Raw genomic sequence first — 144179 nt, forward strand, 5'->3', positions numbered from 1 at the left:
TGACCTGTATTGCACACAGGCTTCTTGGTGGTGGCAGCAGCAGCCTTAGCATCTCATGCCCATCTCTGAGGTCTGCGCTGATATCCACGGCTTGTGCCCGTCTCTGGAGCTCCTTTCAGCAGCGTTCTTAATCCCCTCTCCTCGCGCACCAGGAAACAAAGAGGCAAGAAAAAGTCTCTTGTCTCTTCGGCAGCTCCAGACTTTCCCTGGACTCCCTCCCGACTAGCCGTGGAGCACTAACCCCTTCAGGCTGTGTTTACGTTGCCAACCCCAGTCCTCTCCCTGCGCTCCGACCGAAGCCGGAGCCTCAGTTCCCAGCCCCTGCCCGCCCCGGCAGGTGAGCAGACAAGCCTCTCAGGCTGGTGAGTGCTGGTCGGCACCGATCCTCTGTGTGGAAATCTCTCCGCTTTGCCCTCCGCACCCCTGTGGCTGCGCTCTCCTCCGCGGCACCGAAGCTTCCCCCCTCTGCCCCCCGCAGTCTCCACCTGCGAAAGGGCTTCCTATTGTGTGGGAACCTTTCCTCCTTCACAGCTCCCTCGCACTGGTGCAGGTCCCGTCCCTATTCTTTTGTCTCTGTTTATTCTTTTTTCTTTTGCCCTACCCAGGTACGTGGGGAGTTTCTTGCCTTTTGGGAGGTCTGAGGTCTTCTGCCAGTGTTCAGTAGATGTTCTGTACGAGTTGTTCCACGTGTAGATGTATTTCTGATGTATTTGTGGGGAGGAAGGTGATCTCTGCATCTTACTCTTCTGCCATCTTGAAGCTCCTCCTCCCTGTTACTTTTAATAATTTTTCTTTGCCTTTTTTTTTTTTTTTTGTCATTTTGAATACTATGTGTCTCGGTGTGTTTTTCCTAGGGTTTATCCTGTATGGGACTCTCTGTGCTTCCTGGACTTGAGTGGCTATTTCCTTTCCCATGTTAGGGAAGTTTTCAACTATAATCTCTTCAGATATTTCCTCAGGTCCTTTCTCTCTCTCTTCTCCTTCTGGGACCCCTATAATACGAATGTTAGTGCATTTAATGTTGTCCCAGAAGTCTCTTAGGCTGTCTTCATTTCTTTTCATTCATTTTTCCTAAATCTGTTCTGCAGCAGTGAATTCCACCATTCTGTCCTCCAGGTCACTTATCCGTTCTTCTGCCTCAGTTATTGTGCTATTGATTCCTTCTAGTGTATTTCTCATTTCAGTTATTGTATTGTTCATCTCTGTTTGTTTTTTCTTTAATTATTCCAGGTGTTTGTTGTTTAATTTTTCTAGGTTTTTGTTAAACATTTCTTTCATATTCTTGATCTTTGCCTGTATTCTTTTTCTGAGGTCCTGGATCATCTTCACTATCATTACTCTGAATTCTTTTTCTGGAAGGTTGCCTATCTCCACTTCATTTAGTTGTTTTTCTGGGGTTTTATCTTGTTCCTTCATCTGGTACATAGCCGTCTGCCTTTTCATCTTTTCTATCTTAATGTGAATGTGGTTTTTGTTCCACAGACTGCAGGATTGTAGTTTTTCTTGCTTCTGTTGTCTGCTCTCTGGTGGATGAGTATACTTAAGAGGCTTGCATAAGCCTCCTGATGTGAGGAACTGGTGGCGGGTAGATCTGGGTGTTACTGTGCTGGGCAGAGCTCAGTAAAACTTTAATCTGCTTGTCTGCTGATGGGTGGGGCTGGGTTCCCTTCCTGTTTGTTGTTTGGCCTGAAGCAACCCAGCACTGGAACCTACAGGCCCTTTGGTTGGGTTAATGGCAGACTCTGGGAGGGCTCACACCAAGGAGTACTTCCCAGAACTTCTGCTGCTGGTGTCCTTGTCCTCACGGTGAGCCACAGCCACCCCCTGCCTCTGCAGGAGACCCTCCAACACTACAGGTAGGTAGGTCTGGTTAAGTCCCCTGTGGCGTCACTGCTCCTTTCCCCTGGGTCCCGATGCGCACACTACTTTGTGTATGCCCTCCAAGAGTGGAGTCTCTGTCCCCCCAGTCCTGTTGAAGTTCTACAATCAAATCTCACTAGGCTTGAAAGTCTGATTCTCTGGGAATTCCTCCTCCCATTGCTGGACCCCCAGGTTGGGAAGCCTGATGTGGGGCTCAGAACCTTCACTCCAGTGGGTAGATTTTTGCGGAATAATTGTTCTCCAGTTTGTGAGTCACCCACCCAGCAGTTATGGGATTTGGTTTTATTGTGATTGCGCCCCTCCTACCGTCTCATTGTGGCTTCTCCTTTGTCTTTGGATGTGGGATATCTTTTTTGGTGAGTTCCAGTGTCTTCCTCTTGGTGATTGTTCAGCAGTTAATTGTGATTCCGGTGCTCTCTGAAGAGGGAGTGAGCACATGTCCTTCTACTCCGCCATCTTGAACCAATCTTATTTGGTTTAATATCACACATTGCTGACCATTTTCTGCACAATATGGAAAATCTTCATTTTTAGACCCTTAATTTAGAGTTTGATATGCTTCTGTTAATACTGAGCTTGAACCACATATATTGTGAAGGGTTCTAAGCTAATTGTCACTGAATGCAGGAAAAGTTACAGTGATTCCAGGAGGGCAGTTTTTCATGGGCATGAAAGGACTTGGGCTCCCTCCTTCACTGCCTCTCAAAGTCAATAGATACAAAAAGTAGAAGGAAGCCTGAGATATTTGTAATTAATTGAGCAGTTGGTGGTAGGTATGTTATCTTAAGCAAATTCCAGACAACACATTATTTTATCTGTAAGTATTTCAGTCTGTATCTCTAAAACCAGTAAGGATTCTTTTAATCCTAACCACAATCTCATAATTATACCTTAAAAGTGACAATAATTTGTTAAGTCTATCAATATTCCCAATTGACTCACTAAAATTTTTAATTTTTAGTTTAATTTTTTGAAATCCAAATAAGAATCTTACAATGCAATTAGTTAATGTCTTATAAATTAAATCTCTTTTACTCTCTCTCTCTCTTTCTCTCTCTCCTTGCAAATAATTTGTTGATAAAAAGCGAGTTATCCACATTCTGTGGAGCATCCTACACTCCAAATTTTGTTAATTGCATCCTATGGTGTCATTTAACATCCTCATCAACTCTTAATCTTTAACATTCATCACTCTTTGGTTAAAACTAGGAAAAATTTATACAGAAAAGGTGACTAACTGCTTGCTTTGTCCTTTTATTTATCTATTTATGATCATGCTTTAGGAACTGGGAATTGATTCCAAAATTCCTTATTCTCAGTTCAAGTTTCTTCCCAATACACATGCAGGCATCCATTAACTTCTACTTATTTTCTTATTCATTGTTTGGATTTCATACATAGAGTGACTCTGGAAAGTATCTTGAAGAATACAGTTTAATGGAGAGGATAGAACTGTAGGCTGAGCATCATAAAACAGGTCCTCACACTGGGACGTAATGAGTTAAGAGTGAAAAAATCTCAATGACCATGTCAATGATTTTTCATCATCTTACGATAAAGTGCTGAGGCTACACCCAATAGCAGTTTGAATAACATCCCTGAAAAGAGTGTGTTGCTCACAGTAATATTAGCTGTTTAATTTCGTGCACTTTTCCCCCAGACATTATTTCATAAAATATGAACTCCTCAATTTATGAGTTTGTATTTTGTTCTAACAATTTCTTTCTAAAATATGGCTGTAGAAAAATAGAGCTAAGTCTCTCAGGTTCCAGTACTTGGACATATCATGGTTTATATGTGAAAATCTCTGATTAAAATCTATAAATTCTAATAGATGTTGATTTAAAAACATCTTATTTATGTCCTAGTTGCACAAGTGGGAATAGGCAATACTTGTCTTTGCTGTTAACTGCTTGCTTTTTCCCTTGGTTTGTTTGCTTGTTTGTTTTCAATTTTGGCAGTATGTCAACCCTTCAGAAGTTTGAAAAAGGGCTTGGAATTTATATGGTTGATATTATATGTGGATAACCACAGTGTTACTAGAACTTTAAAAATATATTTTGGAAAGCCCGCACTTGTCTTTAGCTATGTTAATCAATGAAACGGAACTGACATCATACTAGTCCTTTTCTGTTGCTGTTTCCTTGAAGAAATTACTGGATTATGTGCCAAATGACCTGAGTTCTGGCCCTGATATTTACTAACTCTGGGAACATGAGAAGGTCACTTTTACTCGTGATACCATTGGGAGTCAGTTCTCCTGAGTTTCTGCATTTCTTCTGAGTGCCTTGGAAAGATGATCTTTCCAAGGATGTTTGTGTAGTGAATAGCCTTGGAAGTCAGAAGGAGAATCTCCCCCCAAAGCAGAGGACAAGTTTATTTATTCTCCAGCATAATAAAGGCAATGTTTTCTTCTGCGCAAAATTTAGGCAGGTTGCTCTGCAACCCATTCTAAAATAGTAGGGTTCCCTAAGCTTGGGGTTCCTCAGCTGTGACACAACTCATTGCCCCCACGTGCATAGCGCATGCCCCTCCTCGGCGCTGTGAAGGCTTGGTCTGATATATCTCAGTATTGTCTAGAGTAGCTGCATGATGTAAACCTGAAGCTCATGCTTCTTGCTATGTTGTGAGTGATGAATTGTTCTCTTTATGACCCAGGAGTCTTACGACTTCTGTCAGTTTCCATAATACAGTAGCAGGTTAACTTGCTAGCTTCCAAGCAGAGTAAAAGCTTCACAGTTCTTAACAGATCACATAATTTGCTTAGTTTTAGAATTAAGGGATTGGTCTATAAATTGGTTTAAATTTATTTTTTAGTTCTTATTCAATACAGAAAAGAAAGAGTCTTGTTTCATGTCCTCAAGGACTTAAAATCTTCCTGAGGCTGAAATGTGTAAAGAAGTGTTGCAGGCACTGTACCTTCAGCCCAGGTGGTCATGTCTATAACCCGTTTGGAGAGCGGAGTTGGTTGGAAGGTGAGAGGAAAGAGCAACTTCCTGAGGGCATGTGTTTATCTTATTGTCTGGCAGAAAGGAAGAGAATGGAGATTGTTATCTGCCATGACTAGGAAGTCTAGAAAAGAAAGACAGCCCCCCCCACCCCAGGGAATGGAATCTGATCTCAGAGATGAGAGGGACTACAGGAATTATTTTCATGAAAAACCATTGAGATACAGGAACACAAGCAGAGCTGTTCATGTCTCCAGAGACAAAGCATAAAACAGGATGGGAGAGGTGCGAATCCTTCCCACTTCTGCACAGAACAGCCTTCTCAGCACCAGGAAGGCTCAGTCTGGTACATCACGGTATTGTCTAGAGTAGCTGCATCCGAGAAGCCACAGATACCATGGTGCTCAACAGATAACCAACATCTGCAGTGGACACAGCAGTACCAGTGTCAGCCTGGAGGGAGACAGGGGATATCATTTGTAGAACCAGTTTCTAAGTACATGTGGAGCTACTCTGGGTATTACTAAAAATGTTTGACAGGTAATTCCCAGGGTACTGAGTTACTACTTGGGCAGGTTGGGACAAAACCTAATTCATTTTTACCCATTATCAGCCATTTGTACCCATGACTAGTGAGGCATGAGGAAACTCAGGTTACACAGTAAATACAATGGAACATGATGTGTTGTAACAAAGCTCAACATTATGGAAACACAGAACAGAAAATATTTGGGCTAGATCTTGAGGGATAAATAGGCTTTTGCTAAGTAAGCAATAAAGAGAATCCTTTATGGAGAAAACTATTGCAAAGGCATAAACACTGGATTACAGATTTCAAATTGAATTTTTAAATTTTGATTTGCAAGAATGAAATTATCAACATTTTCAAGATTGAATTATAAATACCCAACTAAGAACAAAGAGAAAATGTTCAAAAGGTACATTTTACATATACAAATCCAAATTTCTCACCTCAAAAATTATCTACAGTGGTAGTGCTCCATGCTTTGCAAACTCAATTTCTATTGATAAAATACTCTTCAATTACATTCTTGGGTAGTATCCTTCCCTATATGTATGTACACATTCATCTGTGCCAGTTTGCCCATAAATATTGTCTTCAATCTTTTCCCCAAAATACCATATATCACCTTAATATTTTATTTTTCAATTAGTGTTTAACCAATTATTGATTTAAATAAATTCCAATATATGCATAAATCTTTAAGGATATAATTTCTTACCCATAAGCTAGTTACCTCTATTTTCAACTTCTAATCATCAACCAAGGCCAGTTAGGAGAGTTTGAAAGAATGAATATTTGAAGATCCTCATGTTTAGGCATACGTTTGAAAACAATGGGAGAAATACCTCTACACAGTTTGTGCATTGTATTTGATAGGGAATGTGCTGTGGATGAATAATGCTTTGGCTGGTCTTTGTGGCTTGATGTCTTAAATTTTTTTGTCTCAGTGATTTAAAAAATCAAAGTAAGATACAGCCTAGAGAAGTGAGACATTACTAAGTTTGAAAAGTTCTAAAAGTTTTCTTATGATTTACCATATATTCTTTGATCTTTTATTTGGGAGTTTACAGCCTTATTTGTTTATAGGTGTCACAACATTATCTGGTAAGTAATATAATAAATTATATTATTACAAATAAATTTGATATATTAAATCACTCTGTTCAATTGAAAGGAAGAATTTTCTTTCCTAAAAAGTGATGTGACTTTAAACCTAGCTGATACAAAATATCCAGCAGCATAAATGTCTTTTTATTTAGACTAGTTATCCATTATACCCAGTATTCCATTTCTCACATTGACATTTTAGTTGTTTTATAACAAACGACTTCATTGGTCTCCATGACCCATAATTCATGGTAAAATATGTGTAGAATATATCAACAGTATCTCCCATTACACATGTTCTTCTTACCATGTGGCTTTGACACTCCTCCCATTAATAGGTAAGGTCTATGTTTATTTATCTTGAATCTGGGCAAGCTTGTGAATACAGTGGAAGCAAGGCTATGTGCTTTCTGAGGCTAGATTTTTAAAAGGCCATACAGTTTTTACCTCTTTTTTGGGGGATGCTCCCTCTTGGAATGTAATTACCGTACTGTGAGGAAGCCCAAGCAGCCACATTGAGAGGTCCAGCTGAGGTTTCCGCTGACAGCTAGCATCCACACACCAATCATGTGGATAAATGAGCCTTCAGATGATTTTATTCTACCGCTCTCACGTCATTTCCAGCCTTGGAGACTTCCTAGCTAAGAACTCAGACATGAAACAAAAGTCATTCCAACTAAACTCTTTTTTTTTTTTTTTTTTTTTTTTTAACATCTTTATTGGGGTATAATTGCTTTACAATGGTGTGTTAGTTTCTGCTTTACAACAAAGTGAATCAGCTATACATATACATATGTTCCCATATGTCTTCCCTCTTGCGTCTCCCTCCCTCCCACTCTCCCCATCCCACCCTTCCAGGCTGTCACAAAGCACCGAGCTAATATCCCTGTGCCTTGCGGCTGCTTCCCCCCAGCTATCTACCTTACTACGTTTGTTAGTGTGTATATGTCCATGACTCTCTCTCGCCCTGTCAAAACTCACCCTTCCCCCTCCCCATATCCTTAAGTCCGTTCTCCAGTAGGTCTGCGTCTTTATTCCTATCTTACCCCTAGGTTCTTCATGACATTTTTTTCCCTTAAATTCCATATATATGTGTTAGCATACGGTATTTGTCTTTGTCTTTCTGACTTACTTCACTCTGTATGACAGATTCTAGGTCTATCCATCTCATTACAAATAGCTCAATTTCATTTCTTTTTAAGGCTGAGTAATATTCCATTGTGTATATGTGCCACATCTTCTTTATCCATTCATCCGATGATGGGCGCTTAGGTTGTTTCCATGTCCTGGCTATTGTAAATAGAGCTGCAATGAACATTTTGGTACATGACTCTCTTTGAATTTTGGTTTTCTCAGGGTATATGCCAAGTAGTGGGATTGCTGGGTCATATGGTAATTCTATTTGTAGTTTTTTAAGGAACCTCCATACTGTTCTCCACAGTGGCTGAACCAATTCACATTCCCACCAGCAGTGCAAGAGTGTCCCCTTTTCTCCACACCCTCTCCAGCATTTATTGTTTCTTGATTTTTTGATGATGGCCATTCTGACTGGTGTGAGATGATATCTCATTGTAGTTTTGATTTGCATTTCTCTAATGATTAATGATGTTGAGCATTCTTTCATGTGTTTGTTGGCATTCTGTATATCTTCTTTGGAGAAATGTCTATTTAGGTCTTCTGCCCATTTTTGGATGGGGTTGTTTGTTTTTTTGTTATTGAGCTGCATGAGCTGCTTGTAAATTTTGGAGATTAATCCTTTGTCAGTTGCTTCATTTGCAAATGTTTTCTCCCATTCTGAGGGTTGTCTTTTGGTCTTGGTTATGGTTTCCTTTGCTGTGCAAAAGCTTTGAAGTTTCATTAGGTCCCATTTGTTTATTTTTGTTTTTATTTCCATTACTCTAGGAGGTGGGTCAGAAAGGATCTTGCTGTGATTTATGTCATAGAGTGTTCTTCCTATGTTTTCTTCTAAGAGTTTGATAGTTTCTGGCCTTACATTTAGGTCTTTAATCCATTTTGAGCTTATTTTTGTGTATGGTGTTAGGGAGTGATCTAATCTCATACTTTTACATGTACCTGTCCAGTTTTCCCAGCACCATTTATTGAAGAGGCTGTCCTTTCTCCACTGTACATTCCTGCCTCCTTTATCAAAGATAAGGTGTCCATATGTGCGTGGGTTTATCTCTGGGCTTTCTATCCTGTTCCACTGATCTGTCTTTCTGTTTTTGTGCCAGTACCATACTGTCTTGATTACTGTTGCTTTGTAATATAGTCTGAAGTCAGGGAGCCTTATTCCTCCAGCTCCTTTTTTCGTTCTAAAGATTGCTTTGGCTATTCGGGGTCTTTTGTGTTTCCATACAAATTGCGAAATTTTTTGTTCTAGTTCTGTGAAAAATGCCAGTGGTAGTTTGATAGGGATTGCATTGAATCTGTAGATTGCTTTGGGTAGTAGAGTCATTTTCACAATGTTGATTCTTCCCATCCAAGAACATGGTATATCTCTCCATCTATTTGTATCATCTTTAATTTCTTTCATCAGTGTCTTATAATTTTCTGCATACAGGTCTTTCGTATCCTTAGGTAGGTTTATTCCTAGATATTTTATTCTTTTTGTTGCAATGGTAAATGGGAGTGTTTTCTTGATTTCACTTTCAGATTTTTCATCATTAGTATATAGGAATGCCAGAGATTTCTGTGCATTAATTTTGTATCCTGCTACTTTACCAAATTCATTGATTAGCTCTAGTAGTTTTCTGGTAGCATCTTTAGGATTCTCTATGTATAGTATCATGTCATCTGCAAACAGTGACAGCTTTACTTCTTCTTGTCCAATTTGGATTCCTTTTATTTCCTTTTCTTCTCTGATTGCTGTGGCTAAAACTTCCAAAACTATGTTGAATAAGAGTGGTGAGAGTGGGCAACCTTGTCTTGTTCCTGATCTTAGCGGAAATGCTTTCAGTTTTTCACCATTGAGGATGATGTTTGCTGTGGGCTTGTCATATATGGCTTTTATTATGTTTAGGAAAGTTCCCTCTATGCCTACTTTCTGGAGGGTTTTTATCATAAATGGGTGTTGAATTTTGTCGAAAGCTTTCTCTGCATCTATTGAGATGATCATATGGTTTTTCTCCTTCAATTTGTTAATATGGTTTATCACATTGATAGATTTGCGTATATTGAAGAATCCCTGCATTCCTGGAATAAACCCCACTTGATCATGGTGTATGATCCTTTTAATGTGCTGTTGGATTCTGTTTGCTAGTATTTTGTTGAGGATTTTTGCATCTATGTTCATCAGTGATATTGGCCTGTAGTTTTCTTTCTTTGTGACATCCTTGTCTGGTTTTGGTATCAAGGTGATGGTGGCTTCGTAGAAGGAATTTGGGAGTGTTCCTCCCTCTGCTATATTTTGGAAGAGTTTGAGAAGGATAGGTGTTAGCTCTTCTCTAAACGTTTGATAGAATTCACCTGTGAAGCCATCTGGTCCTGGGCTTTTGTTTGTTGGAAGGTTTTTAATCACAGTTTCAATTTCAGTGCTTGTGATTGGTCTGTTCATATTTTCTATTTCTTCCTGATTCAGTCTTGGCAGGTTGTGCATTTCTAAGAATTTGTCCATTTCTTCCAGATTGTCCATTTTATTGGCATAGAGTTGCTTGTAGTAATCTCTCATGATTTTTTTTATTTCTGCAGTGTCAGTTGTTACTTCTCCTTTTTCATTTCTAATTCTATTGATTTGAGTCTTCTCCCTTTTTTTCTTGATGAGTCTGGCTAGTGGTTTATCTATTTTGTTTATCTTCTCAAAGAACCAGCTTTTAGTTTTATTGATCTTTGCTATTGTTTCCTTCATTTCTTTTTCATTTATTTCTGATCTGATTTTTATGATTTCTTTCCTTCTGCTAGCTTTGGGGTTTTTTTGTTCTTCTTTCTCTAATTGCTTGATGTGCAAGGTTAGGTTGTTTATTCGAGATGTTTCCTGCTTCTTAAGGTGGGCTTGTATTGCTATAAACTTCCCCCTTAGAACTGCTTTTGCTGCATCCCATAGGTTTTGGATCGTTGTGTCTCCATTGTCATTTGTTTCTAGGTATTTTTTTATTTCCTCTTTGATTTCTTCAGTGATCTCTTCGTTATTAAGTAGTGTATTGTTTAGCCTCCATGTGTTTGTATTTTTTACAGATCTTTTCCTGTAATTGATATCTAGTCTCATGGCGTTGTGGTCGGAAAAGATACTTGATACAATTTCAGTTTTCTTAAATTTACCAAGGCTTGATTTGTGACCCAAGATATGATCTATCCTGGAGAATGTTCCATGAGCACTTGAGAAAAATGTGTATTCTGTTGTTTTTGGATGGAGTGTCCTATAAATATCAATTAAGTCCATCTTGTTTAATGTATCATTTAAAGCTTGTGTTTCCTTATTTATTTTCATTTTGGATGATCTGTCCATGGGTGAAAGTGGGGTGTTAAAGTCCCCTACTATGAATGTGTTACTGTTGATCTCCCCTTTTATGGTTGTTAGTATTTGCCTTATGTATTGAGGTGCTCCTATGTTGGGTGCATAAATATTTACAATTGTTATATCTTCTTCTTGGATCGATCCCTTGATCATTATGTAGTGTCCTTCTTTGTCCCTTTTAATAGTCCTTATTTTAAAGTCTATTTTGTCTGATATGAGAATTGCTACTCCAGCTTTCTTTTGGTTTCCATTTGCATGGAATATCTTTTTCCATCCCCTTACTTTCAGTCTGTATGTGTCTCTAGTTCTGAAGTGGGTCTCTTGTAGACAGCATATATAAGGGTCTTGTTTTTGTATCCATTCAGCCAATCTGTGTCTTTTGGTGGGAGCATTTAGTCCATTTACATTTAAGGTAATTATCGATATGTATGTTCCTATTTCCATTTTATATATTGTTTTGGGTTCGCTACTATAGGTCATTTCCTTCTCTTGTGTTTCGTGTCTAGAGAAGTTCCTTTAGCATTTGTTGTAAAGCTGGTTTGGTGGTGCTGAACTCTCTCAGCTTTTGCTTGTCTGTAAAGGTTTTAATTTCTCCATCAAATGTGAATGAGATCCTTGCTGGGTAGAGTAGTCTTGGTTTCAGGCTATTCTCCTTCATCACTTTCAGTATGTCCTGCCACTCCCTTCTGGCTTGTAGGGTTTCTGCTGAGAGATCAGCTGTTAACCTTATGGGGATTCCCTTGTGTGTTATTTGTTGTTTTTCCCTTGCTGCTTTTAATATGCTTTCTTTGTATTTAATTTTTGACAGTTTGATTAATATGTGTCTTGGCGTGTTTCTCCTTGTATTTATCCTGTATGGGACCCTCTGTGCTTCCTGGACTTGATTAACTATTTCCTTTCCCATATTAGGGAAGTTTTCAACTATGATCTCTTCAAATATTTTCTCAGTCCCTTTCTTTCTTTCTTCTTCTTCTGGAACCCCTATAATTCGAATGTTGGTGCGTTTCATGTTGTCCCAGAGGTCTCTGAGACTGTCCTCAGTTCTTTTCATTCTTTTTTCTTTATTCTGCTCTGCAGTAGTTATTTCCACTACTTTATCTTCCAGGTCACTTATCCGTTCTTCTGCCTCAGTTATTCTGCTATTGATCCTATCTAGAGTGATTTTAATTTCATTTATTGCATTGTTCATCGTTGCTTGTTTCATCTTTAGTTCTTGTAGGTCCTTGTTAACTGTTTCTTGCATTTTGTCCATTCTACTTCCAAGATTTCGGATCATCCTTACTATCATTATTCTGAATTCTTTTTCAGGTAGATTGCCTATTTCCTCTTCATTTGTTAGGTCTGGTGGGTTTTTATCTTGCTCCTTCATCTGCTGTGTGTTTTTCTGTCTTCTCATTTTGCTTATCTTACTGTGTTTGGGGTCTCCTTTTTGCAGGCTGCACTTTCGTAGTTCCCGTTGTTTTTGATGTCTGTCTCCAGTGGCTAAGGTTGTTTCAGTGGGTTGTGTAGGCTTCCTGGTGGAGGGGACTAGTGCCTGTGTTGTGCTGGATGAGGCTGGATCTTGTCTCTCTAGTGGGCAGGTTCACGTCTGGTGGTGTGTTTTGGGGTGTCTGTGGCCTTATTATGATTTTAGGCAGCCTCTCTGCTAATGGGTGGGGTTGTGTTCCTGTTTTGCTAGTTGTTTGGCATAGGTTGTCCAGCACTGTGGCTTGCTGGTCGTTGAGTGAAGCTGGGTGCTGGTGTTAAGATGGAGGTCTCTGGGATATTTCCACCGTTTAATATTATGTGGAGCTGGGAGGTCTCTTGTTGACCAGTGTCCTGAAGTTGGCTCTCCTACCTCAGAGGCAGAGCCCTGACTCCTGGCTGGAGCACCAAGAGCCTTTCATCCACACAGCTCAGAATAAAAGGGAGAAAAAGTAGGGAGAATTAGTAGAAGTATGAGTAAAGAAAGAAGGAAAGGAGGAAAGGAAGGAAGGAAGAAAGAAGCAAAGAAGGAAAGAAAGGAGGGAGGGAGGGAGGGAGGGAGGAAGGAAGGAAGGAGGGAAAGAAGGAAAAAAGACAGAAAGAAAGATGATACAGTAAAAATAAAATAAAGTATAATATAGTTATTGAATTAAAAAATATTTAGAAAAAAAAAAAAAAAAAGGGACGGATAGAACCTTAGGACAAATGTGGGAAGCAAAGCTATACAGAGAAAATCTTACACAGAAGCATACACATACACCTTCACAAAAAGAGGTAAAGGGGGAAAAATCATAAATCCTGCTCCCTGAGACCACCTCCTCAATTTGGGGTGATTCGTTGTCTAAAGGAGGGAGGGAAGGAAGGAAAGAAAGAAAGAACGAAGGTAAAGTATAATAAAGTTATTACAATTAAACTTAATTATTAAGAAAAAGAATTTTTAAAAAAAAAGTCATGGACGGATAGAGCCCTAGGACAAATGGTGGAAGCTAGAGTATACAGACTAGATGTCACACAGGAGCATACACGTACACCTTCACAAAAAGAGGAAAAGGGAAAAAAATCATAGATTTCGCTCCTAAATTCCACCTCTTCAATTTGGGATCATTCCTTGTCTATTCAGGTATTCCACAGATGCAGGGTATATCAAGTTGATTGTGGAGCTTTAATCCGCTGCTTCTGTGGCTGCTGGGAGAGATTTCCCTTTCTCTTCTTTGTTTTCACAGCTCACAGGAGCTCAGCTTTGGATTTGGCCCTGCCTCTGCGTGTAGGTCGCTGGAGGGCGTCTGTTTTTTCGCTCAGACAGGACGGGGTTAAAGGAGCCGCTGATTCGGGGCCTCCGGCTCACTCAGGCCGGGGGTTGGGGGATGGGGGAAGGAGGGGCACTGCGTGCGGGGCCGGCCTGCGGCGGCAGAGGCAGCGTGACGTTGCGGCAGAGGCCGGCGTGACGTTGCACCAGCCTGAGGCCCGCCGTGCGCTGTCCCGGGGAAGTTGTCCCTGGATCCCGGGAACCTGGCAGTGGCGGGCTGCACAGGCTCCGCGGAAGAGGGGTGTGGAGAGTGACCTGTGCTCGCACACAGGCCCCTTGGTGGCGGCAGCAGCAGCCTTAGCGTCTCCCGCCCGTCTCTGGGGTCCGCGGTTTTAGCCGCGGCTCGCGCCCGTCTCTGGGGTTTGCGCTTTCAGCCGCGGCTCGCGCCCGTCTCGGGGGCTTGCGCCCTCAGCCGCGGCTCGCGCCCGTCTCGGGTTTGTGCTTTCAGCCGCGGCTCGCGCCCGTCTCGGGGGCTCGCGCCCTCAGCCGCGGCTCGCGCCCGTCTCTGGGGTTCGCGCTTTTAGCCGCGGCTCGCGCCCGTCTCTGGAGTTCCTTTAAGCAGCGCTCTTAGACCCCTCTCCTCGCGCACCAGGAGACAAAGAGGGAAGAAAAAGTCTCTTGCCTCTTCGGCCGGTGCAGGCTTTTCCCCGAACTCCCTCCCGGCTAGTCGTGGTGCACTAACCCCTTCAGGCTATGTTCAAGCCGCCAACCCCAGTCCTCTCCCTGAGCTCCGTCCAAAACCAAAACCCTAGCCTCAGCTCGCAGCCCCGCCCGCCCCGGTGGGTGAGCAGCAAGCCTCTCGGGTTGGTGAGTGCTGGTCGGCACCGATCTTCTGTGCAGGAATCTCCCCGCTTTGCCCTCCGCACCCGTCGCTGTGCACTACTCCGCGGTCCCGAAACTCCCCCCTCTGCCTCCCGCAGTCTCCGCCCGCGGAGGGGCTTCCTAGTGTGTGGAAACTTTTCCTCCTTCACAGCTCCCTCCCACTGGTGCAGGTGCCGTCCTTATTCTTTTGTCTCTGTTTTTTTCTTTTGCCCTACCCAGTTACGTGGGGAGTTTCTTGCCTTTTGGGAGGTCTGAGGTCTTCTGCCAGCCTTCAGTAGGAGTTCTGTAGGAGTTGTTCCACGTGTGGATGTATTTCTGGTGTATCCGTGGGGAGGAAGGCGATCTCCGCGTCTTACTCTTCCGCCATCTTTCCAACTAAACTCTTTAAAAAACCTCCTGATCCACAGAAATCATGAGCATAATAAAATTTTCGTTTTATACCACTAAATTTGAAATTGTTTGTTGTGCAGCCACAGTAACTAGAACAATATATTGTTCCTAAAATCCTAATTCCTTTAATAACTCATCTATATTATTGTGCATTAACACTTTTCCAGTGTTTGAATTTTGGGCTTGTATGACTTATACTAAAAGATATTTTCTTTAATTTGACCGAAATTCTTTTTCATGGCCATGGCCAAATTTTGCAATAATCCCAAGTAAGAATATTCAGAGCAGAGAGAACTGCAAGTACAAAACCCTGAAAGTGGGGCTTCCCTGGTGGTGCAGTGGTTAAGAATCCACCTGCCAACACAGGGGACACGGGTTCGAGCCCTGGTCCGGGCAGATCCCACATGCTGCGGAGCAACTAAGCCCAGGTGCCACAGCTACTGAGCCTACACTCTAGAGCCCACGAGCCACAACTGCTGAAGCCCACGTGCCTAGAGCCCGTGCTCCACAATAAGAGGAGCCACCGCAATGAGAAGCTTGCACACCACAATGAAGAGTAGCCCCCGCTCTCCACAATCAGAGAAAAGCCCATGTGCAGAAACGAAAACCCAATGCAGCCAAAAACAATAAATAAATTTATTTAAAAAAACAAAAACAAAAAAGCCCTGAAAGTTTGGAGAGTTTGAAGGACTGAAAACAGATATGGCTCGATGTAGGGAGAGAAGAAAAGAGTGGTAAAGTTGTGTCACAGACAACTTTTACCTTAGGAAGCAAGATGAGGAGTTTGCATTTTCTTCTAAAAACTCTAGAAGGTTTTACACAGGATAGTCATGTGCTTTGATTCACATTTTGTAAGATCACTGAAGCACAGGGAATGGTTTGTAGCCTTCAGAGGAAGCAGCGCTACAAATCAGGGAACTAAGGCAGGAGTGCAGACAAGAGACGAGGGGCCTGAGTAAGGGTAGTAGCAGCAAAGCTGGAGCAAAGGACATAAATTTGGGGTAGGTTTTGGAGAGAGAAATGACAAGATATGACATTTCATGACTGGGTTTGAGACAAGGAAATGAATTAAGGATTACACCCAGTTATGTGGCTGGGATAACTGAATGGATTGGGAGGAAAGAAACAAAATTGGGGAAAACAAAATATCACAGAGGAAGGGGTTGGAGGTAGGTATAATCAAGAGCTAAATGTGAGATATTTTTGTCAGTTCTGCTTTTAAGTCCCAATGAAAACAACCAGGCAAACAGACATGCATTATGGTACAAGCAAGTATGCTGATCTGGTCAAAGTCCAGTCCATGCAAAAAGAAGAAAATATATTTTTTATCTAATAATCATTTTAGAACCAACTGCATTTTTCCAGATAGGCTATATTTCTTGTTCTCATTTCTCTCTCTAACATAGATAGACTTGATGAGTAGACCAAATTTTAATTCAAAGTGGTTTTGTTCCAGTATTTTTATCTGTTTTATGCCTCAGTTTTCATCAACTGGACTTCCTTTCTCTACTACACAGTGATAGAATGAAGAATAAAATGTACATAATGCACAACATTCTTAGAAAAAACATAAATATGAATTTGTCGAGGCTGATTACCTATCCAAAGCCTTTGGCAGATTTGGAACACTCTTGAGAGGGAGTGTTTAAAGTTGCTAAGGTCAGAAACCCTGGCCAGGTAATAAAACTGTAAACAGCGAGGAGCTATTTTTCAATATCAGTGAATAGAATATGGGTAACTCATAAGCAGGAGCCTCCCCTCTAAAGAATTTTATTCTTGGCATCCATTTGTTGGAAAAACTAGATACTTAGGGGTGTGTCCTTAAAGTACTAAAATCTTCCATTTGTGGAAAGTTTAGTAGTACTAGTTGCAAATAATTACCCTTAAGTTGAGGAAAAAAAATGTGTATATGTAGTTCTCACTGATGTTTAAAAAATAAGCAAAACGAAACCAACAAAAACTACTAATATTGGTGTGATCTGAGTGTTGCTTTCTCTTTCTACAAGCAATATTGCCACACTTTGTCTAAGAGGAAGATGTTGAAGGTTACTCTTTCCTTATATGGTTCAATGGTCATGTGAGAAAAAGAATTCAGTCTTCACAATAGATAAGGGAACACTGCCCCCAGATTTGTTGTTGCTGTTATATAGTGGATTAGAAGTAGTCAGGGTAGCTGCCTTCTGCATCCATACAAGTGGTTATAGTGTTGATTGCTTTTAAACAAACTACTTTAGTTGTTTTCAACTTCGACTCTGTGTTGTGTGTGTTTTGTGTGTGTGTGTGTGTGTGTGTGCGCACAGGCATACGAAATTGATGTGTTTTTTAGACATCAAAGACAACATGACCACGTAACTGTTGGGAAGTTAAAAGCGTTTTTCTCTAGCTCTCTCTTAACACTTTGGGTTATGAGTTTCCACCACTAGACTATAAATTGTTGCAGGCAGAAACTGTATCTACCTTCGCATTTAGCTTAGGTTAGTACTTAACACGTGCTAGGAAGTAAACATTTGTCAAATTGGATGTAATTTGCTCGTCCAAGTACTGCCTCTCTGTTTTCCCTGTTCCTTCACACATCTTGCAGCAGCAGTCTTCTCTCATTCATTATTTATTCATGTTTTTAGGCAACATCCTTCGCATTCTATTGAAGGTGTTTGCATCTAACAACAGTGAACAGTAATCATTTGTTTGCTTAATTCAATAGCTTCTTATCAGGCCTCATCCTGTTTGACCTCTTTGCAATATTTAGCGGAGTTATCCACACCTCATACTTGAAATTCTTTGGCTTTTGTCTGCCTCCTTCACCTTTTCCTCTTCCTATCTACAAAATCTCTCCCTCTTTGTGTTTACCATTATATTGGGTAGTTAGGAAGGTTTTGCCCTCAGACCTTTTCTCTTTACACTCTACCAGCTCTTTCTAGACATTTTCATCTACTTTTAGGGCTTCAGCTCTCAAATCTATATTGATGATGTCTAAATCTATGTGCAATTCTCAACATTATTTTCTGAATATTTTTCTTTGCATATTGAACATCTGCATTCAGACATAGTATAATTTAACTTTGGCTTAAAACAACAACAACAACAGTAACAACAACAACAGAAGTGGACTCTGGCTAGCTTAGTCAAAAACAAAGCAAGAAAGGGAGGCTTACTCCAGTGATTACTAGAGAACTCCAGGAGCCTAAGGGATGGAATGTATGGCTGCCACAGGAGGCCAAAGTCCTGAGAGAAAATCAGGAATGTTCTTTCTCCTTCTCTCCGCTGCACCTCTCTCTGAGTATCTCTTTATGCCTTCTCTCACACTGGCAACTAACTTATTGTATCTTTCAGCCCACATGTTGGAATGTGACAACTACTGGTCACCAAATTCACATATTCCCAGTTTCAGACATGCAGAGAGGGACCAATTTTGCTTTCTGTGTTTCAGATTAATAATTGGAGGCAAGGACTCTTAGTGGCCCATTCTAGAAAGATATTACCTCCCAACTGGTTCATTCTAGCCACAGGAAATGTCCCTTTTACAAATGATGGCTGCTTCAAACCCATGTGAAGGGAGGAGAGACACGTCTCAAGAATAGGAGATGAGTGAAGAGGTAAGATATGCTTGGCTAGAATAAATAACAGGTTTCCATTTCAATGCCCCATAGGCACATTAAACTCTTGTGCCAAACTCATTATTATCTGCCAACCCGGCCTGACCTCCTGAAAGAGAGATCTCCAGATCCCTTCAGTAAGGGATATAATCCTGCCCAGGTGTTCAAAGTGGAAATTGCTGGATTGTCTTTGACTCCATCCTCACTGCCTATATTCACACATTTTCTGGTCTGTCAGTTCTGACACTGAACTGTCTCACGGCCTCATATTTCCCAGCCCCACTACCGCTGTCCTCTCACGGCCTCTCATCTCCTGACTCTATCATCTCCTTCTCCAGTCTTTGTCTATACTAGGCTAGCAGGCTATGCCACATCACTTCTTTGTTTAAAAACCATCACAACCTGTAGCATAAAACACAAATGGGCCAGCTTTATGTCTAGCCCTCTTCATTCAGAGAATCCCACCACTATCCATAGATATCCTTTATTCGATCTCATAAACTATGCTATTTACTCAGTCCCCTGGACTTTTGTATATGTCAATTTCTAACCCTGAAATTGCCTTACCTTCTTGTTTATTTGGCAAAATCTTTCTCATCCTTCTGGATTTACCTCAAGACCCAATTCCAATATCCTCCTCTCTGAGAAGCCTGTCTTGACATTTCACATCACCAAGGAAATAATCTTACCTACCTGAACATCACTCAGTACAATATTTTTAGCATCTCTTAGTTTTTGTACAGTTTATTTGTTTTATGTATTAGCATTTGGACAATTTAATGCATTTTATATTTTCCCCTCTCCTTTAGAACCTCACACAGTCTGGTGTGGGGAAAGAATACATGAATATTCATGAATAAAAATATTACCGTTATCAAATGTGGATTTTAAATGGGCTTCTTCTTGGTATGTAAATTTTTAAATTGTGAGGAATCTGTTTCCAGTAGGATGTCTTATACAAAATTACTCAACTTAAAAATTGTTACTGAGTTCTACCTGTGTGATCTATGGCACTGCTGAAATAGCGCCACCACCAAGCAGTTTACTCTGTAGGGCTGAGAATGACACATAAACAAAATATTACAAGTCAGATTATAAATGCTAGAGGTACAAGAATATGCCTACAGGAAAAAAGAGAAAGGAAATATTAATTTTGGTTGGAAACTAGCTTTACAAATGAAACCACATAAAGCAGAGGGGCACATAGTCTCAAACGGCACCCAAAATGGTCAACTAAATGAACGCTGCTTTTTCTTTTTAATTCTGCATAAATATGGTACATAGTGTACAAATTCTGTTCTCTAACTACTAAATTATTTTTGTTAATTTACAACAGCAGTCATGATTTATAATGCCTACAAAAACCAGCATAAAACAAACATTCTTAAACACACTTACACATACACAATTGCCAAAGGTGGTAATTTCATTGGCTGAGCTTTCTTTGAGTTAAAGGTGAAGATTAACATGTGTTAAAGTGAGGGTTTGCTAAGGCTTAACTATGGATGTTAGATTTCCTATATAAAGCAGTAAGTCAAATACTAAGCCAAGACAGAAGTATTTGTTCTTCACTTAAACTTCCAACCCCAGGCATCATGTATTTAAGACCAAGCTTAAAGGCAAGCCTTTGGAGAATACAGCATAAGGTTGGCAAGCAAGTCATTCCCCATTAAGCAAACTAAGTCTTGAGAACAAAACTATAATAAATGGTCAGAGAATTTAAGAGAACAAAGCTCAGTGTGTGATGAAATCTTGTTTTTCTCATTTCGTTGCTTTCTTCCCGGTCCCTCTCATTAAGAATTGGCATTAAATGCTCTGTGGGATCAGATCAGAAGTGCACAGAGGATTTAGGCCTGCTGTAAGAGCACTTGCCTCCTTGGCATTGGTAGCAGCTGTCTGAATGAGTAGTCCCTGTGATTTTAGGAAAGATTAAAGAAAGTCTTCAACTGGTGACTTCAACTACTGAAGGCCTTAATGCACGTATCAATTCATGTAAGTAAACATTACTTCGGGGAACAGAGAGAATGACATCTTCACATTTATCCAACTAAAAGGCAGGTTAGTTGGCTAGACTTGGAAACTTTTGATTTTACTTTAAAAGAATAAAAAATACATCTTTTCAGACTGTCACAATTGGCTACCAAAATAAATAATTCCATTAGATTGATTTTTCCATCAAACATTTGATAAATGACACCTCAATTTCTGATTCACATTCCCCATTGTTGGGCTCTATTACTTTCATTTGTATTATTTTGAAAACGCATTTTTAGTTCATACATAATGAATGAGTGACTAGTAATATACAGATATATTCCTAAGTGCTTTTATTCTTGATTATTCATGACATCTATTTCTTATTCATCTGGCAGGGTAAAGAGCTCTAGGGAACAAAATGACCTTGTCATCCATGACCAGTAAAAGATGGAAATGTACTTTATATGAGTAATCTCTCTATTGATCAGGATTCTACCAAGGATTATCTGAGATGAATGATTGCTATTTGGCCAGTACATACCAGTATGCCATAGTGGTCAGCATCGGTTTTGATTAGTCAGTGCCCTGCTGAGTAGCTCTAGATGGGTGTATACATATATGACAGTTATTTGTCTCACGTTATATTGTGCCTTTTCATTTTTTTAAGTAAACTCGTTTTCAAGGCTAACTGAAAGAACATTTGGAAGTAGTACTCATATTACTATGGGCGCTAATAGCTTTCGCTTTTGTGCCTGCTTCTCTACCCCTGCCCCCATGGCATCGCCCACCGTGTCATTCTGATATGTGCTGTTCCCCATCAATTCTCAGAAGCAGACTTCATATGTCATTTACTTTACTTAATCTGTTTAAAAACCTTAGTATATTTTGTCATATTTTGCATTAAAAAAAATTATGTATCTGCCACCTTCAAAGAAGATCCAAGTGCCAGGAAGCTGTAGGCAAGGTGGTGTGCTTGGTTAGTTATTCAATCCATGTATGTTGAGGTTCTACCCTGAGCCAGGAACAACTAGAAGTATGACGGCAGGTTGGAAGAAACAGGTTGGGGCCTATCGGCTGGGTTACGGTAGAATCTTGAGTTATTGAGTTAACTCTTTTACTCTAATAGGAGCTCTGATTGGCCTATTTTGGGAAACCAGGAAGTGTTGACTATAATGCTGCCACCATAATTTTCAAGTTTAAGAATTTTTTTTTCCCGTTCATCTTTATACCTCTTCACAGGATGGTTAAGTCTGAGAGCAGCCTATGATGTCGTTTCTCAATGCAGTGCTTTATCTGATATTAACTCTTAAGTACATACCATTCTGCGATTCATTAATAAAAAGCACCCAGAATATGAATTCTCACAGTAAATCATCAGTGTCATCTCTATTTAACAGACGAAGTCACTCACAACCCGAAGTCTTGATAACTTTACCAGGGTCTTACATCTATTAGCAGCAGATCTGACATTCTTATCCTAATTCTATCAGAGACTTGACTAGAATTAGTCAGAATTAATATTCAAGGATCATTTTTTGGTCTATTTATTCATATTAATTAAGCTATTATTAATTGATTGATTAAACTAATATTGATTAGTTTACCTTTTCATTGTTAACATAAATTTCATTAATTTGTATAAATTTATCCCATTCCTAGGATTGCATGGCCACCATGCTCTAATACTCAAAGGAATGATATTTACTCCCTATGTGTACTCCATGCTCATAATACTCCTTATCTAGATACAGGCAAGTACATGCAGTTCTATATGATGGGGCTCAGAGAAGACAAGACTGAATGAAAACTTGGTAAATAAAAATTCTGTATCCATTTCCCAAAATATTGATCTTAATAATCTGTATTTTAAACAATAAGAAGCAAAGTGACTGATGTCATACATTTAATTTTCCTCCAGAATTAGAATTTGAAAACTCGGAGGCTCTTTCAGAATGAATGCTGGTTCCTGTTGCTTACCAGACTACTTGAATGTATTCTTTACACTACCTACTTTTGTTTTATTAATGACCTACTATCCTTTTGCCAGAAAACGTGATGCTTTGTGTTAGACTAACAAACAGAAGACGAACTTGTTTCACAAACCATTTATCATTGCTCAAAACATTATAATTAACCATACTCCATTTGTTCTCATACATAAACATGATAAAAGGGACAGTTAATGACACCTCAAAGGAACAAATAATTCAAAACTGTGCCTAATAATTTATTGGTATAAGTAGCTTAACTATAAAGGAAACGGCATCTAGTGCTTGCTCGAAAATATTTAGCCTCCGGGTTATAGTGAAGGAGCACTAAATGAAGCAGGGAACACGAGCAAATGATATTGTAGGATTCTGGGTTTTTTTTAATAGGCTTTATTTTTTAAAGCAGTTTTTAGGTTCATAGCAAACTTGAGCAGAAGATACAGAGATTTCCCATATACCCCCTTCCCCATACATGCATAGCCTTCCTCGTTATGAACATCTCCCACCAGAGTGGTACAATTTGTTACAATTAATGGACCTACACTGACATATCGTTATCACTCAAAGTTCATAGTTTACATTCGGGTTCACCCCTTGTGTTGTACGTTCTATGGGTTCAGACAAATGTATAATGACATGTATCTACCATTATAGTATCATACTGAGTATTTTCACTGCCCTAAAAACCTGTGCTCCATCTATCTATCCCTCCCCACCCCCTAACCCCTGGCAACCACCGGTCGTTTTATTGTCTCCATAGTTTTGCCTTTTCCAAAATGTTGTATAATTGGAATCACATAGTATGTACCTTTTCATATTGGCTTCTTTCGCTTAATAATGTGCATTTAAGTTTACTTCATGTCTTTTCATGTCTTGATAGCACATCTCTGTTTAGCACTGAATGTACTCCATTGTCTGGATGCACCATGGGTTTGTTTATCCATTTACCTACTAAAGGACATCTTTGTTGCTTCCAAGAGCAATTACCAATAAAGCTGCTGTAAACATCCCTGTGCAGGTTTTTATGTAGACATAAGTTTTCAGCTCCTTTGGATAAATAGTAAGGTGCATGCGTGCTGGATAGGACTCTGTTTTTTAACCAACAGGATTTAGATGGCAGGTGGGAAAAAGACTCATAGTGGCCTCATTCTTCATTTTTTCTCTAAAATTTTTGGAAAAAAAGTGTTGTCTCTCAATTCCCAAGTCATCTGCCTGAAAGTCATAAGTACTGTTTGTAGCTGAGCCTACCTGCCAGGGGTTTGCCGTCTGCCATTTTTCCGTAGAGCCCTGCACATATCCCACAAGTCAGTGCTTCTGATACGGCGTTTCCTGACGACTGTACCTATTGAGGACTACATTCTGTGCTTCTTCCCTTTCCCATATCATCTATACATGTAACAATAAGACCAAATTGTGTGCTTTTATAATTACTAGAGGAGTAAACACAGTTTTTCTCCAACAAGATTATCACTATTTTCAGCCACTAAAGGAATTATTTAATTTGCCTTTTAAAGATAGAACAACAAAATTGTTCTGTCACCAAAAATTAATTTCTATAACCTTTTAATTTATAATGAAATCAAACAATTACTTAATAATCATTAATTAAATAATTTTAATTGATATAAATTATGAATTAAATAATTGATTAATTAAATAATTATTTGATTTATAATAATTAAAATAGTCAAATGTTTGCAAATATATAATTTGTGTATTTACAAAATGCAGCTTTTAGTATGAATGAGATTCTGCATATCTGATCAAATGATTAAGGGGAAATAAAACAGGAAGTTTTAAGAATCACTTCTCTAGGATATTAGAGATGATTATACTTATTTTTTTCCTTTTAATTAATTAATGGTAATAAATTTCTATGGTAATCCGTAGAATTCTACAGGTTGATATACTGAGTTATGCTCCTAATATATGTTAAAGATATACAGTTGTGAGACTTTGGTATTCATAGTGAATTCATGAAGATGGCCCAATAGAATTTCAGGCCAGAAAAACTTATCCCTTTATTAATTCATTAATCTATTATTTCAGTGTATTTTATTGTGTTAGGTGCAGAGATTGTAAAGCCTTGCCCACATTAAGATATGTCTTAATGTTCAGACTCTTACCTAAACTATTGTAACAGACCCCTAACTGGACTCTTTGTTTCTACTCCTTCTCACTATAACCTGTTTTTCACATTGAAGCCAAGCTGATTTTTCTAAAATCTGGTTCTTTTCTTTTTTTTTTTTTTTTTTTTTTTTTTTTTTTTTTTTTGCGGTACGCGGACCTCTCACTGTTGTGGCCTCTCCCGTTGCGGAGCACAGGCTCCGGACGCGCAGGCTCAGCAGCCATGGCTCACGGGCCCAGCCGCTCCATAGCATGTGGGATCTTCCCAGGCCGGGGCACGAGCCCGTGTCCCCTGCATCGGCAGGTGGACTCTCAACCACTGTGCCACCAGCGAAGCCCTAAAATCTGGTTCTTATAATTCTACGCAAATCTTTAACCAGTAAATGGCAACCTGTTGAATTTAGGATACAGTGTAAAATCCTTAACATGGCCTTCCAGGTACCTTATGGTCTGACCCCTGCTTCCTCCAGCCTCACCACCACATGGTCTCCCTCTCTGCTCACTAGACCACAGTTTCTGGCTGTGGACGCTGGCTCTTTGGCTCTTGAGCCTTCGCTTTTGCCTGATATGCTCACCATCTCATTCTCAGCCTGACCAAACCCTGCTCATCCTCAACTCTCTGCTGAAAGACACTTCATCAAAGCAACATTCCCTGAATTAGATCCTCCTCATAGACTCTTTCATCAGTCTTCATTTGTAATTGTTATATGTATCTCTACAGTGATTTAATAGAAGTCTCTCTCAAGAGACCATAACTCTATGAGTGCACAAATCGTGTCTACTATATCTCCATAATGCCGACAGTATTTAGCAGAATTCCTGGCATATATAAAATATATACTCAGAAATTAATTATTAATGTTTAATCAAATGAGTGTGTGAATGCTCTAATGGTACCTAGATACATGCAAGCTTCTCCCTTAAACAAATTAAAATTAATTCACCAATCTTTAATCTGCATGTCCAATTTCTAAATTGAGATGTGTGAAGATAACTAAAAGAGGGGACTTTGTAGAAAGACTGGCATAAAGATCTTACAGCTTAAAGTAGCGAAGGTGAGTAAAAGAGCAAAAGAGAAAAGAAATCAAAGAAATTATTAGAAAAATAAGTTAAAGGGAGGAAAAGTGGAGTACTAGTTTTAATTTAACAGCCATGCTATAAATCTTTGCATTTGTGGTGGTATTTTTTAATATTCTGGATTTTTCTGGGAAGTAGACTCTCTTTCCTTCCAAAACATCACACAGGAAATGCCTTTTATTGTCTACTCCAGGGCTTCCAGATCCAAGGGTTTGACTAGGCTCAGTAGTTAGATACCCAAATTCACCCTCTGGGTGTTGAGATCAGTATAGAATCAGACTCTCCTGCCCATGTGAATTCATTTATTACTTAATCCTTAATCCATTTTACTTCTTCATTAAAAGCAGAGTTTTCTTTCCTACAGAACTTTTGAGAATCAAGGCACTTTCTTCTCATGTTACATGTCATGGAAAGTCGCAATAAAAAGATTAAATTAAAAAAATAAATTATGTGGGTGTACTAAGTGTGATAGGTTTTCTAAGCCTGATCTGAATTGAAAGGACTCTAGCTTTGAAGTAAATACAAAAATATGAGTTCTAATTGTACAAGTTCAATTTTAACAGAAGACCAAAATCAGTTTGAATCATTATAGTTAAAATATGTAATTTTGTTTTCCAGGTTAATGAATAAACACCATTTTGATATCTCATGTATAATTACCTTAAAATTCAGCTGGTTTTGGTAGTATGATGCCAAGTCAAAGTCAAAAACATATTTTTCTGAGTGATGCATTTAAAGATTACCCAAAAGATATTTTAATAGGAACACAATTAACACCTCATAAAGAATTCATAAAAATGTGTCTATTCTGATATTATAATTCAGTAAGGTCATAATACTACTTTAAATTATTATTTAATTTAATTATTATTTAAATTACCTAATTATCTTTTTCCTTAAGGATCTATTTAAATGTGTATACTTTTCTCTGCAGCAGTTGAAACCACATAATTCTTATTCCCAAAAATGTTATTTCACTACACAATAGAGGTGAAGGACCAAAAGGATTACCCCCCAAAAAGTAGATGAGTATTGTACAGCTTTTTTTTAAGGTAGATATACATCTAATAGGAAAGTGATAGGGAATGGTATGCAAGATGAGATATGAAGAAAAAGTAAAGTACTCTGAAATAATTAATGAGCTTTATTATTTAACTCTGAAAGAATGTTGACTTTTTAATAGCAAAGAGGAATCTAGTAGAGAAAAATCCTGTTTTCTTTCTTTTTTAAAAAATCTATTTAATTAAATTCATTTATTTATTTTGGCTGTGACGGGTCTTTGTTTTGGCTCTCACTGAGGCATGTGGGATCTTTAGTTGTAGCATGCGAGCTTCTTAGTTGCAGCATGCATGCAGGATCTAGTTCCCTGGCCAGGGATCAAACCTGGGCCCCCTGTATTGGGAGCACAGAGTCTTACCCACTGGACCACCAGGAAAGTCCCCTGTTTTCTTTTTAGCATTGGCTTTGACTGTGAAAACAGTCAGTTAATGCCTTTGATGTCTTCGGGAACCACTGTTCAAAACATTAAATTATCAAATATGTCATAAAATAAGAGACTTTTAGAGAAAAAACGTCTATCCATCTACATTATACATATTCAATTTCAATTTGCATAGTGAAATACATTGAAATTTTACCCTCAGTGTGATGGTATTAGGAAGTGGCCTTTTGGAAAGTAATTAGGTCATGAGGGTGGAACTTTCATGAATAGGATAGTATCCCATATGAATGGGACCTCAAAAAGCTCTTACCCTTTTTTCACCATGTGAGGATACAATGAGAAGTCAGCCCTCTGCAACTTTCTCTGAGAGCCCTCACCAGAAGCTGACCATGCTGGCACCCTGATCTCAGATTTCCAGCCCCCAGAACTTTAAGAAGTAAATTTTGTTGCTTAAAAGCCACCCAGTCTATGGTAGTTTGTTACGGTAGCCCAAATTGACTAAGACGTCATTATATGTTATTTCCTTTTCATATAAAGAAAACCTATTGCTCTTGAAATCACCTATCTTACTAAATTCTCTTATTCTGTCTTATATTGGGTTGGCCAAAAAGTTTGTTTGGGTTTTTCCATAACATCTTATGGAAAAACCAGAACGAACTTTTTGGCTAACCCAGTAGTTTTCCAGGTATTTCTCTTAGAGGTTCTGGCTATGTAATCATACTTCCTGCAAATGATTTTAATTATATTTTCTCCTTTCCACTTTTTATACCACTCTTCTCTTTTCTAATTAAATTGAACATTCTACTAGGACAACATTAAATTTCTTGGTAATATTGATAAAAGTACCTCTAGTATTTTACAGTTAGGCATGATTCCATATTTTTTTTTTTATTTCTTTTCTACTGAAAACTCTTTTTTTAAAGTTTATTTTATTTTTATTAAAAATTTTTTTATTAGTCATCCATTTTATACACATCAGTGTATACATGTCAATCCCAATCTCCCAATTCATCACACCCACCCCCCCACCCCCCCACGGTTTTCCCCCCTTGGTGTTCATACGTTTGTTCTCTACATCTGTGTCTCAACTACTGATCTGCATACCGGTTCATCTGTACCATTTTCTGGGTTCCACATATATGTGTTAATATACAATATTTGTTTTTCTCCTACTGACTTATTTCACTCTGCATGACAGTCTCTAGATCCATCCACGTCTTTACAAATGACTCCATTTCGTTCCTTTTTATGGCTGAGTAATATTCCACTGTATATATCTACCACATCTTTATCCATTCGTCTGTCGATGGGCAGTTAGGTAGCTTCCATGTCCTGGCTGTTGTAACTAGTGCTGCAATGAACATTGGGGTGCATGTGTCTTTTTGAATTATGGTTTTCTCTGGGTATATGCCCAAAAGTGGGATTGCTGGGTTATATGGTAATTCTATTTTTAGTTCTTTAAGGAACCTCCATACTGTTCTCCATAGAGGCTATATCAATTTACACTCCCACCAACAGTGCAAGAGGGTTCCCTTTTCTCTGCACCCTCACCAGCATTTGTTGTTTGTAGATTTTCTGATGATGCCCATTCTAACTGGTGTGAGGTGATACCTCATTGTAGTTTTGATTTGCATTTCTCTAATAATTAGTGATGTTGATCAGCTTTTCATGTGCTTCTTGGCCATCTGTATGTCCTCTTTGGAGAAAGGTCTATTTAGGTCTTCTGCCCATTTTTGGATTGGGTTGTTTGTTTATTTAATATTGAGCTGCATGAGCTGTTTATATACTTTGGAGATTAATCCTTTCTCTGTTGATTCATTTGCAAATATTTTTTCACATTCTGACAGTTGTCGAATCATCTTCTTTGTAGTTTCCTTTGCTTGGAAAGCTTTTAAGTTTCATGAGGTCTCATTTGTTTATTTTTGTTATTATTTCCATTACTCTAGGAGGTGGATCAAAAAAGATCTTGCTGTGATTTATGTGAAACAGTGTTCTTCCTATGTTTTCCTCTAAGACTTTTATGGTGTCTGGTCTAACATTTAGGTCTCTAATCCATTTTGAGTTTATTTTTGTGTATGGTGTTAGGGAGTGTTCTAATTTCATTCTTTTACAATGTAGCTGTCCAGTTTTCCCAGCACCACTTATTGAAGAGGCTGTCTTTTCTCCATTGTATATCTTTGCCTCCTTTGTCATAGATTAGTTGGCCATAGGTGCGTGGGTTTATCTCTGGGATTTCTCTCCTGTTCCATTGATCTGTATTTCCGTTTTTGTGCCAGTACCATATTGTCTTGATTACTGTAGCTTTGTAGTATAGTCTGACGTCAGGGAGCCTGATTCCTCCAGCTCTGTATTTTTCCCTCAAGACTGCTTTGGCTATTCAGGGTCTTTTGTGTCTCCATACAAATGTTAAGATTTTTTTGTTCTAGTTCTGTAAAAAATGCCATTGGTAATTTGATAGGGATTGCATTGAATCTGCAGATTGCTTTGGGTAGTATAGTCATTTTCACAATATTGATTCTTCCAATCCGAGAACATGGTATATCTCTCCATCTGTTGGTATCATTAATTTCTTTCAACGGTGCCTTATAGTTTTCTGCATACAGGTCTTTTGTCTCCCTAGGTAGGTTTATTCCTAGGTATTTTATTCTTTTTGTTGCAATGGTAAATGGGAGTGTTTCCTTAATTTCTCTTTCAGATTTTTCATCATTAGTGTATAGGAATGCAAGAGATTTCTGTGCATTAATTTTGTATCCTGCAACTTTACCAAATTCATTGATTAGCTCTCGTAGTTTTCTGGTGACATTTTTAGGATTCTCTATGTATAGTACCATGTCATCTGCAAACAGTGACAGTTTTACTTCTTCTTTTCCAATTTGTATTACTTTTATTTCTTTTTCTTCTGTGATTGCAATGGCTAGGACTTCCAAAACTATGTTGAATAGTAGTGGCGAGAGTGGACATGCTTGTCTTGTTCCTGATCTTAGAAGAAATGCTTTCAGTTTTTCACCATTGAGAATGATGTTTGCTGGGGTTGTATATGGCCTTTATTATATTGAGGTAGGCTCCCTCTAGGCCCCCTTTCTGGAGAGTTTTATCATAAATGGGTGTTGAATTTTGTCAAAGCTTTTTCTGCATCTATTGAGATGATCATATGGCCTTTATTCTTCAATTTATTAATATGGCGTATCACACTGATTGATTTGCACATATTGAGGAATCCTTGCATTCCTGGGATAAATCCCACTTGGTCATGGTGTATGATCCTTTTAATGAGCTGCTGGATTCTGTTTGCTAGTATTTTGTTGAGGATTTTTGCATCTATATTCATCAGTGATATTGGTCTGTAATTTTCTTTTTTTGTAGTATCTCTGTCTGATTTTGGTATCAGGGTGTTGGTGGCATCCTAGAATGAGTTCAGGAGTGTTCCTTCCTCTGCAATTTTTTGGAAGAGTTTGAGAAGGATGGGTGTTAGCTCTTCTCTAAATGTTTGATAGAATTCACCTGTGAAGCCATCTGGTCCTGGACTTTTGTTTGTTGGAAAAATTTTAATCAAAGTTTCAATTTCATTACTTGTGATTGGTCTGTTCATATTTTCTATTTCTTTCTGGTTCAGTCTTGGAAGGTTTTACCTTTCTAAGAATTTGTCCATTTCTTCCAGGTTGTCCATTTTATTGGCATAGAGTTGCTTGTAGCAGTCTCTTAGGATGCTCTGTATTTCTGCCGTGTCTGTTGTCACTTCTCCTTTTTCATTTCTAATTTTATTGATTTGAGTCCTCTCCCTCTTTTTCTTGATGAGTCTGGCTAATGGTCTATCAATTTTGTTTATCTTCTCAAAGAACCAGCTTTTAGTTTTATTGATCTTTGCTATTGTTTTCTTTGATTCTATTTCATTTATTTCTGATCTGATCTTTATGATTTCTTTCCTTCTGATAACTTTGGGTTTTGTTTGTTCTTCTTTTTCTAGTTCCTTTAGGTGTAACGTTAGATTGTTTATTTGAGATTTTTCTTATTTCTTGAGGTAGGCTTGTATAGCTATAAACTTCCTTCTTAGCACTGCTTTTGCTGCATCCCATAGGTTTTGAATGTCATGTTTTCATTGTCATTTGTCTCTAGGTGTTTTTTGATATCCTCTTTGATTTCTTCAGTGATCTCTTGGTTATTTAGTAATGTATTATTTAGCCTCCACGTGTTTGTATTTTTTATGTTTTTTTCCCTGTAATTAATTTCTAATCTCATAGCATTGTGGTCAGAAAAGATGCTTCATATGATTTCAGTTTTCTTAAATTTACTGAGGCTTGATTTGTGACCCAAGATGTGATCTTTCCTGGAGAATGTTCTGTGTGCACTTGAGATGAAAGTGTAATCTGCTGTTTTTGGATGGAATGTCCTATAAATATCAATTAAATCTGTCTGGTCTATCGTGTCATTTAAAGCTTGTGTTTCCATTTTAATTTTCTGTCTGGATGATCTGTCCATTGGTGTAAGTGAGGTGTGAATTCCCCAATTATTATTGTGTTACTGTCTAATTTCCTCTCTTATAGCTGTTAGCAGTTGCCCTATGTTTTGTTGTGCTCCTATGTTGGGTGCATATGTAGTTATAATTGTTATATCTTCTTCTTGGATTGATCCCTCGATCATTATGTAGTGTCCTTCCTTGTCTCTTCTAACATTCTTTATTTTAAAGTCTATTTTATCTGATATGAGTATTGCTACTCCATCTTTCTTTTTATTTCTATTTTCATGGAATATCTTTTTCCATCCCCTCACTTTCAGTCTGTATGTGTCCCTAGGTCTGAAGTGAGTCTCTTGTAGACAGCATATATATGGGTCTTGTTTTTGTATCCATTCAGCAAGCCTGTGTCTTTTGGTTGGAGCATTTAATCCATTCACGTTTAAGGTAATTATCAATATGTATGTTCCTATTACCATTTTCTTAATTGTTTTGGGTTTGTTTTTGTAGGTTCTTTTCTTCTCTTGTGTTTCCCACTTAGAGAAGTTCCTTTAACATTTGTTGTAGAGCTGGTTTGGTGGTGCTGAATTCTCTTAGCTTTTGCTTGTCTGTAAAGCTTTTGATTTCTCCATTGAATCTGAATGAGGTCCTTGCTGGATCTTCGTTGTAGGTTCTTCCCTTTCATCACTTTAAGTATATCATGCCACTCCCTTCTGGCTTGTAGAGTTTCTGCTGAGAAATCAGCTGTTAACCTTATTGGAGTTCCCTTGTATGTTATTTGTCATTTTTCCCTTGCTACTTTCAATAGTTTTTCTTTATCTTTAATTTTTGCCAATTTGAATACTATGTGTCTCGGCGTGTTTCTCCTTGGGTTTATCCTGTATAGGACTCGGTGCGCTTCCTGGACTTGGGTGGCTATTTTCTTTCCCATGTTAGGGAAGTTTTCGACTATATAAGCTCTTCAAATGTTTTCTTGGGTCCTTTCTCTCTCACTGCTTCTTCTGGGACCCCTATAATGCAAATGTTTTTGCGTTTCATGTTGTCCCAGAAGTCTCTTAGACTGTCTTCTTTTCTTTTCATTCTTTTTTCTTTATTATGTTCTGCAGCAGTGAATTCCACCATTCTGTCTTCCAGGTCACTTATCTATTCTTCTGCCTCAGTTATTCTGCTATTGATTCCTTCTAGTGTAATTTTCATTTCAGTTATTGTATTTTTCATCTCTGTTTGTTTGTTCTTTAATTCTTCTAGATCTTTGTTAAACATTTCTTGCATCTTCTTGATCTTTGCCTCCATTCTTTTTCCGAGGTCCCGGATCATCTTCACTTTCATTATTCTGAATTCTTTTTCTGGAAGATTACCTATCTCCATTTCATTTAGTTGTTTTTCTGGGGTTTTATCTTGTTCCTTCATCTGGTACATAGCCCTCTGCCTTTTCATTTGTCTATCTTTCTGTGAATGTCCATATTTCTTAAGGATACATTTTTGCTATGTTAAGAAAATACTCATTTGTGTTAATTAAAAGTTTGCACCAGAAAGAAAGTTGAATTCTATCAAATACCTTTTTAGTTGCAATCTTTGGTGGGAGATAATGAGGAAAATTAATCAATTTCCAAATATTAGCCATCCTTGCATTCTTGAGATCAAATACAATTGGCTGGATTAATTAACTCAATTAATATGCTGCTGCATTCTATCTGGGATTAATTTGTTTAATATTTCCATTACTATATGTAAGAAGAATTACTTTGAATTTTTTCAGTATCTAACAGAATATTAAAATTGAAAAATTTGACAGAATATTAAATTTGACATTTTTGACAAAGCAGCAAGATAAAATTTAATGTGCTAGACATTCCTCCATTCCAAAGTGGGTGTTATACCTCATGTAAGATTTACAATGAAAATATCCCTAAACTGGTAACACAACCCTTAAAGCCCTACATCTCCTTGAAGAATATAAATGGTTGAGAGTTGGTATTAGAGAGAAGGTTCTGTTAAAAGTAATTTCGAGAGCATCACCAACATGCTAGGTATCTCAGTCCCATAACAGGGAAGGTTTGGGCAGTGTCTGGTTCTTACTTCAGTGTGCTGAAAAAAATTTTGAAGGGACTACTTAAAAAGCTTTATTTGTGTTGCCCCCAAATTTGTGACTTGTGCCTGAAAAAGCTCAAGTGATCTTTGAATGAAGGCTGGAACTGAGAAGATACTTCTTTCTCTCCAAAAGGGAGTCAGATTTGGGTTAATCATGGTGACCACATACGATTTCCAAGTAGAAATGTCATCCTGGGACAATTTTAAGTCTGATCTACCTCAGGAGCATTGCCTTTTAGGTGAGATATATCATCTGGAAAAGTATGCAGGGTACCCATCCAGAAGAACATCCTCTATGAGTGGAGATAGATCTGACAAAGCAAAAACCCTGCCCACATCACAGGAGTTTTAGAAAAAGGCACTCCACAGAGAATTCTTCAGAAAACCCACAGAAGTGCCAAGGAAGTGAAAAAAGTTGGCTTTAAATATCTGTAATATCCAGAAATCATGAAGATATCTGAGATGTGTAGAAAAAGTCAAATACAAGCTTCCTACTTGCCTTACCTCTTCTCTCACGTTTAATTCTTCTCACAATGCCACCCCCACAACTTTGATGGTGTTGGATTAAGAGATATTGAGTGGAACAAGAGGTTAATGAAAAAGAGAGAAAAGTAATTAAGCACCATATCTTCTCCTGCAAGTAGTCAGCCCAAAGAAAACTCCAGCTGGAAGGAAAAGAAAAAGACAATTTAAATCAACTTCAAAGATTTGATCATTACACAAGACTGGATGTTTAAAAGGTTTGCAACTTAAAGGACTGATAAGAAAGCAATGGCACTTCATCCAGAAACAGAAATGACAATGCTCTCTAAACAGGTTTAAAAGAATGGTGAGAATTAAAAATACATTTGCTTTTTAAATTATATACTAAGATTTCTTCTTGTTCAGTGTACAGTTAGATATTATTTTTGTGAGATTTTTGTATACCTAAAATGCCAGCTTCAAAAAAGCATTTAGAAAATTTTCTTCTTTCTTAGAGCTTTAGAACAGTTTTATTTATTTATTTATTTATTTTGCGGTACGCGGGCCTCTCACTGTTGCGACCCCTCCCATTGCGGGACACAGGCTCCGGACGCGCAGGCTCAGCGGCCATGGCTCTCGGGCCCAGCCGCTCCGCGGCATGTGGGATCTTCCCGGACCGGGACACGAACCTGCGTCCCCTGAATCGGCAGGCGGACTCTCAACCACTGCGCCACCAGGGAAGCCCTAGAACAGTTTTGATAGACACCTCAACCAACTTTGTGCGAGGTGATAAGAAATGATTGGTTATTTAATTTTCTTCTCTCCTTAGAAACCAGTTTTAGTATAAATCACTTTTTAAGAAGGTCCAGCAACTTATGAGATTGATTTATCTTTTGGGGTCCTCAGTCTTCTTGACCTTCGTTGTAATACCTTGAGTTTGCTAATACTCATTTTCCAAAGACCACCAGAAAAGCATGGTGGTCAAGAAAATTAAGTTCATTATACCATTTGTAGCAAGGGAGAACTTTACCTTGACAGAGTCTTAGAAGTGTCTGAGAGGGGAACATCAAGGGACGTATATGGTTTTAACGCCTGAGCAGGATCATTGTAATTTACATCTTTTTAAAAAATTAATTAATTTATTTTTGGCTACATTGGGTCTTTGTTGCTGCGCATGGGCTTTCTCTAGTTGCGGCGAGTGGGGGCTATTTTTCGTTGCAGTGAGTGGGCTTCTCATTGCAGTGGCTTCTGTTATTGCAGAGCACATGCTCTAGGCGTGTGAGCTTCAGTAGTTGTGGCATGCGGGCTCAGTAATTGTGGCTCGCGGGCTCTAGAGCACGGGCTCAGTGGTTGTGGCGCACGGGCTTAGTTGCTCCGCAGCATGTGGGATCTTCCCGGACCAGGGCTCAAACCTGTGTCCCCTGCATTGGCAGGCAGATTTTTAACCTCTGCGCCACCAGGGAACTTCCATGATTTACATCTTAAAAGGTAAGAAAGCAGCTATAGTCAGGCAAAGTTTATGATATAATGACCTTGGTTTGGTGGGCACAGCAAAGTGAGGGTGAGATAAGATTTTTTAAGCATCTTGATGAGCAAGCTCTGAGTAATCAGTAAACTATTTTAGTTGTTTCACACTCTTATCTATCAAGAATAAGTTTTTCTTGAAGCAGTAGCTAAGTATTTTTTGCTTCTTCTTAGTATTCTTTTAATATGACTAGGCAAGTATGCTCAGTCACAGAATTTTTTAAGTTGGATCCAGAAAAATGTATTTAGTCCCAGTATTGTTTTTTTTTTTTTTTTTTTTTTGCAGTATGTGGGCCTCTCACTGTTGTGGCCTCTCCCATTGTGGAGCACAGGCTCCAGACACGCAGGCTCAGCGGCCATGGCTCACGGGCCTAGCTGCTCCGCGGCATGTGGGATCTTCCCGGACCAGGGCACGAACCCGTGTCCCCTGCATCAGCAGGCGGACTCTCAACCACTGCGCCACCAGGGAAGCCCCCCAGTATTGTTTTACACAGAGAAAAGGACTTCTGTTGGTTCCAGCTCTCAAATCCAGTCCCATAGATTTAAGACATAGAAAGGCAAATCTCTTAAAGTTACAAGAAGGAGCTATGCACCATTAAAGATTATGCCTCATTGAAGGAACACACAGAAGGACACACAGAAGTGTGGGATTTTTCTGACTGGCTGCAGGTTGACAAAAGTCTCGGGATTCCCGGGTTTCTTAAATGACTTTAGAAATAGTTTATCATGGCCAAAGAAAATACCCTCAGCCTAGGAAACATAACCTTTCCTTGCCTGAGAATTTATCCTTCTTACAAAAAGAGAATTTGATTGAGCTAGTTGCCTTCATTGCCTCCGTGAAGGGCATTTATTTTTATTTTATATTGGAGCATAGTTGATTAACAATGTTGTGTTAGTTTCAGGTGTACAGAAAAGTGATTCAGTTATACATATACATGTATCTATTCTTTTTCAAATTCTTTTCCCATTTAGGTTATTACAGAATATTGAGCAGAGTTCCCTGTGCTATACAATAGGTCTTTGTTGTTTATCTATTTTAAATATAGTAGTGTGTACATGTCAGTCCCAAACTCCCAATATATCCCTCCTCCCCACCTTCCCCCTTGGTAACAGTAAGTTCCCTCATTAAGTCTGTGAGTCTGTTTCTACTTTGCAAGTAAGTTCATTTGTATCATTTTTTTTAGATTCCACATTTAAGCCATATCATATGATACTTGTCTTTCTCTGTCTGATTTACTTCACTTAGTATGATAATCTCCAGGTCCATCCATGTTGCTGCAAATGGCATTATCTCATTCTTTTTAATGGCTGAGTAATATTCCGTTGTAGATATGTACCACATCTTCTTTATCCATTCCTCTCTTGATGTACATTTAGGTTTCTTCCATATCTTGGCTATTGTAAACAGAGCTGTAATGAACATTGGGGTACATGTATCCTTTCAAACCATGTTTTTCTCTGGATATATGCCCGGGAATGGGATTACTGGATCATATGGTAGCTCTATTTTTAGTTGTTAAGGAACCTCCATACTGTTCTCCATAGTGGCTGCACCAATTTATATTCCCACCAACAGTGCAGGAGGGTTCCCTTCTCTCCACACCCTCTCTAGCATTGTTTGTAGATTTTTTGATGATGGCCATTCTGACTGGTGTGAGGGGATATCTCATTGTAGTTCTGGTGTGCATTTCTCTAATAACTAGTGATGTTGAGCATCTTTTCATGTGCTTCTTGGTCATCTGTGTGTCTTCTTTGGAGAAAAGCCTATTAAGGTCTTCTGCCCATTTTTTGATTGGGTTGTGTTTTCTTTTTATATTGAGCCGCATGAGCTGTAGCTACATATGAAAAAAAATGAAATTAGGACATTCTTTAACACCATACACAAAAATAAACTCAAAATGGATTAAAGACCTAAATGTAAGACTGGATACTATAAAACTTAGTGAAAAACGTAGGCAGAACACTCCTTGACATAAATTGCAGCAATACTTTTTTGAGCCATCTCCCAGAGTAATGGAAATAAAAACAAAAATTAAATAATGGGAACTCATTAAATTCAAAAACTTTTGCACAGCAAAGGAAACAATAGACAAAACAAAAAGACAACCCACAGAATGGGAGAAAATATTTGCAAATGATGTGACTGACAAGGGATTAGTCTCCAAAATTTACAAGCAGCCCGTGAAGCACATTTATTTATTTATCAAGCTTTTCAGAAATACTTGTCCCCCTCTCATTCCTGCTAAGCCCACACATAAGCTTGAGAATAAAGTGATGAAAGCAAAAAAAAAAAAAAAAAAAAAGAGAGAGAAAAATAAAGTTTCTCAAAAGTGTAATGAAATCAGGTCATTAAATTATGATCTCTAAATCACAATTCAGTGTTTCCTGAAGAAAAAAAATCACAAACTTTTCATTGAGATAGAAGCAGAAAGCTACCACCACTGAGTCTATCATGTAAACTGTCACCTTTGATATTTGGGTCACACTATGCGTATGGTACATGCCTCCATTTCTGATCCAAGTAGTTGTGATCAGGGGAGCCATGTTCCTTTCACCTACAGAGTCAAAGCTGGAGCCATAACATCTAATAAAGAGTCAGTTGGGACCACATTCTACAGAAAGTTTCTGGGAAACTAAGAATTCAGGACCCAATCTGTTTAGTATATTAAGTTTTCAAAGGAATATATGCATTTATCCTGGATTGCAAAAACTGCCATTCTGGAAATTTGCCACGAGGTGTCCAGTAGGACATTGTCCACAGGTCTGAATGAAGAGAGACATAATATGTGAGACCCAGATGCTAAATTCTGCTCAAAACGCTGCAAATTACTAATCCTGAATTACCCTACATTCATAAAAACATATTTAATTATTTATTTAAACAGCTTTAATCAACATGAATCTACTATTCATTGCAAATGTCATTTAAAGCAATTTAAAGGCATAATTTTAAGTGCAATTTAATATTTACCTCAAGTCATATTTATCTTAATCATCTCACCCTGAATCATAAGTCATATCACAAAGATGTACCTGATAATTTGTCCATTCATCCAGCACAGGGTTTCATACTAGTAGTGCTGACATTTTGGGCTGGATAATTGTATGTTGTAGGGGACTGTCCTGTGCATTGTAGGATGTTTAGCAACCCAGTAGATATCAGTGGCAACTGACTCCCCCCACACACACCAGTTGTGACAACCAAGCATTTCTCCAGAGACTGCCAGCTATACTGAGGTGGAAAGTGCGGGGGGAAGGAACCACTCCCAGTTGAGAACCACTAACGTAGCAGGATATTAAGGCTTCCCAGTTTGCATATCTTGCAGCAGTTGCTATCTCAATCCTAGGGAGCCCATTGCTTATAAATGATTAGGTCTAAACTAACTGATCCTTAGTCTGCCTTTGCAACCTATTTCATACTCAAACACACATGGCAGGAAAGAAAAAATTAGGGCTTGAGATACCTCTATGAGCATCCTTATATTTGTTCTCCTTAGAAGGTGTTATTTTCCTTCCAGAGGACTTAGCTCAATACTTTCTTCCTCCACTTTAGAATCAGTTATGGGATCTACATTATAGTTTCATGTCAGTTTCCAATAGCAAGATCCTACTAACCAAGTCCAATCTGCATAAATGCTGTTTTCAGTGACGAATTTCATCAGTTTAATAAACCGTGTCTTACACAAAACAAACCATTTTGAATACAATAAAAGCATTACTTTTGAATTGAAATTTATCTTTGTTTCGTGAGAGGATGTTATAGGAAAATCATGACTGCCGTTCACTCTAGACTGAACCGTTGTTAGTCAGGAAGAGTCATGAATTTCCCATTTTTCATTCTCTGAGTGCTTCCCTCACTCCCATGGGGGTGATTTATGCAATGGCAGAGTGAGTCTGATTTTCCTCCTGCTTCACTTTCAAATTGCTGCATGAATAATATTATCAGATCTTGATTGGTGGTTCATGAAAGCTGTACTTAGTTTCTTATTTCAGGAAAATCTTTCACTGAAATGTTTAGCTTTTCAAACAAATCTTTGCACGACTTCACATTTTCAGCTTGTAGTAGTACCTGTATACATTTGGAGAGAGAGGGGACTTGGAGAGAAAAGAGATAGGTAGCAACCAAATACATAGGCCTTCAATGGACTAGATGTCTCCCTGTCCACTATCAAAACTAAAGTCTATGGTGTAATTTCTTTGGATAATTTCACGTAAATAAGTGTAGAGGGACGGAAAGAAGAGTAACTGTGATAGACCGGCAAGAAACTTGGCTTCACCACCTTAAGACATTTAGTGTCTCCTTGTTTGCTCTATTCATAAGTAAAGGTAAATAAGTTTCATTAATGTATTCAATAAGAATTTATTAAATACCTAATATGTGCCAAACATTACATTTTGTGTTTAGAACACAAAGTAAATGTGAAATACTTCTAGGTTGCCTACATTGATATTAATATGTTAGTGTTCAAAAAGAACTCATTTGATAAGCAAAAATTATGCAAATAAAGCTTGGAACACAAAATATAAATCAAAATGAGAGTTTAGCAATTAATGATAATATTCTGTGAATATATATTGTACAGGATTATGCAAATTTATGTGCTCTATTTCTGTACATAAAACTTGCCAAAAGAACATAAAAGACAACCTGAATAAATGGTGAGAAATATCATGTCCTTCCATAGGAAGGCTTAATATTATATAACCCCACATCAATTTATACAGTTAAAGTAAATAAAACAAAAATTCCTAAGGAACAGAGAAGGGAGGTTTCTAATGCTTTGGTTATATTCAGTGCAGTACTAATTCAAGCATACTTTAGCAATGTTTATTACATCTAAAATGATCTAGGTCAATTATACTTCAAAAACAAACAAACTCAAAAAAAGAGATCAGATTTTTGTACCAGAGGTGAGGGATGGGGGAGGGGGAATTGGATGAAGGCCATCAAAAGGTACAAATCTCCAGTTATAAGTAAATAAGTACTAGGAATGCAATGTATAACATGATAAATAATTTAATTAACACTGCTATTTGTTATATATGAAAGTTAAGAGTAAATCCTAAGAATTCTCATCACAAGGAAAAATTTTTTTCTTTCTTTAATTTTGAATCTATGAGATGATGAATGTTCACCAAACTTATTGTGGTAATCATTTCATGATGTACGTCAAATCATTATGCTGAACACCTTAAACTTATACAGTGCCGTGTGTCAATTACATCTCAATAAAACTGGAAGAAAAAAAAAATCTAAAATGAGCATATCCTTGACATAGCATTTTTTGCTTCTAGATATTTATCCTCCAGAAATAAGTACCAAAGTATGATAACATATATGTATAAGAATATTCACTTCTGCTTTGTTTTGATAGCTAAGAACTCAAATATCCATCAATGGGGAAAAAACTATAATAGATCCATTTAATGGAGTAGCATGAAAAATATCTATTAAAAATAATGAGATATAGCTAAATTTAGCATCATGAAAAAAGGTTCAAAATATATTGCTAAATGAAAAAAGTCCAATTTTAGAGCAGTATATATTGTATGACATTTTTCTATAAAAATAGGATAGTAACAGTATTAGCAAATGTACTGAAAACAAGCTGAAGGACTATGTAGCCAGCAACTAAAGGGGTGAGATTATGGAGGACTTTTATTTGTTTTATTCATTTCCTTAATATTTGAATTTTAACTTTTTCTTACTTGTATAATTAGAAAAAATTAAGACAGTATGAAAATATATATTAATAACCTTTTCTTCACCAGGATTTGACATTAGAAAAATTATGGATCAGTTTTGCTTATTGTTTTTATACCAGTTAGAACTTCTAAGCTAAGTAACATTAACACTGCTAAACATTGCTATCCCAAGTCATTCCTTAAATAGTTTTTAATTAGTCTTTCCTTAGAGAAAACATGAGCTGCTACAGAGAGGATTTGTCTAAACAAAAATGGTTTAAGAACTCGCATCATAAGACTTACACTCACGAAGTATTTGACATCTTCCTCTGCAAATTTACCAGAAGTTTAACATTTTTCAGTTTTATTTTTTAATGACTGTACTTGTGTATAATTGCACTGTAAACAGCTCTGATGAATTACTGAAAGTTTTCTCTCAGCTTCTTCTGTTTTTTTTTTCCACGGATCTTGATCCCTTTGAATTAATGAGGTTGGAAAAAGAACCCATGAAACCCTAATCTAGTTGGGTAGTTGCTCTACCAATTACAGGATGAAAAATGTGAATTATAGTCACTTCACCTCGGAAAGTGCTAAAAAAGAGAGAGCCCTATATATCAGCCAAAACGACTGGTTCAGAAATCTTTTAAAAATCTTTATACATCTTCAAAATGTCAGCCAAGGTGTATTTCCAGATAGAATATATGGTGACATCAACATTTCTTTAGGCTTTATTGTAAGTGCTTTGTTTATTTCATGTTTACACAGGGCACAGACTTCAGAAAACTTGTGGTTAAAGTTGGCTAAGACCAATAAGCTTTCATTACAGAAAGTTACATGTAAGATTTCCTTATGAATATAATAATCCTGGCGCACTGTACTCTAGTCTAACAATATGCTGAGGGGAAAAAATGCGTGAAATGCACTTCTTGGCAAAATAGAGTAAATCTGAATTATTCAGGGTAAATTGAACAAGCTCAGTAGTGCTTTGTGATGCTCTTTACAAGCTCATGACATTATTGTCTTTAACACCATTAATGTTATCTTGCCATTCTTTAGCCAGTTGGGTATTGAGAAACTTAAATGTTACAGAATAAATAATAGAATGTCATATAGACCATTAGTCATTGAAATGAAATATTTATACATTTGTATATATAAAGAACATCACCCATTTTACCTTCATGGTGGTCCAGGTCCAAATCCAAATACATGTGCCAGTGTCATTATGTCTGTTGCTAGATTTTTAAATAAAATAGAGGCAAAGTTGAATTTTAGTAAAATTCTACTTCTTGGCTAAAGCAACCATATTTAAATTCTTAAACACATTATTCTTAAGTATATCAGCCCATTCAATGGCCACTTCTCAGTTCATACATTCCTATGATAGCCTAAGTTTCCCAGTGGAACTTATTGGTAACATAAACTTAGTTTTACTAAGCCTGTTATTTGACGATAGAGACAGACTACAAGCCTGTACTTGGAATTTAAAAATGGTTTTTCAGAGTAGGTGTCATCTAGGCAAGAGAAGCATAAAAAGACATTCCATTAGAGGGTATATTATGTACAAAGATTTAGAACAAAGAGACAGAAGTTTAGAATTGACTGAACATAGAATTCTACATTTTTAATTGATTAATCTGTTATATTTCCATGGGGTAAAAATAAGATTATACATTTATATTTTGTTCTTTATTTCCTAAAACCATAGGGCTTTTAATATTAAATATTTTTTTCTTATAGGTTGAGCTATTATTACAACTGTTTTTTAGGAAAACAGAAGCAAAATAACATGTTGATTATTAGGTTCCTTCAGGGAAGAGCCAGGGAAGATAGTGATGACATTTAACCTGAACTCCATCCAGAGAATAGGTAGACATTAACAGTTGGAGATAGGGTATGTATTAGTTACCTAGGGCTGCTGTAACAAAATACCACAAATTGGGTAGTTTAAAACAGCAATTTATTCTTTTAAATTTCTGTAGGCTAAAGGTACAAAATCAAGATGTCTACAGGGTTGGTTTCTTCTGAGACATGTGAGGGAGAATCTGTACCATGCCTCTCTCCTGGTTTCTGATGCCTTGCAGATACATGACCTCAATCCTCACATGGCATTCTCCCTGTGTGTTTGTATCTCCATTGAGCAGTCTTCTTATAACTAAGCACTGCAGTCATGTTGGATTAGTGGCCCACCCTACTCCAGTATGACCTCATCTTAATTAATTATAATCTGCATTGACTTTATTTCAAAATAAGGTCACATTCTAAGGTACTGGGGCTTACAACTTCAAAATATCTTTTTTGGGCAACACAATTAAACCCATAGCAGAGAAAGATTACTGTAGCTTGAGAGAGCTTATGAAAAATGGTGCAGATGCTTAAAATTATTCAAGTAAAATGTTGTGATTGGAACTTCAGGTGAGAGAGCAGAAGTGGAGGAGTTAAGCAAGGCGTGAGTCAGACCATTAGAGTTTGGAATGCAACAGTGATGACCATGGGCTTGGTGTAACAGGGAGCCATCAAAATCCTGCTTGCAAAGAAGAATGTGTGGTCTCTGTTTACTTCTGCAAGATCAGGTATTGGGGATAGGGATCATAGAAAATTCAATTAATATTTCTTTTCATTTTTCAAGTTTCTTTAAAATCAAGGCCTTTCTATAATCCTCTTTATAACTTTTTAAAAGTTCTATATTTGCAATGATGTTAATGTTTAAATGTAAATTTCCCCCGAGTACTCCTGCTTTAGAATCCTAGATTTCTTTTTATAAAAGAATAATACAAAAGATCAGTGGTACTTCCATGTTTCTATTTTTTAAACATCAAGTTCAGCAATGCAAAGAAAGAAAAATGATATGAAAATACTATACCTTTTTGATAAAACTTTCTGTATCTTTACTCAAATATCATTGAATACACAGAAAATCAATACACTGATTACTTAAAACCATAGTTACAACATGTAAACAAGTTTAAGCCACAATGCAAATGCAGTGTATTATTAATAGTGTTATATTACTTTAAATGAATATTATAGCATTATATTCACCTTTAGAACTAGATGGGTGGGATGGGGGGAGGTCCAAGAGGGAGGGGATATAGGTATACATATAGGTGATTCACTTCGTTGTACAGCAGAAACTCACACTACATTGTAAAGCAATTATACTCCAATTAAAAACAAAAAGTCCTACAGCTGTTAAAAAAAAAGTTTTTAAAATGTATCCTTTATAATCTTAGAGCAAAGGCCCTAAAAAAAAAAAACCTAAAGGACTTCCCTGGTGGTCCAGTGGTTGAGACTCCACGCTTCCACTGCAAGGGGCACGGGTTCAATCCCTGGTTGGGGAGCTAAGATCCTGCGTGCTGTTTAGTGCAGCCGAAAAAAAACCCTAAGAAATATCCATAGAACATATTGTTGCTCCAAATTAATTTCAGTGGGTAGACATGTGGTGATTGATTCCAAGTGCCCCTTGAGTGTCCATGGAGTGACAGTTTGTGCTCACAACTTGCTGGAAACTGGTCTGTGAGTTAAAAGACAGGAAAACATGATCAAACTTGGCTTAATTGATATCTTGGAGAGGACCTGACTCTCCTGAGCTTTGATGTCTTTCCTCTCTTAGGCTCTCCTCAGTCAACTCAGTTGGAAACTGGAGTGTCTGATGTCTAGTCAGGGTCTGCTTTATAAGTACTAACAATGAAAGCAAAGAAATGGACTTGGTGTTCAAAGGGCTAATCCGCATGTGAGCTTGGCCTGTATAATAAGAAAGGAGCCATTTCCATATCATCACAGGACCAGGAACAGCCAGCCTTTGACAGGGCATCAAAAATGTGGGGTGTCTTGCTGGTACCCATTCTACCCTTGTCACAGACATTGAAGCCGGTGGGCTTGGATAAATATAAAACTGGGCCTCACGTTGTGCTCCTCCATTACACACATGTCAATATGTGGAGCTTTCCACCTAAGAGGAAACCGTGAAAAATGGAAATTCAACATATGGTCAATGAGGGCTGCAAAAGCCATGGAAAGAAACCATTGCTCTCCTGAAGGCTTTCAGTGGCACTCTTAGATAATTGCTTAATTGAAATTTTATTCCTTTCATTGAACCTCACAGCAGGAGTGAATCTACAATTATAAAGCAAGTTTTGATATTTCATTCCTGCCCTTTATAGCAATGTTGGTGAAGAATGAACATTAATTAAGAAATAGCAACAAAACAAATTGCTCTGGAGGGGAAGAAAAGGAAGAGGTTTGAGAGTGTATGAACGTAATTAAAAGAGGGGTGATCAGAAGCACAAAGAAGAATTTTCTTTTTCCATGGTATTGGTAACAGCAACATAGGGAAATGATTTTACTATACAAGAGTTTGTCCTTTATGGGTAGATAAGAGGAGCGATAATTATAGTGAAAAATATATTTTTAAAATCAGTCATAGTCCAAATTTTTTTATTTACAGGCCAAGTGACTTGAATAATTCACTTTACCCCTAAGACCCTCAACTACCTATAAAACAGGAATAAAAATGGCAGATTGTTTACTTTATAGGATGGTTGTGAGAATACAGTGAGTTATTACCTGGGAAAGCATGTTGTAAATTGTAAAGCTCCTGTACTCAGGAAATTGATTAATTAATTCAGAAAAGGAGTTAACTATTAATTTATTTCCTAATAATGTGAGGGAGGGAAGTAGGAGCTGGGAAGCAATCAATATACTCCTTACTAATACTTTAACAGAGTTTAATTTTACGAAACTCGTATGTAAGGGAAACTCTGTCTGCTACCAGTAATTAGCCACAGGAAAGAATTATAATGGAATTGAAACTTTAAGGTGTTCTGGAGCTTATTTACATATGTCCTTAATATGAATAACTGAAATAGGGTTGAGTTGGCAGTGTCTTATGCCAACTCTCTGGCTCTTAGACTATTGAGAACATAAATGTATTACTTTTATTTGTGAATAATCCTATGAGATGATAGCCCAGCTCTCATTAGTCTCTTAAATGTCCAAAGGCAATATCTGCAAGTATTGATAGTTCTGCAGATGAATGAAATTTAAGGTTTAAATAATTTTCCCAGTTCCATACAAAAAAGTATGCTTTTAGAGAATGGAGCAAAGTAACTGTGGCTTTAGATGAACAATAACAGATAGGGCCAGCTAGGAGAAAACAGATTCTCTCAACCAACCTGAGTCTCTTTATTTTTTTCTCACCATTATAAATATATCCATGGTTTGAAGACCATAAGAAGCAAATAATTATAAAATAATAAACAAAGACACTGGGCTAATTATAATTCCACTGACATATGATACTGAGTAATATTTTATTAAAATAACCATATTCACATGTTTCTATCCATGACAGAGCAAATTGGATCCTTATGTCCTATCCATTCTCACCTTCTGCTTAAGGAACAAACAAACCAATGTTATTTGGAGCAGTGATATGCCTGATAAAAATGTATTATTTCCCAATGTTCCTTTTAGCTTCAGGTTTCATATGACTAAGTCCTGACCTATGAGTTATAAGTGGAAGTTTTGGAAAGAGAATCCTAGAAAGATTCCTTAAGGGTTAATAGTTCCCTTTTGCTTTTTTACCCTTCCCCTTTCTTGCTGTCTCGTAATGGATGTGAAGGCTGGTGCCCCAGCAGCTGTTCTGAGCAGTGCGTTGCTTTGAGATGGAAGCTATTTACTATGTGATTGTAGAGAAAAAATATAGATGGAGAATGAACACAGTGATTCTGGAATCACCATATCAGCACTAGGTTATATTCTGTTTTGTTTTATTTTTTATGTTAGAGGGGAAAGTGTGATTTTTTTTTCATCTTTTTAAACATTTTTTAATGCAGACAACCTAATCTTAACTGATATATAACAACTAGAATATAAGTTCCTTGAAAGCAGAGGTCTTTTCCATTTTGTTTAGAGCCTAAGACACAGGCAGACCCATAATAGAGGCTAAAAAATACTTGTTAAATCTGAACACCTAAATCTAATCCTTTTCTTTGTATATTGTTTAAATAACTCTCCTCTCTACCTCTTATTCTCTTTTCTACTTTTCCTACATAATTTCCTAAATTATTTCCTCTTTTGTCCTTTTATTTACTCTTCCACCAATCTTTGTTCCTAAAATTGACCACTGTAGTTATCTTCTCCCTTCTTATTTAGATAGTAGTTTGGCTACTACATTGGCCAATGAGAAATGAGCAAAATATAAATCCAAAGCCCATGACAATTCTTCTTGGTTATTTTCTTTCAAATTTGGTTTAAATAGAGACCAGGAGGATGGGCCACTGTATAAATCTTTAAGAATGTTCCCATCTTTAAAAATTATAGTTCTATCTTCCCAGATGTAAAATAATTACTCCCTACATTCTTATAAATATTTTATAATGGAACCATGACCTGAAAACAAAGATTCAAGTTTCATAGTCACTGTGAATTAAATTTGAAAACATCAAAGTTTATATATTGAATGGGTCAGTGGAGGATATATTTGCAAGAGAGTCTGAATAGCTCATGGGAAAATGACAAATCAAGTTGGAGAGTTGGTCCCAAATATTAAAATTTCCAGTGAATCAAGCAACAAAGAGTCACCTCCTAATCTCCAAGTAAAATTATAAATGGGAAAAGAATTCATGCTAGAAAAGGGGAAATGAAATAAGTAATCTGAGCTGATTTTTAAAGAAACTTGGTCCTCTGTCATTCAAATTGCCCAGCCCTGTGCATTTATTTTTGCATTTTTAGAGTTCCTAGGACAAAGGATCATAGAATGAATTAAATTAGAGAAATACATCACTATAAGGATATAAGAAAATGAAAAAATGAGAGTTACTGAAAGTCTGAAAACTCAATGTGTGTTTTTTTCTTTACTCTGGCTACTTTTAAGATTTTCTCTTCTTTTATTTTTTTCATTGTTTTTAATACAGTGTGCATAGATGTGATATTTTTGATATTCATAATTTTAGGGAGCAGTAGTGCTTTGCAAAACTGTATCTTCATATCTTTCTTCAGCTTTAGAAAATGTTTCACCAGTTTCTATTCAACTATTGCTTCGCTCCCGTTCTCCCTCTCCTCTTTTTCTCTTCTACAGATACATTACATCATTTCCAATATCCCTTAAGTCTGCTAATCTCTTTCTGTATTTTCCATCCTTCTTTTCTCCTTGTACTTTTTTTTTTTTTTGCGGTACGCGGGCCTCTCACTGTTGTGGCCTCTTCCGTTGCGGAACACAGGCTCCGGACGTGCAGGCTCAGCGACCATGGCTCACGGGTGCAGCTGCTATGCGGCATGTGGGATCCTCCCGGACCAGGACACGAACCCATATCCCCTGCATCGGCAGGTGGACTCTCAACCACTGCGCCACCAGGGAAGCCCCTCTCCTTGTATTTTAGTCTGATTATTTTATACCTCTCTTTTCTTGTAACTAATCTGCTAGTAATTTAATCACTAAGTGCTGAATTTCAATTATTGTATCCTCCAGTTCTAGAACTTCAGTTATTTTATATATATTCCCATACTTTCTAAAGCTCTCCATCTTGCCATCTATTTTATTGAACATATTAATTACAGTTATTTTTAAGTCTATGTTTTGTTACTTTAATAACTAGATAATCTGTAGGTCTGTTTCTAGCACCTTTTCCTTCTGTTGTTTGTTGATCATTTGTTACTGTTCTCTTTTAGGCCTGTTTTTGTTGTTGTTGCTATTGTTGTTTTAATTGAATGCTGAGCATTTTATGACTGCCAAGGTAAGAAGCTCTGGATGACATTATCTTCCTCAGAGAAGATTTAATTATTCTAGCCAGTGGTTAGAGGAGGGGCAGGTTCTCTTGGTCTAATCAGGGATAGATACAGTCTGAGAATAGGTTTCAAACTTTGTGAGAGTTAAAATCTGTAGTGCAGCTACCATTGCAGCTCTTCCTCAGCAGACTCTAATTTCCAATTTGTGTTCCTCCAGGGTTGTGAGACTTCTAAAAGTTTTCCTTAGCCTTTTTGCCTGCTTTCTTCCTAGTTTCTCAGTCTCTTACACTCTGGAAGTTTTATGTTGACAAATGCCTCAAGGACAAGAATGTTGGCCTCACTTCTCTAAAAACCCATTTTCTCGAGATCTTGGTCCTTTGGGTCTGGCCTACCTTAGTAGTCATTACATTTTTATCTCCTCATCCCAAGAGCTTGGCAAAAATTTGGGGCAGACACTTTCTGCTTAAACTCTTGCCCCATGCTGTGAAATGGCAAATAATATCAAATTCCTCAATAGAAAAAAGCAACTAAGCAAGTATAGCTTCTTTCAGTGTATTTCCCTTCTCTTTTGGATCTCTAGTCCTCACTGCCTTAATTGATCACTAATGCCTAAGTAAACTAAAAAAAAATTTAACTGAGTAGCTTTTAAATGGAGGATTTGTGTGATACAAGCTATTCCACCAGAGCTGGAAGATATTTGGAGCCAATTTTTTGACCTTTGGGTTTCCCTCTAGTCCTAACTTTTTGTTATGTGGATAATGTGCCAATTTGAAGTTTTTCTTAATATACTAAGTAAAGTTTTCTTCCCTAAAATTTTAAAAGTTCTGGAAAATTTATATGGAAAAGTGTGACTTACTTGTTTTGTCTCTAATCAAAAAATGAAGAAGCTGAGGAGGAGGACATGAATTTATCCCTGTGGGATAAGTTGCTTTTATCATTTATGTGCCCAGGGAGGCGTATATAAGAGAGTTCATTAAATTTGAGCATTTTTGTTTTGTTTTCCTTAAATAGAAATCCCAAAGGAATTAAATTACATTTTGGCTAGCTTCTTACATTTATTTGCCAATGGACAAGTCCAAATACGAAGGAATTTGCTTTTTATTTGGACTGATATAATTAGCCTGTCTACAAATAGATTATTTATACAGGCATGCCTCAGAGATATTGCGGGTTCAGTTCCAGACCACCGCAATAAAGCAAATATCACAATATGGTGAGTCACACAAAGTTTTGCTTTCCCAGTGCATATCAAAGTTATGTGTACGCTATACTGTATTCTAGTAAGTGTGCAATCGCATTATGTCTAAGAAAACAATGTATGTACCTTAATTAAAAAATACTTTGTTGTTAAAAAATGCTAACCATCATCTGAGCCCTCAACAGTTTTGCTGGTGGAGGGTCTTGCCTTGATGTTAGTGGCTGCTAAATGATCAGGGTGGTGGTTGCTGAAGGTTGGGACGCCTGTGGCAATTTCTTAAAATAAGACCACAGTGATGTTCGCCACATTGATTGGCTCTTCCTTTCATGAAAGATTTCTCTGTAGCACGCAATGCTGTTTGAAAGCATTTTACCCACAGTAGAACTTCTTTCAAAATTGTCGTCAGTCCTCTTAAACCCTGCTGCTGCTTTATCAGTTAAGTTTATGTAATATTCTAAATCATTTGTTGGCATTTCAACCATCTTCACAATGTCTTCATCAGGAATGGACTCCATCTTAAGAAACCACTTTCTTTGCTCATCCGTAAGAAGCTTCCTGATGCTCCTTATCCCTTAGAACTTGATTATGCAATTGGAGCAGTGCAGTCACATCTTCAGGCTCCACTTCTAATTCTAATTCTCTTGCTAGCTCCACCACATCTGCAGTTACTTCCTGCACTGAAGTCTTGAATCCCTCAAAGTCATTGATGTGGGTTGGAATCAACTTCTTCCAAACTCCTTTTAATGAACCTAACTCCAGTAACGACCTCTTCCCATGAATCACGAATGTTCTTCATGGCATCTAGAATGGTGAATCCTTTCCAGAAGGCTTTCAATTGACTTTACTCAGACCCGTCAGAGGAATCACTAATCTATGGCAGCTGGATACAGATAACCTTACAAAATGTATTTCTTAAATAATAAAACCTGAAAGTTGAAATTACTACTTGATCTATGGGCTGCAGAATGGATGTTGTGTTAGCAGGCATGAAAGCATCATTAATCTCATTGTACATCTCCATCAGAGCTCTTGGGTAACCTGGTGCATTATCAATGAGCAGTAATAGTATGAAAGGAATCTTGTTTTCTGAGCAGTAGGTCTCAATAGTGGGCTTAAAATATTCAGTAAACCATGTCATAAACAGATGTGCTGTCAATCAGGCTTTGTTGTTTCGTTTCTAGAGTAGATTTAGCATAATTCTTAAGGGGCCTAGGATTTTCATAATGCTGAATGAGCAATGACTTCAACTTAAATTCACCAGCTGATTGGCCCCTAACAAGATAGTTGGCCTGTGCTTTGAAGGTTTGAAGCCAGGCATTGACTTCTCTTCTCTGACTAAGAAAGTCTTAGATGGCATCCTTTTCCAGTATAAGACTGTTTTCTCCACATTGATAATCTGTTGTTTAGTGTAGCCACCCTCGTTATTTTTCTTAGCTAGAGCTTCTGGATAATTTGCTGCAGCTTCTACATCAGGACCTGCTTCTTCCTCTTACACTTTTAGGTGATGGAAATGGCTTATTCTCTTCAACTTCATGAACCAACCTCTGCTAGCTTCAAATTTTCCCCCTGCAGCTTCCTCACCTTTCTCAGAAATCATAGAATTGAAGAGAATTAGGGCCTTGCTCTGAATTAGGCTTTGGCTTAAGGGAATATCGTGGCTGGTTTGATCTTCTAACCAGACTACTAAAACTTTCTCCATATCAGCAGTAAGTCTGTTTTGCTTTCTTATCATTCATGTGTTCACTGGAATAGCACTTTTAATTCTCTTCAAGAACTTTTCCTTTGCATTCATAACATAGCTAACTGTCGGTGCAAGAGGCCTAGTTTTCAGCCTATCTCAGCTTTCAACATGCCTTCTTCGCTTAGCTTAATCATTTCTAGCTTTTGGTTTAAAGTGGGAGACATGCGACTCTTCTTTTCACTTGAGCACCTAGAGGCGATTTTAGGGTTATTAATTGCTTAATTTCAATATGGTTGTGTCTCAGAGAATAGGGAGGTCCAAGGAGGGGAGAGAGCTGGGGGAAGCTGCCAGTTGGTGGAGCAGTCAGAACACACACATTTACCAATTAAGTTTGCGATCTTATATGGGCACAGTTCATCATGCCACCAAACAATTACAATAGCTGTATCAAAGATCCCTGATCGCAGCTCACCATAACAAATATAGTAATAATGAAAAAGTTAGAAAGTACAGAATGTGACACAGAGACACAAAGTGAGCAAATGCCGTTGGAAAAATGGTGCTGACAGTCTTGCTCAAGGAAGGGTTGCCACATACCTTCAATTTGTAAAAACGGCAATATCTGTGAAGCACAATAAAGCAAAGCGCAATAAAATGAGGTATACATTTATCTGTATATTATAGCTAATGACTTGTCCTATAGAAGATAAATCCTTATTTTAGAAGGTCCAGAGTATTGAAGAGAAGACCCAAAGGAAGCAAAATTTCTTTCTGCTAACGTAGTGCATACAATACTAGGAAAATGGAGGGGAGGGGGGAGAATGCATATGCAAAAAGTGTAATCTCAAAACTGACATGTATTACAAAATGAATAATCATGAAACACACAATATAAGAAAAGCCATTCAAAGACATAAGAGAACTATGGGTGAAGAATACAAAACAAGATGAATTATTTACTAGAATTTTAGGAGTAAAAGTTTTATTGATGTTTCTGCTTGATTTTAACTTAGATATGAGAATATAGCTTCATAATGTTTATGAAACTGGTGTATTTATTGCTTTAGTCCTATGCAACCCAACTGAAATGACATATCTGATATTTTGTGGCTTAATTGCAGAACATAATGCCCATTATAGTTGTTGCAGAAACCCTTTAATATTTTAGGTTGTGATGACAATACAAAGGTACTTATCTCAAAGTACTATATTTTGATATGCTTCTTGACTTTCCCCTCAATCATTTTAAATGGAGAGATATAGAAATGAAAGTTCTCTGTTCCTTGTTCTCATGTGATAACTGTTAAGGTGAGACTCAGAGTATATTAGGAATATATGGTCTTAGTGACACATGAAGAAAGTAATGCCCATCTTCATGGAAGCAATCAAATTCTAATTAAACATGCTTTAATTAAACAATGTCATCTATAGTAGTTTGAAATAAGGCATTATGTCTAGCCTTGCTATGTTCTTTTAACGTTTAAAAAAAAATGTTGGAGGGATTATTGCTTTTAAGCTTCAGTAAATTCTAGAGGCTTATTGTTTCCTCATAATTCACCTGAGGATACCTGAGAGTTGACTTGTTCGTGGTCACCTACAAAGCCAGGAATGTGGCTCAATTTTTAATTTATAATCTACTGTCTTCTTTCTAAATTCTACAGAATTTATTAATTAGCAATAGAAAATAAAACAAAACAGATTTTATCTTTAATATCCTACTAGTTTAGTCAAACTTGCTCTGAAATGGAAAGATTAATAACAATTATAAGATTTCATCTTTGCTCATCATCTCTTGATGAATTGTTAGTGTGATTTCTGATCAATAAGAATATTTGTCTTCTTTTTGCTCATATGGACTGTAAAGGAAAATAGTTATGCAGAGTGGGTGGTTACCTATTGTAATATCAGTATTTAATCTAACATAATAATGTTTATATATTCTCCAAAGATTCTCACAAGGATTATATACCTAGATGGATAAGAAGCTGATTGCTAAAAGAGAGAATTTGAGAAACTAAAAAACACAAAATGAAGACATATGACTGAGGCAGATGAGAAAAAAATACAGAGAATTTTCAATTTCATTTTCAACCAGTCAGAAAGGCTGTATAGAACAGGTTGCATTTCCTACAGAAGAAAAATAGGTATTTTGATTATCTGGCAAAGAGAAGGCATTTTAAAAGCAATTTTGATTCATTTGTAGACTTATCCTAATTTTAGACTTTGTATTTTTCAATTTGCTGTTAAAATATAATTAGAAACAAATGTAAATTTTCTCCTCTGCTTTAAGAACCTGGACATTGAACATTTCACTTTAACAATACCTTTCTTACAGTGTCATTTCCTTTTGTAATCATTAGACATTAAAAAAAATTTTTTCCACTTTCACAGGAAAAAAATTAGAAACAGTATCATAATAACTGACAACTCAAAGGCAACAAAGGGGCCCCAAGTTGCAGATAGCTAAATAAACATAAAAGGAAAGTTACATACTGCTCCTAAGAAAAATTAAATTATAGCTGTAAAAATACAGACAGCTCAGTCTGTATTATCTTTTGTTGATCCAACAGCTTGTTGCTATGATAATACTGACGATTATAAATACAGTCCTTTCCCTTCTGCCAATGAAGCTATCATATCTTCCTATGAAAGTCACAAGTGAGAGATGAATTGACATCCTGGGTAGGAAATTGAATAGAAGCAAGAAATCAAGTAGAAATTCAAATCTCTCCCCTGACTCTCACAGGAACATATGAAAGTGACTTCTATTATGGCAAGATTTTCTGAGAACATTAAATTAGAATTTTAAGGGCATGTTTATTTCAAATCAATACGACTCAAGAGATTGATGCCTTTTGAGAATAATGCATGGTGTCATTCTGAATAGGCAAGCCATACTTATGAAATGTCCTAAAGAACAAAGAATAGAACAGGGGGAAATATTAAATTTACTTTTATTATGAAATCTTCCCAGAATTTAACTTAATTTAAAATGAAAATAATTCCATCTTCATTATTTTTTATAATCATTGCCGAATGTTTATTGAGTGCCTTCCAAGTATGGAACAGAGAATTAAGTGTTGCCAACCCAAAAAGATATGGTAGTCTCTACCTGCAGGCGCACACTATATGGTTGGAAAAGAGAAAGTTAAGTTTCAATCGACAGATGTTCCTATTACTTATATTACTCTCTTGCCCTCTTTGGAGCCATACAATCCTAACAATTCTTTGGGCTTTCATTTAATACAGATTGTTATTTCTTCTTCTTAGGACAAGGCAAGACAGTGAAAATTTTTTGGAAAATCTACCTCAAATCTCAGTGCATCAAACCCCTCAGTGTCCTCAGCAAAAACACCAGGTATCAGTAACTCGCTACTGAAATCAGAAATTAATGGTCAGTATATTTTGGTTTAAGTTTGTGCTGTAGTATTAGAAGTCTCCAATCTAGAGTCATTAGAGAAAATGAGAAAACACTTTAAATAAAACCTATTTTTAAAAAGTGATATCATTTGCAGAATATGAATCACACTGTGTAGTCACCTAGCAACTATTTACTTGATATGGAATTTTAACCTAAAATGGATATTTTTCCCATGACTAAATTCCATTTCAAGTCTATCATGTCTAATTAATTTCCACATGAGTACCCTGATAGAAACCATAATAAATTAAACTAGGACAGGCAGGAGGCAGGTCTGCTTATAGCACAAACTGCAGTGGGAACCATAGCACAAGATGCTGGGTCGTACTAGCTGACTCTGGACATGGTAAGGATATTATTTCATGGACCATGTTCAGAATGAGAAGAAAATCCATGGGAAACGTTACTGGATTAATGAGAGAAAAACTTGATGTGCCCATTGTCCTCTACTTCTCTGGGCTTCCCTATGGCACAGCACTGTAATGGTCTATTTTCTACCCAACTAAAGTGTAGACTCTTCAATTTAGTAGAGTCTATATCACTTTTCAAGAGGTAGGCAAAGTGCTTAGACCATAGTAGATCTCAAAAATGCTTAAATGGAAGAATGAGATGAGAATCTAAGGTGGTATGATAGCTATCAGAGACATAATGAGCAAATAGTAGATAATGTCATAGGATCTTGAGACCCATGATTTTAGACAGCCTGGCATAATTAAGGAACAAGAAGTGTAGAAGCTTGGTATTCACCTACAGCTGGCAAATTACTAACCATGATCTTCTAATTTGTTGAATAAGTATTTTATGAATGCTGAAAGAAAGAACAACTCTGAAGCAACCCTGACATTCATAATTTGGAGTTATGAAGTTTTGCTCCACCACAAATTATCTCATGTATTCTGAGTGAGCTGGTGAGTCACTTAGCTGGTGACAGAGCCTAGCCTTGAACATCCCAGCTGATGGTTTGTCGTAGCTGTGAACCCTGAGAGTTTGCCCCTCTCAGCCCTCAGGCTGTAATATTCTCTACGTCTCAAGATACAAAAAAGAGAGAAAACACCAGCTTAGCCAATCATTTACTATCTACCTCTCAGAGCAACTTTGATTTTTCTCTGTACATACTTACACAGCAACCCTCACAAAGGGATTTTCAGTGTGAAAATTGCAATGGGGGAAAACTTTTCATTGAAAGTTAAAAAGGTTGTGAGATGATAAGAGGAAACATTATGCTCTGGAAATGGCATTTAGATGAAAGCTAGGAGCCTGTGCGAACGTTGTGGTATACATAAGTTTCAGGTTTCAAGACAATTTTGAGATTTATCTTTTTCATGAATTTCACAAGCTTAATGTTTATGAAAGAATAAAGGGAAGAACATTCGGGAAACAGAGGAGATGTATTTATTGAACACCCACATCAAAGTCTCCTATGAAGCGCTTGTCTTGCAAAGGAAGTGGTAATTTAACAAAGTTCAGAAAAATCTGGCTCTTTTCCAAAAGTACAATAAACAAGAGATCTCTTTTAGTTTAGATAAAATCAGACAAAGAAAAGGTAAACATTGAATAAACTGACACCATGATTTCTAAATATAGAAAAGTAACAAAAGGTAGAAATTATAAGAGAAAGAAGACACAAATTCAGAGATAAAGCCAAAAGCAGTGAAAGTTTAAATAGGAAATAGAGTGTCATAATCATTAGAATTGTCCGTTACACTTGTACAAATTATACCAGAAATTGTCATTGGATTTGAAGGCACATAACAGATCCAATCAACTAACAAAATTATATGCATTTTCTTCAAAAATATGAATATTATACTTGTGCTGCTCATCAATAATACTTACAGGTCTCCTGTACACCTGTCAAATTGTCCTTGATTATTTAAACGTATAATGACAATTTTCCCAATAGGCAGAAAACTTCAAGAGGTAAAGACCGTGTCTTACTTGTTCACTGTGCGTAATACACAGTGTGACACAGAGTAGACACTTAAAAAAATACCTTATTGAACTTATGATCTTGATTGGTTCTGTGAGGATTCAAGTATAAACAGCGCCATCTTGGACTATCATTAAACATTTTAAATCTGAAAAGTAAATGGAGTTCTGACTCCTAGGCCTACAAAATAGGTTTGCTTTGAGCTGAAGAGATCCAGGAAACAGAAAGGGAGAAATGGCATCTGGCAGGAGTGTTCTCACTGGGCTGCTCAGATGCTGGCTTGCTCTCTGCTCCTACCTGGGCATATTTAAATCCAAACCTAGCTAAAAAATTAAATTCAACTGCATGAATGACTTCTTTTTCTTTCAATCTAGGGCATTTATCTTAGTGGTTCTCGAAGTGTGGTTGCTCACGCGACATCATCAGCATTACCTGTAAACTTGGTAGCGATGCATATTTTTCGGCCCCAGATCAGTCTACTCAGTCAGAAACTGAGGATGGGGCCCAGCAATCTGTGTTTAACAAGCTTCCAGGTGATTCTAAGTCAGGGTAAAGCTTTAGAAACCCCCAATACTAGGTGAAGTGAGGATTACTGTAAATATAGTCTTTTATGAATTACCATCCCACATCTTGTTAGGGACTCCACAATAAGCAGTGTTGTAACTCTGGCTATGGCAGCCCCTGCAGCATCTGGACTCCAAGACTTTCAAAGGCCATATGAGTAACAACTGCAATTGTGCTTCTTTGATTCTGAAAGAAGACAGACAATTTTAAAGTATTATGGATTGCATATACACTAGATCTAATAATCTATGCTATTTTCAAATACTTTTTAGAATAAAGGAAATATATTGGTAGTTCTACCTATAACTCCCTGTGAGACCTTTGTTCTCCAGGTTCCTCTTTTTTATAACTACACGTTGCACATTTTTAAAGCATGCAATTTGATTAGTTTTCACATATGTACACACCATGAACCACCACTACAATCAAGATAATGAATACATCAAAAACTCCCAAAGGGGCCTTGCAATCATTCCCATCCAGCTTTCCCTGTCCTTCTCCCATTTCCAGGCAACTGACATGTTTTCTGTCTTTCTCCCTCACATATATATCAATTAAGGGAGAGCTGACATCCTAACAAAATCAAGGCTTCAAACCCAAGAGTATAGTTTATCTCCATTTACTTAGGCATTCTTTAATTTCTCTCAGCAATGCACAGGGAGCTATACTTAATATTTTGTAATAATCTATAAGGGAAAAGAATCTGAAAAGAATATATATATATGTGTGTGTGTGTATATATATATATATATATATATATATATATATATGTATATATGTAAAACTGAATCACTGTGCTGTACACCTGAAACAAACACATTGTAAATCAACTATACTTCAGTAAAAATATATATTTATATTAAAATAAATAAATAAAAGTGGGCACATACTTCTACTAAAAACAAAAAAAAGTTGCATTAGTTTTAGGTGTACAACATAATAATTTGATATCTATTGCAAAATGATTGCTACAATAAGTTTAATTAATATCCATTACTACACATAGTTACAAATTTTCTTCTAAAGAAAAGTATTCTTTTTTCAATTTTATTTTCTGAACAATTGTTGCTATGGTAAAGAAATAAATGTTTGTGTATTGGTCTCTTATTCTGCAACCTTGATAAACTCATTTAACGATTGTAGTACATTTTTGTATATTCTACCAGATAAGGATTGTTATATTCTCTTGAATTGACCCCTTTACTATTATGAAATGAACATTTTAATGCCTGGCAATAGTATTAGTCAGAACTCTACTTTGTCTGATACTCATATGGATAGTCTAGCATTCTCTAGTGTTAGCATTGAATCCTTTTCAGAGATTCCAGTTACCTTTTAGTAGACCCTCATAAATTGTCCCAAGGATCACTGACCCTTTGTAATTTATTATTATTACTATCTTTTCTCTTAGTGTGTCATTTTGGATAGTTTCTATTGCTATGTCTTTTTAAGTTCTCAAATATTTCTTTTCACAATTTCTAATTTGCTTAATCTCATCCAGGGTATTTTTCATCTCATACGTCAGAGTTTTTATATTTAGAAGTTGAAATTGGGAGGTTTTTATATATTCCATGTCTCTAGTTAACTTTTTGAACATATGTGATATAGTTATAATAACAGTATTAATGTCCTTGTTTGCTAATTTTAACTTCTATATCAGTTCTAAATCAGTTTCAATTTATTGCTTTCTCTCCTCAAGATTGCTCATGTTTCTTACCTCTTTGCAAGTCTATAATGCTTTTGTTTTTGTTTTTTTCCAGTCATTGTGAATTTTACCCTATTGAGTTCTTGATAGTTTTGTTTTTATATAACTATTTGTGATCTTTGTTCCATGATGCAGTTAAGTTACTTGCAAATAGTTTGTTCCTTTCAGGTCTTGCTTTTATATTTGTTAAGCAGGATCAGAGCAGTGTTTAGTCAAGACCAAGGATTCCCAATATTCAGGCAAGTTTCTTTTGTGTACTCTACCCAACACCATTTGAATCATGAGGTTTTCCAGTTTGGCTGGTGGTAACAGGCATTACTCCCAGTCTTGTGTGAGTGCTAGGCACTGTTACTCCTAACACTACTATCACATGATTCTTTCCTCAACCCATTGTATAATCTCCTTGCATGCATGTGTTAGTCAGCATTCAGCTGCATACTCTAGAGGTATCTTTACCAGATTTCTGGGGCTCTCTCTCTCTCTCTCTTTGCTGCTCTCTTCTTTCTGATACTCAGTACTGTAGACTCTAGCCACCTAAGTCTACCCACACTCACAGTGCCATCTCCTAACACAGAGAGTCTACTCAGCTCCTACTGGATCTTTCTCCCTTGGCTTGGAAAATTTGAAGGAAGTAGGTGGCAGCATTCACTGTGCTCACCTTTTTTGTTTCCTATTTCTCAGCTACCACTATCCTTCATTGTCTGATGTCTAGTGTCTTGAAAATTGTTGTTTTGTTTTAAATATACATTGAACTTTTTGGGAAATTGTTTCAGTTGGGAGGGTAAGTTCAGTCCCTATTACTCCACCTTAACTGAAAATGGAACTATCTCCTCCTATTTTAAGGTCACATTTGGAGTAAATGACCTTTAAAGATCAACCCAGCTGTAAAAATCAGCAGTTCTTTCATAGGACAGAGTATCCACAGCTGTGTCGGTTCACTAGACCCAGTTATGCACTGCCCAGTAGGCTCCTCTGTCTCCTACTCTCCAGACCTCAACTACTTGCCTTTGTTCTTGGCCTGAGCAGCCCTAGCTTTGACTCACACAGTTTTGGGGGATTACAAAGTCCAACTATGGCCATAATCACTACAGATCTAGAAGTCCCCAGCTGCTAAGTACAGACCGCTGTCCCTAACCACTAGCCAGAGTGGAGCTTTGGAGGCTGTGACTTCTCCATCAGCTGTTGGAAGACTTGCATGGTACAACTCAGGAGTGTGGGGAATTCACGGCTCCTGGTGTGGACTTGACCCATGAGAGACAGTGGAACCATAAGACGAATTTCTCGCTTTTCTACCCCAACCATATCTCCCAGATATAGTGATTTCATGAACCTTGTCCTGAGATACCCCATATGACTAAATAACTGGCTGCATTTTCTTGTGAAATCACAGGCAGCACTCGCCTTTCCTGCCTCATTTCCCTTTTTCCTTCACTCTCACTTTGCACATAGCCATCCCACCCCTGCCAAAGAGCGTTAGTGTGTACATTTTGGTTCAGACTGTTTCCTAGGGGACTCGGTCTAAGAGAGTGGGGAAATAAAAGAATATAAGAAAACAAATCATTCCATTATGTAATATCTCCTTGTTCCATTTTTATACCAAAATTTAAAAATCTGCTCTGCATATTTTAAATGAAAAAATAAAATATTTTCATTTAATATGCAGAAAGTATAACCCAACTTTACAGAGCTGGGAGAAATATTATCAAGAACTATCAGTCTTGTTGAAGAAAAATAACAAAACATGACTCCTCAGTGCTAAACCAGCTGCCAACCAGCGTAGGAGAGAATTCCATATGCAGGTGCAAATGTCACTGTGAAAGCTGGAATTTCAGGGCTCTTATCTGAAATATGATTTGGAAGGTTTGTGGGAGAATGATGATGTAAACAGTTGAAGCAATGTGTAGTTTGCCTGCTTTTGTAAATACCAGCAAGAAGCTAAAAATGATTTTGCCTCAGTGCTCTGTCCTGTGTCACAGCTTTGCGGTTTGTTTAAACAGGTTTCTTCAGCACAGTAGAGTGATATTAAGCATGTAACACCTAACCCAAGTCACAGACTGTTTATTAGTAGGAAAAAAGGTCAGTTAAGTATGAATTAGAAAATGAGTAAATAAATTGTAACAGTTTATATAGACGCATATTCTAATAAGAAACCCATGATAATGTGAGATTTATTCATGAAATACTGGATTGGCACAGAGAGAGTCCAAACCAAACTATAATTTTTTAACCTTGATTTTATAAATTAATCTTGTTTATTCAGAGGAACCAGTAAAGTGAAATACTGGTAGCTGGAAGAAAGTTTTTCCCATTTTTAATATAATTTTTTTTGAAGAATCCTAAAACCTAGCATTATGGGTTGAATTGTGTTCCCCGACAAGATATGCTGAAATTCTACCCCACTACCTGTGCATGTGACCTTATTTGGAAATAGAGTCTTTGCAGATCTAATGAAGTTAAAATGACTTTATAATAGATTAGGATGGGCCCCAATCCAGTGACTTATGTCCTTATAAGATGAGGGAAGTTTGGTTACTGTGTCCCTATATGATAAGGGAAATGTGGATGCTGACACAAAGAGAGAACACCACATGTGGGATATAATAGAAGATTTTATTGTTTATAAACCCAGTGTATGGTGTTTATTTTAACAGACCAATAGATAAGAGCATTAAAATTATAGTTATCATTTTTTCTGATTCCAACAATATGCTCTCATTATAGAAAAAAAATGGAAAACACCAAAAAGAATTTCTTAAATCAGGGTTTCCCAACCCCCACTGGGCCGCGGCCCGTTAGGAACCGGGCCACACAGCAGGAGGTAAGTGGCAGGTGAGCGAGCAAAGCTTCATCTGCCGCTCCCCATTGCTCGCATTACCTCCTGAGCCATCCCCACCCCACCCCTGCAGTCTGTAGAAAAATCATCTTCCACAAAACCCGTCCCTGGTGCCAAAAAGATTGGGGACCGCTACCTTAAATCACTCATACTTCAAATACCCAGAGATAATTTATTAGAATTTGACATATATCTCTATAATATTTCTAAACAAATATTGTATATATCCATTGAAATCTATTAATCATATATTTGGGATTATACCAAAGATACAGTTTTGTGTGAATACTACTTTTTAATTTAACTGTAATATAGTGTTAAACCTGGTTTAATGTTTAATATGTCATTAAACCAGGGTATTGTGTACACAAGTATAGGCTGGGCACTGCACAGTTCTAAAAGGTATTCACTTAGACAATGACACACTTCCTGGAGTTGTGTAATATGACAGCCATTATTAATCATTCTTAGAAAACATTTGAACGGGCCACACAATTGCTCATTCTTTATTAACTACTAGTCTACTGCTGGATGTTTAACTTGTTTCCATTCTTGTTGTTATAAATAATGCTATATGAAATTATCTGTGCAAAAATATTTGTATTCATTGTTCATTAATTTAAGGAATATCCTTAAAAGTAGAATATGTATAAGTCAAAGGATAGGCATATTTTAAAGATTCTCTACACATATCGAAATGTATGTCAAATGCTTTAGACTAATTTCTATGGACACCTTCCTTTCGCTTAACCCTGCATGTTCATCACAGTTCCCTTGGTTTCAAGTAAAAGAAATTTATTTCAATTAGAAGAAAAATTTGTATCTATATATGTGTGTGTGTGTTTGAAACATACAAGAAAATATCATAGAACCCAAGGTACTCAGGTCTCGTGAAAAAATGGAACCAGGAACTCAAAAGTCATTAGGAGGAGCTTCCCTGGTGGTGCAGTGGTTGAGAGTGCGCCTGCCGATGCAGGGGACACGGGTTCGTGCCCCGGTGTGGGAAGATCCCACAATGCCGCGGAGTGGCTGCGCCCGTGAGCCATGGCCGCTGAGCCTGTTCGTCCGGAGCCTGTGCTCCGCAACGGCAGAGGCCACAGCAGTGAGAGGCCCGCGTACCGGAAAAAAAAAAAAGTCATTAGGAAATTAAGCAGCACTAAAAGCTCACCTGTCTCTGTATTTGCATATTATTCTCCACTCTTTTTTTTTTTTTTTTTTGCGGTATGTGGGCCCCTCACTGCTGTGGCCTCTCCCGTTGCGGAGCACAGGCTCCGGACGCGCAGACTCAGCGGCCATGGCTCACGGGCCTAGCCGTTCCGCGGCATGTGGGATCTTCCCACACCGGGGCACGAACCCGTGACCCCTGCATCGGCAGGCGCACTCTCAACCACTGCGCCACCAGGGAAGCCCTATTCTCCACTCTTTATCCCTTCCTCTTTTGGAATTTTCCACGTTCAAAAATATCCACATCACAGCTCACTTTTTATCTCCACTCAATTGGTCAGTCCAAATCAAAGTATTATCTTTGATCTATGTTACATGTTCCTAGGAGGTAAACCTGATTGACTTTTCTTAGGCTAATTGTTTCTTCTCATTCAGTTGATAACAATAAACATTGAAGAGCCATGTAGCACAAAGATGACTATGATAGCCCATCACAGGAAGGAATTTCTAAGAGAAAGGCAAGCACTATGTTGTGGACAGACACTGTAAATATCTGGGACTCTTATTTCAACTACAGCTGTCCACTTGTTTATGTATTGACCTTACTTGTAATCTTTCAGAAAAAGAGAAAGAGTGGGAGAAAGGAAAGTGGGGGAGGGGAGAGAAGGAAAGGAAAGAGAGAATTCTGTGGCTAAAACTCATCTGAAATCACTTATGTAATCCACCCTCTTTTTTTTTTTTTTTTAATCCAAACGGGATCTTTTCCTTAAAATGTAAGTGGATCTAGAATATGGATGTATGGATATCACATTTATTTCATTATAGGATGCCAACTCTCACAATTTCTCGAATTTCCACTGATCTTACCTTAAAGTCTTTCTATAGAGAGTTCCTTTGGGAAACATTTTTTTGGATACTTTTTCCTAAGACTAACACTCATTTATGGAATACCCAAGAATAATTCTGAAACTACCCAGGAGCCCTAAAGAGCAATATATTGTTGTGGCAGCTAAGGTAGGAATCATTCTGCTTCTCACTGAACTATCATGGTCGCTTGTTTTAGTAACCTGATGGCCCTATCTTCTCTTTTCCTTTCTCCCTGAAGCAACAACCTTGTAACCAATTACCATCAATCCCTTCTGTTGTCTTGCACATTTCACAGCACAGGCATTAAATAGCACTGGCTTATCTCCTCCATGTAGGACAGGGATGGGATTCATAGTCCCATGTTTGTTTTTCCCTCAGAAATCGGTGGAGTAACTGCTGGTTGCCTGGGTGAATGAAAGGAGAGGTAGAAAGACAGTGGGATTTTCCATTCTGTGCTGTATTTAGTATTCTCTTATAATATCTAAAATCAAATACAAAATTTCTTTGAATCCATCCTTCCCCAGGAGAAACATGTATTTTCCATTATCTTAATTTGACTACTTCATGTAAACTAATATTTGAGCTTATTACATTAAAGACTATCCATTGCTTGCAATCTCTGAGTTACTTAAGAAAGTATCTTCCATTAACTTGACAATAGAAAAACATTGTCAAATAAATTATTTCTCCCTAATCTGGGAGGCTAAATATTGTTTTACTTCCTCATTTTGGAATAGTTAATATGCTTAAAATAGGGAGAAAAGGCACTTAAAGCAACTTTAAATTGGCACCACAGTTTCATTTTTAAAAATAGAGGAAAAGATTTTGATTAGAACTTTATCTTAAAAAACGAAACCAAAATTGTAAAAATGTGATAAAATATAATCGAATATTTAGCTAAATTTAGTTTTTAATTGCAAACATGGTTCAATTCTTAGAGAAGACAAAGAACATCGTTTTCTCCTTGGTATCATTAACAGACAAATTTATACTATTGCTTGATACTGTATTCTGCACAAAACATTTTATTTTTTTGGTATAATAATAAGGATTATTTTACATATATGTATGTGCTTAATCAATTTTTTCAAAGATCTCTCTTAAGCCTTTGATTTTAAATCATTCTCTTTGAAACTCCTATCCTGTCCTCATCCCTGTTAACTTTTTCTTCTTCTCTCATTGTTAACTGCTCATTTGCCAGTGGCTTTAAATGAGATCTAAGTATTTCTCTAATAACCCTTTCATGGTTTCCATGGAATCCTGTACTTTTTGCAAAGCTTGAAGTTTCATTTGGCAGTAAGTTTGCACTATATTGGCCTTGAAAACATCCAAGAATAGAAACAGGCCAAACCACAAAGAGAAGGGAAGTCACAGGAGAGGGCTAAATAGATTCTACTATTAAAGCAAGATGGAGGTTAAAGGATGTTTGAGGGGAAACAATTTTCATGTCGTTTGTTCATTCATGAATTTTATGTTTTTTTGATTCTCTATGTAATCCTATAGTGCAAGCCCTTGGAAAACAAATACACAGATAAAAAGCTACCCTGTATATAAGAAAAATGAGGTACCATTCAATTCAGTTGACCACCCAAATCCCTTAGAGAATTAAGAAAAAACAGCCAGCTCCACATTTCTTAGTTCAGCCCAACTTTACAGATCTTCATAGATTTGTGTAGATTATGCAGCCAAAAGCCCTATGAAATAATTTGTAAAATAATAGTCCAAGCAGTCGAATATATCTATATTGTACTCTGGGTAATATTTGGGCTGGTTCCAGGCAACGCTGTGATCTAAAAGAGGAAGATATTGGTGCTTACTGTCTTCCAGTTTCCATTAGGTAATTTTCTTAGGTGCTTCAATGCTTGCTCTCTTTCTTTCCTATCCTGCTTTTCTGGTTATCAATGGTTGCATAACGAACCACACCACAAGTTAATGGCTTAAAACGATAATGTATTATTATCTCTCATGATTCTGTGGGTTTATTGGGTCGACTGGGTGGGTCTCACTTTGCAATCTTATATGTAGTTATGGACAGATGTCAGCTGGGCTGCAGTCATCTAACTCTGTACTAGCTGGACATCCAAAACGACTCATTCACACAGTTGGTAATTAATGGCTGTCAGATGGGCGCTCAGCTAGGACTGTTGAGCAGAGCACATACTCTTGCCCTCTCTGTGTTGCTTGGGCCTATAGCCATGCTTTCTTCTAGGAAACTGAAAAGTAATGTAGGTTAACCTGTTAATAACTACTGAGTGTGGCCTAACATTGGCAAAATATTTGTCTTCCAATAGTTTTCTCATGGCAAATGATTTGACTCAAAATAACTTTATGAAGAGAGAAATTTGGGGAAGTTTCAAAATGTACCACAAATAGCAAATGGCTTCTTAAGGGCCATATAGTAAACTCAGTGATATACACATAGTAACTCATTTAATCTTCCAGCAATCCAATGAATTAGGTGTTATTTGTATAGCCATTTTACGGGTAAGGAAATTAATGCTTGGAGGCAGTAAGGGACTTGACAAATGTTTCATGACTGTTAAGAATTTCTTGGATTTCTTCCCAGATGTGTATGGTATTCAGTAGTTGTTCTCAACCACAAAGAATATTGCCTCCCAGCCTTACAAAATCTGTCTCTATTCCCAAGAATGTAGAAACATTCTGAATTTCTTTTTCTTCTAGTGTTTCACAAGCCATTTAACTTTCTTCATTTTATGAGATAATCAAATAAGATACCAAACATAATTGAGCTTAACTTATCCTACCCCTCACCATAGACACAGTGGGATATATAACAGTGGGATGGAAAAAATAGTGAAATAAGTAGATTGTATTTAACATATTCAACACATATTCAACACACATATACATATGCACAAACACACCACACATACACAAACACACACTTTTAAAGAAACAACCAGCAGAACCTTTAAATTTGGAGGCTGTCAAATTATCCTGCTTCAGTCAGAGCAGAAGTATCTCTCATTTATTCAGATTACCTAGTACGTTTTGGAACCAGGGCTCAAAATTAGCCTCAAGTTGAACTATAAAGTGGCTGCATTGACAATATTTCCTTATTAAGAAGTACAGGGGAAAAATAAAAGACATACAACAAAAGATTTCAAATATGTCCGGAATCTTTGTCTTAACTGACAGGAAATTCTCAGTTCTACTGATATTGCATGTATTTATTATCATCTGGAAACATCTCCTGAGATTTACTCTCCTCTCATTTTCAGTCCATACGTTTTAGGTGCAGCTGACCCACCCTTCCGTTCTAGGGGTGAAACATGACCTGGAACTTTCCAAAAGAATGTTTCCATGGCTCCAATAATCGATTCAGAGGTAAGCATGTGACAAAACCCCAACAATCAGAGTCCTCACAAAGATTTTTGCAAGAACTCTTAGGCTGAAAGCACTCCTTCTTTGCTCTGCGAAATCTAATTATGAGAAGGTATAAGCCAAGGCTTACCCTGGGCTATCACTAAGCCTTGGCAAATTGTCCTCGTTAATTCCTCCCCTCCTTGCATGCATGCCCTTTACAATGTAACTTTGCTACCGCTTCCATCAAGAGATAAAGTTTTTAAAAATTATGTAGAAAGAGTCTGCCTGTGAATAAATTCATTAAGAGTAAAGCAAAAAGAGATAAGGAGAAAGAGGGAGACAAAGAAAGTGAGAGAACTAACAACTTCATTTATGGTCCTGTATCTAGCCATGTATGAAGTACATCCCTGGATTTTATAGATTCATGAGAAGATAAAATCTATTTTCACTTAAACTGTTTGAAATGAGGTTTCTGTCATATGTGCCCCAATAGATCTTGGCTTACTCTCCAAATTATGTGTTCTTACCAACCTCAAGTTAAAATTGCATAATTAATTTAAGATGTAGAAATAATCAAACATTTGAGGTAAGCATCAAGCAGCAATTACTATCTATATATGCATTAACTATTAAATGTAATAGTTATATTTATATATAATACATGGGTAACATTAAACAAATTGTATAGATAAATATAAACATAGAGATACAATTCTCTATTACTTTTTCCTGATATTAGCAGATATATTAATATATTATTCATGGAAACATTTGAAATTTATTTTACATATATGTATGTATATATGTATGATTCTCTATTGCTTTTCCTGATATTAGCATATCTATTAATAAACTTTATAGCTAGTACCCTCAAATTCCAAACTCATATTATTTTTAGTTACTGTCCAACTGCTTGACCCATCCTGAACTATTGAAATACACCTAAATTATGGAAATTCATACTTTGCCTACTTCACATATATTCACTATAGCTTTTTACAGTCTTCTGATTCTTCAATGCCTTCATACATTTTTAGTCACTCAACGAATATTCACTGAGTATATTTTTTTCAATGTTTGCTGAGTATATGTCATATACCAGACACAATTCAAGGTACTAGAAACATCTTAATGAATAAGGTATATAAAGTCCATTTTCACATACAGCTTAAGTTTTATTGAGGTTGAGAAACAATAAGCAAACAAATGATTAAATAATATAATTTATACATCTTGATAGATGTTAGGAAGGACAAGGGAATAAAGTGACAAAAAGAGAGGTGGCATTTTGGGTGGCCAAGGAAGACCTCTCTGAAGTGGTGACATTTTAGCAACATAGCCCTAAATGAATTATGAGATGGAGCCAGTGATGATAGTATCTGCTTAATAGTGTTTCCAGAAAAGGGAATAGCAAGTTGTCATTTAAATTAAAATAGAAAAAACATGTACATAGATAGATTCTGCCTATAGAAACACACAGATTTTTCCATCACTTTTATCTTTTCTAAAAGTATTATTTTTTTAAACATATACAATATGGAGTATGATGTGATTAGATAGCACTCCAAAATATTACCACTAGGTTAAGGTTTAATAACATTATATAGGAAGTATCATGGCACTATGGAAATGAAAGATCTGTTTTAACGTGATTCCAAGCAAGAAGTAAGTCTTCCTATTTAAAGAATTTGCCTAAGTCCCCCCACCCTTCATGATCAATACAGAGGCTACATTCATCCAAAAGAATTCTGATACCTCAGGGGGAAACAGTTATCAAAGGGATTGTAGGAAAAATTATGCAGATTAGAGTGACTTTCCTTTTCCCTTTCTTCCTTTCTGTCCCTAAACAATTCTGTAGAAAATCCATTAGGTAGTGCCAAGCAAGGTAAACATAGGGGCCACGGTGTCAGAGTCCGAGAATATTAAGGCGGGCATCCGTGAGGAGGGGAGATGGTGATTCAAGCCTGACTGAGGTGAGGAGGTGTATTAGTCTGCTCCGGCTGCTATAACAAAATACCCTAGACTGGGTAGCTTAAACAAAGACATTTATTGATCACAGTTCTCGAGGTTGAGAAGTCCAAGATCAAGGTGTCAGACCACTTGGTTCTTAGTGAAGACACTCTTCCTGACTTGCAGATGGCCACCTTCTCACTGTGCCCTCAAATGTCAGAGAAAGAATGATCTCTCTCTCTCTTCTTTCTTTTCTTATAAAAGTCACTAATCTGATCCTGAGGGCCCCATCTTCATGACCTCATCTAACCACAGTTACCTCCCAAAGGTCCCATCTCTAAATACCATCACACTGGGAGGTTAGAGCTTCAACATGTGAATTTAGAAGGGACACAATTTAGTTCATAGCAAGAGGATATCCACAAAGGGGTGAGCTTCAAGAGAGAGGGCAGCCCACCTTAGGATGACAAAGCCCCAAAAGAGTAAGCAGTGTTTCCTTACATGGGTGGGGGGCGAATGTCCCATTATGTGGTGTTAGCATCCAAGTAGAGTCAGGTGTGTGTTCCCATGGGAAGGGAGGACAACAGACTGCTGGTTGTCCAAGCTCAAGAAGGATGGGGAGGGTATGCCATTAGGAGACAGCCCTGACAGAGGGTCAGAAGCCAAACAGTTTGAGGAGAGCATCTGTCCAAGGATGGTGGTGGCCATCTGATAGGAGGTGTTGAAATCTGAATGGAGTGAGCAGAATATCTGCTTGGGAAAAGGACCAGTGACAGTGATGACTTTGCACAGCATATTAGAGCCCAATGTGAGCGACAAGGGCATGCAGATTGGATATAGTAGCATGACACTTAGAAATTGGATACATAAGAATAATTGTTCAAATAAATATATTGAGGATAATGAGAGCCTAGTTTCTCAATGTCATACCAAAAAGTTACAAATAAGAAAAGGGAGAAAACTAGAATGAGCTCTGTGGTGTTGCATTGGAAGTGGAGATATTGATGTGAACTATTAATATTCCAGATAGATAAACTATTTATGGATGTAAATGTAAATCAATATGTAAATATATATCCCTACCTATTATAACTATTTATATTTTTATGTACTCTGGATATATTCCCTACCTCCCTCCACTGAGAAACTTGAAATCAGCAATCTCCAATAGTAATGAGCATACCTCTCACTCAGATTTTGGTTTCTAAATACCATTGTCCACTAAAGGGAGGCACAACTCTCTGGGCAAGTAATTCAATCTGTGATTGGGCAGAGAAATTAGAAGATGAGCCTGGGAAATTTTGTTGCATCAGAAAGAAGGAAATTCTCAGAAAATGGTGGAGAAATATCAAAAGTACAAAGATGGTACCTTCAAAGGGGAGCCAATAAGGAAATGTGGGACAATTTTAACATTAAAATAAATATGAGAATATTGGACTGCAGCCTATTAAATAAAACAAGAATCTGTCAATCCATAGTGGTATGAATAAATGAATAAATTAAAATTTTGCTGGGAAGTGGAATCTTTACCTAGCCTCAAAGTACCTCCCCCACAAAATACTTATTAATTATAAAGGGGAAAAAAAATGTAACTTCATGATAAGGAGCCTGGCAGATACCACCTAAATCAAGTGAGCAAAATTAGCATCGTCAGTAATGGAACAAATCAAAACCATGTGTCACCTGATAGGATGAAAGGAGAAGAATGCAGGGTCACTTTTGTGATGTGCCTACCCAAGTTGCATAACCTTGATTTAATCATAAGGAAACATGACAAACCAAACTGAGGGACATTCTACCAAATAACAAGCCGATAATATTCAAAAATGTCGTGGTTGTGAAAAATCAAGAAAAGACCAAAGAGCTATTGCAGACTCAAGGAGTTTAAAGGATCTTGACAACTAAATGTCATGCATGATTCTGGACTGGATTATTTTCTTATAAAGGACTTTATAGAGACTACTGACAGAACTTGAATGGAATCTGAGGATTAGATAGTAGTAATGTATCATGTCAGTTTCCTGGATAGCTGTATTGTGGTTATGTAGGAGAATGTCTTTTTTCTATACTAACATGTTCAGGGGTGATGGGACATCATGTTGGTCTCTCAGTCTCAAATTGCTCAGGAAAATGTTATTTGGATTATTCCTGTGATTTTTATAAGTTTTAGATTGTTTAAAAATAAAAATATTTTTTAAAAAATCAAGTGACAACTGTAAAATCATTCAGCAACACCTAGTGATAACAAAATAAGAGTAAGAATTATAACTAGTCATTAGAGCTGGGCAGCATCAAGAAACGATCTCAGCACAAACCACAGATATAATACAAAGATCTTCAGGGATCCAAAGTAGAAAAGCCCACTCTGATAGGATCACCCTATTATCTATACTGGTTTAGGTTGTCCACAGCAGGCCCTTAATCCTCGGTGTGGAAGAATTGGAAATTAATATCAGATCCTACCATACAGATTTTGGACTTTATTATAAATTCTATGTTGTTCTCTCTAAAATATGTGGTACAGTGATTCTAAACCACATTTTTGTCTTAAAATTCCTCAGTCCTCCATGAAACCACTCAGTATACATATTACATGGAAATATATATTTTAATATAAATTCCTGGACCAGAGGTTCATACATAAGCTCCAAGAGAGCCAAACTAGGAAAGTGGTTCCCCATATAGAATCATTTCTTAACACATAATAGTACTAATTTTGCTATCTATGATATTATATTGAAAAATACTTGGCTAAACTGAATGTGCTATATATATTTACACAATAAAATCCCCAAATTAGGTCTACAAAACTTAATTATAAATGAAGATCTAATATAAACATTCTCTGGATTTTAGTGTAGGAGTAATGCTTCAATGTGTGCTTAAGGATAAAAGTAATTAATAATAAATCACTCCACCCTCAAGAGTTGTAAATCTGGTTGCACTTGAAAATCTCCATTCTTCTAAACTACATCCTAGTGTTTCTTTGGAAAGTGATGAAATTTACACAAACTCAGAGGATTAAGTCTCCTTGACTCAACTTTGCTCTCCTATAAAATGGGAACTATCAATTTTAGTTGGAGGACAGACTAATTGAGAGATTAATTCTTCTTTGTCTAGTCCTTTGTAGATTAAGCATTATGCAATACAAAATTATTAAGCTTTATTCATCACTCATAAAAGCCAAGCTTATCATAAATATAAACTCCTCATAATCAATCATTCATTTACAAGTAGAAACATATTAATTCTATATACAGAAATTGAAATAAAATGTAAGACCCCAATAACCCCCCCAGAAAATAGCAGCAGTTAGAATCAATGATTGTGACAAACATATATAGGGACAAACTACAGTCCCTAGCAAGTTGTTTTATTTAGAAATACTATAAACATTGCAGAATGTACCAAAATCTATCAGCTCTGTTGCATGCTCATTTTACAGTTATATAATATTGTGTTGCTTTTCTTAACTATTCCATAGCTATAGATTAATGCTTAATCTGAACACAACTTCTTCAAGCTTCCAAAGCTTATATCAATTAATAGAATCTTCCTTTTATGTTAAATTTTTGCTTTAGCTTAATTTTTAAAATTTATTTGGAGACATTGGGGAAAATTATATCTATACGTACTGGAACTTCCAAAAATAATCTCTAAGTATTTCTCCTAGGTAGTATTTTTCTTGGTCTACCATGACAACAGATAAAATTGCACGTTGAATCATGAACCATGGTGTGCTCTTGGACTAGTGCTAAACACATTTGTCAAAGAAGCAGGCCAACACTGTTTAAAGTAGCCATGTGATACCTCTTATTTTATTTTAGATGTTCAGAGGACTATGTAAACTAGATGACAATTTGTTTTATTTAAGACCAAACGGAATTCTTGGCTCCTTTCAGTGGAATTACATATGATATTTGAATATATCTCACAAATGTGTGTATGACTCACAAACCGGTCATACAAATGTTTATTGAATGTCTTTCATAATCTCAACTCACTGATAGATGTTGGACAGGAGAGAAGAGAATTTTAAGCACACCACCATGTTCCAAAAAGAATTCAAAATGCTTTACACAGATAAATAAAAAAGAAGCAAGTTAGGATCAAATAAAAAAGAAATATTAACAAGGATAGAAGCATAACATGTTATATAATCAAGTGTAAAAATGTAAACTTCCTCCCCAACTTCATCCCATGACCCATTCTCTTATTTACTCACTGCAGTCACATCAGCCTCATATCAGACTTCTCAACTTACCAGCTCTTGGAACTTGCTCTTCCCTCTGCTATGTTCCTCACGCTTGGAATGCTGACCCTCTCAACTACAACAGTGCTCTACATTTATTCTATTTATTATCCTTCATTACTGTCTTCAACGCACTTGTCACTTTGGGACATTATTCTTTGTTTGATAGTTTGTGAGTTTACTGTCTGGTGAACCCATTAGAATGTTAGCTCCATAATGACAGGAACTCCCCTTTCTGATACTGTATGCTCAGCACGTAGCACAACATCTCGTACATCAGAGGTCCTTAATAAAGGTGCTTGATAATTCAATATTTGTTGAATGAAGGCACTAAATGTAGAGCCTGTTATCACGTCATTCCCCTATTCAACAGCCCTAAATATAAACAGCAACAAGTCCAAATCTCTTTAAAATTGCCAACAATAATGCCTCCATAATATGGTTCCATTCCACCCTCTGTATTTACCTTTTGACCTTTCTTTGACATTTGTCATGTTTGATCAACACTACCTTTCCCCAGGAATTTCCCACACCCCCTGTGTTTTCCCACAACGGAACCTTAGCCCACATTGTTTCCTCTTTCCATCTCTACCCATTAATATCACATCCATTCTTCCAGGCAAGGTGACAATATGACTTTTGTGAGCCTAGGTCACTTTGTCTTCAGGGGTCCCTTCCTGTATAAAAATATTAAAAATTATTATGTTGGTATAAAGACAAATATAATCCTGGTTGAGTTCATTGTTATATATCTTATTACTATTATATTCAATTTTTTCTAATTTTAAAGGAAATTAAAATTAAAGCATTTTATTTGTGGGCCCCTGACAGTATCATGGGTCCTAGGCACTATGCATTATTGTGCCCTTTAGGTTAGTTGACTTCTTCCAAGCACAATATAAATGTCAGCTCATCCTGGAAATCTTCTCTGAGCACACCCACCAACATACACACACACACACACACACACACACACATGCACAATGTGCATTACTCTTTTCTCTCATCCACCTTCATGGTACTTTCTGTGGGTCCCATTAAACTTAGTAACAGACTAGAAGCAAAACTGTGACTAATTCATCTTTATGCTCCTCAGAGTTTCCAACAAAGTTTCTTAGAGCTTGACATCTTCTAAGCAACAATAAGTATATTTTGATTTGATATTTAATTCATGAACTAAGAATGTGGATTCTAATAGTTAAGGAAGTTTCCAGTAAAGAAGCCAACTTTAGATGGCCCTAGACACACTGATGTGTCAGGTCCTAGGCCATAAACTATTAAATCTGTATGATAGAAAGATTCTATGGATCACGTGATAGAAAGATTCTATGGATCACGTCTGCCAGAGTAGTAGGTGATGAATTTGGTTAGATAAATTGGGACCAGATAACAAAATACCTTGAATTCCACGTAGAGAATTAGGGTCTTGATGCTGTAGGATATGGGGAGACCCTGCAGGTTCTTAATCAGGAAAGCAACATGATGACAATTGTATTTTTGCAAGATTTATCTCTGAGTTGGGCATTAAAGGGATCAAAGCAGGGGAAGTCTGGAGGCAAAGAAACCAGAGAGATTATAGAAATGGGCCAGTATGGCTGGACTTTGTGCCTAGTTTTATTCTCGTTTTGCTTGGTTACTCTTGACTTTATTTCACAGTAAATACAGGCGGTTTCAGGGTATTCATTTTGTAAGCTACTTCTAAAGTTTTTAAAAAAATGATCCTAAATATGACTTGATATATGTTTCATCAGAAACAAATATTTTTTCCTCACGTGAAGCAATAAAATTCTTTTAAATTTGCATTCTAATCAGTCAATAAACAAGCGATTTTTGAACAAACAATGTAGGTAACATTGGTTTAGGTTTAAGCCATAGCAGATTCAAATGGAAAAACATAATAAAAGTAACTATTTTCAATAAAAGAATTTTCAATTACCTTATTTTATCTAATTATATCAACAGCCTATTTGTATTATATTAACCCCATTTTATAGAAAAGGAAACTGATAAGTTATAACACTAAGAAGGGAATCTGCACATCTGACTTAGAGCCCATCTGCCTTCCATCAATGTTCTCAAGGAAAGCAAAACCAGCTGAATTGTAAACAGGGAGACAAGAGCCGCTAGAGTAACCTATTACCAAAGAGAATGCAGGCATCTATCAGGAAAGCCTGGAAAAGTATAGTCCATCTTCAGAAAGAGGACATTAAGGAAAGAAATGAGTTTCATAGAGAGCATATATCTTCAAGTATATAAGATCAAGAAAAGACTTGATATGGTTAAAACAGAGATAGGGTGCAATTGTGTAAAGATATGATGCTCAGGTTTTCTTTCCTATCCACCTTGCATAGAAGAAACAGAAGGGCAAGATTTTAAATTTTGCTCTCAATAGTATCTATCAATATGTAATGACTACCCACACCATAGGAAGTTCCCTATATAAATGGGGCCAGGGGTGATTGGTCAAGACTACAGTATGTCAGGGTAGAAACAGGCCTTTGCCATATGCTATTGAATTTAATGCTCTCAAAAAATCATGAGGTAGTAATTGTTACTGTCTTAAAGTTGAACAGGCAGGAATCAAGTCCATACTACTAGTTCACTGGATTGGAGAGCCAGTGCTCAAGCCCCAATTTGCCTAACTCTCCTACTATATTGTAAACGTCACTAAAATTAATGACCTGTAGGAAAGCCTTGATGCTGGAGTACAAATTCGTAATCGAATGTGTTCCAAATTATAGCTCACACTTCACCACAATGCAAAAGAGGTGAGTTCCTTACCAACTCTACTGACCGTTGCTCCATTACAAAGAATTAAAGATATTTAGCATATATTAAAATAATTAAATAAACCCACCTTAATTCCATTCCTCTTTTTCTGTCCAAACCTTTTAAAGTATCTACTCTGCGCAAGGCTGTGTGCCTCATCCCCAGTTCTTTTCATAAACAAGTGGAAGTGAAAAGTAAGAAATAAGAGATAAGAGAGTTTATTTTTCTCTGGTTTTCCTCAGCTTCTGATGAAATCCCATTTAAATATTCTGTGGCAAACTCATTCCTTTCCTAGCTTTCGGATGGTGAGCTTTTTAGTCATCATTTTAGAAGGCCAACACATTTGTTAACTGGAGCAGTTATAGAGAGGCCAAGAGCAATAACTCTTATCATTTTATTCTGAGGGAGTGAACCGATTTTATACCATCTTTGGATGCATTGTAAATCTCAGAAAGAATCAGAAGCTAGTCTGTGTTTAAATTAATTAAATTCATACTGAAGTCACCATGATACCTTGAGCCATAAATTAAACTTATTTAAAATAATTCAGTAGAACATTCCAAAAGTGGTTACAGAGCTAAACAAGAGACTGGGATCTTTTACTTTTAAAGGAAGCTATTTCTAATAGCATAAGCTAATAAAGGTCACCGTTTTTATTATTGGTATAGTGTACTTTAGTGCCCCAACAATGAAAGAACACTGCAGTAATCATCCTTACTAAGAGCACATTGTAAACTTGATTTACCTTCAAAGTTTCTGTGAGAAGAACTAAATATGACATTTTCTCCTGAAATAATAAAATGTAGGGAAATAATATTTTTATATTAGAAAAAACTAGAATAATAACACACATTGATTTTAGTTGTTTTATGAAAGAACTGTCTCTTACAATTGGGGTTGCATTATTCAAGTCTATTAGTAAAAATTTTCTTATTAGCTCTAACTTGGCTGTACAGGTATAGGAAAAAATATGCATTCATGGACCACTTAGTAGGTACTCTACATACATTACCATATTTTCTTAATACAGACCCTGGGGGATAGATATAACTGTTAACCCCACTTGATAAAGAAACTGAGGTTCAGAGGGGTCATCATTTGCTCAAGGTCACTCAGCTTGCAAGCGGCCCAGCAGGCATTTAAACCTCTTTAACTGCTTGGCAAAGTTACTGTGTTTCTATTTTTTTAATTAACTTCGGTGAAGTATAATTTACATATGATGAATGATATGACGTTAAGTGTATAGTTCAATGAGTTTTGACAAGTAGATGCACCGTAACAAGAAAGGTGTAGAACATTTTCACTATTCCCAAGAGTTCCATTTGGTGCCAACGTCCCACCCTTTGTACCTCTCTGACAATCACTAATCTGCTCTCTATCTCTAGAAGTATTTTTCCATTTTACTGCACATGTGTTCTGTTTAACAAGACAGTTTTACACACAATGCCAAATGTGCATTTCTTCATTCTTTATGGTAGTTTGAAATGATACAGTCCTTCTTTTAATATCTGTTAATATTGCCAAATCTAAGTTTTAAACAGATGTATGGCAATTAATTAAGGCTTAATGGCAACAAGGAGGGCAAGCAAAGAGCCTATACGTTTATTTTGTAAAATTGACTGAATGAAAAATTAATCCAAGAAATAGTAAATGAATTGAATATGGTCTTATGTGTACCAAAGTGGTGGTACCTGACTTCGAGGGGTGATCACTAGGTCCAGATAATCTGGACTTCAGAGTTGTGGGATCACCAGTCTTCTTTCTACCAGACATAGAACTTCCCATCTCCTTTATTCGCCTTCCTTTCTATCAGCTTCTCTGCTGCCTTCCTCATGGGGTACATGAGACTCACCAGACACCCTTAATCGTGGGCCATGAATCACTTGTTCTGACCTGTGATCCAGGAAGCAAGTAAGACAACCAAGTTGCTACAAGGCTTGATAATCCAGGATGAGATAGTTTTAGTCTTTTATTATATGATTGGTGTGGTTTAATTGAAAGAAAGAAATAATAACATAAATGGATGAAGTACTTTGGTAAATAGAAAAATGACAACATTCAGATATTCAAAGCAAATGTAGTTTTATTTTCTATGATTGATCTGATTTTCCTTTGAGAGCCTCATCTCTTTGAGCAGTGAAAGGGAAAACCAAACACTCTTTAAAATTCCTGGACTATAATATTTCATCTCGTCTCTATCAAACTGTCTCTTCTGGTTGATTCTGTCTTTCTTGGGTAAGTCTTTTAGAAACCCTTTCTTTTTCCATGCATTTTGGAGACATTCTGTCTGGGTATAAATGAGCTTTCTTAGCTAGGTGGAGGTAGCAGAGAAGGAAGCCCAAAGCCACAATGTTTTCAGGAAAGTGTCTCTCCACAATAGATGTTCTTTTCTCTTCGGATCAGGTTTTGTCTCCTCTTTCCACAGTCTAATGGAGCACTTAGGTTTAGCTCTTACTTCCTCTTCTTTTCTGCATCACATCTTGCTTCTTCCCAGAGAACTTAGCCACAAAACAGAATCCACTGCAGACTGGGGAAGCGGTGCTAAGATCTAATTAGACCACTGGCTCCAGATCCCTGTGGAAGCTATAGAATTTGGAAATTCTTTTTATATTGCAGCAATAGTAAAATTTTAAGGCTATTGTCTTGCTAACAACACAAAAATACACTGCAATTCAAAACTTAGTCCTGATGTCCTTCTCTCTCTCTCACCCTTTTATTGTTGTTTTATTCTCTGATGTAGCAATACTAATCTTCCTTGAGGCAGAGAGAAGCCATTTGGAGGCAATATGAAGGATTAGACCCAGGAACATTAAAAAGAAAAAATCATATTAATAGACATTTAAATTTATTACCATTATTGTATTTATAAATGTCATGGGAAAAAAAAGAAAAAGAAGAGGAAAATATATCATTTCATAGTGTACCTTTCTTCAAGGTTGAAACTTCATAGCCAAGCATTCAGAATTTTCCATAAAATTATCCATTTTATAACACGTGTTAAACACGTGCAAAAGACAACAGATTAATCATTGTTTCTCTAAACAACATCTACTTTTCTGTTTTCATATCTTTGCTCAAGCCATCTTCACTGCTCTTGATAAATATATCTGAAGCATTTTTCATTCATTTGGGTCCAACTCAAATCTCATCTCTGCCATGAAGTCAGGCAATATTGATAAATCTGTGTTGTACTCCTGCATAATTCTATCATATATTATATCTCCATTGTAACAGTTTCTCTTTTTCTGGTATGTATTAGAGATTCTTAATTGGCCTGTCTCCCACACTAAAGTGAGTGGCTGCAGGGCAGGAACTAAACAATTCACCCTGGTTTCACTTACAATAACAGCAAGGTGCCTTATACATTGTACATGATATGAGGTATGCAATCATCCATATCTGTGATGTTGGTTGAATGCAACTGGAGGGGGAAAATGTTTTCTAATTATTTATTTCTTATAAAACTCAAAAGAAGTATGTCTGGCCTTTTGGAACTAAAAAGAACTTAATATAGAAATTCTACCTATAGTCTGTATGACACAGAGGCCTTCCAAAAAGACAGAGAATTTCTTATTAAAAAAAAAAATGTGTTCCTAGCAACTAACAGATTGAAAGACTATTTGGAAATTTTACTTTAAAATCTCTACAGTTTTGGAGGCAGGATCAAGATGATAGAGTAGGAAGACGCTGAGCCCACCACCCCACATGAACACATCAAAGCTACAACTACAGGGCTTCCCTGATGGCGCAGTGGTTGAGAGTCCGCCTGCCGTTGCAGGAGACACGGGTTCGTGCCCCGGTCTGGGAAGATCCCACATGCCGCGGAGCGGCTGGGTCCGTGAGCCATGGCCGCTGAGCCTGCACGTCCGGAGCCTGTGCTCCGCAATGGGAGAGGCCACAGCAGTGAGAGGCCCGTGTACCGCAAAAGAAAAAAAACGCTACAACTACATATAGAGCAACTAGCAGCACAGCTCTTCTACAACCAAGGCTATAAAGAAAACCACATGGAGTCTGGTAGGAGGAGAGGGGAAGCAATCTAGTTGGGACCTACACCCAACTAGAACCAAAGGAGGACGAGATCCTACAGACTCCAGGATCCTCCCTAGAAAGTGAGGGGTTTAAGCCACAGATTAGGCACTCCATCTCTGGTGTCTGATACCAGGAGACACACTCCCTTAGCTGGTTTGAAAACCAGCGGGGCTTTCCAGAGGGCTGTAGGAAACCAAGACTCTGCTCTGGAAGAGTGCACGCAGACTTGCTTACTCTCAGTCCCAGTGCAAACACAATAGATTGAAAACTGCCTGGTGCTCTGGCTGGCCTGACAGAACTTCCCCAGCAGCCCCCTCACCCCCCCCACCCCCCTGCCAGAGCACACCAGGCTCCTGCTCCAGCTCCTCTTGCCCTAGTGCTGTTCCCTGCTAAGGCAGAAGCCACCATTGCCAGCACAAGTGTGTTCACTGGGGAAGGAGAAAAGCCTGTCCAACCCTGGCCCTGCCTCTAACCAAGGCATACACTGCCATTGCTGTAGCACTCACACAGCAGAGAAGGAGCAGGACCAGCTCAGTAGTGTAGCTCTAAATCTTCTGGCCCCAACCTCTCCTCTAATTAAGGCACACACACTGGGGAAAAGTGGAACCACCTCAGAAGTGCAGCCCTAAGCCTTCAGGTCCTGGCCACACCCCCAACCAAGGGAAGAGACTTCCATCACACCAGGGAGAAGCCCAACACCCTCAGGGCTTCTGCTCCAGGTCTGCAGGCTATGGCCCTTCCCCAGTAGGGTGGCAACCACCATTAAGCGTAAGAGAAAACTCCAGCTGACACCTGGCTCTGTCTCTAACCCCTCCAACTTCAGCCCTACCTCTCACTAATGTGGTGGCTACCAGTGCACCCTGGGAGAAGTAGCCTGTGCTCACTTCAGATCCAGCTCTCCAACCAAAGCCACTGGGCATATGCAGACTGTATAGGGATGGTCCCACACAGGACATGCCCTCAAGATAGGTAACTGTTTCACCTAATTGTATAGACACAAATAGAGAAAGTTAAACAAAATGAGAACTCAGAGGAATATGTTTCAAAAAAAGAACAAGAAGGGGGCTTCCCTGGTGGCACAGTGGTTGAGAGTCTGCCTGCCAATGCAGGGTACACGGGTTCATGCCCTGGTCCAGGAAGATCCTACATGCTGCGGAGCAGCTAGGCCCGTGAGCCATGGCCACTGAGCCTGCACGTCCGGAACCTGTGCTCCGCAACAGGAGAGGCCACAACAGTGAGAGGTCCGCGTACCGCAAAAAAAAAAAAGAACAAGATAAAACCTCAGAAAAAACCCTAATGAAACAGAGATAAACTATTTACCTGATAAAGAGTTCAAAGCAATAGTAATAAAAATGCTAAGTGAACTTAGGAAAAGAATAGATGAACACAGTGAGAAATTCAATGAAAACTAGAAAAAAATTTTTTTTTAAATCAGAGCTAAAGAATACAATAACTGAAATTTTAAAATACCCTAGAAGGAATTAATAACAGATTAGGTGATACAGAAGAATACATAAGTGACCTGTAATATAGAATAGTGGAAATCACCATATCAGGACAGCAAAGGGAAAAAAAAAAATTAATGTGGATAGTTTAAAGGAACTCTGGTCCTCTGGGTCAACATCAAGCATAATAACATTTGCATTATAAGGTTCCAGAAAGAAAAGAGAGAGAGAAAAAGGTAGAAAATATGTTTGATGAAATTATGGCTGAAAACTTCCCTAACCTGGAGAAGGAAACAGATATCCAGGTTTAGGAAGCACAGAGAGTCTCAAACAAGATGAACCCAAAGAGGCCCACACCAAGGCATATTATAATTAAAATAGCAGAAGTTAAAGAAAAAGAAAGAATTTTAAAGGCAGCAAGGGAAAAACAAGTAGTCACATAAAAGGGAACCACCATAAGGCTATCAGCTGATTTTTCAGCAGGAACTTTGCAGGCCAGAAGAGAGTGGCATGATACATTTAAAGTGCTGAAAGGGGAAAACCTGTGAACTAGGATAATCTACCCATCAAGGTTATTATTCAGAAATGTAGGAGAGATAAAGAGTTCCCCAGACAAGCAAAAACTAAAACAGTTCATCACCACTAAACCAACCTTACAAGAAACGTTAAAGGATCTTAGTTCAATTAAAAAAAAAAATAGTCTGTAACAAGAAATAAGAAAATACAGGTAGGAAAAAATCCCACTGTTAAAGCAAAATATATAGTAAAGGCAGTGGATCAACCACTTAAATAAGCTAGTACAAAGGATAAAGGACACAAACTGTAAAATCAACTATAATTACAACAGTTAAGGGATAAACATAAAGATGTGAAATAGGACATCAAAAATACAAAATGCGGGGGGAGTAAAAAATGCAGATCTCTTAGAGTGTGTTTGAACTTAAATGACTGAGTTTAAAACAAGTAAATATAGTTAAAAGCAACATATATGAACTCGATGGTAACTACAAATCAAAAACCTACAAAGATACACAAAAATAAGGGAGAAAGGAACACAAATATAACACTAAAGAAAATCATCAAACCCCATGGGAAGAGACTAAAAGTAGAAGAAAATAACAGAGAAGACCCACAAAAACAAGCATAAAACCAGTGACAAAATGGCAATAAGCACATAACTATCAATAGTCACTTTAAACGTCAATGGACTAAACGCTGCGATCAAAAGATATATGGTGGCTGATTGGATACAAAAACAAGATCCATATATATGCTGCCTACAAGAGCCTCACTTCAGAGCTAAAGATACACACAAACTGAAAGTGAGGAGATGAAAAAACATATCTTATGCAAATGAAAGTAAAAAGAAAACTGGTAGCAATACTCGTATCGGACAAAGTAGACTTTAAAACAAAGTCTATAACAAAAGATAAAGAAGGGCATTATATAATGATAAAGGGATCAATATAAGAAGAGGATATAACATTCATTAACATATATGCACCTATATAGAAGCACCTAAATATATAAAGCAAATATTAACAAACATAAAAGAAGAAATTGACCGTAATATAATAATAGTAGGGAAGTTTAACATCCCATTTACATCAGTGGATAGATCATCCAATGAGGCAGAAAATCAATATGAAAACAGTGGCCTTAAATGAGATATCTAAATGAGATATACTAATATATCTATAGGACATTCCATTCAAAAACAGCAGAATACACGTTCTTTTCCAGTGTCATGGAATGTCCTCCAGGATTGATCGCATGCTAGGCCACAACACAAGTCTCAATAAATATAAGAAGATTGCAATTATATCAAGCATATTTTCTCATCATAATGGTATGAAATTAGAAATCAATTATGGGAATAAAAATGGAAAAAAAAACATATGGAGACTAAACAACATGCTACTAAAAAACCAATGGGGCAATGAATAAATCAAAGAGGAAAACAGAAAATACCTTGAGACAAATGAAAATAAAAATGCAAATTTTCAAACTCTATGTGATACAGCAAAAGCATTTCTTAATGCTTTTACAGGGAACTTTATAGTGATAAGGTCTACCTCAAGAAACAAAAGAAATATCAAATAAATAACCTAACCTATCATCTAAAAGAATTAGAAAAAAAAGAACAAATGAAGCCCAAAGTCAGTAGAAGGAAGGAAATAGCAAAGATCAGAGCAGAAATGAGACCAAAAAATAAAAATAAAAAAGATCAATGAAACCAAGAGCTGGCTTTTTGAAAAGATAAACCAAATTGATAAACCTTTAGCCAAGCTCATTAAGAAAAGAAGAGAGAACTCAAATAAAATTAGAAATGAAAGAGGAAAAACTACAGCCAATGTCAAAGAATCATAAATAAGCATAAGAGAATACTACCAATAACAAATAGGATTACCTAAAAATATGGACAAATTCCTAGAAACATACAATCTTCCAAGACTGATAAGGAAGAAGTAATCTGAACAGACTGATTACTAGTATTGAAAGTGAATCAGTAACCAAAATCTCCCAACAAACAAAAGTCCAGAATCAGATCACTTCACAGAGGAATTCTACCAAACATTTAAAGAAGAGTTAATATATCCTTGTCAAAATATTCCAAAAAATTGGAGAGGAGGGAATGCTCCCAAACTCATTCTATGAGGCCAACATTACCCTGATTCCAAAATCAGACAAAGACACTATTTTAAAAAAAGAAAGTTAAAAGCCAACATTCCTGATGAGCATAAATGCAAAAAATCCTCAACAAAATATTACCAAACCAAATTCAACAATACATAAAAAGGATCATACAGCATGATCGAGTGGGATTTATTCCAGGGATGCAAGGATGGTTCAATATCTACAAATCAATCAGTGTGATGCACTACATTAAGAAAATGAAGGATAAAAATCACATGATCATCTCAGTAGATGCAGAAAAAAACGTTTAACAAAGTTCAACATCCGTTCGTGATAAAAACTCTCCACAAACTTTGTATAGAGGAAACATATTTTAACAAAAGAAAGACCACTTATGATAAAACCACAGTTAACATCATACTCAATAGTGAAAAGCTGAAAGCTTTACCTCTAAGATCAGGAATGAGACAAGGATGACCACTCTCACCACTTCTATTTAACATAGTATCAGAAGTCCTAGCCACATCAAACAGACAAGAAAAAGAAATAAAAAGCATCCAAATTGGAAGGAAAGGAGTAAAACCATCACTATTTGCAGATGACATGATACTATATATAGAAAACACTAAAGCTGCCACCAAAAGACTATTAAAACTAATAAATGAATTCAGTAAATTTGAAAGATACAAGATTAATATACAAAATCTATTATTTCTCTATCCACTAATAATGAACTATCAGAAAGAGAAAGCAATAAAACAATCTCATTTACAACTGCATCAGAGAATAAAATACCTAGAAATAAATTTAACCAAGGAAGTGAAAGACCTATACTCTGAAAACTATAAGATATTGATGAATAAAATTGAAGATTATACAAAGAAATGGAAAGATATCCTGTGTTCATGGACTGAAGAATATTGTTAAAATGTCTATACTACCCAAAGCAATCTATAGATTTAATGTAATCCCTATCTAAATACCTATGACATTTTTAACAGAACTAGGACAAATAATGCTAAAATTTGTATTGAACCACACACAAAAAAGTGAAAGCAAAAAAGAACACAACTTGAGGTATTACATTTCCTGATTTCACATTATACAACAAAGATACAATAATCAAAACAGTATGATACTGGCACAAAAATAGACACAAAAGTCAATGGAACAGAATAGACAGCCCAGATGAATTTGTGGTCAACTAATCTATGACAAAGGAGGCAAGAATATACAATAGGGAAAGACAGTCTTTTCAATAAGTGGTGTTAGGAAAACTGGACAGCTACATGTAAAAGAATAAGATTAGAAAACTTCATCACACCATAAACACAAATAAACTCAAAATGGATTAAAGACCTGAAACCATAAAACTCCTGGAAGAAAGCACAGGCAGTATGCTCTTTGCAATATCTTTTTGGATATATCTCCTCAGGCAAGGAAAACAAAAGCAAAAATAAACAAATGAGACCTAATCAAACTTAAAAGCATTTCACAGTGAAGGAAACCTAACCTACTGAATGAAAGAAGATATTTGCAAATGATATATCTGATAAGGGATTAATATTCAAAGTATGTAAAGAACTTATATACTTCAATATCAAAAAATAGATAAATAATCTGATTAAATAATGCTCAGAGGGCCTGAATAGATATTTTTCCACAGAAGGCATGCAGATTGCCAATAGGCACATGAAAAGATGCTCAACATCACTAATCATCAGGGAAATGCAAACCAAAACCACAATGAGATGTCACCTCACACCTGTCAGAATGGTTATGATCAAAAAAAGAAGAAATAACAAGTGTTGGCAAGGATGTGGAGAAAGGGAACCCTACTACACTGTGGGTAGGATTGTAATTTGGTGCAGCCACTATGGAAAAATTATGGCAGTTCCTCAAAAAATTAAAAATAGAGCTACCATATGATCCAGCAACTCTACTTCTGGGTATATATCTGAAGAAAACAAACAGTGGAATATTACTTAGCCAAAAAATGAATGAAATTTTGCCATTTCCAACAACATGGATGGACCTGAAGGGTGTTATGCTAAGTGAAATAAGTCAGACAGGAAAGACCTACTATCAATATATGTTTTCACTTATATGTGGAATCTAAAAAAATTTTTTAATGAATATAACAAAATAGAAACAGAATATAGACAATCACAGATATAGAGAACAAACTAGTCATTACCAGAGGGAGGTGGTGTGGGCAAGATAGGGGAAAGAGACTAATATGTACAAACTACTAGGTATAAAATAAAGATACAAGAATGTTAACAGCCAATATTTATAATAACTTTAAATGGAGTACAATCTACAAAATGTCAAATAACTGTTGTATACCTGAAACCAATATAATACTATAAGTCAACTTCACTTTAATTTTTAAAACTCTACATTTTTTACAAGTAATAATGCATTTTCTTAATCCACTTAGAAAATTACATGAAATTAGGTATTTAGATCTCAAGATCCAAATATTGAAACAATATAGATTATTTATTGTGATTTCAGAAGATCAGTTACAATATTTATTGGGTCAAGAATAATAATTCAAGAAAAATTAAAAGTAAAAAATTAACATACTAATTTATGCCTTAAAAAGTGCAACTTAAAATATATTGACATATTTAAAGTGTGAGAAGGCAAGAGAAGAAACTATTTTTTACAAGAAGATAATTAGGAATAACTCAAATAGCCAAGAATTGTGTGATGAATTAGATAGAAAGTAATGGCAACAAATTTTGGTAGTTAGATGAAAGTAGAGAAAATATGCTGAACAGAGCACATCATCATCAAGAAATACACTGACATTAATGATAAGTTGGCATAGTGGTAGCCAGCATGACTGAATGTGCCCAACCTCCACAGATCTATACATAAAACATACAGAAAGTAAAACATGGATTGTAAGAAATTCTGAAGAGGAACAAAAAATAGCTCTGAAGTCATAAAAGTGTTAAAAAGTAATCTCAAATAAATAGAAAAACACAATTTTGTTATAAAAGAAATGCTTTTTCAAGTTGTAATGCACATTTGCCGTATCACCCACGAACATTGTCATTACTTATTACACGATCTCTCCAAAGCAGCATATGGAAAACTGTTCAGCATCAGACCATTTAGCAAGAAATGCTCTCTCTGATAGCAGTGCCCAGGGACATGTTGCTGATGGATATAATCAATCACAAAGTCCTCTATTCCCAATGTCATGCTTCATCCAATCACTAACTATTATCTGTACTTTTCTTTATGTGCAAGAAAGACTTCATTCTAATTTCCATATTCTAGAAGACTGAGTCATAAAACCTGCTCTTAAGAGACCACAATCCACACTAGAAGAATATTGGTACTTCTACTCTAGGAGGAAAAGAAGTTAAGTGCCACCAGAATTTCTTTCAGGATTTCATAGAAGAGAGATTATTAAATATTCTAGCTCAGTGCCTTGTATACTATCAATGTTTGTCAAATGGATAAATAAATGAATGAATTATAAATCCAAGAATGTACCTGAGTTTCATGTAAATGTATTTGAGATTTTTTAGCCTATATTATGTCTAGAGCACAAGATTTTTTTTTTAAATTGGCGTATATTTGTTTTACATTGTTGTATTAGTTTCTATTGTACAGCGAAGTGGAGTTCCCTGTGCCATACAGCAGGTTCTCATTCATTATCTATTTCATACATATTAGTGTATATATGTTAGTCCCAATCTCCCAGTTCATCCCACCTCCTCTTTCCCCCTTGGTGTCCATACGTTTGTTCTCTACATCTGTGTCTCTATTTCTGCCTTGCGAACTGGTTCATCTGTACCATTTTTCTAGATTCCACAAATATGCATTAATATACGATATTTGTTTTTCTCTTTCTGACTTCATTCTGTATGACAGTCTCTAGGTACATCCACATGTCTACAAATGACCCAATTTCGTTCCTTTCTATGGCTGAGTAATATTCCATTGTGTATATGTACCACATCTTCTTTATCCATTCGTCTGTCGGTGGGCATTTAGATTGCTTCCATGACCTGACTATTGTAAACAGTAAAGCACAAGATTTAGCGTTAGCTCTACATTATGTACATATATGTGCATAAAAATGATGTCATGCAAACTTTTAAGAGTAACACTGCTTTTATCATGCTTGGGCTAATTACTAAATGTAAGCATCACATGTGTGATTTCATGCACTTTGATCACATGTTATCTTAGTTTTAATTACTTAAGACTTTAAACGTCATAATTTTCCCTTTTTTTTTCTTCAAAGATTCTCCTATCTCCTGGTTGTCCTCCCACCCTCTGGCCTCATGTTCTTCGTCTCTTTTGTGGCCTTCCCTTCTTCCATCTATGCCTTTTATTTTGTTCTTGCCAGGGTTCTGTCTTTGGGTTTTTACTCTCTTCATTGTACATTTTGCTCTAAGTGAAACATCCAACCCCATGGGTTCAGTGACCCATCCTTATACTATTTCCACATCTAGTTTCCCAGGTTAGGCATATTTCCTAAGCTGAAATCCATGCATCCAATTCTATACTGGAAGCTACACCTGGGTGACATGACACACAGGCACCTCAGATGGACTAGTTCAATATCACTTCTCTGATTTTTCTATCTCATGCTTACTTCCTCACCATCACATCAGGATCCATTCTACACACCACTGAGAGACTGATCTTTGGAAAGCTAGTCTGATTTTGTTACTTCCCAATTGAAAATAACTTAAAAAATAATGAGTATGTTACATGTTGGCATTTATGATCTGGGTCCTGACCTTTCTGCCCTCATCTTTGATAATACTTCTTATTCTCTATAAACCAACCATTAGTGAATTTTAAGGTTTCTAGAATGCCTTCTTTGGGTTCATGCCATTACAAATGTTTCTTTCTCTTCCCTTTCTCTCTTCATCTGATTAATACCTACTCATACATTAAGTATTTCTCCTAGGATATCTTCTTCAGAAAGTCTTCCTTAACTATTGCAATCTTCTATATATGGCACCAGATTTAGTAGACAGATTGTAATCTTTGTTGTTGGTATAAGTGTTCAATTTAAGGCTTTGAAGACCTTTTTGGCTATTGGGAAAATTGAATGAAAAGATAATATGGATTAAAATGTTCATAGCTATATATGTTAGTGGTTAAGAGCTACTGATCTAAAGACAGGAGTTTTAATCCTGTCAATTACCAGTTTGGTGACCTTAAGCAAGGATTTTTTTTTTCTTTTTAACCTCTCAGTTTTCTGTTCTCTGAAGTGAATATTATTAACTGCTTCACTGGGGTTTTATCATATTAAATGAGATATTAAATGTAAAGCACATTATATCACATGGAAGTAGAAAATTATCCTAGAAAAGCCCTTCAAATCATCTAGTAAGTCCATTATATATAATTTTTAATATTTTTGAAAGGTATAGTCTGAAAAAAGGTATAGTCTGTAGTCATTTATGAATAAAATGATATGGTATCTGTGATTTGCCTCAAAATAATCCAGTGAAGAGAAAAATCAGAGGTGTGATAAAGTAGATGAAATACGGTTATTTATGAGTTGCTAACGACTGAAGTTTCGTGATGGGTACCTGGAGCGTTCTTAACACAATAGTGTCTATACAATATGATATTTTCCAGAATAAAGTTCTGTTTAAAAAGTATACTATTACTTGTAATACATATATACTTTATATTTCAGTGCCTAAGTATGCACAATTTCTTTTATCAGGATCAATTGAAATGTTGGCTTGCATGTAGGAATCCCACTGCATGAAAAGTATATATCTTTGACTGGAATCATTCTTTGTAAAATGAGAAGCTCACACTCTGAAAGGTGTGAGGGAGCTGAAATGATTAAGGGAGCAAGAGATTCAGGACTCCAATCTCATGTTTACTTCAAGGACATATGCCATTATTTTCTCTGGCTGGCAGATGTACCCAGAGTATTTAAATTACTTCTATGTCTTTTTTTCAATGAGCATAAACATTTGAATTCATGTAATATAAATGCATGTATGATATGACATCAGAGTATACAGTTATAGATAGCAGAATTGCATTTTTTCCATATTGGATTTGCAACTGCTCTAAATTTTATACATGTGGTCCCTTATAAAATTAATGTAGAATTCATGTCAATTTTATAATCATTAAAGGGTAATTTTTCCATTTATAGTAAATACCTATACAGCACTACATAAAGGAAGAAGATTTTGGGGACTTCCCTGGCATTCCAGTGGTTAGGACTCCACGCTTCCTCTGCGGGGGGCATGGATTTGATCCCTGGTCAGGGAACTAAGATCCCGCATGCCACACGGTGTAGCCAAAAACAGAAAAAAAAAAAAAAAAAAAAAAGAAGAAGAAGATTTTAATTGTGTATCAGGAGTATGTAGTTTTAAGCTTGGTTTCAAGTTTTCCTACCTGCCTGGCCATAAGCATATCACTTAAACCCTGAGCCTCAGTTTCTTGATCTGTCAAGTGGATGTCCTAATGTCTCATTTTCAGTGTTGCTTTCAGGAGTAAACAAAAGAGAGTGAGCTCTCCAATAACTGGTGCTGGGAAAACTGGACAGCTACATGTAAAAGAATGAAATCAGAACATTTTCTCACATGATATACAAAAGTAAATGCAAAATAGATTAAAGACCTAAATGTAAGGCCAGAAACCATAAAAATTCTAGGAGAAAACTTAGGTGGTACACTCTTTGACATAGGTCTTAGCAATATCTTTTCGCATATGTCTCCTCAAGCAAGGGAAACAAAAGCAAAAATAAATGAATGGGAACTAATTAAACTCAAACCGCTTTTGCACTTCAAGGAAACCATCAACAAAATAAAAAGACAACCTACTGAATGAGAGAAATATTTGCAAATTATGTGTCTGATAAGTGGTTAATATCTAAAATATATAAAGAGCTCATACAACTCAATATCAAAAACAAAACTCCATTAAAAAATGGGCAGAGGATCTGAATAGACATTTTTCTAGAGAAGACATACAGATGGCCAACAGCCACATGAAAAGATGCTTGACATCAGTAATCATCAGGAAATGCAAATCAAAACCACAGTGAGATACCACTTCATATCTCTCAGAATGGCTATAGTCAAAAAGACAGGAAATAACAAGTGTTGGCAAGGATTTGGAGAAAGAGAACTCTACTACACTGATGGTGGGAATGTAAATTGGTGCAGCTATCTTGAAAAGCAGTACAGAGGTTCCTCAAATGAATGAATATAATAAAACAGAAACAAACTCACTAATACAGAGAACAAAATGGGGAGAGGGGCAAAATAGAGGAAGAGGATTAAGAGGTACAAACTACTAGGTATAAAATAAATAAGATACAAGAAAAGATTGTACAGCACAGGGAATATAGCCAATATTTTCTAATAACTTTAAATGAAGTATAATCATTAAAAATATCAAATCACTATCACCTGAAACTAATATAACATTGTAAGTCCCCTATACTTCAATTAAAAAAAATAGAAAGAGGATGAGAAGAATTAATGTTTTGTGTACCTATCACATGCTGGGCACTGTGCTAAATTCTTTAACATAAGAAAAGGTTCCTCCAGCAGTATATTATTTTCCTTTTTTTAACTTAAGAAAATTGGAGTTCAAGGAGAGTAAACAATGAGATAATCTAGTGCTTTGGAATTAATGGATTTTAATATTCATATCTAAAGAATGTGATGACAGTTCTTTCATCTGATTTAAACCCACAAAATATTCTTTTGATGGTTTTTGTTTCTTGCAGGTTCTTTTCTTTCTGTGGTTTTTAATATTACATTGTGACAAATCTGTGGACTGACCATATTAAACTCTCAGAGGACAGTTTAAATACAGATTTTACAGTTAAATATAGTAAAAATTTATTTGAAAATTTGAGTTAATTGTGAGAATTAATTCACATGGCCTACATGTTATTTGTAAAATAAATGAATGAATAAATGCATGAGTAAATATACCTACGAAGAGTCTGTAACGCTTCTGAGTCTTGAGTATGTACACCTTTATTATTAAGAATTTTATACACATTTTACTTTTCAGAGTCAAAGTTATTTTTAAAGAAAAATTTATGTTCCGTGTAGTCTGCCTTTGTGAAATTTAGGAGGTCTTCGTGCTTGGGAATTTTAGTTAAAATAGGACATAAAGTTTTTTGAGTATTGACGTGCCTATTGGAATGTGACAATTCCCATTTAATATCTGTATTTATTTGCACTTGATGCCTCAATTTACATACGTAGTGGTATTCTTTGGGAGTTCTGTAGCTTTTGGCTTTAAGAATTGATGACTATTTTTGCAAACGGAAGTCATATTCTGGATGCCAAAATAACTGAAATTACTGCCCAGGACTTCTGGAAATTGTTAAAATACTTTAAGTATACTTTTCATTGTGTTTATGAAACCATGAATATTAAAATGGTAAAAATAAAATCTCACATAATTTAAAATTTTCAAAAAGTTTTCCTGCTTTTGTTTGCTCAGTCCTGGATCTTAGAAGCATTTTAGAACTTACACATATACACCACAATAAAGAGTAGAATTTAGCTTGAATAGAGCTTATGTTAACATTAAATCCCTAGATCATTTCTGACCTCAGGTATCTTCTTCTACTGACTCTTTATATGGATTCATCAGCATTCAGATTCCTGCTACTTGTTATCAACCATTTCTCACTACTATGTCCTGTTTAACTACTAACCTTCTCTATGCCCCTTGACCCAAGTATTGAAGCAAATCATTCTTTCTCATCAAGCAAAATATCTTAAAATGCTAGATTTTGCTAACGATCTAGGGAAAAAACACTTAAAATTGAATATCAGACCTCACGCCTCCTAAATTTTCTCTATCTTTAATCTTTTTTTTTTAACCCTTAATCTTGATTTGGAATTTTAAAAATATCACAATGCTGAGTGCATCATTTCTCTTTCCCCAGCAGCAGAGGAAGGAAGATTTGTGAGATGACAGCTGTAATTTCTTTGACTTCCTTAGAAGAAAGCTTCAATTTAATTTAAAGGTACAATATAAATAATATTACCAGTGATCAATGAGTTATTTATCTGTAATTTATATGTCTCTGAAGCCTCCCATGTCCTGAGGAGACTCTTTAGGGTTGCACTATTACTCACCTAAAGACAAATGTAATTATTTTTTCTTCTTCCTTTTCTTCCTCTTCCTCATTTTCTTCTTCTCTTCTTTCTTTTTAAAGCAACTTAATCCTAAAGCTATTAGATATAGCTGATAAGTGTCTTCACAGGTGCCATGGGTGGGGATGAGGAGTGCCCCAAAAAGGAGTGTTCTGGTTTGGGGTACCTAAGCCCAAGCAGGGTAAGGAGGGCACCTTTCCCTGAGAAGAGCCAAGCATAAGGTATCATAACTCAAGAAAGTAAAACAGTGTTCCACATAGGAGACAGTCTGGCATGAAAGGTCTAACAAGGTGAAGAGGGTATTTGTACAGAAGAAAAGAAGGCAGTGGTGCTGGAAGATTGATGATATAAAGGGAGACTGATCAACTAATTAATATATTTAAGATAATAGGAGTCAGCTTCCTCATTGTCACAGAAGGCAGTTTAAATACAGACAGGGAAAAAGTAGAATTAACCTGGTATGGGAATTAGTGATATCAATATGAAATAATGGTTTTCAATATGTAAAGAAAGACAAGAATAAGTATAGATATAAACGTGTGTATCACGTATATAGGTATTTTAAGCACATGTATATATGTGTGTAAATACATATACACACATATATACTCTAGTTCTGTCCACTGAGAGGTCTGGGAGTAGTGACACACTAATAGTCATGAGCACACCTCACATGCAGATCTAAATACCATTCTCCTCTAACAGGAAATAGGCTTGTTGGAGAAAGGACTAATTTTTGGTCTGAGCCAGGGCAATAAAAGATATATGTAGACTATCCTTTTGGTCCAGAAAGTAAGGAAGTGCTCAAAGAATAATGAAGATATGTCAAAAGAGCACAATAGGAACCTTGAATGGTATTTATTGACCAAGCTAAGGAAAAGTTGTGCTTTTGGCCAGTGAAACAAATAAAGAGTCCAGAAATACATACACATGGTGGATTGTTTTTAGACAATGACACAAGATCATTCAGTGTGGAAAGTATAACCTTCTCAATCAAGATGCCAGAACAATTTTATATATGCAAAAAAGGAAAAGAAAAAGAAAAAAAGAACCTCAACCCTTACTTCACACACTGTATTAAAAAGAAAATAATGCAAATGTACATAGACTTAAATGTAGGAGCAAAACCTATCAAACTTCTAGAAGAAAATATAAGATAAACTGTCAGTGAACTTCAGTTTAGTGAAGATTTTTAAAAATACAAAGCAAAGCACAGTAATCATTTAAAATTTTTGAAAAAGTTGGACTTCATAAAAAATTTTCTTCAATGTTTTGAATAGAACTTTTATCTAGAATATATAAAGCACTCCTACAACAACATAATAATAAGACAACCCAAATGGGAAAAAATTGTGGACAGACATTTCACCAATGAAGATGGATGGTGAATGAAAACCATAAATAAAAACTACTACAAGATAACACTACACACTCAATAGAATAGCTAAAATTTTAAATTTTTTTTTTTTTTTTAAATACTGACCATACTCAAGTATCAGTGAGTTTCAGAAGCAACCAGAACTTTTATACACTTCTGGTGGAAACGCAGATTGGTACAGTTACTTTGGAAATGCGTTTGGTATATTTTTTAAAGTTAATGGGATCCAGCCATCCCACTCCTAGGTATTTACTCCCCCAAAATAAAAGCATATATCCATCCAAAGACCTGAATACAGATTTTCACAGCAGCTTTATTGGTAATTGCCTAAAACTGGGAACAACTCAAGTATCCATCAGGAGGTGAATGGATAGACAAATTGGGTATAGCCATATAATGGAGCACTGTTCAATAATAAAAAGTAACGAATTAACAAAATATCTGCTTAATTTCTTCTACTTGTACCATTCCTTCAAATAATTTGGTACTCCCTGCTAATAAAGTAATGGATTACTGATATATGCAACAAAATGGATAAATCTCAAAATTATTATGGTGAGTGAAAGAAGCCAGGCAAAGAAAGAATACATAATTTCATTCATACAAAATCCTAGTAAATACTAACTAATATCAAAGGAGGCAATGAGAACACAATATTATTTCAGTGATGTTCCTACCAAAAATACATAATCAGATCCAATCATGGGAAACTATCAGACAAACCCAAATAGAGAGGTATTCTATTTTTTAAAAATCCTGTAGTCTTCAAAAGTGCATCGAAAGACAAAGAGAGACCAAGGAACTATTTGAAAGACACTGAACTGGGTATATTTTCTGTAAAGGCATTATTGAGACAATTTGGAAATTTGAATGGGTGTGAGGATTAGATTAGACTCAAGAATCTTAGGGTGTATTAGAACTATTAGAACAATTGACAATACTTGAATGGAATCTAATTAGATGTAATAATATGTCAAAAAATATTTCCTGGTTTTAATCTTGTAGTTATGTTGAAAAATGTCCTGGTTTATAGGAAATGCTGAAGTATTAGGGGTGATGGGACCATCAGGTTGGCCACTTACTTTCAAATGCTTCAGGAAAAATGAAATTGTTCTCTGTGCCATACTTGCTGTGTTCTATACATTTCAACAGATGGATAGATAGATATAGATATACAACAATTGTTTGTTATTTCTATACATTCTGTTCACTTTGATCCTATACAGCAATTCAAAGAGTCCTTTCATATAATTTTCAGATTCTTCTGGTAGAAATTCTCAGATTTCTACCATACTGCTCCTACTTGCTTCTCTCCAAGACTATATCTAGGTGTGTAAAAGGAGAAAGACTTAGGTAGTGTAACCACCAAATTAAAGTGTGCCCAGACAACAGACATCCTGAGTCATCCTGAGAAAACAAGGGAGGATGGTCAATTTAGGTTTGTGATGTTGGAGAGTGATATCATTTCAGCCCTGTGTCCATCTTTTGTTCTCAAAGTCAGTGGCACTCTTCTGCAGCTTGCAGTTGTGCTGGCAGTAACAACTGGGCAACCCATAATCGGCTCTCTCTGAATCATTTCAGGGCCTCATGTTCTCTCCTCTATTTGGATCCTGCCCTACTTTGGCTTTCACAGGCATTACAGAAACTCCTGAGATCCGCCTGGCTATGACTCCCATTTGGACCAGTGTCATGAGGTTCCTCCTAAAATGACTCAGCCCTGACAAGCTCCCCAGACAATTTCTACCCCCTAGGGGTTCTGCCCATAACACAAGAGAACATGGAGTGGTCCAGAAAGCTAAATATTGGGTCCTTCTCTGCTTTCTTCTTCTCACAAAATCTCTGGACTTTTGTTACATCAGTGAAGACGTAGTCTCTTTCTTTTGGACATCAGCCTCTCGGCTAAACTTTAATAACACACACGGGTATTTTCTCGGTGTTAAGGGAGAAGATCTACGACTTGATTATTGCACATGGTCTTTAATGTTGTTATATATGAACTAAAGGAATTTGGAAATTACTTCCTCTTGAAAAACCTCCCTTTTGCGATGTTTCAAAATCCTATTTTAAATGCCAGATGTTGAATATTAACCCTTGCTTTTTCACTGCAATCTTTCTGTAACAATCCTAATATGACTCTTCTCTTAAGCTGGTCTGAGAAAAGCACATTTCAGAAAGAAAAAACACAATAATATTTTTTCTTTCTTTTTTTAAATTAATTTTTATTGGAGTATATTTGCTTTACAATGTTGTGTTAGTTTCTGCTGTACAGCAAAGTGAATCAGCTCTATGTATACATATATCTGCCCTTTTTTGGATTTCCTTCCCATTTAGGTAGAAAACACAATAATATTTTTTCTAGTGTTTCTTTCATGATACATTTAAGTTACATAATGTGTCTTGTGCCATGTAACTACTGGAAGTCCAGTAACCTCTTTTAACTTTCCAAGGATCCCAGGGATGTGTGAGGGATGGACATGCACTGTTGAGATTCATCTCATGTCTCTGAATAAACATTTCTGTTACTGATTCAATTATCAACCTTCCGTACCATCTTGTCTTCTAAATATTGTACTTTCTCTTCACTCCACCGCCAGCATTGGTCCTGACCATTCTCTTTCATTATGCAAAACATCTCATATGATTGTTGTGTGTAATAGATGCTTTCTGTACCTATCTGTAGTTCCATAGTTGCTCTCCTTCTAGCTTTCCAACACTTGTTTGGGAAACCCTTAGCCCTTCTAGCCCTTTTCCCACTGTATCCAAGAATTCAAAATCTTTGGGATTCTTGTTACTTTGTTATTCAAAGAAACTCCTCCCTCTTTTTGCATCAAAAATTTCCCAGTCAAAATGGATAACTAGGGCTTCCCTGGTGGCGCAGTGGTTGGGAGTCTGCCTGCCGATGCGGGGGACACGGGTCCGGGAAGATCCCACAGGCCGCGGAGCGGCTGGGCCCGTGAGCCATGGCCGCTGAGCCTGCGCGTCCGGAGCCTGTGCTCCACAACGGGAGAGGCCACAACAGTGAGAGGCCCACGTACCGCAAAAAAAAAAAAGAAAATGGATAACTAATAAGAACCTGCTATATAAAAAAATAAATAAAATTAAATTAAAAAAAAATTTCTCAATCAAACAGGCTCTCAAGACTTCCCTTACATAACAACATGTCTTATTAAGATCTCCGCTCCTCTCACCACCAAATGTACAAATTTCTCCCTAGAGGAACTCTACCATCCTCCTCCAGCAGAGGTCTACAACCAGGTAGCCCAAGACTTTAATCCGGCCAAGAGACAAATTTTATTCATCTGCAGAATTTGTGTCTTCATTTTACTTCTATACCTGTTTCACCATTGAATTTTGGAAGCAGAAAATTTACTTTACAGTTTGATAGGTCCAGAGATGGAAAGAGGTTTTGCTCCATGATGGCTCATACACAGAGTCACATTCATATATGATTTAGATGATGATATCTGGGATTTGAGGGCTCATGAGATTTAGACGAGATTTTAGCCTTGAGCTGATGCTAATAGGCTGAGAACTTGGGGGATGCTGGGATGGGGTAAATATGTCCACGTGGGATGAATGTGAGCCTTTGGGGCCAGAGGGCGGACTGTGGTAGTCTGAAAAATGACCCTCTCCACCTCAAAAAAAAAAGATATTTACATAAAGTCCCTGGAAACTACGAATGTTACCGTATTTGAAAAATGAGCCTTGTCAGATGTGATTAAATTAAGGATCTTGAAATGAGGAGATAATCCTGAATTATCTTGGTGGGCCCTAAATCCAGTGAGAAGTTTCCTTTTCAGGGAAAGTCAGAGAGGTATTTGAGACAGACAGAAGAGGAGAAGATACCAACACAGAGTAGAGAATGCAATGTAAAGACAGATTCAGAGATGGAATGATATGGCCACAGCCCAGGAATGCTGGGATAGCTAATAGAAACTGGAAGAGAAAAGAGACAAATTGTCCCTTTAAGCTCCCAGAGAAAGTATAGCCCTAGACATTTCAGACTTCCAGACTCCAGAACTGTGAGAGGATACAAAAAAAAAAACGCAAATCCTTGTTATTCCAGTTGTAATAACATCTCTGGAGAAAGACTTTAAATTAATAGGAGAATTGTTATATGGTGTTTTAGACTATCTTACCATGCTACATGAAAATATTTCTACAAAAAGAAAAAAGCCATTTTTATCATAACATGGTGAAATATAATAAAAGTAGAGTTTACTATTGGAAATGGCTCTATTATTGACCAAACTAATTCTCTAAAATTTGAGCAGTCTACTTTTTTCCTTTCATTCAGTTTATTCTATAATAGCTTTAGGAGAGGTCGTTTTGACCAAAAAGATATCAGATATAGCTAAAATTAATAATTTAAAATCTTTGGCAGTATAAGTGATTAAGAGCACTTCTTTTTTTTCTTTTTTAGTTAGTAGCATCTGGTTTTAAATCCTGAGTGAATACTTACTAGCTGTGTGACCTCAGACAAATTGCCTAATCACTGTAAGTCTGTATAAAATATTTAATAAGAAGGCAACGAAGAAAATTTGAGGCTGTTGCTAGACTTCTTTGATGTATAAAAGTGAGTAGTAGAGGGAGAACCAGTCACCTATAACCAGTATCTTCCAAGGACTACCCAGAAGACATGTATAATATCACTCTAAGATGTAGTTTATTGTAGGACCAGTGATTGGGCTTGCTTCATGAAGGCTCTAAGGTACAATTTAATAGAGTTTCACAAGTCTATTTTCTTGGGTAATTTCCACATTCTCTTGGGTTATTTTCACATTTCTCAGAAAACTCAGCTATAAATAAAATTGAGGGAGTTTCTTGACAAAACAGAAGAAAATCAAGGTCTAGACAACTAGCTTTTAAAGAAACCCTAGGCTAAGAAATTATGCCAATAGTTAAGAATGGTGCCACTTGAAACCAAAAAATTGAGACTAAACTTGAAATTTCCAGAAGATTTCCCAAGGAACAAAAAGTTAAGGAAAGGCCAGGGAACTTTTGTTATGACTATGGGAAAAGATAGAATGCAGAATCCTGGATGTAAGACATGAGAGAAGAAACAATGTTTACTCCACACAGCAGGCAATTAGAGCCATCAATGGACCATCATGGATGACAGAATACACTGAAGGAAGAAGAGGACAGAAATGAATGCTTATTTAATGTCTAATGTGGGCCTCAAAACTTTGCATTTAAGATTTAGAGAAGCACTTTTATTTAATCCTCACAATTACTTCTTTAAATAACTCATATTATCTGTGAAGTCATGCTAATCTATCTCACTTCCAAATCCATGATCTTTCTAGACAATTTAAAAGGAGAGTGGGTATCATATGGTCCCTAGACATGAGCTGTTAACTACACCCAGGAGGTTAGGAACAAACTCCTGAAGAATTTTCAAAAGAGCATCAGGATGAGAAAGGTCTTCTAACACTATGGCTACCAGCTCTGGTCATTTCAATTATTTGAAAGCAAGGAAGGAAATATCGAATGCTTTAACCCCTCTAAAGGTATCTTCATGATTAGGATAAAACTTCATAGTATTCCACAAAACAAAGAAAATAATAATGTCTTACCAGATGACCAAGTCAATTTCATATTCCAGAAACAGCATGAGAGAGGTCCTGCTAAGTGACCATGTTAGAATCCTGGTTCTCAAGAAAGGTGAAGTGCTGAAAACTTTGAAGCCAGAGGTTATTTCAGAGGAAATAATGATTGTGACAATATGCTCCACTTCGGTTTGGTTTGGTTTGGTTTTGAAGTGAAATTACTGCAGCAAAGAATCTGGTGTAAACCACAAAAGAAACCTTAATTTTTAAATGTAGGTGGACTGTTTGTGTAATACAGATACGCATCTTGGTTTTTGGCTTGGTTTGTTTTGCTTCTGCTTTTTAGTCAAAGGTGTACCACTGACATTTACAAATAATAGGTCTTTGGGATACGTTTGATTGTTTGGAAATTTAAAAGTGACTGTGTATTTGGGGTTTTTGTTATTGCTGGTTTTCTGGTTTTTGTTTTTTGCTATTTTTCATCACTGATATATGCATACAGAAAAATGAGTGACATCAAGGTCTAAACATCCTTTGGTAAAATTTCTTCAACTGTGTCCAATAACAATATATCATTTTTCTCAACAAGCACAATGGAGCAAAGGGAAGTGGTTTCTTTTCAGACATTTTGTCTGCGAGATTTCTCTGGTGGGTTTTCTTTGTATTTTAATCTGGCAATAAATTTCCTGATGACATAAACTTTATCATCTTATTTCACTTTGTAGAGGTCCGGGCCAGCCTCATATTCATATGTTAATTGAATTTAGAAAAAAAGGTGATTATTTGGATTTCTATTAACCAAAAAAAAAAAAAGAAACAGTTTTTATAGGTTAAACTATATAAAATTACTGATATTAAATTGTTTTTCGCTTCTAAATTGCAATTTTTCATATGCTTCAATCTAATGTATTCCTAATACTTTTACTGGGAATAAGTGAGTCCCTTACTAATATCTCTATATAGCTCAGTAGGATTCTGGAATATATTCTTGATTATAAGAGAGATAAAATACAATTATGGTCTGAGAGACTATCATCTAAATTTTTAGAAGTGGTAGTATTTGTAAAGCATAGCATTCTATTAACATTCTATTAACCACATACTTTATTAATTTTTGTTTGTTTCTTCAACAAGTACTTTTGAACATGTACTATAGTATGGTGGTTTTAACATATAGGTGTCAAAATTCATGGATTTCAATCCTGGTAGTCCCCATATTTTAGTGTGTAACACTCTCCATATTCATGTATATCTTCACATCAAATGTTTCTTTTCTATAAATGGGGACAAGAATGGGGACAACATCTGGCTCACAGAATTGTATGAATTAAGTGAAATAATAACTGTGCTTCACAGTACCTGGCTCATAGTAACCACTCAGTACAAGGGAGAAAAGTAGGTAATCCTGTTGTCATGGAGCTTACAATCTAGTAAGGGATACAGACATAAATTATCACAGCTGTCATAAGTTTTATAAAGGAGAAGTACATAGTCCTACACAGGTGTGAGTAAGAGTACTCTGTGGCAATCAGGGAAAGCTTTCTTTGGAAAATGAGAATTGAGCTGAGATCTGAAGGATAAACACTAATAAATCAGGTAAAATTTTGATGGAAAGCATTCCAGGCAGAGGAGAATCCATGCCCTATATTTTGCAAGAGTATGACATTTTTGGGGAATTGAATAAGGCCAGCAAGGCTAAGGTGTCAAACTTCTGCAGGTGAGGCAGAAGTGGGAGCCCAGTCTCATGGGGTCTGTTAAGCCATGTAAATTCCTTTAAATAGAGGAGTGAAGTCATTGCCCAACTTTGCTGCTTAATAGAAACCTTATTCTTTTTTAAATATCTGGTGTGACTTACTTCTTTTGTAGTATTTATAAAAAATAATTTGATGTGCCTTGGCTTCCTGCAATCATTACAATTATTTTTAAATGACATTCATGTGGACAGATTTTATTTTTGGTCCATTTTTCTCTATTTTAAATACAGATATAATTTCCAAAATTCCCTAAAATGTGAGGTTTGAGGGCACAGTCCTCTGGGCTATCAAGTTTTCCCAAGACTTCTGACACCAAGTACAAGTTGGGTGGGGGAGGGGGGAGTCCCCAAACCACCCTCAGTTTTGATAATTCACTAGAAGGACTCACAGGACTCACTGAGAGCTATTGTACATGTGTACATGAGAGCCATGGTTTATTATAGGGAAAGGATAATGAAAATCAGCCAAGGATGAGATGCATAGGGCAGAGGCTGGGAAAGTTCTGCAGTGAAGCATCTGCTGTCCTCAAGATGCATTACTCTCCCCACAACGGTGTATGACATTACACACTGAGTATTGCCAACCTGGGAAACTCATCCGAGCTTTCATGTCCAGAGTTTTTATTGGGGCTTCATTACATGGACATAATTGATTGATAGCCCATGTGGTTGTACTCAGTCTCTAGCCCCCTACTTCTTAGAGGTCAGGCTGAAACCATGAAGCCCAGGAGGCCCGCCATAAGTCACCTCATTAGCATAAAGTATCAGATGTGGTCCAGGAGGCCCACCATGAATAACAAAGACACGTTTATCACTCAAGAAATTCAGAGAGTTTAGAAGTTACCTCCCAGTTGCTATGGACAAAGACCACATCTTTCATTTGGCCACAGGTCAAATGATTTACTACAAAGGCTACCCTCTGGCTTTTGGGCAAGTTTCTCTTACAGCAAAACAATCATATTTGTCTGGGCATCTACTTTTAGTATAGCTTTTATATGATAGACACAGCAACAGTATCATTGTGAATTTTGGAAGAGCCACTGTGGGGTAGAGATACGTTTTAAAAAACCTACTAATCTGTCCCATAAAGTTATTACAACATTTTCACATTCTTGTTTCTTGATTTACCATTGTTTCTAGCTTAGGATAAACTTGTGCAGTTATTCAGCATGGAAATTAGTTGATTATTGACTAAATCCAGTTCTTCTTCCTCACGTCAATTATTTTCCATCAGTATTACATCTTAAGGAGGCTTTAACTAGTTTTCCCAATTTGACCACCAATATCAGCATTATAACCTCACCAATAGTGTCTGTGTTATACCATTATCACAGTATGGCAGTAGATGTGACTTTAAAAATAAGATCAAAAGATACAGGCACATTACTAGAGTCCCAGTAAGTCATCAACAATTAGTCCAGTCCACCATCATATTGTAGAACCAAAATGTCTCCTAGAGTGATGCCACTCAGGTTTGCAGTTTTCCCTACAACCATGTCAGTTTGCAAAAGCAGAAGCGATCTTCACCCTTTCAAGCATCTGGTAAAATTGAGTTAAGAGACAATATCATCTCTTCTTCTGAGTCTTCCTCAAAGTAGTAATGTAATATTTGATTTCCCTCATTACATAACCCATTTATTCATTCCCTTACCTTCAGCTACAATTCCTGCCCTAGCCCTATTAACTGTTTAGCTTTACCCAAACTTTCCACCTTTGGAAAAGATGTGATGTTTGGCCACTGAGCAGGTCCAGATTGCTTCCCCCTCAGTCCACTCCCATTACACTGGGAAGAATTATATAGTGCATAACTATTAGGCTATCTCAAGCACTAGGCAACTAATTTTACATTTTCCACCAACCCCAATTATGCCAGATTAGGTAAAGGCACAATACAACCCATCAGCCCCTTGGGAATCCTGATATAAAGGTTTAAAGATACAACTACAGTTTTTTGTTTAGGGATCATGCCTGCTTCTGGCACCAACAGTTGCAAGCCTGGTCCTTGGACCACTGCATTAAGTAAGAAAAAAAAAAGGTTGAGGTGATATGAGAAAAAAAGAAAATAATATAGTCATACCACCGTCCTCCCTCTGTGGGAAAAAATTGTATAGTCCTACCAGAATACTCCCCTGTTTCCTTCTCCCCAGATTACCCGGAAAAGTGAAGGAATCTATCTAGTCATCACCCTCCCTTGGACCCCTCATGTTGAATGTGAGAACACACACATGAAGGTGTATAAACCAACCCTTCTTGCTTCTATCTCCCCCATTTTTTTTTTATTTTTTATTTTTTGCAGTACGTGGGCCTCTCACTGCCATGGCTTCTCCCGTTGTGGAGCACAGGCTCCAGACGCGCAGGCTCAGCGGCCATGGCTCACGGGCCCAGCTGCTCCGCGGCATGTGGGATCCTCCCAGACCGGGGCACGAACCCGCATCCCCTGCATCGGCAGGCAGACTCCCAACCACTGCACCACCAGGGAAGCCCTATCTCCCCCATTTTAAACAACAAATGTACTAATTGTCCATTCTAATTCTCTATCAAACCATTCCTCTGAGGACAATACCTCCCTGCCCATTGTTGGGCATATGAGCTATAAAGTACTTTCCTTGGTCTGATGGAATGTGACTTGGTAGTCCAAACTAGTGTTTCTCAAAAGCACCTCAGTTTCCATAATTTCCTAGAATGACTCATAGAACTCTCTGAGAGCCATTATAATCACAGTTATGATTTATTACAGGGAAATGACACATTAAAATCAGCCAAAAGAAGAGACAGCAAAGTCTGGGAGGGATCCAAACACAAGATTTCTATTGTCCTCAGGACACATTACCCTCCTAGCATCCATGTGTGACAGTATGTGTGGAGTATTGGCAACCCAGGGAGCTCATCTGAGCTTCAGTGTCAAGACTTTTCACCAGAGTTTTATTACTTGGGCATGACTGATTGATTGATGGCCCCTGTGGTGCTCTCAGTCTCTTGCCCCTACTCTCCAGAGCTCAGGCTGATAACACATGGTCCAAGAGGCCCACCATGGGTCATCTTATTAGCATAAACTCTCAGGCATGATCAGAGGGACCCACCATGAGCCATTTCTCTAGTATAGCTGGAAGATGTGATTCACAAGACCTGCCACGAACAACAAAGACACTCCTATCACTGGGGATATTCCTTAGAGTTTAGACATTTCCTTCCTGGAGCCAGGGACAAGGCTAGACCCCTCTTTTGTCAAGGTCAAATTCTTTGCTACAAAATATATCATTTAAAAATAAATAATGCATAGAATTTCCCTTTGGAAGTTGTACTTTTATGAAATTTGTTCTTTTTCTTAGCTCTCTAGGGAACATCAGTGCAGTTTCCAAGTGGGTGTGGGACATGCTGCTAGCTGACCATGAGATATACCTTCTACCATTCATCCTTACTAACAGATTAGGAAATGGGGAAAATAAAATAGAAAACAAAGGGATCAGCAAAGTTAAAATGAATTACCATTTCTTTGAAAACATGATGGCAAGGTTGATGAAGAAGGAGGAGAGGAAGATGGAGGGGGTAGTGAGGAGATAGAGATAGGGGTGCTTAAAGAATTAACATTAGAAATATAAGGGAGACAGGACAGATGCAAATTGTTAAACAGCTAATATAAGGATATTATGAACAACTTTATGCCAATAAATTTGAATACATACATAAGATGGTCAAATCCCTAGGAAACAAATCAAAAAGAAAAACACCATAGTTCTATAACCATTAAAGTGGTTGAATTGTGAGTGAAAAAATCTTCCCACAAACCAAAACCAAAAGTAAAACAGAGCCAGGTATGGCTTTTCCTAAAGTCCTACCAAACACTCAAAAAACAAACAAACACACACACACACACTTCAATCTTCCATACACTATTCCTAAGTATATAGAACAAGAGGAAAGATTTCACCAAAGCCAGCCCAGATTCAAAGCCAGGGGAATTAGACTTCACCTCTTGTGAAGGAATAGCAAAGAATTTGCAGCTCATCTTTAATCTACCGCAAAGTGGTTTTCTAAAATACTGTAATAAGGAGGAGAGTGTCACTGGATCTCTTCATTTCTTTCTAAGAAAACAGCAAAGTAGAAGTAAGCTTACACAGAGTAGTAGTGATCTAAACTAAACTTGTAGTAAAATTTATTTTATTTGCAGTGATTTAAAATGAAGTATTCAAACAAATGAAATTGCTAATACTACTGTATAGATCATGGAGAGTAAGGGGCAAACTGCATGTGTATTACAGGGAATTAGCTCTTTCATATTGTATGTCTTAACTTGTCCTGGCATAAATTCTTTTTTTTTTTTTTCCTTTTGGCCATGCCATGTGGCTTGTGGGATTTTAGCTCCCTGTCCGCAGTGAGAGTGCAGAGTCCTAATCACTGGACCACCAGGGAATTCCCTAAATCGATTCTTTCTGTGCTTTGCAATCTTTGCCTTTCTACATTTGGGGGATGTAGCAAATTCTTTCTACAAAAAAATGAATGTGTTTCCACTTGTGTACTTTTTATTTGTGTCTTTAATACGTTTACACATATTTTTATCATCTCTTATAGACATTGTCTTGCACACAGTAGGCATCCAGTACTGAAATTCTTGAAAAAAAAGATGAGCATAAAAAGCTGTGAAAGACAATAATCTGCTTTGTAACTTATAGGAAGGAATTATGTCAAACAATTATAACGAAAATGAGCAAGAACAATACCTGAGCTTACCTAAAACCTTATCCAGGCTACTTACCAGTTTCCCTTGCTACTTCTACAGCACTTGATCTCTAGAAAATTATTTCACTGCAACTACCTATTATGTTTCATCTGCTATATTTTAATCAAAGTTTAAAAAGATTACAAGACCATTTTGCCTTAAATTCTGCTTTTAGTTCTATGGTGTGCATATGATTTTTGTTAATTCTTATACGTAGGAACCAGGAGGGTCAAAACTATGTTAATGGCAGAAGTCTAGTGTAATATTTTTGTCAATAACTCTGTCAAAGTCTTTTATATATGAGCTTGATGAATTGTTCCTTGTTTTTAAATTTTTATTTTAAGAAATGTTGGGAGGGGACTTCCCTGGTGGAGCAGTGGTTAAGAATCCGCCTGCCGATGCAGGGGACATGGGTTTGAGCCCTGGTCCAGGAAGATCCCACATGCCGTGGAGCAACTAAGCCCGTGCCCCATAACTACTGAGCCTGTGCTCTAGAGCCCGCGTGCCACAACTCCTGAAACCCGTGCACCTAGAGCCCGTGCTCTGCAACAAGAGAAGCCACTGCAATGAGACGCTCACTCGCCACAACTAGAGAAAGCCCGTGCTCAGCAACGAAGACCCAATGCAGCCAAAAATAAATTAATTAATTTTTTCAAAAAAAAATTGGGGGAAGGGGTTGGACTTAAGTATACAAATAATGCATTCTTATATATTGGCAGCTATCTAAAATTTTATGGTACTTTCCTGCCTTCCTACAATCTTTCATTCACCCATTCAAGAGATCTTAATTGGGCTTCCCTGGTGGCACAGTGGTTGAGAGTCCGCCTGCCAATACAGGGGACACGGGTTTGTGCCCCGGTCCAAGAAGATCGATCACACATGCCGCGGAGCAGGTGGGCCTGTGAACCATGGCCGCTGAGCCTGCATGTCCGGAGCCTGTGCTCCGCAACGGGAGAGGCCACAACAGTGAGAGGCCCGTGTACTGCAAAAAAATAAAAGTAAAAAATAAATAAATAAATAAAAATGTAAAAAAAAAAGAAATTTTAATTGAACTCTGATGATGTTCCTAACAGTATGATAGGTATTGACGGTCAAACTGTGACTAGAAAACATTGCCAGATAAAAGGCAGGATTCCCAGTTAAACTTGAATGTTCGATAAACAACATACTTATACTAAAAATTATTGTTTATGTGAAATTCAAATATAACTCGGTGTCCTGTAATCTTTTTTAATTTTATTTATTTATGCATGCATGTTATATATGACAGCCCTAGTAAAAATAAAGACTGTTCTTGATCTGTTATAACTTAAAGTCCATTGGGCAAGGCAGATACTAATCAAATAATCTTGCAGGTAAACAAAAATTATAACTGAGATAAGTGTTCCCAAGGATAGGTATAGAGTTATAGAAGGAGAAAATAATTGAGTGAGAAACAAGGTCAGGAAGGGGACACCAGGGAAGACATCATTGTGCCAGAGACAATGGACCAGAGGCCCTATGGGGAAGGAAACATAGATGCTCTAACACTGCTACTTTACATGAAAATTTTATTTTAAAGAGGGGTGTGTCTAACTTTTATGGTACAACAGTAGAAAACCTGACTGCACACTCTGATGCAGAAACAAAGCCTTGTTTTTTAGGGGTGACCCAGTGTCTTTCCTATCTGGCATCTGACTGATAACAAAGCCAGAGACTACAAGTTTTAGCCCTGTGTGGAAAGGTGGTACAGGAGAGTTCAATTTCGATATTCAACTCCTGAAACTATGGGCATTTTCTTGGATCAGAGAAGACAAGTTGCTTGTCCCATCAGGCCTCTGGCTCTTGCTCCTGCCAGAAGTGAGCAAGAAACATGCCTGGTTGTAAGTAGGAGGGGAGACTGTTCAGCACAGGCTGGTGGGAAAGACAAATCTGTGATGCACTCACATGGGAGCTGCCAGACAGGAGTGTTGCAAGTGAGCACACCCAGCAGTGCCTCTGGCAGGATTTAGGCTCTTAGACTTTCCCAGCAGCCCAGCGTGAGATTCCTCCCCACTTTCCAAGTTTCTCTTTGCATGCAGTATAAAAAAAATGGTATGTGTAATTTGTATTAATTATTCAGCTTTTGAATATGATCATTGTTCATCATGATCATAATAACGAGAACAATCCTGCCTCAGATTTATATATTTATTCCCAAATGTTCAAGTTCCTTTAATTATATTATTTATCTTTATGATGTCTGCTAAATCACTGGTCCCCAACCTTTTTGGCACCAGGGACCGATTTCGTGAAAGACAATTTTTCCACGGACTGGGCGGGGTGTGGAGGGGGTTCAGGTGGTAATGTGAGCGATGATTCAGGTGGTAATGTGAGCGATGGGGTCCATGGCTCAGGGGGTAATGCGAGCACTGGGGAGCAGCAGAAGAAGATTTGCGCTCACTTGCCCGCAGCTCACCTCCTGCTGGTGTGGCCCAGGTCCTAACAGACCGTGGACCGGGGGTTGGGGACCCCTGTGCTAAATAAAAGGAGTGACTGTTATTACATCAATTTTTAGGGATGGGGGAACCTGAGTGTAGTCTCTCTAGGTGAGTTGCCCAAGTTCTTTTTCTGACACAATCCACAGCAGCCTCCACTGTTGACATCTTCTTCTCACTTTGTCTGGAGCTGTATCAAGCTAGTTAGAAGGGCAAAGCACAAATCAATTGACTGAAAAATAATTATCTTGAAAAAAATTAGTAAATATAATGTTAAATCACAAAGTGCTTAGTTGATTTGTTAAAACTTATCAAAAATAAACTGACATATATAACAATGTCAAAAATGCCACCTGTTAAATTATAAAATGATTTGCTTCCATGATTTTATTATCATGGCAAACAGCATTGTTAGTGATTGCAACATTTTAAATCCCCAAAGTAGCAAATGCTCTAAATTTCTCTAATAAATTAGTATATTAGAAAGCTGTAAATGTGGGAATATTTAAGCTTTTTCTCTAAAATTATGAAGTATTTTTGAATTATAATAGAATAATGTATCCCTTTATAAAAACCAGGGCTTTTGGGGGGAAATTGAAGAAATCTGTTTTTTTAATATCTCAACCTCTTTGTATAACACTTGTTTTCTGAATAACAATATTTTTCATAATTACTCTATATCTTAATGTACATATGACTCTAAATGGGTATAAATATCAAATGTATAAACAATCTATGGGTTTTGTAGTTATATAATGCTTTTTTTTTTCATGCAAAGACTTTATTTTCCTAGGAAGGTTTTAGAAACCAGAATACATGTGTTTTTTTTTAAAGAGCCAGTTTTTGTTTACTCAACTTTATAAAAACTAGAGAATTCCCTGCATAAAGCTAGAAACTCTACTATTGAAATCCTGCCTTTTTGTGTTGATTTCTGTCTTCTTTCTGTGAAAAGTGGACAGGTAGATTTCAAAAAAGAATGATTATTTCCAGATCAAACCTCAAAAATGATTTTATTTTATTTTTTCATTTTTATTATTTGATAGGCAAAGAGTGAGTTTATTAGCATAGGATGCTTGTGAGAGCTACAAGCGGACAGGCAAGGGAGCACAGCCCCGAGAACAAAGAGGGCTACATTTATATAATCAAAGAAAAAGTGGGGAGGGAAGAAGACCACCTTCTTCCTCATTTTTGTGTAGACACCAAGGCTTACATCATTAGTTCCTCCTTTGACCCTGTATGGTCTAATGGAGATGGTCATGATGCTATTTAAATATGTATATTAGCAGAAGGGTGGTGACATATACTAATATATGGTAATTCATCTCAGGTTTTAGTATAATGTCCCCTTTCACCTATTTCTTTCCCTTTTCACCTATATTTCTGTCTTGCAGAAATGCTACTCTTCAAGGACTATTTATTAACTCCCTGACTTCATGTAACAAGATTCAGACTGCATATCTATTGTGTTTTATGTTTTTTGTTTTTTTTAGCATCTTTATTGGAGTATAATTGCTTTACAATGGTGTGTTAGTCTCTGCTTTATAACAAAGTGAATCAGTTATACATATACATATGTTCCCATATCTCTTCCCTCTTGCGTCTCCCTCCCTCCCACCCTCCCTATCCCAACTCTCTAGGTGGTCACAAAGCACCGAGCTGATCTCCCTGTGCTATGCGGCCGCTTCCCACTAGCTATCTGTTTTACATTTGGTAGTGTATATATGTCCATGCCACTCTCTCACTTTGTCACAGCTTACCCTTCCCCCTCCCCATATCCACAAGTCCATTCTCTAGTAGGTCTGTGTCTTTATTCCCGTCTTGCCCCTAGGTTCTTCATGACCCTTTTTTTTTTTTTCTTAGATTCCATATATATGTGTTAGCATACGGTATTTGTTTTTCTCTTTCTGACTTATGTCACTCTGTATGACAGACTCTAGGTCCATCCACTTCACGACAAATAACTCAATTTCGTTTCTTTTTTTTTTTTTTTTTTTTTTTTGGCAGTATGCAGGCCTCTCACTGTTGTGGCCTCTTCCGTTGCGGAGCACAGGCTCCGGACGTGCAGGCTCAGCGGCCGTGGCTCACGGGCCCAGCCACTCTGTGGCATGTGGGATCTTCCCGGACTGTGGCACGAGCCCGTGTCCCCTGCATCGGCAGGCAGACTCTCAACCACTGCACCACCAGGGAAGCCCTCGTTTCTTTTTATAGCTGAGTAATATTCCATTGTATATATGTGCCATATCTTCTTTATCCATTCATCTGTTGATGGACACTTAGGTTGCTTCCATGTCCTGGCTATTGTAAATAGAGCTGCTATGAACATTTTGGTACATGACTCTTTTTGAATTAGGGTTTTCTCAGGGTATATGCCCAGTAGTGGGGTTGCTGTGTCGTATGGTAGTTCTATTTGTAGTTTTTTTGTTTTTGTTTTTGTTTTTGCGGTACGCGGGCCTCTCACTGCTGCGACCTTTCCTGTTGCAGAGCACAGGCTCCGGACGTGCAGGCTCAGCGGCCATGGCTCACAGGCCCATCCACTCCAACGGCATGTGGGATCTTCCTGGACCAGGGCATGAACCCGCGTCCCCTGCATCGGCAGGCGGGCTCTCAACCACTGCGCCACCAGGGAAGCCCTATTTGTAGTTTTTTAAGGAACCTCCATGCTGTTCTCCATAGTGGCTGTATCAGTTTACATTCCCACCAACAGTGCAAGAGTGTTCCCTTTTCTCCACATGCTCTCCAGCATTTATTGTTTCTTGATTTTTTGATGATGGCCATTCTGATCGGTGTGAGATGATATCTCATTGTAGTTTTGATTTGCATTTCTCTAATGATTAATGATGTTGAGCATTCTTTCATGTGTTTGCTGGCAATCTGTATATCTTCTTTGGGGAAATGTCTATTTAGGTCTTCTGCCCATTTTTGGAATGGGCTGTTTGTTTTTTTTTGTTATTGAGCTGCATGAGCTACTTGTAAATTTTGGAGATTAATCCTTTGTCAGTTGCTTCATTTGCAAATATTTTCTCCCATTCTGAGGGCTGTCTTCTCGTCTTGTTTATGGTTTCCTTTGCTGTGCAAAAGCTTTGAAGTTTCATTAGGTCCTATTTGTTTATTTTTGTTTTTATTTCCATTTCTCTTGGAGGTGGGTCAAAAAGGATCTTGCTGTGATTTATGTCATAGAGTGTTCTGCCTATGTTTTCCTCTAAGAGTTTGATAGTGTCTGGCCTTACATTTAGGTCTTTAATCCATTTTGAGTTTATTTTTGTGTATGGTATTAGGAAGTATTCTAATTTCATTCTTTTACATGCAGGTGTCCAGTTTTCCCAGCACCACTTATTGAAGAGGTTGTCTTTTCTCCACTGTATATTCTTGCCTCCTTTATCAAAGATAAGGTGACCATATATGCGTGGGTTTATCTCTGGGCTTTCTATCCTGTTCCATTGATCTGTATTTCTGTTTTTGTGCCAGTACCATACTGTCTTGATTATTGTGTTTTAACAATCAGGGTTTGTGGCTTGAGTGTGCCTGGTGCTTAGAGGCACCTGGTCTTTCATCAAGGTAGTGTAGATTGTTGCTAGGTTACTAGATTCTTTTCTTGAGTGGTCAGTAGTTTACAACAGTCTCCCCAAACTCCCTTAAAATTCCCTTTCTGTCTTTAATCCCCTAGTGGGATTTCTAAACCAACTAATTATCCTACTCTATCCCTATCAGAATGATCTTTTTAAAAACACAATCTAATCGCATTCTCCCTGCTTAAAGCCCTCCAATGGATTTGCATTGCTCTTAAGATAAAGACGAAAATCTTTATGTAATGATTTGCCCTGAGGCTTACCTCTATTTGTGTACATCAAAAACAAACAAACAAACAAACAAAACTTCACCTCCAGCAGCCTTGAAGAATAATATAGATGTTTATATTGTCTTGGCCTGCTGGTGAATTCTAACTACAAACTGAAGTCTCTAAAGTGAGTCCCACCCAAACAATTCTACTTCTACCACCCGGTAGATTAGCAGTTTCTCAGTCTTGAATGCACATTAACATAGTCTGGTATACCTTTTATTTTTATTTTTGGCTGCGTTGGGTCTTCGTTGCTGCTCGTGGGCTTTCTCTAGTTGCGGTGAACAGGGCTATTCTTTGTTGCAGTGCGCCAGCTTCTCATTGCGGTGGCTTCTCTTGTTGCGGAGCACGAGCTCTAGGCGCGTGGCACCTCTTCACGGTAGTCGTGGCACGCATGCTCAGTAGTTGTGGCTCACAGGCTCTAGAGTGCAGGCTCAGTAGCTGTGGCGCACGGGCTTCGTTGCTCCGAGGCATGTGGGATCTTCCTAGACCAGGGCTCAAACCCGTGTCCCCTGCCTTGGCAGGTGGATTCTTTTTTTTTTTTTTTAACATCTTTATTAGAGCATAATTGCTTTACAGTATTGTGTTAGTTTCTGCTGTATAACAAAGCAAAAATGATTTTATACTTTTTTCAAGTTACGTATGTTCTTTGACATGGCCTTGGATACTGTAGAGCAGAAGAGACTCCAGATTCTCCTTGGTCCGTCTCTCTGCAGTCAAAGTAACCCCACTTTTATCTGTATTGGGGAAGGTTTCAAATAAAAAGTGTTCCCGGAAAAGCAGTGACATTAGGAATTGCAGAGCAGAAGTACATCTCCTAGATGTACCAGACCAGCTGTATGGCTTTTCGATCTGCATGGGAGATATGCCCACCAGGTTTTGAAATTAGTTACCTGAACTTTGAGGATTATTTTATAGTGAACTACATGTGACTGATGACAATGTGGTGTATTTCAGCTGGGTTAGGATTTTTAAAAGGAAGGAAGGAAGGAGGGAAGGAGGGAGGGAGGAAATTTATAACTACTTCACACCAGCTGGCAGACTGTACAGAATTCCCTTCTTAGTAGCACTATGTGGAAGATGAAGGGCACCCCAGCCCAAATTTTGTGCCAAGTTCTGGGGTGCCAGAAACTCTATTTCCAGTGAATCCTTATCACAATCCTATGACATTGGTATATTAGTTCTACTTTACCGATGACAAGTCTAAAACTCAGAGAGAAACTGAAAGAAAGGGATCTTGCAGCTAAGCCAAAACAAAGGCTTTATAATGCTTTCCTATTGCCCATCAGACAGATTGCAGACTGAGAAACGTTGAGGGGGGCGGGGAGTGGTATTTAGTTGAGAAGAACAGCGAAAAGTCTTTGGAAGCAAAAGTTGACCTAATGGCAGTCTTCTGGGTTGAGGTACATGGAATGGATACTTAGTTGAATGGTGGTGGCTAAGGAAAAGTGCCCAAAGCAGAAGATTTTAAAGGAATTTGAGAAATTGCCATACTCTTCTCCTTTTACCCAATTCAACCCTAAGTCCCCACCCACCAAATGTAGGAGTGAAAAACAATTGGTCAGTGCCGAAGCCAAAATCGACCTACTTCGCAATTTCATGTAAAGCTGGCACCGTAGTGCTCTTGAACTCTGGTTTATCTGGACCGCACCAGCACTGGATTTCCAAACCCTGCCTAATTTCATTACTTTCATATGCTTTCATTTCCCAAATTTCTAAGGACTCAAAAACGTCCTTTTGTGATTTGTCCTGTTGCTATTTGGTTTCTTACTGTTGTCATTGCGTCACCTGAGTATTTTCTCAGAGTCTTAGCAAAGTTAAATTTTTATTATGCTCCTTTTTGCATTGCAAGAAGGAAAGATCACCTAAATGGTATTTTAGTGCAGACTCACTGTTGACTCTTTATAGTAATTACATTCTCAGCAATCAGCAGTAGTGTCACATTTCAAAAGCCTTGGAATTATTTTGCTTGTCATGATTCAGATTCATTGTTTTTGGAATCTTATCTAAAATTAAACCACTTCCATGATAGTATGGTCTTAGAATCTGTCATAATTAACACTACCTTCTTTCTTTATATTGTTTCAACTTACTACAAAGAACTAACAAAGAAAGTGACTAGATTCTGAATAATTAATTCCTTATAAGATGTCATCATCTGGGAAGAAAAATAATTTAGACATTCTTACTAGTCCTTAAGATGTTATTTCTAAATGGAAGTACTGGAGTAATAATGCTTACCAAATTCCAATTTTGTTTTACCTGAAGAAAGTAATTTGATCTTTTAATTTTTTAATCATCCTTGACAGGTGTCTCAGGTTTTCTTCCTAAAGGCTGTCATTATAGCACTTACATTCCGAGAATATTTTAATCAAGTTAGGAACCAGTAGAATGTAAAGGGAAAAAACTGGCTTTTAACAGAGCATCACCTGACAGTCAATAAAGATGTTTTGAAACATTAATTCCTACAGTGGAACAGAACCCAATGCAGCACTATGGATTGCTATCTGGAATAATTCTTTCCACCAGACCTGCAGGTCACCAAGAGTAGAGATCTGTCTCACACCCAAACCTCTTTTCTGCTAGCTTAGTTTTTTATCTCCTTTTACCAATGCCAACAGATTTTGTAGGAATTTGTTATGTATCACACTTCATCTCATAAGCAAAGTGTTGTAGCTTTGGATAAACAGCAAAGAGACTATAAGAACATATGAAATAGCTTCTATCAAGAAATATGCTTTGTAATTATGAATCGTTTTGATATATTGTATGCTATAAACATCTGAACACATTCTAAGGTTGTAAGATAAGAATTTCTTGTCAGGTATATGATGCTACCATACACCCTATAACAATAATCCTGTAAATGTTAATATTTTACTCTATTGCATTGACAGTTTTATCAAGGGTATGTTTTCTGTCTGAGAACAAACCAAATTAACAAATAAATACTTTCATTTCACATAAAATCATAATGTTAAAGTGAATCAATCATACAAAGATATTATTTATAAAATTTCTGATTTGTTCAGATGAATGGATCCCAAATAATAAGACTTGTCATGAAAATAATTAATATTAATAAATTAATATTCTGAGGCCCAAAGAGAATTGACTCAGATGTTTAAAAAAATTAAAATAAAACAATGCTCTGTGTTACATTTCTGTATCTGTTGGGTTTAGTTTTTGCCACAAGTATCTATCAGAGGCAACTCTTTATCTTCTTAGTTTAGTGATTTGGAGTAGGAAGGAAGTGAAAGAAGTGGGAGATGAGAACAACACTGGTAAGAAATTTTGAAATCTAATAGATAGAAACCTAATAGTTTTTGAAAATCATGCCCAAAACCAAAATGTTTTCACTGTGAAAGAAAGAAACAACTTTAGTCAAGCTTTGTATAGTATTCAAAATATTTCCATGATGCAGTTTGTTTCATGGCATTGTTTTTTTAGTTACTTTTTTTTTTTTAGTTAATTTTTGAGCCTAGGATTATATGTTGAATCTCAACAATGGTAAACCATGTGATTTGGAGAGCCATGTCAAGAGCCATCTGGTTCAGCTAATTTCTAAGATGTTTGCCTCTTTGCTAATAGACTTCCAGACACTGAAGTTTAACCTAATTCCAGTTATGCAAATAGAAATCATTCTTTGCCTAAGAATTACATCTTGATGTCATGTCATACCAGAGGCAAACATACAAGCTACAAATTGTCAAAGAGATTGGAAACCTTTAGCTAAAAATAACCATTATACATTCCAAGGTAGAAAGATAAGCTTGGATATTGAAATATTCAGTAGTGGGAGAACATCAAAAACACCCCAAACAGCCCCTAAAACAGACCATTATTTCCAGTTTCACAATTTCCCTGTCATTGCTGTCAATATTCCACCAGTTAGCCAGGATCACAAAATGAAGGGTTAATTCCATCCTTTGCTCGGCCTCCTAAACAAGCAGGCACCTTTCTTTTTCAGCTGTTTCCAAACTAAGCTGATCTTTATCACTTCTTTCTAAGGGTATTTGAATAGGTTAATTGTGTTCCCTGTATACATTCCTTTTCGCCAAGGCAAAAATGTTGCTTGCTGATGCTACATTGATATTTCTAAAAGATAGATAGATAGATAGATAGATAGGTGATAGATGATAGTGATGGGGTTCAGGCAGAAGGCCCCAAGATGTCCCACTCTTGGCATGTGGATTATTTTGAGTTGAAGACAATCAAGGCCCAAAAGACTCAGAAAGAACCTTTGAACTTCCTCCTTACTGCCTAAAAGAATTTAAGATGGGAGGCCTGCCCCAGGAAGGAGCTATCACTTTAGATAACTAAGTATGAATTAGGTGTGGTAGACAGGGAGGAGCCTAGCAAGGCCCATCTGATCAAAGTCCTCTCTCTGTCCCACTGTCTTTGAATGGCCCAGCAAACATTTATTTACCAAACATTAACTCTTTTTATCTTCCTGTGAATTACCTTTCTTCCCTTTGAAGTCTCAGAACCCTATCTCCTTCTCCTTGGTACAGAATAACATATATACCTCACTTTGCCTTGCTGTCTTTGGAATTCATACTGATGTGGATTCCATGTGCACATGCAATAAATCTGATTTTCTCCCGTTAATCTGCCTTATGTCATTTAATTGCTAGCCGAAAAAAACCAAGAAGGAGAAGAGGGAAAATTTCCCTTTCCCCATAGCTGATTAGAGAGAGAGAGATGATAGATAGATAGATAGACAGACAGGGAGATAGACATTTGTATTTTGCACCCAAATGTAAAATGTATTTTTACTGTGGATCATAAATGTTTTTTAAAATTTACCAAAATCATATTTCTACTCATTCAAATGTAGTTATTCATTTATTCAACATGTTAAGTACACTGATAATATATAAAACAATAATAAAATGATCTTTATCTTAGAGGACTTAGCATTCTCTTAAGAGAAATTGATATGTATAAAAACAATTTTAGTATGACATACATAAATTCTGGAATGTAGAATACAGATAATTCTCTGGGAACATAGAGGAGGAAGTAATAGTAGTTCCTTAAGACTCTCTTGTTGACTCACATTCTTCATTCTTCTAGTGAGAAATCAGCATGCTAAGGTTTAATTAAAATATTTTTAAGATGCTACTTCCATGCTCGTTTTCTTCTCTTCTTTTAGTGGCATATGGTTATTGGCAAATAATGGAACTATAATATAAAATTCTGTGTGGTGAGGTTGTAAAAATAATAAATTCTTTCAACAAGTATTTAGCCTCATACTTCAGAAAAACTTTATCTTTTTAGAGGAAGAAATTGCTGGAAAAAAATTTACCTACATAAATTCTCCTTTATATGAAATGAGAAAACTTGGTCACAGTAATCTTTTCTCATATTAATAGTAAAATAATATGCAAATGTACTGCAGCATAATATAAAATTTTAACAGTATTGTAAACAAAAAATTTCATATTAAATATTTTTTAAAAGGACAAGGAACTAATATTTATTAAGCACTTAATGTAAACTAAATACCAACATTATACTTTAAAGTTTTTAAATGTTATTATAGTAAGAACACAACATGAGCTCTAACCTTTTAAATTTTGAGACAATTTTTAAGTTGGACATACTGTTCTTTTTTATTTTTTTTAGCATCTTTATTGGGGTATAATTGCTTTATAATGGTGTGTTAGTTTCTGCTGTATAGCAAAGTGAATTGGCTATACATAAACATATATCCCCATATCTCCTCCCTCTTGCATCTCCCTCCCACCCTCCCTATCCCACTCCTCTAGGTGGACACAAAGCACTGAGCTGATCTCCCTGTGCTATGTGGCTGCTTCCCACTAGATATCTATTTTACATTTGGTAGTGTATATATGTCCATGCCACTCTCTCACTTCGTCCCAGCTTACCCTTTCCCCCTCCCCATGCCCTCAAGTCCATTCTCAACATCTCCGTCTTTATTCCCATCTTGCCCCTAAGTTCTTCAGAACCATTTTTTTTTTTTAGATTCCATATATATATGTGTTAGCATACGGTATTTGTTTTTCTCTTTCTGACTTACTTCACTCTGTATGACAGACTCTAGGTCCATCCACCTCACTACAAATAACTCAATTTCGTTTCTTTTTATGGCTGAGTAATATTCCATTGTAGGTATGTGCCACATATTCTTTATCCATTCATCTGTCAATGGACACTTAGGTTGCTTCCATGTCCTGGCTATTGTAAATAGAGCTGCAATGAACATTGTGGTACATGTCTTTTTGAATTATGGTTTTCTCAGAGTATATGCCCAGTAGTGGGATTGCTGGGTCATGTGGTAGTTCTATTTTTAGTTTTTAAAGTAACCTCCATACTGTTCTCCATAGTGGCTGTATCAATTTATATTCCCACCAACAGTGCAAGAGGGTTCCCTTTTCTCCACACCCTCTCCAGCATTTATTGTTTGTAGATTTTTTTGAGATGGCCATTCTGACCAGTGTGAGGTGATACCTCATTGTAGTTTTGATTTGCATTTCTCTAATGATTAGTGATGTTGAGCGTCCTTTCATGTTGGCAATCTGTATATCTTCTTTGGAGAAATGTCTGTTTAGATCTTCTGCCCATTTTTGGATTGGGTTGTTTGTTTTTTTGATATTGAGCTGTATGAGCTGCCTGTATATTTTGGAGATTAAGCCTTTGTCAGTTGCTTCATTTGCAAATATTTTCTCCCATTCTGAGGGCTGTCTTCTCGTCTTGTTTATGGTTTCCTTTGCTGTGCAAAAGCTTTTAAGTTTCATTAGGTCCCATTTGTTTATTTTTGATTTTATTTCCATTTCTCTTGGAGGTGGGTCAAAAAGGATCTTGCTGTGATTTATGTCATAGAGTGTTCTGCCTATGTTTTCCTCTAAGAGTTTGATAGTGTCTGGTCTTACATTTAGGTCTTTAATCCATTTTGAGTTTATTTTTGTGTATGATGTTAGGGAGTGTTCTAATTTCATTCTTTTACATGTAGCTGTCCAGTTTTCCCAGCACCACTTGTTGAAGAGGCTGTCTTTTCTCCACTGTATATTCTTGCCTCCTTTATCAAAAATAGGGTGACCGTATGTGTGTGGGTTTATCTCTGGGCTTTCTATCCTGTTCCATTGAAATATTGATGCCTAAAACATATATCAATGAGTGAAAAGTATTTGGTAAATATAGCAGATTTAAAATAATAGAGACTAGAACTAGGTTTTAATTTTTCTTTCCCCGAAATGCGATGTACTTTTGGTTGACTGGATCTACATTAAGTGCCAAATAGAGAAATATTTTTATAAGAGGATTTAAAAAACACTTGAGAGTCTCTTTGACATAGTAAAAATTAGAATTTCAGTCAGATTGAAAAAGAAAACAGCAGAGTGTCCTTCGTCAAGTGTAACCAAACATGCTACCGATCCTTAAATAGCGTGGTAAACCTTCTTGAAACCTCATTAAACGTATCCTGAATGAGTAATGTATCTGTTCCCTTGGATTCTTAGTACATGCTGTTTGAAGAAATAGTATTTATTCTTTCTCTATCTCTAATTAATTTCTGTCATTAGTCTTCTTTTGGAGTCCATTAGAAGTTTCTATGTGGTCTGGTTCCATGCATAATTTTAAAGTTAAGGAGCTTCTCTGGATAGTTAAATGTATATGCATGCTGTCCTTCCCTACACTATTGCATCAACTAGAACATGTTTGCTCTGCTGTGCTGCGTGAAGCTTTTTGTGCAACCTATCCAATGGCTGAATCATGTTATAACGTCATGGGAAACTGTTTGCTTTATTTTGAGGAATCAAGGTCCAAAGTCCAATCCTCTGAAGTTTATGCCCGTATTAGGAGGCTAACTGAATGACCTAAAAAAAGGGATTTTGTATTTTATTTAACTTTCTGAAACAGCTTCAAATTTTATTACTTAAAATTTCAATACATTACATTTATGGTAATAACAAGTATAAACCATGGTAATAAAATCTCCAGGTCACTAGTTTTTCTAGTGAAACAGTCTAGGTTTTTTTGCTGAAAAGCCCTGGGTTTCTCATAATGAAGAGAGTGTGTTTGTGTGTGTGTGTGTGTGTGTGTGTGTGTTATAAATCTATGAGAATTTTTATATGGCCAACATAAACTGGTTTATATTTTGAAAATATCTATTTCCTTGAGAATTTTTCCCTTGAAGATTGATGTAGCATTTTAAATTATAATCAATTTGTCTTAATTCTTATATCTCCTTGGTGTATGATATATGGTTTATTTATCCAAACCAAGAAATAATAGCTAACAACATGTATAACAATTTATACTTTCAAAGACGTATCTCATACACTAATTACATATGATTCTCTTAATAATCATTTGAACTAAACATAGCATAAAATATTTTTGTTGCCGATTTACAGATGAGAAAACTGAGGCCTAAATAGGTGAAGATATTTGCCTAAGAATGTCGACCTTAGAAACAAAACAGTTTTTTTACCAACAAAAATGGGTTTGTTTAGGTATAGCAGAGAATTGCGATTCATGACAAGCAAGCTAAGACAAAAACCATAGGCAAGTCGAGGAAACAAAGAAGAGGAACATTATTTTATAAAGAAAAAGGAGGAAGTTGAGAGGGATTGTTTTGAACAAAATCCATTTTAGAAAAGTGAGAGTTCAGCATGATGACAGTTTCTCATTGGCCGAGTTGCTGGGTAGTTGATTTCTCATAGGAGATGCACTGTGCGTCTTTTCCTCTTGAGATGTAAAATTGATGTTTCTTTCCTGATGATTCTTTTTTGGATCTGTAATTAACAATTCTTGCTATAATTGACTTCAAGTGGTACTACATGAGAGCTCCCCCTTCTGGCCTCCCACCTCCATTTTAGTGAGTTTCCTTTCTTTATTAATTTTCACAAGAACATGGTAGTAAGAGGTGGAGGTAGGGCATAAATCCATATTTTCTGACTCTAAATTCTGTGTTTTGCATATAACCTGAAGATAGAAAAAAAACCCCAAAACCCAGCTGTGTTAGTCAGGATTCTCCAGAGAAGCAGAACCAGTAACAGATACATAGATATATATAAAAGAAGATGTATTATAAGAAAAGGTTCACGTGATTATAGAGGTTTAGAAATCCCATGATCTGCCATTTGTAAGCTGGAGAACCGGGAAAGCCAGTGACGATGTGATTCAGTTCTTTTCCAAAGGCCCGAGAATGGGAGGCTTATGGTACAAGACCTGGTTTGAGTCAGAAGGTCCAATAACCAGGAGCACCAATGTTTGAGGGCAGGAGAATGTGATTGTTTTCAGTTCAAAGAGAGAGAAAATTCACCCTTCCTTCTCTTTGTTCTATTCAGCCACTAAATGGATTGGAGGATGTCCACCCACATTGGAGAAGGCCATCATTTTTACTCAGTCTGTTGATTCAAATGCTTATCTCATCCTGAGACCGGTTCCTGTTCACCCAGGAAACCCTTAACCCAGTCAAGTTGACACCTAACATTAACCATCACACCAGTATTCTTAGTATAGTCCATGATTGCTGACGGTATGCTGAGATTCATTTTTTGAAAGCTCCATAAAGCCCTATTTCTGCCCAGAGAGCTAAACCCTCCTTACCCCTCTATTTCTTCCCCACCCAGGCTGTCTGCCTTAGTGTTCCTCTGTCCTGAGTCCTATTTTAGTAGAATTTGAGAATGCACAGTAGTGGAAAAATCCTGTGAAACTCAGTGGTAAGTTAAAACCTAGGGAGGCTAATTTGATCAGGGAATGACTTACCTAGAGTTTAAGGGCCCGCCATTGCTTGCACTGTGCCAGGTGCTTTCTATATTGTAATTCTCCTGTTACATATAACAATCTATGACTTGGCATTTGCAACCCCACTCTAGGATGAGCTGAGATACGGAAGAGTTAAATTCATTGTTGCCAAAATTCCCTTGATAGGCAGGTGGGAGTCTGGGATTCAATCCAACATCCATGTGGCCTGAAGTCTAGATCTTTCCATTATACCAGTCTCTAGGAATATGCTTGCAAAAGTGCTTTTTCTGAGATGCGAGTTTTCTGAAGAAAGCTGTTGAGTTGTTGTTAAGTTGTTGTTTAATGACCTTTGTTCAAAGACATAGGAACATCTGCTGTTTTTTAAACAAGGACTTTGCATCAGCTATTATTTTCACTTACCTAAATAGAAGACCTGACATATACAATGAGCCTAGAACTTCCTCACTCAGATCATAGGAAAGGATTTGCTCTGAGAAGCAATGCAAACTATCGTTATCAAACAGGACTGGATTGAAACCAAAAGCAATTTTTATGACAACTGTCAAAGAAAGTCAAGGTTAAGCTGCATTATATGATGTTGGTTTATAGATTAGCTATACTCCATAGGCAACATATTTAATTCATGACAGTGTTTGCAACCCGAGCAATAAGGAGAGAGCTTGCAAATCATGTACTGCTGGATAAGGGCAATGAGGAAAAAAAATAAATAAATAAACAGAGTGAGAACTGCTTGTTAAAATTTTAAATAGGTATCCGTCTCTTGAAAGAAATTGTTCAGAATTTCACACATAGTCACCAAAATAATATAATTTCTAATGCTCACACTAACAGTTCATAATTCATCTTTTTTAAAAATGCAAATTATCTCACCGATCTAGTAAAATTCTTTAACTCTATATTTATTTGTTTGTTTGTTTGTAGTACATGATAACTCAGTCAGATATGTTGAATCTAAAACAATGCAGATATTTTAGAAATAGACTAGTGTGAAGTCAGGGAGATGGACTGGTCTGTAACCAGTAGTGTTCACAAAATAAATCAATATCCCCAAATTTACAGAGAAACATATACAAGTAAATCTCATCTTAAATGTTCAATTTACATGATAGACCAATTATGCTTTTTTTTCATTGTAGAAGGACCAATTGCAGTCCTTCTAATACAGCTAAAACAGATTTCAGTTTGTCAAGACAGCAGGAATATTTATAGGCAAGTTTTCTGGGTTATAGTGTTAAATTTGAAGAACACTTATATTTGACTATTAATTTCATTTTTCCAATTGCTTTAAAAGAATCCCCCTTAATCCCTCTCTCCCAAAATGTCATTCTCCTGCCTCAATTTCTAAGTAAATTTGAAAGATATTTCTATATATGCAGCACTAAATTAGGTATTGATCAAACTTAAAGTATCAGAGAAAATGTTTTCTTCCACAGAGCAACTGGCTTAAAAAACAGGCTAGGTTGAGTACCAATCTTCAGAATGCTTGGAACTTGTATAGGACCCCTGAGGAATTTCCCTGGGTCAGACAGCTCCTCTTGTTTAGTTAATTCCCTGGGAATTATAAACCTTCTTTTTTCTGTAGTGGGAAATATTAGCCTTTAATGGGATGCTCTTAAGTCAGGTAATAAAACTATACTGACTCTTTGTGTTTTGTGATTAACCTTCATTTTTCAAGTGGCTAAAGGAATTGAATAAATCCTTGAGATAAAGTAGTTTACATCAAACATCTTAATCTGCTGACAGATAGGAACTAAAAATAACTCTGGCATGAAATTTCTAGTGGAAAAGCCAAATAAAGAGGCATGTTCACCAACCACCTGAGAATCCCCCAAAAGGCAATACACCTCCCATAAAGGAACAACCCTAATGTTTAAAACTACTGGTGAAACAGAATTTTCCATAAACTAAGGAAAGAATACAAATATTTTAATGATAAAACTACCAAAACATGTTTTCCAGCTTCAGGTTTATATGTAAATGAAATATGATTGTAATGTTTTGGTGTAAAAAATCCTATAGTAAAAGATCATAAGAAATGTTTTATGTAGACAAAAAAAAATTATTTTTATATTTTGTTTAAAAAGTTATGGAGTTGACAACTTCAAAAATAATGTTGGGAAAATCAGTTAAATGTTTGTAAAAAATAAAGTTAGATTTCTGCCTCACACAATACATATAAAACAGTTCCAAGGAGATAAAAGAACTAAATGTTAAACCCACATAAGAACCACATATTAACAACCATAAAAGCAAAATGCACTGTAGTTATACACATCTATAACTTTGATTGGGGAAGATTTTTCTAAAACATAAATGCAAGCATTCATCATAAAAATATTCAGTATTTTCTGTAGAAAAGATTCCTTAAAGTTAAGAGAAATTATAAATTGGGCAACAATAAATAAAGGAAATATGAGGAAGGATTAACACTCAGAATATATAAAGAGCTCTTATAATCAATATGAAAGGACAACCAAATAGAAAAATGAATGAAAGAACAAAAAATGCATATGGTAGATAAACATATGAAAAGATAGTTTACTTCCTTGATAATAAGGGAGATAAAAATAAAAAAACTTATATCTTTTTCTGACCCATTAGATTAGCAAAATATTTATAAGATTTTTAATATCCAGCATTGGAGAGAAAATGGATACATAAACTGTTGGTGGGAGTATTGTGTGGTAATGCCTTTTTAGAAGGCCATTTAGGTAGAACATTTCTTATTTTAAACATTAATATCAGTATAAATTCCAGTAGTTATGATTCTAGGAATCTATTCTAAAAATCTAGTTTCTCATTATGCATAAAAGTATATGTGTTAAGAACTCAAATATGATATTACCCCTAATAAGGAGCAAAATGTTGAGATAATTTAGATTCTGGGTTCTATAGTCAGACAGAACCCAAATCCACTTAGATGAGTAATGTTCAATAAATTCTAATTCCAAATAATTATAATTAAAATTTTTAAAAAACGAAACCTAAATGTTCATCAATAAGGGAGTGTCTTAAAGAAATAAGGTGATCCACATTATGAAATATTTTGCAGCCATTAAAGAAAAACATAAAGAAGATACATAACAGCTAACAAGTAAAATTTTCTAAGAGCTATTGTGAAGTGAAAAAAAAATGAAGTTGCAGAAAACAGACGCATTTATTTTTGAATTATACATAAGTATGTATGTATACAAATGCGTTAAAGTTCTATGGGAATACAGAAGTGCATTATTTAAACATTTAATAATAAATATATATTAATGCATTATAAATAAAAAGGGAAATATATTTCGTGAAATTAGTCAAATTACCATCTTTCCTTGCAGATCTTTACAGTTTGTACACAACGCTTCAATTAAAATTTTTGAATTACAAAAATCAAACCATAACTTAAATCGCTAATTTACCAAAAAAAAGACACCAGTTTTACTATAAATACCCAAAGCTTTGACTTTGTTGGGGAAGATGCCACAGACCAATTTATAATAAGTACTTATGAACAAATTCATAATTCAAATTGGTTCTCTGTGAAAGGACAAATCTGCTTTCTGAAGAGTTTAACAAATTATAAATGTTATATTAAAATTATATTTAAGGAGAATTCCACTTACAGTATGACAGTGTGAGGAGCATTGCTGACCCCATCTCCAGGGAACCTGGTAAAAAAATATTTTTAAAGAAACAACCATTCAAAGTCTTTGGAAATGGCCTTAAAGGCATACAGCAAATGAAGAAACATTCAAGAAAATCTACTGAAACTCACTAAGAACAGTGAGAATCGGTGGCATTTGAAACAAGATGGGTTTCCTCTCCCCTCCCCCAAGTCAGTGAAAGAGAGATGCACCTGAGAATACAGGGCTTCCTTCCCTCCCCAGCTTCCAGTTAGAAGTTTATCTTCCTAACAGGGGCAAGATGTCAGCATTTCACATCCTACCTCCACTGACCTGTTGCTGAGGCAATCTCTATCAAAACCCCAATGCCGGTTTTTTGCGGAAATGGACAAATGCTAAAATTCACATGGAATTCCAAGGGAACCCTGAATAGTAATAACATATTTGAAAAATAACAAAGCTGAAGGACTTACACTTCCTGATTTCAAAATGTACTAAAAAGTTAAAGTAATCAAAACTTGTGGTTCTGGCATAAGAATAGACAAATAGACCAATAGAATAGAATTGAGAACATAAAAATAAACTCGCCTCTATGGTCAACTGATTTTTGACAAGGATGAGGAGACCACTCAATGGGGAAAGAAAAGTCCTTGAACAAATTTTTCCAGAAAATGGTAAATCAACATGTAAAAGAATGAAACTGGACCCTTACCATGCACATATACAAAGATTTTTTAAAAAGAAAACAGAAATTGGACTTGATTAAAATTTAAACCTTTGGTTCATCAAAGGGCACTATCAAGAGAGTGAAAAGACAACCCATTCACCAAATGGTGCGGAAACAACTGGACAAACACACGCAAAATAATGAATCTAAACAAAGACCTTACACCCTTCACAGAACTTAACTCAAAATGGATCACAATCCTAAATGTAAAAAAATGCAAAACTATATAAAATTCCTAGACGATAACGTAGGAGAAAACCTAGATGACCTTTGTTATGGTAATGATTTTCAAAGTACGACACCAATGGTACAATCCATGAAAAAAATAATTGACAAGCCAAACTTCATTAAAATTAAAAACTTCTGCTCTTCAAAAGACAATGTCAAGAGAATAAGACAAGCCACACAGACTGGGAGAGAATATTTGCAAAAAATATACCTGTTAAAGGACTGTTATCCAAAACATGCAAAACTCTTAAAACTCAACACTAATTAAACTCAGTAGTAAGAAAACAAACAACCCGATTTAAAAATGGACCTTAACTGTCCAAGGAAGAAATGCAGATAACATATAAGCATGTGAAAAGGTACTCCATATTATATGCCAACAGGGAAATGCAAATTAAAGCAATGATGTATCATTACACATCTATTAGAATGGTCAAAATCCAGAACAGTGACTACAACAAATGCTGGCAAGAATGTAGAGCAATAAGAATTCTCATTCGTTGCTAGTGGGATGCAAAATGTTACAGCCACTTTGGAAGACTGTTTGGTTGTCTCTTACAGAATTAAACATACTCTGACCAAATTATCCAGCACTGCACTCCTAGGTTTTATCCAAACAAGTTGAAAACTTCTGTCTGCACAGAACCTGCATACAGATGCTTATATTCATAATTGACAAAACTTGAAAGCAACCAAATGTCCTCCAGTAGGTGATAAAATACAGTACAGATAAAATGTTCCATCCAGGCAGTGGAATATTATCCAGCACTGCAAATAAGTGAGCTATCAAGCCATGAAAAGACATGGAGGAAACTTGAATGCATATTACTAAGTGAAAGAAGTCAACCTGAAAAGGCTGTGTTCCAACCATGTGAACATTCTGGAAAAGGCAAAGCTATGGAAACAATAAATGGAAACAATAAAATGGAAACAATAAAAAGATCAGGGGGTGCCAGAAGTTATGGGGAGGGTGGGATGAATAGGTAGAGCGTTAGGATTTTTAGGACAGTGAAAATACTTTGTATGATACCATAATGATGGATATGTGTTGTTATAGATTTGTCCAAATCCACAGAATGTACAACAAGAAGAATGAATTGCAGAATAAGTTATGATTTTTAGGTGATTATGATGTATTAATGTAGGTTCACCCATTGTCACTAATGTACCACTCTCATGAGGGACATTGATGATGAGGGAGGCTGTGCATGTGTGGGGACAGGGAACACATGGAAAAATCTCTGTACCTTCCCCTCGATTTTGCTGTCAACCTAAAACTGCTCTAAAAAAAAGAAGGTCTAAATTAAAAAAAAAAAAAAAGACAACCTACAGAATGGGAGAAAATATTTGTAAATCATACCTCTAATATGGGATTAATATCCAAAAGATGTGACAGCTGTGACAACTCAGTAACCCAAAACAAGTAAAAAGAGTTTGAGGGCTTGAATAAGGTATTTTCCAAAACGATATACAAACACACAAATGGCAAATAAGCACATGAAAAGATGCTCAATGTAATTAGTCTTGAGTAAAATGCAAGTCAAAACTACCGTGAGATATATATCACACCCATTAGGATGTCTATTATTTTTTATAAAACTAACAGCAAATAACAAGTGTTGGTGAGAATCTGGAGAAATTGGAACCATCAGGCACTGCTGGTGGGAATACATAATAAATGGTGCAGCCATTGTGGAAAACAGTTTGGTTTCTCCTCAAAAAGTTAAACCTAGAAGTACCATGTGACCTAGTAATTATACTTCCAGGTACATATCCAAAAGAATTGAAAACTGGGGCTCAAACAAAGACTTGTTTGCCAATGTTCATAGCAATATTACTCACAAAAGCCAAAAGATGAAAACAACACAGTGCCCATGAACAGATGAATGGATAAACAAAATGTGGTATGTAGATACAATGGAATATGCTCAGCCATTAAGAGAAATTAAGCTCTGATACATGCAACAACCTTGGAAACATTTTGCTAAATAAAATAATCCAGACACAAAAGGACAAATATTGCATTTTTATGACTCCATTTATATGAAATATCTTGAATAGGCAAATTTATAGAGACAGAAAGTGGATTCGAGCTTATCAGAGGTTGGGGGTAGGGCAGACTGGGGAGTGAGGTATTTCTTAATGGGTACGATATTACTGTTTGCAGTGATAAAAAACTTTGGAAATTGAGTGGTGTTGGTTGCACAATATTGAGGATGTAATTCATGCCACTGACTTGTACACTTAAAAGTGACTAAAATGGAAAATTTTGTTATAGATATTTTAGCATAATAAAAATAGTTTAAAAAAATCAAAAACTGTACTATAGAAAACACTATTTAAAGAATGGAAAGACAGCCCACAGGCTGGGAGAAATTATTTGTAAAACATATATCTGATAAATTATATATATCCAAAATACACAAGTAACATTTAAAACTCAACCAAAAGAAAACAAATAGCCCAATTTTAAAATAGACAAAAGATCTGAACAGACACTTCAACAAAGAAAATACGCAAATGGAAAATAAGCAAGTGAAAAGATGATCAGCATTATTTATCACTAAGGAATTACAAATTAAAACAATAATGAAATATCACTATACACTTATTAAAATGGAGAAAATCCAAAACACTGACAACACGAAATGTTTGTGATGATGTGGAGCAACAGAGGCTCTTATTCATTGCTAGTGGTAATGCAAAATGGTACAGCCACTTCAGATGATACTTTGACAGTTTCTTGCAAAGCTAAATATAGGCTTACCATAAGATTCACCAATTGCTCTCCTAGGTATTTCCTCAAATAAGTTGAAAACATACTCATAAAAACATACACACAAACATTTAGAAGGACTTTATTTATGATCATCAAAAACGGAGCACAGGGCTTCCCTGGTGGCGCAGTGGTTGAGGGTCTGCCTGCCGATGCAGGGGACACGGGTTCGTGCCCCGGTCAGGGAGGGTCCCACATGCCGCGGAGTGGCTGGGCCCGTGAGCCGTGGCCGCTGAGCCTGCGAGTCCGGAGCCTGTGCTCCGCGGCGGGAGGGGCCACAGCAGTGAGAGGCCCGCGTACCGCAAAAAACAAAAAAACACAAAAAAACAAAACTGAGCACAACCAAGATTTCCTTCAGTTGGTGACAGGATAAACTTGGCACATCATTAAAAGGAATATTATCCAGCTATGAAAAGAAATGAGCTAATAAGCCATGAAAAGACATGGAGGAAACTTAAATGCCTATTGCTAAGTGAAAGAAGCCAGCGTGACAAAGCTTCATATTGTATGCTTCCATAGGAATATGACATTTGGAAAATGCAAATCTGTAATGATGGTAAGCAGATCAGTATGTTGCCAGGAGTTCTGTGGGTGGCAGAGGAGAGCTGGTTGAATAGGCAAAACATAGGAATTTTCAGGACAGTGTAACTAATTTTGTACGATACAGCAGTGGTGAATACAAGATGTTCAGCATCTGTCAAAATCCACAGACTTTTATAGCACAAAGAATAAGTCTTAATGTATACCAATTTTAATAAATCATTTAGGAGTTTGGGGGAATCCCAGAAAGGAATGCAGAAAGTGAGAAAAGAATTTAAATGTATTACAAATCCCAGTTGCGGGACATTCTGCAGAATGTCTGACCAATAATCTGCAAAACTGTCAAGGTCATCGAAAGCAAGAGTCTGAGAGACTGTGAAAACCAAGAGAAGCCTAAGGAGACACGACCATTAAATGTGATGTGGTATCACTGATGAGATCCTAGAACAGGAAAAGGAAATTAGAACACAGTTAAGAAAGATAAAAGACAAACCAAGAACTGGGAGAAAATATGTGCAATACACATTTCTGATAAAGAACTTCTATCTAAAATAATACAAATAACTCTTAAAACTCAGCAACAACAAACAAGAACTAAATTTAAAAACTGGGCAGGGGTACATTAAAACTCTCTGTGCTATATTTGCAATAACTCTATAAATCTAAAACTGTTCTAAAATAAAAGTTTATTTTTAAAGAATTCTTAATAGTTTCATATCCACTTAAAAAACAATCCAAATATAAGGTTTCATTTCATGTTAGAATAAACAGGTTGGGACAAAGCAAGTAAGTTCATTTATGTTGCATTATTCCCAAAGAATGAATGATAGGCTCCTGCTTGTTTTATTTTTCCCTAAAGCCAAGGGATATGTGTGTGTTTGGGGGTGGGGAGAGGACAGTGGAGGAGATAACATATAACATTTTAAAAATTTTATTATGCTGTTTTTTCACTTTTTAAATTTCTAAAACCAGAATATATTCTACAATAAATGGGAAGATTTAATATGGTAGAGTTTTTGTTTAGTTTGCTTTGTTTTCCTTTCTGAAAAGCAGTTACTAAATCAGTTGTGTATCTTACAATCCATGCTATTTTATAATTGAAGAAAGATGGTATATGGGCTCCATACAAGTGTAAAGAAAAATAATGTCCTTACTAAAAGAATCTTTTGGTTCCTGTTTCAGTTCATATGACAGGCTAGCTTTTCCCTGAGGAGGAAGTTTCATGTGTTTATTTTTATACTCACAATGGTACTTTGTGAGTGCACAGGTCAAGGTTTGCTGAACACAGTTTTCCACTTTACCTTTAAATACTGTTTTACCTGCATGTGCCCAAGGCCGCCTAACTGTCACTAGCCAAGTTAAGAAATACTTCAAGCTGGTGGTAGCTTATACTTTTTGGTTTCATATCAATTCCTTAGAAAATTGAGTGTGATAGTTGGATAATATCAATACTGAAACCTGTCCCAAACCTCAGCAAAAGTGCAAAATAGTTGAAATTTGCATTATTTGCTAGGTACATTCTCTTATACATGAAGATAACCATCCATTCTCTCCTTAAAGCTGTCCATGTGACTCCTTGAAGTGGGTAGCCTTCTACTCCCCTCAGGGAAAGATTTTAATCTTCAAATTTCCTCTCTGAGTTCTCTCATCTGTAGTTATTCTTTTAGAGACTCCTCCATACCTTCAGAACTTACGGATATGATTGTTGACAATGTACTAATACTAATGTATTAATACAGGGGTCAGCAAATTACTGCTATGGGCCAAACCAGCTTGCTGCTTGTTTTTGTAAATAAAGTTTTATTGGAATGCACCCACACTCATTTGTTTAACATTGTCTATGGTTGCTTTTGCTCTGCAGTGGCAAGCAAAGGCGAGTATTTGCAACAGAGACCACACAGCCCAAAAAGTCTATCTGGCCTCTTACAGAAAAAGTTTCCTGACTCATGTTTTAATCTATCATTTGTGTTGGGATAAAGGAAAAGGGCCTTGTAGAAACAACCCATTAAGCAAAGTTGTGATAATAATGTTGAGATAGAGTTTATGAAATGGAGAATTCTGAAAGTAAAGTCAGCCAGTATTTCGACAAGATACCTTACCCATATCACGCTATACTTAGGACTGAGATTGAGAAATATTGGTCAGATTGCAGCAAGATTCGGTGAATTTCATAAATGTTATTTTCTAAATAGTTCATGTGAATCCAGATAATGATCATTTAGTGGTGTACTTTTTTTCTTTCACTTTTTTTCATTTTTAATGACATTTATTTGTTTTCTTTCTAATTTTACAAAAAATGCATGTTCATTGCAGACAACTAGAAATACATAAAAGCATAAAGTAAAAATTAACAATTATTCCCACCCGCCAGAGATAACTGTCATTAGTGTTTTGATGAATTTCCTCCCAGTATTTACGTATTTTTTTAATTGAAGTATAATTGACCATGATATATCTAGTTACCATCTGTCACCATACAAAAGTATTACAATATAACTGACACTATCCCCTGTGCTGTACATTTCATCCCTGTGACTCCTTTATTTTGTAACTGGAAGTTTGTACCTCTTAATCTCCTTCACCTATTTCACTTATCCCCCCAGTCCCCTTTCCTCTGGCAACTACCTATTTGTTCTTTGTATCTATGAGTCTGTCCTGTTTTGTTACGTTTGTTAATTTGTTTTGTTTTTCAGATTCAACATATAAGTGAAATCATATGGTATTTGTTTTTCTCTGTCTGACTTATTTCACTTAGCATAATACCCTCTAAGTCCATCCATGTTGTCACAAATGGCAACATTTCCTTCTTTTTTATGGCTGAGTAGTATTCCATTGTATGTATACCACATCTTCTTTATTCATTCATCTATTGACAGGCACTTAGCTGAATATAATATCCACATAGTGTGTTGTGCTGTGTTGTGCTGAATGTTGAACTTTCAGAGAAATTCACAAATTGGAGCATGTCTAAAGGAAACCAACCAGAATGGTGAAGAGCTTGAAACTGTCACAAAAATAAAAGCAATAAGAAAGGGACTATTTAATCAGGTGTCTTCAAATGTTTGAAGGGATGACCTAAAGTTTTATCCTTGCCTGTAGCACTGATCTTTGGTTCAAGATTAAATAAACAAGCAAACACACAAACAAAGGAATAAAGAAACAAACAAACCATTATAGTTGACTCAAAAGAGAATTAGCTGAATTAGGTGTACATTCATTATCATCAGGATGATAAAAGCAAGACAGTGAACAGTCATTCAAGGGTTGGAAGTTAAACTAAGTTTTTCCTAAGATCCCTTCCCTAGAAAATTCTAAGATTCATAATTATTTAGATTTCAGATGCTGTGTTGTTGATGTGGTTTAAAGAAAATGCCTCACTACAAGCATCTTTCCATAACATTCCCAATTCCTTCATAATTTAGCTCCTACCCACATATCTACCTTTGTCTTCTAGTATACAAGACTTGCATCTCACAAAACTGGGGACACTTGATCATTTCGTACCTACAAAAATAACAATTTCATAGTGTTAAATCTAATAATATAAATTTTCTCCAAGCATGATATAAGTTTTCTCCAAGCATGCTTCAAATACTCTAGCATCTAGGCCTATAAGGTTCCATTTCTTCAACATGAGGTAATTCTCCAAGACATTCTCTCTTCACTTCTGCTCATCTAAAGACTTCCTTTCTTTTAAAGTTCTGTTTACTCATTCATCCATGAAGACTTCTTTAGTGTTTCCAACAATCTGATTGTATCTACTTCTGCACAGCTTTAGGATTTTTCACCCAAGACAAGTGATAGTATTCTATTTGGTTATTTGCCTTTTCCTATAAAAGCCCTTGTTCTTATAAGTGTCATAACCCAGCTTACACCTTGCTACTGTGTGCCTTCCCACACATTAGGGGATCAGCATATAGCTGCTGATGATAAAGCCAAAAAGTCCCAACCGCAATGCCTCTGAATCGAACTGATTCTGAATGAAACAATATAATGAGATAATTCCTCACAGATTCTCTGACCCATGACTCACTATGAAATGTGATTATTATACAGTTCTCATACTTTGCAGTTACCAGAGACAAAACTGAGCATTTGTAGGTACATGCATGTTAGGAAGGCTTTTGGCAGTGCTGTTACTGAGGTTGTTTGTGCAGAATTATGAATTAAGTAGTTCTGCCAGGGCAGATCTAATATTCTTTTCTGTGCAGTGAAGTAAATCTTCAGTTTCTACATTCACTTCCTTTTTCATCCCTTTCTCTCTCCGAAATTTGTTTTGCAAGAACACTTTAATGCATTTATCTTTTTTCCTCAGCTTGTGAAATTAGTCATCCCTGGGATGCATAATTGAGAGGTGTCCTATTACACCCATGGGATTACAGGCTTTATGAATCACTCTGACATGAGAAAAATGTTTGTATAAGGAACACTAGATTTATGTGAAAAGGGTACAAAGACTTTTTAATAACCCTGGCTCTCCGTTTGGACAGGTCTACAAGGGAGAATTTCTATACATGCAGCCTGCAAATTACATATCGCTGGCAACATTTAAATGTCAAAATACCCTCATGCAGGTAGGTGCTTTTTAACTGAGAGTTTACAGTGCACATTTTCATCGGTTTCTCCCCCTCAGAAACATAAGACTTTAACACGTTGGAAGGGAATGTCTTTAAACCTCAGATCAGTGCATGGTAGACCTTTAAAACTGGAATTACAGTTTCCGCAAGCATAGGGACATATGTGGTGTAAAAAAGAAATAATTTTCTTTAAAGAAAAACTAGTAGGATGAGTTGCCCGAGAGTGACTCTGAAATGCTCTGCACATCTTTCAGAATGCCACAGCAACTTTCTAAAACTTGGATGGTTAGCTGTATTCTACTTGAAATCAGGGGTTTCGTTTTATTAGCTAGAAGTTCTAGAGTTCTAAATTCATTATGGTCAAGACCTGGTGTATGTGTGTATTTGTGTGTGTGGTGTTTATAATTTAATTTACATTCACTAAAATTAGTTTTAGTTTATTAAGAAAAAAATTTGAGAACACTGGTGGCTCCTTGTTAGTCAGGAACCACTAGAATTTCACTAAATGATTTTTAGTCTAGTGAGGTGCTTTCTTAAATGAAATGACCAATACTGGTGACTTGGAGTTCTGGACCTAAGAAAAGTGTGGTTTGTGGTTAAAAGCCCTAAGACTTCTAGTTCTCTAAAAGGTCCTCTTTGGTGCTCCTTTTCTCTCCATCTTGCTTTTGAAGTGTTCTAACATATTTACTTTTCAAAAACTGCTTTCATGAAAATATCTGAAGCTCTTTCACATAAATGGAAATGACTCATTGAATAAAATATCTGAGCTGCAATGGGGATTTGAATCCAATCAAATCCAACTCCTTTATAATTCTAGAGAAACAAGACATAGTCCAAAGAAGTTGTATGCAACCAAATTATTGAATATCTAGACTCATGAAAAGTATGTCATTCCTTCTCACCACTGCCCTTTTAACTCTGTTGTATCAAATACTTCTTCCCTGTTCTGGGATAAAATCTTAGGTTGAAAGTATTGCTTTTCCAGCTCCTATTAGATATTAATGAATAGTGTGAGTGAATAGTCTAATTTTTCAGCCATTAAAAAGCTTAATGTTTGTTTCTCACAGTTCTGGAGGCTGAGACGTCTAGGATCAGGGTGCCAGTCAATTTGGTTCCTGGATAGGGTACTCTTCCTGGCTTGCAGATCGGTACCTTCTTGTGTCTACACCTGGCAGAGAGAAAAAAAGAGAGAGACTGGTCTCTCTCTTCCTCTTCTTGTTAGATCCCCAATCCAAATGAATTAAACCCCACTCTTATGACCTCATTTAACCTTAATACCTCCTAAAAGCCCTGTCTTCAAATAAGCCCCATTGTCACTTTGGGGGTTACTGCTTCAACAGGTGAATTTGTGGGCACGGTGGGGATGGGAGGCATAATGCAGTTCATATCAATTCCAAAGCTTCACTCTTTTGTCTAATTCATAACTAAAGTTTTGGGAAGGGATCATCTTTGCTCAGGTCTATTTGATTATTCTTCCTGGCTTTTGCATTCCTCTCCCATCACAAAGCTGTTCCTTTTATCTGGGGGAGGGGGTACAGATAGAAAAAAAAAAAAAAAAGAAGGGGAAGTGGTATCATGTAGTTCTCTCTTAGCTGTCCATGCATGTGGGCAGATCTTCAAAAGTTAGTAATTTTTAGGGTGTATTTGAGGGTTCTTCAAAGACACCTGCCATTATCAAGAGATCCCGCTGCAGACTCCATGTGGCATGTCTTCTCTAGTTGACTGTGTATGACACCTTCCTCAGTCCCTGCTTCCAGATGTCCCATAGAGGCTCTCCCTGCTGTGTCCCTTGCCCCTCTAATGACCTTCTTATTCCCGCTACCTTTTCAGATAACTCAAATCCAACTTTCTCTGTGTGTCCTCAGAAATATCTACCTAGCTTGTGAGAAACAATAATCCTGTTCCAAGCACTTAAGAAACTCCAATTTATTTTATTATCACACAACTTCTTTGAATTATTTCCACAGAACCACAGAAAAATTAGTTACACAACAATGAACACTCAGTAAGTGGTAGAGGTGAGATTTGAACTAAAGCAGAAGCACTTCAGTCAGAACATACATGCTTAACCATCCTACCACGCTGAGGGAGCAACCAGGGGTGTTTCTTTCCCTCTAAGTCTGTCCTCACTCTGTCATCTGAGGCAGCTCTAGTCTCAGTTACCTTTCCAGGCATAAGTCAGAAAACCCAACCCAAGGAGCAGGTGCTAGGCTCTGCAAGGATTCCCTAGGAGCCTGCCTCACCAGATTTGTGTGAAAAGTACCACCTGCTCTCCCTTGTGAGGAAGAGGAGAAAACCAGGATCATAATATCTCTGAAGAAATTCTCCTTGATGAACTCTCATAGGGTCCACATAGTTTTGCTGGGCTAAAGATCAAGGAAGAAATTTGGGAACCCCTCATTTGTAAATCCTATTCACATGGCCTAGAACCCCCCATTAGAACATCAGGGTCCTTGGTACCTGACACTTTAAGCTTTGAGGTCTCAGCTGAAACTGTCAAGAGAGGAAACATCTCATTTTAACATTCTATTTAGCAAATTGCTCCGTATCATATAAACAGCTATTGCAAAGCCAGAAAGTTGTCACCTGTCTCGAAACAAATTAAGTTATTAAATCTTTTTTATTAGAAAACATGTTTTTTCAGGGATCAAACCTAAAGGGTAAAATGGCAATGTATGTGGGTATATTCCTGTGGGGTGTTTATGTGTATGTGTTTAATGTCTGCTATCCTTTCTCCCTTTTTCTAATAACAGCAACCTGATTTTCTTCTAAGGAACTTCTCTGCCCATACCTTGGGCTATGTAATTCAGGCAAGGTGTTCCCAGTTCCCATAGTTCTAGGGATGGATATGTGAACTCAGTCCAGCCAATCATCAAATTCGATTTCTCTGACACCAATAACTGGCTGAGGGATTTACAAGTGACGTGATTTAGTTCAGTGAGAACTTCCTTAGACTTATTCTGGAATTTTTGGGAAACAAGTGCTTTATTTATTCTGGGCTTACTAAACTGGTTGAATCTAATTGGTAGTCAATTTTACCACCAATGGAGATGACCTACCTAAGTAAGAAGCCAAAACATAGAAAGCAGTCCAAAAAGAGAAAAAGAATCATGTTGGTATAATCAGAAACACTAGATCCAGTCATGTCAGATGGAAAAGACCTGAAATTTTCAACTGTATTGAATTAATACGTTCATGTATCAATCGACTCGCAACTAAAAGATCATAATCGAGTATTGTTTTCAACATTAGTGAAAGATAAACAGTTTTCACAGGGGCTATCATTAAGTGTTGATTGATCTTCCTGACCCTCCTGAAATCACATTTCACATGCAGTTGATTTCCCTATGCCTATGCCCCAGGCACCATCAATGCCCTATCTACATCTCTTTGGTAATCTCATTTGTTCAGAACGATTGGCTTCCACCTTCAAGGACCCAAGACTCTGCTTGAGGGTTTCAGGCCATGGAAGATTTTTCTGCTCATTTGTTGATAGGTCAGGATTTCTGGGCAGTTTATGCCTCCTGGGAGCAGTCTCCAACAAATGACTGTCAGAAGGTAGTAGATAAATACCCTAGTTCCCTCACAACTTATCTGAGATGACACACAGCCTACCACACAGAGGTCCCTAGCTAGATTGAGCCGCTATACTCACAGAGGTAGCCTGCTCAATAATAAACTATTGTTATTGGCTTCCTTTTTTATCCTAATTCACCAGTTGCCACTTCCATATTGGTTTCTTGAGATCACCTCCCAAATAAACTACGTGCACTCAGGGTCTATTTGGGGGAAATTCAATCAGAGACACTTTGCCTTGGCTATATGTCCTCCAACACACATACATGTGTAGTGGTGATTATTCATACTATCACTGTACATAGACAGACATCACTACCCTTGGGTTTCAAAAGCACCTCAAGTACCACTTCACCCCTGATCTATCTCACTGGGGCAAGTGAAAGGCAGAGAGGATCTCTTTAGTTGTATCCTTTTCACTTTTGAGGCTTTTAACCACTCTATACATAGGAGGACCTTATCCCAAGACAGCATCTTATCCTGTCTCCCATAATTGCCCTAACCTAGACAGACACTAAGAGGAGTGAGACAGGTAGCCCTCTTAGAGAAAGGAATCACAGACTTATCCTGAATCTCTGAAAATCAGAGACTCTTCCTTCCTACCTAAACGATATGAGACAAGAAGAGATTTTCCATAAAATTAATCATGCATTCTGGGATAATTATTTTTAATTCTCCAGTTCTTTTTTTTTATTGAGATATAATTGACATGTAGCACTGTGTAAGTTTAAGATGTACAACATGTGGATTTGATACCTTTATATATTGTAATATGATTACCACCATAGCATTATTTAACACATCTTTCACATCGCATAATCATCATTTCCTTTTGGTAGTGAGAACAATTAAGATCTAGTCTCTTAGCCACTTTGAAATTTGTAATACAGTATGGTTGACTATAATCACTATGCTGTGCATTAGATCTCCAGGACTTATTCATCTACTAATTGCAAGTTTGTACCCTTTAGATTTTTCAGGCTTTATCCCACTATTCAATTACCAGAAAGCAAGTTACCTAGGTCCTGACTAGATCCTATGATCAATTACATTCTAGGACAATTTTGAAAGTAAAATTTAAAAAAAAGCAAGTGTGATATCATAAGTAAACAACAAATCTCTCTTAAAACTTTGTCTAATATGACTGGTTTCATGGTGGGCCTCTGCTGACATTCATAGGTCATGTCCCATGCTAACATTCCTGCCCACAGTCCCTGATGTTCTGCTATTTAGATGTCTTGCTGGCTCCCAGGGACAAAGCTTGTAGCTGTTGAACTCACGGTGCATTTTTTGGCTACAATGAGGCATGCTATCTCTCTACCTTCTTGATTCAGTTTCCTCACAGTTCCTGATGGATATAGAACAGTTTGCCATCTCTCCATCTTAAACATAGTCTCCTACTTGGCAACCCACCAATCACCTGTGCTCTCAACTCACTGTCCACACTACATGGGACATCAGAGAGGCTCTGAAGTGACCCTAGAAATTCTGTGTCTGACCACATCACTCTGTCCTCCTAAATGAACCAGGCTGCCCCATGGTGGTGCGGATATCTCACACAGCAATCTCCTCCTTGGTACACAGCTACGAAGAAGGGGAGTAGGGCAAGAATACACTGCCCTTGGTATTACCATCATTTACCAAGCATACTGCCTTTCTCTGGGTCAAAGCTGGAAGAGGAGAGTCTGGATATAGCATCTGACCTCTTGGAAACATTAATATATTTTCCATTTTTACCTTTCTAAATACATGAACTAATAATCTTGGCACTAATAGACCTAAAGTATCCATCTGCTGAAGGAAGATTAGAATTTATTACAAAAGGAAACCATTTATTACATTGAGAATAAAAGGAAGAAGGAGATATTCTGCTTCTGATATGCAAATCAGATAATGCAGTAAGAAAAGTGCCTTGTAAGCCAGGACATTGTCTTGAAAAATGATCTCCTAAACTTTTTTCATCTGTTTTCTTCACACTTCTGCATTTCAGTAACCAAGCCTGAAGGATCAGAGTTTCCATTCAGTGTAGAGAAAATACCCCTGTCTATTAAGATTTGAGAGGAGGTCAGAGACACAAAAGAGGATGAGACAGAGGGGAAAGCTCCCAGCTGATGGCAAAAGAAGGGGAGGTGGGAAGATAACAGAAGAGGAGAGAGAAGAGATATTGATTGACTAGAGGGCAAGACTGTCAGACATGTTCTCAAGACTTTTTCAGGTCTTGAGCTTTGATCATCCATACCAACCCATGATCTTGCCAGGCAGAAGGGGACCCTGAGATTCAGCTGTTCTCATCACCTTTGGTTTCTATGTGGCATAAAAAGGACTTGGACATGATTGAGAATCTGGTATGGAGTTTAGCAGTTGGGATAGCTTGGACAGAGACAGACGGCTTTAAAGAAAGAGCTACAGAACAGACCACCAGATGGAGCCCAAGTGAGCATCACAACTTGACAACAAAGGGGTCTATCGTACCATCAGGGACTGAGGTGAGGCTGGGCCCCAATTTCTTTATCCCACCCACTGGACTTTTTTTCCAAGCTCTCAGAAAGAACACCCCACCCCAGCTGCAGATTGGTACAAATTGCTAAGTGAACAAGCATCAACAAGGTAGAAAGAGAACATTGCCACAGACACGGGTGGAGGACACGAGGTGGGGTGGGGGCAGAGGTAGCTGTGTCCAAAGATAGCAATGCTTCCCTCTCTCATCCCTCACCCCAGAAACTCAGTCACTACTTTGGAATAAAAGCAAAGGAGAAGAGGTGACTCAAACTGAGCTTTTCTTTTTTTTCCAGAAAAACTGAGTATTAATTTACCTAAAGGAATTATATACATTATCTAATTGGGTTACGTTTTAAATTGGATTGGGTATTTAGTAATTTCTTTTCCCCGTCTCTGGTGAATGAGGGTTATCTTTGCCCATATGAGTTATAGCAAGAATTCAATTTTTGAATCCTATTACATTAGGATTCTGTCTCATATATATTAGACTCAAAATCCCATTCAGTCACTTGCTCCTCCATTTCAACAGCCTAGATAAAGAAATAAAGCAGGACATATGCTTCAATAAGTCTAGTTTGGGCAGTTTTTTAGGAATAACGAAATCTGCCTCCAAATCCTCATTAGCTGCTTGATGAGCTGAACCAAGCAATGGGGAAATTTTCACAGTTAAACATTTAGCCTGAGGCCCACAAGGCCAAGTTCTTCTTGCTTCTTTTTGTCCTGACAGCCTCCTGTTCCCTTACCCTATTGATATCTTTAAGTAGTGGGCTATATAAACTTTTATAAGACACATAGCACAGTCCAATCCCTGTGTTAGAGGAAAGAAAAGAGAGGTACGCATGTAGGTCTAATTATATCATATATCCTATTTATCCTTCCTATTAAAGACTCAAGTCAGTTTTGTCCCCCCAAGTCCTTATAAGGAGTGAGGGCATGACCTGTACACTAGGTAGCAGTGGCTCCACTTCCTTCCTCTCCTTTCTGCTTTTCCTTTAGGACAAAACCAAGAGTCCTCCCTAAAGAATTTGGTTGCTAGAGCAGTGTGGCAACACGATCCTCTGCTCACTACCTAAGAATATTTGCAGGCAAGGTGCATACAAGTTGAGTCCTACGTGTGATTTTACTTCAGTCGTGAAAGACTCCATGAAGCAAACTTTGTGCACACTTTTTTCCGCGCTTCTCAACTGGGGTATGAGTTTTTGCATGTGTGGGAGTGAGCCAGCAAGGGTGAGAAATCACCAACTAACATTTTCCCAAAGAATCAATTATACTTAAAGACTTGAATAAAAATCATTATTGAATTCACATGAATTTATCCTGAAGCAGCACTTCCAAGTAATTTCAGACTTGAAGTGGGCAACTTCAAGCTAAAGTCCCACCCCCTCCCACCCTCTCTCCCACCCCCTCCCACCGCCCTCCATTCCTCAGAGACACAGGCTGTGCCCATCCCCTGCCAAACGTCCTCATTTCGTAGAGATTAGAAGCTTTGGATCTCTTGGAATAGGCCCAGACTCAAGAGTGGACATATTTAGGAGTGGAGTTGCTCCGGGGAAATTTTCGACCACTATAGTCCAACAGTGAAGCTAAGTCAGAATTGGGGGCAGCATATTATGGTATATACATTCAAGACAATCCGACATGCAGGTTCTTGATACAAATTCTCAGAGGCAGACTTCTTGAATATTTAGATATAAATTATCCATATTCAGTGAGCCAAGCAATACCAATTAGGTTTTGAAAGAAAGAAGATTAGAAATTGTACTCATACACACTATGTTATTATTTGGGCCTGACTTGTGTGTGTGTGTGTGTGTGTGTGTGTGTGTGTGTGTCCATTTTCTACTCCAGAGTGGAGTTTGTTCTGCAAGCTACCGGCTTGGTTAAAAAGCTTTGGAAACATGAGTGCAGCTCCAGTCATAACATTTAGACCTTCATTTCAATCCCATAATAGTTAGCTTAAGTAATGTCTAAATATTTCTTTAAGCCACAATATCCTATTTTCAGCAATAGACTCTAAATCATAATACACTGTATTTGACTATATTCTGACTTGGAATAAGACCCTGTGTGGAATGGTTGTGAGCTCCTTTGAGATTTGTTAACTACACCAAGGTATAAAGTACGACTGGCAAAGGAAATATGTCTGAATCCTTGTTCTGATGGGATAATTTAGAAAAAAAAATGTTATCCGTGTGCTCTGCATCTGATCTGGTTCTGTCTTCACATCTGCTTCACACTGAGCAGAAGCACCTTTGTGCCTA

At 36.9% G+C, this 144179-nt stretch overlaps 1 long non-coding RNA gene across 2 annotated transcripts; it reads left to right on the forward strand.

The window, feature by feature from the left end:
* The first annotated feature begins 34183 nt into the window (after nucleotides 1-34183).
* On the forward strand, nucleotides 34184-93809 carry LOC116753270. 2 transcript variants are annotated; one of them, XR_004349728.1, is made up of 3 exons: nucleotides 34184-34467; nucleotides 67643-67748; nucleotides 93748-93809. It is a non-coding gene; the product is annotated as an uncharacterized LOC116753270 (long non-coding RNA). The 2 variants fall into 2 exon arrangements; XR_004349729.1 differs by lacking the exon at nucleotides 34184-34467 and adding an exon at nucleotides 55195-55274.
* The last annotated feature ends 50370 nt before the right edge of the window (nucleotides 93810-144179 follow it).

Source organism: Phocoena sinus, chromosome 4, assembly GCF_008692025.1.
Source record: "Phocoena sinus isolate mPhoSin1 chromosome 4, mPhoSin1.pri, whole genome shotgun sequence".
In the NCBI taxonomy this organism is placed as follows: domain Eukaryota; kingdom Metazoa; phylum Chordata; class Mammalia; order Artiodactyla; family Phocoenidae; genus Phocoena; species Phocoena sinus.